Consider the following 144,179-nt stretch of genomic DNA (forward strand, 5'->3'; position numbering starts at 1 on the left):
GCCCTAAAGCAAAATTCTCCTCTCAGGACAAACGTCAGTTTTCCTGTCTCCTGAAAGTGGTATTGTTCTCTCCTTTGACTTCAACACACTCAGCACTTATTTTGAGGTTTTTTTTCCTTTGTCCAGGTTTTCTCATGTTTCTGGAAGGTGTTAATGAAATGGAAGTTATGTAGATAAGATCAGTCAACTGTTCTCACCACCAAAGATTGGCCAGATGCAAAGCAAAGCAGAAAAGGACTCCATCTTTCTATCCCTAAAAAAAATAATCACTGGTTGCAGAAGACATTCCATGGATTAGTAGGTTTCCTATACTATGGATGAAAGAATCAACTCCTATCAGTAAATTTTCCAAGATGGCGGACGTGCAGGCAGATCTGTTAGGGTGAGCTCTGCAAGTCTCAGAAAATAGGCGTCCTAGGAGCCCCCCAGGGGTGTTTATACCCTCTGGGTTAGGGGGATAGTGAGGGCAATGATTTGGCAGCTGAAGGGTGAAGGTTGCTGGACTGCTGTTTTGCTGCCGGCTCTGCTGCTTTCTCGGACTGGATGTTTGCGGCGCCTTCCCGCTGCCTCGGGCGTTTTCCGGGCCGTTTTCGCGGTACCTGGCAGTTTCGGCGGCCGGAGGTTTCGGCAGCGGCGTCCTCGGCGGTGGCGGAGCCGGCGTCCTCGGATGGTCCCTGGCTGCTAGCGGTCTCGGCGGAGGTGCTTCGGGCCATTTCGGGCCGCTTCTGTGGTCGGCTTGGTCTCCCTCGGCTGTGGCGGCGTCGGCGTTCTTGGCTCGTTCCGATGGCTACGGTGACGGCGGCGGCGTTGCTCCAGGGCCGCTCTAGGCCTTCCTTTTCATCGATTGTTTGCTGGGTCGTCTGCCTGATCGTTTGCCCGTTCCCGCCTGAGCCTCTTTGGCCCGTTTTCCATCGGCGGCGGGAAGGGCTGGATTATTCTTGGTTCCATCAGCGTCCTGGCGGCGGCAGCAATGGCGGCGGCGTCTGCAGCAGCGCTCCGGTGGTGGCAGCGGCCCTGGCGGCTCAGCGGCGACGCTGCACTCAACTTGTCTCTTCCTCTGCTTGCTTTACTCTTTCTAGATGGCCTGGTACTTTCACTGCTGTTGGTGGCCTCGAAGGTTCCTGGGCTAGCCGGTTAACTCCGGTGGATCCCAGTGGAGCCCAGTGGTCCCTTGAAAGACCTATGCCTTCCGTGGCACCAGTTGTGACTTTGGTTGGTGCCATTGGATTTTTGGACCTAAAAGAATTAGATAACTTGGAAGACCCCAATGACTGCAGAACTGGCCATGATCAATCTTCTCGAAAGGCAGAGCAGCGGAGGATTTGGCTATTTAGTAGTGCAGACTTTGATGGTGTAATATACTATCACATCCCTGCCTTCGGACTGTTGTTTATTGCCATTCACATATCGTCCCCAAAGGATTCAGAGTTCCCTGGGTACTAGCCACTGTGAGAGGGTGGCTTGAACTTACATCTGCTGCCCCTAGAGGTGAGAGCTCTAGGGGACATGCTGTACCCAGGATGGATGTTTCGGACCATTCCCCCAGGAATAGGCTCTCCAACTGTCGTGAGAGGACGGTGGTTGGCCTGTCCTGGGGTGGCACCCAGCTGAGTGGCAGTGGCTGGGTGGAAGCTCGGGACACCTATTTGCTCTCTGTTTGGTCCCTCCTTAAATTAATTAATTGACTATGGACTGCCTATATCTGGACTGCTCTTATGCCTTGTCTTAGGTACTCCTCTACGGACTTGCTCGCCCTCAGGGGTGCTCCCCCTTCCTGGAGGCGGCCCGCCTTTCCAGCCGAGTACAATCTCGAGGAAGGGCCCATTTATTGGGATCCTGAGAGATGGCTGGGCACGGTTATGGGCCTCCGACGTAAACCTAATAAGAGGTCCTTGGTTTGCTTTTTGTCAAAAAATTTTTGGGGGTTAGGGAGGAGGGAGGGTTCTTTTCTTGGTTGTTCGGACGAGGGGGGCAGTCCAACTACCTCTGTTCAGGCTAGTGCTGAGGCGGATCGCGGGGGGGAGGAGCGGGGGTCGGTTGCTTCTGGGGCTCCAGGGCCAGTCGTGGGGCTATCTATCCCCACGACGATAGGGAATGGCAGCAGGTGTAGGAACAGAGGGCCGTATCGATCTCAGGGAAGGCCTCTCCGCTGCTTACAAGCGGTGAGGCACTCCGACCCTCTGGTTCCGCCCCGAGGTCCCGGGAGTGAGGATGCGCAGCCTCCTGAGCTCCGGCTGGTGTACTTGAATGCCAGGTCGGTCGCTAACAAAGCTCCTCTCGTCCGTGACTTGGTCGAGGGTGAGCAGGCGGACCTGGCTTGCATCACGGAAACTTGGTTGGGCCCAGAGGGCGGCATTCCTCTGGTTGATCTTTGCCCACCAAGTTTCCGGGTGCTGCACCGGCCTCAGGCTCAGGGTAGGGGTGGGGGAGTGGCTGTTGTTATGAGGGAGACCTTGTGTCCACGGGAGGCCACCGTTCCCCAGATAGTCGGGTGTGAGTCTCTCTTTTTGAGATGCGGCCCTGGTGCGCAGTTGGGCTTGCTGCTGGTGTACCTTTCGCCTAGTCACGTAGCAGCAGCCCTGCCTGAGCTGCTTGATGTCCTCTCTGGGCTGGTGGTTGAGTTCCCGAAACTTATAGTTTTGGGGGACTTCAACCTACCATCGCTGGGAGGATCATCTGAGTTGGCTCGGGAGTTCATGGCTTCCATGACGGCCATGGACCTGACGCAAGTAATTTTGGGACCGACTCATGAAGGAGGCCACACCCTTGACCTAGTTTTCTTGTCTGGAAGGTGGTTAGATGATCTTGGTGGGGGCTCTCCAATTATTATGCCCCTGTCATGGACCGATCATCATCTCCTGCGGCTGGTCTTCCGTTTTGCCACCCCCCGCCGTGGGTGTTTGGAACCAATTAAATGGTACCGCCCCAGACGCTTAATGGATCCCCAGAGGTTCCAGGCGGCGCTGGGGTCCCCACCTGCCTTCCTTGCTCACAGCTCGGCGGATGCCTTAGTGGAAGCCTGGGAAAGGACGGCCACTGAGGCTCTTGACCAAGTTGTACCCCTGCGGCCCCTGACCCGGTGCAGATCCCGTCGAGCTCCATGGTTCTCTGCGGAGCTCCGGGAGATGAAGCGTCGGAGACGGGGCCTAGAGAGCGGTTGGAGGTCCAGCCGATCCGAATCCGACCGATTGCGACTAAGAGCCTACATTAGGTCTTATCTCGCTGCGATAAGGGAGGCGAGGTCTAACCACTTTGCCACCCTTATCGCGTCCGCAGATAATCGCCCGGCCGCCCTGTTTAGGGTGACTCGCTCCCTCCTAAATCAGGAGGTGAGGGAGGATCCCTTGCAGGGTCGTGCCGAGGAGTTTAACCAACATCTCTCGGACAAAATCGCTCGGATTTGGACCGGTCTGGACTCTGACTGGGCAGGGTCTGACGATCAGGACACGGGCGGTCTTGTCGATATCACCTGGGAGGAGTTTGATTCTGTGACTCCGGAGGAAGTGGACAGGATCATGGGGAGGCTGAGCACCACCACATGTTTATTGGACCCGTGCCCTTCCTGGCTGGTCTATGCAGCCCGGGAGAGGACACGCAGCTGGTTCCAGGCAGTTATATCGGCTTCTCTGAGTGAGGGTATCTTCCCCGCCGTCTTGAAGGAGGCGGTGGTGAGGCCTCTCCTCAAGAAGCCTGCCTTGGACCCAGCTGTATTGAACAACTTTCGTCCTGTCTCCAACCTTCGCTTTCTTGCGAAGGTTGTTGAGAGTGTGGTGGCGCACCAGCTCCCCCTGGTCCTGGATGAAGCGGATTATCTAGACCTGTACCAATCGGGTTTCAGGCCCGGGCACAGCACGGAGACAGCATTGGTCGCGCTGGTGAATGATCTCTGGAGGGCTCGGGACAGGGGGCATTCCTCTGTTCTAGTCCTATTAGACCTCTCGGCGGCTTTCGATACCATCGACCATGGTATCTTGCTGCGGCGTCTCAGGGGACTGGGAGTGGGAGGCACAGTTTTACAGTGGTTCTCCTCCTATCTCCAGGGACGTTCGCAGTCGGTGTTGGCAGGGGGGCAGAGGTCGACCGCGAGGTCTCTCATTTGTGGAGTTCCTCAGGGGTCGGTCCTCTCGCCTCTCCTGTTCAACATCTACATGAAACCGCTGGGTGAGATCATTCGTGGCTTTGGAGTTGGGTATCATCAGTACGCTGATGATACCAAACTTTTCTTTTCGACCCCAAACCACCCCAGTGATGCCCTCAACGTGATGTCCCGTTGCCTGGAGGCGGTTCGGGTCTGGATGGGGAGGAACAGACTTCAACTCAACCCCGACAAGACTGAGTGGCTTTGCATACCTTCATCCCGGGTCTATTCGGACATTCCACCTCTGGCTATGGGGGGTGAACTATTACCCCCCGTAGATAGGGCTCGCAACCGGGAGTCCTCCTAGATTCACGGCTCACTTTGGAAGACCATATAGGAGCTGTGACTAGGGGGGCCTTCGCCCAGGTTCGCCTGGTGCGCCAGTTGCGGCCCTATCTTAGCCGGGATGATTTGTGCACGGTCACTCATGCGCTCGTGTCCTCTCGTCTGGACTACTGCAACGCTCTCTACATGGGGCTGCCCTTGAGGACCACCCGGAAGCTCCAACTGGTACAGAATGCAGCCGCGAGAGTTGTGTTGGGAGTCTCCCGATACTCCCACGTTACACCTCTGCTCCGTGAGCTGCATTGGTTGCCAGTTGTCTTCCGGGTGAGATTCAAGGTACTGGTAACGGTGTTTAAAGCCCTCCATGGCATGGGGCCGGAGTACCTTAGGGTACATCTGCTACCGGCATCAAGCTCCCTGCGCCCTGTGCGTTCCCACAGAGAGGGCCTCCTCAGGGTGCCACCGATCAGAGAATGTCGATTGGTGGCCCCCAGGGGGAGATCCTTCTCTGTGGGCACTCCGGAGCTGTGGAATCAGCTACCGGTAGAGCTCCGGATGGCGCCCGATCTTCGCTCCTTTCGTCGCGATCTCAAGACATTTTTGTTTGTACAAGCTGGCCTAGCCTGATGGGGATTGGTGGGGTTGTTTTATCTTTGGTCTCTTAATTTTATCTTGGGGTTTTTAGAATTGTACTTCTATTGTTTTAACTAGGGCTACTGTTTAATCTCTTTTTAATGTTTGTATTTGGTATTTTATTCTGCCCTGTGAACCGCCCTGAGTCCTCAGGGAGAAGGGCGGTATATAAATGTTATTAAATTAAATTAAATTAAATTAAATTTTAAGTTTTTAAACATGACTCATGTTTCTATCCAAACTGGTCTGGCTTGTATGTGACAATAATTATTTTAGGAATTTTGGACATTCATTCATTCATTCATTCATTCATTCATTCATTCATGCATTCATTCAAATACAAGTTGTTGCACATTTATTAAAGTTTTGCTAACTTAAACACTGGCTCTGATTAATCTTTCCAGTATTCTACTTCATTCTATAAAGTTTTCTCATTCAAACTTTTTATTTCTTTCACAAGAGGACAAAACTGTGGTGAAAATTTCAAGAGCGGTATGGAGGATTCCTGAGGAGGCTATGATGTTGGTGAAAATATTGTGTCTTTCCTTGTACAATAATTTTTCTAGCTCTCTGCAGCCTCCTTAGTTTTTCCTCTCTTCTGTTAACTAAAGACCATTATCTTGGTATCATGTAACCTTTTCTGCTGGCAGAGTATTACCTTTGCTAGCATATGAGTCTTAACCCTCTCTTGCTCACTGCAGGTCCAGAAATTAGAATACTGTTCTTAAATGTTTTATTCTACCTTAATAAAAACAAAATCCAGCAGATTATTATTCATAAAAGGAAAGTAGATTCCATTAAAATGAAAAAATACAAATCCAAAAAACTAAGCCTAGCCTAGTAACTAAAACATGGCAATACAAAATTTTAAAAAGCAAAATTAAAAATTAGCTGAATGTTTAACAAAATGTCTAAAATGTCTGTGAATAATAGCTTCTGTCCTGGGGTGGAGCAAAAAAACAGAGACAAAGTATTCAGGGGAAAGCATTCTACAATTTGTGCGTGTATGGGGGGGGGCGTACTATTGCTGTGGCTACCTCTCTTTAATAGCACAACCACAACACACTTCTTGTTGAAGAGGAGAAATGTGTTTCTTACTCTGAAAGAAGATAGCAGTCTTTGCTTCCTCTCTCTCTTCCTCCTGCTTGTAGTTCTTCCACACATCCTGAAAACAGAGTGACCCAGCCTAAAATTAATCCAGCACAGGCATTCAGAGCTGACTTTCTGCCATGTAAAAATTAGGTGTGTTTGCTATGAAAATGTGGGCTGGGATCCCAAGGGCAACCTTAGAGACTCTGAATGCCAGTTTTGCTTTTGGAAGTACCATTATGTAAATCACAACTAAGTTTTCAGGTCTTAGTAACTTCTATTACTAAGTCTGCTTTCAGGTATTTTCACAGAAGATGACTGATGATAAGGAGGCAAAGTCACTAAGTGCTGTTAGAACATTTTTCTTTGGTGGACTCTACCTAACTATAAGGGACGCGGTGGCTCAGTGAGTTAGGACGCTGAGCTTGTCGATCAGAAGGTCGGCAGTTTGGCGGGTCGAATCCCGAGTGCCGCGTAACAGAGTGAGCGCCTGTTACTCGTCCCAGCTTCTGCCAACCTAGCAGTTCGAAAGCACGTAAAAATGAAAGTAGAAAAACAGGGACCACTACGGTCATGCCGGCCACATGACCACGGAGACGTCCTCGGACAAACGCTGGCTCTTCGGCTTTGAAACGGAGATGAGCACCAGCCCCTACAGTTGGAAACAACTAGCACACATGTGCGGGGGAACCTTTACCTTTACCTTTACTTACCTAACTATAACATGTAAACATGAGGCTACTGAGCTCTTTTTTTATGTGAAACAAGCAATCCCTTCAGCTACTCGTTTTCTGATGACTTTTCATATGATGTGCCATCCAGTATTGGGACCCTGCTTTAAAATCTTGCTAATGTTATTGGGACAGAGTTGTCCTCACCAGCCTGCACTACCTGTTTTATTTCAATTTCACCCATTTTTTATATTTCTCTCGTGGTTGCTGTTCCTTTGTCTTTTTCTCTGCTTTCCAGTACTAAAGGCATTATCTCTAATTGAGCTTGTCCTCCTGCTGACTACGTCCACATTGCTTTTTAGTAGCAATAAGCAGTTTGACTTTTTTTTCTTTATTTCCCAGTCTAGACTACAGCCATGGAATTTCCTGATGGTTTTCCATCCAAATACCAATCAGATCCAATATCCTCATTCTTTTGATAATGAGCCAAGGTTTATGAGGCACTAACAACTGCTACTGTTTTAAGCATGCGCACAGACACACATGGATGCACACAAATCCTGGTTTTTTTGGGTGGGGGAGACCTTCGAGTCAGTGTTGACTTCTGACAATTGCTAGGACACAGACAAAGGGTTGGGAAAAATAAATTGCAAAATCAGTGCCTTTCACCTCCAGAACAATGGGTAACTTGGTGGAAATTTTCTCCCCTTAAGAACTGATGTATAAAGTAAACATACAGGAGAATTCAAAATATAGCTTGTACAATTTCAGAATGATTATACAAATGTTTTGGAAAGAATGAGGAAAGCAGTAGAAGGAGAAGACCACACACAAACTCACATGTACACGAACACTGTGACATTCCATGTTAGAACTATAAATTTGTAAAATCCAAACCACAGCTGAGCTATATGCCAAAGATAATTAAAATATTGCACTGATAATGCTAACTAGTTGGGTAATGAAACATCTGCAAGCAAACAACTAAGCTTAGAGAGCACCAATGACTTCCTAATCAGTCTTTTTCACTTGAGGCTGGATAATTTATTTATTTATTTTTGGGACTTATATGCCGCCCTATCTCCCAAGGGACTCAGGGCGGCTTACAACAATAAAAACAACAATACAAAAATTAAAAAATGAATTAAATAACAGCCCCAAAATAAATTAACTACAATTAAAAATTAAAACATATTTAAAAACCCATCATCAATCCAGGTCAGCCTGATGGAAGAGAAAAGTTTTGAGGTCGCGGCGAAAGGACTGGAGGTCCGGGGCCATCCGAAGCTCAAGGGGAAGCTGGTTCCAAAGGGCTGGTGCTCCCACAGAGAAGGCCCTCCCCCTGGGGGTCGCCAGCCGACATTGTCTGGCCGACGGCACCCTGAGGAGGCCCTCTCTGTGTGAGCGCACTGGGCGATAGGAAGTCGTCCCCGGTAGCAGACGGTCCTGCAAATATCCCGGGCCTAAGCCATGTAGGGCTTTAAAGGTAAGTACCAGCACCTTAAATCTCGCCCGGAAGACAACTGGTAGCCAATGCAGCTCACGCAGGAGGGGTGTAATTTATTTCCCACCTCTGTATTTATATAGGCCACGGCATAATAAAACCCTAATCCTGATCTGTCTTGTGGATCACTAACAATAAAAATGTACAAAATTCTATTTTTATGGCATTTATCCAAGATCAACAAAGTTAATGTTTCTGTTGGTTTCTGGGGAATTGACCTCTTATTCTTAATGGTGCTTTAAAAAAAAAAGAAAAGAAAAATGCCAAAGAATGGAAAAAACAGAGATTAAGTGGAAAGTTGTTTAAAAAAATGAAAGTCCTTTTATGGTTCTGTTCAGTCAGTTCCCAGATAATATGCCAGGTTCTTCAGTACAATTTGGTTTCAAGGTACTGTCTTAAACTTTGGGACTGCCAAAGTGCTTTGCATAATCATGATTCCACCACTTGTGATAAAGCAGGTTTTCCAAACCTGGGCACTTCTCAGTGTGTAGATTTCAACTAAAATTCAGAATTCTCAGTAACGGATGTGAGTTGAAGTCACATATTGAGAGGATACTCAGGTTGGTGTGGTGAACTCTGTGCTTCATCCTAGTGCCTGCCCAACAGTTCCTAGAATTCTAAGTCAATAAAATCACTATAGATAACTTATGATCCTTGACCATTCATACTGAATTCTTCATTAGCACTCTTGCATCCAAACTAGAAATGATATTACTTGTGAGTCTGCATTATCAATACAGCTGACCAGGACCGATGTAACAGTAAATTTAATAAGTAAATAAAATACAGTATGAATTGTGTTGCAATATGCATCAACTAATAAGAAAGTCACATCCCCGCCAACACTGGAAGGGCAAGCTTCAGTATATAAACAAGCAGCAAATCCCATACTCACTCATACTGATGATATTACCTAGTTGGGTAATGAAATGTCTGGAAGCAAACAACTAAGATTCCATAATTCAACCCTGAGTTACAGATATTCTATTCTAATTGGCATCTTGTTTATTAGACAAACATCAGCCAGACTGCAGGCCAAATGGACAGGCAGGAGGAGTTCAACTCTTTCTCTTCATCTTCTATTAACAAAAAAACTTTCCAAATTTATCATTTGCATTTTAACATGTGACTTGTGCTTTTTATTGGAGTCTCCCATTTCTGATAACCAAATTTGTTATTTTCTATTTTATGAGTACACTTAAACCAGCCCTCCCCAAACAAATGCTCTCTAGAAAGGTTACCATAAAACTGACCCAGTATAGCTAATAGAGCTGAGAATTATGGGAATTTTAGTTTGGTACCTATGAAGAACATACACTGAATGAAAAGGATCTGAACTTTGAGGAAAAGAGAATGTAGAAAGTTAGGCATAGAAGGGACAGGCAGACTGCTACCCAGAAAAAAAATGGTTGCTATTAGTGCTTTTCCTGTTCTGCTTCTGCATGGCATTCACATGGAGATGCCATTCTCGTGTAGTGGTTTAAGTGCTGGACTAGAATCAGGAGACCGTGAGCTCTAGTCCACCCTTTTCGTGCTGAGGTTGGGTGGTGACTTTGCTTCTCACACTCTCTTGACCCAATTCAAGCCACAGAGTTGCTGTTGTGTGGAAAATAGAAAGAGACAGCATTATGTACATTGTTGTGAGTTATTAAAAATAAAGTGGGGATATAAGTCTAATCTATAAATAAACTGATTTACCCCTCACTATGGGTAAAATAGGGACACGGTGGCTCAGTGGGTTAGGACACTGAGCTTGTCGATCAGAAGGTCGGCAGTTTGGTGGGTCGAATCCCGAGTGCCGCATAACAGAGTGAGCGCCTGTTACTCGTCCCAGCTTCTGCCAACCTAGCAGTTCGAAACCACGTAAAAATGCAAGTAGAAAAATAGGGACCACTACGGTGGGAAGGTAACAGCATTCCGTGCACCTTTGGCGTCTAGTCATGCCGGCCACATGACCACGGAGACGTCCCCGGACAAGCGCTGGCTCTTCGGCTTTGAAACGGAGATGAGCACCGACCCCTAGAGTCGGAAATGACTAGCACGCATGTGCGGGGGAACCATTACCTTTACCTTATGGGTAAGATGATTGGAGAGGTTTTTTTCTGGTTTTGTTGCTATATTCTTTCAGCATGTTATCAGACTGTGGGGGGGGTGGCGGGGAAGAGGAACTTTCATGAATTGCAGCAGGACTGGTGCAGGTCTTATTTCAGGACTCTGCCTAAGTTCTCTGGATGGGTGTAATTGTGTGTGTGTGTGTGGCCTTGGGGGTACAGGAAGAAGAGTCAAAGCCCAGACAATAGTATAATAAATGAAATGTGAGTCTAAAGGAGGGCTGGGGGTGGGAAAAGCTCTTGGAAGGAACCCTCCCTAGTTTTGAGACGAGTAAAAGTAAGGGAGGGGAGAGATAATACTTTTAGGCTTGCAAGGTTCTGCAACAATAAAGCTCTTGTATTGGTGCTTCTGGTATGAATTACCTCAAAGAGCTGACAGTGGGTTTCTCCACTTCTCCTTCAGTATCCCAGCAGGGTGCCTCTCACGTTAAAATAAAATGAAATAAAGGCATGGGTAAAAAGATGCCACAGCAGAAAGTCCTAGGGAAGAGGGAGGAATATAGGTCCTTTACATTCCTGACCAAGGCAGGAAACTTTCAGCTTTATGGAACTGTTAAAATTCAAAACAATGGTGGGCAGCAGAATGTTCTTTGTTTATTTGATTCAGTTATTTGATTTACAGCCTGCCTTTCTACTCTGGCAACTTCTCAAGACAGCTGGCAAACATTAAATCCAAATCTTACATTTAATTAGAAATAAGAATTGGCTTATTTTGACTCAGATCACTGGCCCACTATTCAGCACTTTCTACCCAAGTTTCAAAATGTTCTGATAAAATAAGAATTCTCTGAACACTAACACTACTTCCTGTAAGTGGAAACTAGAATTTCTTTTTTTCTTACTATATTTAAATATTATTTTTACAGCAAAGGCCTCAAACACAGCTTTCAAAGAAATAAAATCCAAATGATAATATATCGTAAGTCAAGTCACAATAAACATTTACAAGCATAAGAAGCAATAATGCAAAAAAACAATGACATGTCAAAGAAACATAAATTGCTTCAAGCCAAAAATCTGCCAAAACAGTCACTCAATTATTATATTGTAGAATACAAAATGAGGAAAAGTTTGATGCTTACAAACAGCGACATTTTGGTAAAAGAAATCAAATGGAGGTGTGGATACTCCATTCAATGCTGCATCAATATGTGTGCCAGGTTGATGTTTGTTGAAAGGGACAGAAATTTGATTGTAGTCATGCCTGTTATCTTGATTTTTCTTTAAAAAAAACTTCTCATGGATGCCTATGCTTACAGCCCCCACTAGGTCTGGCAAATATAAGAATGCAATGAATGTGATTCTTGGGCCAGTCAAGATTTTGCCCCATTCAGGCAGCAAAACCCACACTCACTTGTTCTAATGATGTTACCTAGCTGGGTAATGAAATCTCTGCAAGCAAACAATAAGCTCAGAGATCATAGAACTGCACAGTTCAACCATGAGTACATATATTCTGATAGTATACATATGAATTCATATTTATATCTGTCTATCATCTACCACTAAGACACTGTGTAAGGCTGTGTAAGCAACATACCTCCTCTGGTTTACAGCAATTGAGTAAAACCATACAACCAATTCAAACATCCAGAGTAAATTTCATCAAAATTAAAAAAGTTTTTTAAAAATGCAACTAAATATAGAACTATAGAAAATAAAATGCAAAATATGGAATACAACTACATTTATTTAAAATGTGGACAATCACGCAATATTTATACAGTAACGCATGTTATGTCACTTCTATGTTGGCAGTGAAGGATGTTTGAACTTTCTTAAATGGATGGTCTAAAGAACAGTGGCTGGTACTGTCAAGGTCATGCATAGATAAGGAAGGACTTTACAGGTAGCCATGACAAAACTAATGTGTACAACTCTGATCCTCCTTTGCAAATACTTAAGTGCAAACTATATAGTGCAACTGCTGAAATAAGTTTTAGGGCCTGTTTGCCCATATGCCAATTTGGTTGCAGTTTCCTAATGAAAAGTTTTCTATAGACAATTTAAAGAGAGATGGGATTAATCTCATTTTGCACACAGAAGTGCCTTCCTTGTCTGAGTCTCTCAGAGGCATCCCAGATTTCAAAGAATGCCTTCAGCTCACACCCACACATTAAGATCTTCTAAAGAAAACGCTTTTCCAAGCCTCATGACTGGTAAGCAATGTATATTTAAACAAGGGTCTTTTCCTAAGCAAGATCCGCTAGTGCTGATGTTGATGTTCTTCTTGTTTTGAGGTCATTTTAATTCACACGCTTATTTAAATAAATTTCATTCTTTCTTTTCTGCTTGATGCTTTCATTGTCCTGTTATGTCTCAGTATTAATTGAAGAATGATACTTCCTACTCTACAGTATCGAATCTAACCCATTGCTGCATCACCATCATCATCACCACCACCACCATCATCCTCTGCTTAGCAGGGACAGCCAGAACATAAGATAGAATAAAAATAGCTACTTGGCATCAGATCTTAGCTATCTTGAAATATCAGGAAATGATAATTATCCCTTCTGTTATCTTTTAATTTTCTTCTAGCAGGGACAAAGAGAGGTGGGTGAAAATTATTTTTATCTTATTCTGAAAAGGGGCTTTGATTAATGAGATAACTTGCACTTGTGTCTCTGTTGTGAGCAGACGCTACTATTGCTCCACCTCAGGCATTATTTAAAAACGTCTCATGTCGAAGGAAGGCTGGGAAGGTGAACATCAATAAACGGCAAGCAGGAATTCCTTGGTAACTCTTCAGGCTATATAGTTCAGGAAAGCACTTATCGGCGCTGTCTGGGGCCGGCGACTGTGGCGCAGCGTGTCTCGCTCGGAGCAGGCAGGCGTTGTTCAATAACCCTGGAGATTTATCAGGCCGGACCTTGCCGGCGGAGTAAGTCAGGCTTTCCCGCAACAGAGTCCTCTCGCAACGCGCCCGCTACCTCAGCCAAACGATCCCGGCTGGCCACCGGAAACGCCCTCCAGAGATCCCCGGGGCTGCAGCGGCAGAGAGCGAGGGCGGAGTGCCAGGGGCCGTGGGAGGAGCAGGAAGGCGGGCAGCCTTCACATGGCCCGGGGGCAACACAGGAGCGACCCGCGCTCTTGCTCCCAGTCGCTGCAGCCTCAGGCGGAGCGAAGCGAGCGGCGTGCTGGAAGCGGCTGCTCGCTCGGCGCGCGGGATTCGTACCTGATTCCGAGACACGAGAGGCTCTTCGCGGAAGCCGCCCGGAGGATCCGGGAAGCGCGACGCTTTTGGCTTCGCCCCCAGAGGCTTCCGAAAGCCGGCAGTAATATAGTCTATACTGATTGATCCTGGAGGTCAGGCGTGGAAGGAGCTGGCGGCCGCGATGCAACTTCTCCGAGGTTTTCTGGTAGCTCTTGCTCTGCATATGGTGGGCGCGCAGGTAAGGTGAACGTCGGAACCGGCTAATTAGTCGTTCCCGATCTCTGGCGGGATAGATCTGTCCGGATTTGGAGGGTGGGGATGGGGGGGTGCCGTAGCCTGCTATTTCGCGTCCCAGTGTTCCTGCTGGGCGTGCGATGCCCGAATCCGCTACTTTCCCATGTCGCACGCCTTGGTCTGGTGGTGGGGCTTGCGATTGTGTTGCCTGCTTTTCTCGGAGAGGATGGGGCGAAAAATCCCCGGCGGTCGGCGCTTTTCTTTCTTTACTAAAACGAGAAGAACCAACCTGGAACGGAGCTCGGAGCTCGGAGGCGTTTTGCTCAGGTCTCAGATTTGTAGAAGCTACACTGTCAAGTGTTTCACAGATGAAGAGCGGAACATCAAGGCACCCAATTAAACTCCCCATCGTCATGTGCGTAACTTTAAGTCATCTGACCTGAAAGCCTAGTTGTGTAGGTAGGAGGTGGTTAGAAGTACTGAGTAAAAAGAGTAAGATCTGCTCAGAAGTTGCAAGGTAGAACTTCAGCACTGAAGAGCAGACGTGGGGACTTGGATAAAACTTTTGATGTGGTAGGGCAGGATATAGAATCTACCAGGCTTGGAGAAAGGGGTGGAGGCAATTCCCAACACAATCTTCAATTTAGAAAATATTGATACAGTAATTTTGATATAGATATGGGCACAACTTTATGGAGAACCAAATTTCAAGTTTAAATTCAATAGTGTTTTGTTAACATTCTTTAACTGCCCTGGTATCATACTGACGTACAGTATGATATGTCAATATCACATGGATATGTCTTTTCCAACCTTCTCTACAATTTCTTATGAGTGAAATGCAGATTCCAGACCCATACGATAACCAGAGGACCATATTACTGTGCAGAACATGGAATCCTCTTTTTATGTAGATTTTTCAAGCTTTTACAAAGGAGAAATTCAATTATCTCTATAGCAATAGACATAGACATATATACCACTTCACAGTGCTTTACAGCCCTCTTTAAGGTTTACAGAGCCAGCATATTGGCCCCAACAATCTGGCTTCTCAATTTACTGACATCAGAAGGATGGAAGGCTGAGTCAAGCTTGAGCCGGTGAGATTCAGCTGCTGAACTGCAGGCAGCTGGGGACCAACAGAAGTAGCCTGCAGTACTGCATTCTAACCACTGTGCCACCCCGGCTCACTTTGCAGCTGATGTTTTGCTATCCCCCCCCCCCCAAGTATTTCTTTTTAACTCATCTGTAAAGTTGTTAAGTCCACACACAGACAATTAGTTAATGGAGCCAGGGGAGTCCTGTGCAAAAAAGTCCCTGAGGCCAAGAACAGCCTGGCTAAAAGCACCACAGGGTAAAGAGGTTTCTGGAATAGAGTGGTGTATGTTTTCACAAATGCTTTGGAAGAAATGCTCTAAAAAAATAAGAGGGTTACATGCAGTGGAGGGTGAGAAGGGGTTATTCATAGCTTTACTATCTACAACTTGAATTTTTTTCCCCAAGTTGAACTAGATTCCTGATACCTACATGGACACTTTTGTGTTGTTTTCATGAAAATTAAACAAGTGATTTGTCATTGCTGCCTTTATCTTATTGTTACTCAGGATAGCTTACACCCCCTGACATTTCTAACTGATCTCTTACCAGATAGTAACCTGGTTTGATCCTACATCAGGCATAGTACAACAAGAAAAGGAAAGGAAAGAAGGAAAAAAGCAACTTAAGAAAGTTGGTTTGCTTAATGTTCAGCTGAATACAGTTGAGAAAGAAGAGGTGACTGATTTTTCTGCGGAACTGTTGGAATGGCTCTTGTTGGAACTGCTGACCCTCCTTAAAAGAAACGACTGTTGCTGAGTGCCTTCTAGCCTAGGTCTGCTCCTTGACACCAGATTGGCTTTCTTCAGCTCAACCAGCCTGGTCACACAGATTGTAATCTCTGTAATGGAGATTGTAATGGAGATTGTAATGGATATTGTAATCTAACGCATTTGGACAGAATCAGATTGCAAAAAAAAATCCATTAGTTTCTGAGGCAGGTTTGGATTAAATTCAGCCCATGTTCTAAAAGTATTAGTATTAGCCAGTAGGAATGCCTTAGATTTTTAGTAGTTCAGTACAATCATTCATTGGATCAAACTTCAGTTGACTGAAAAAACTTTTAAATGCAGTAATATTGGATGGCTAGCCAATCCAGAGTGCTACTTAGCATATACAAACAATCTACAGATTTATTCTCTAACTAAATCAATATAATGTACATATAAAACAGATAATGATGGATTATTGCTGTCAACCTTTGTTATTTGATGTAAATGACTGATCATTTTCCATTTTTATGGAGGGCAGGGAATCAAATTATTAAATTTCAACTATATACAGCTGTATTTGTGCTTATGTAAGCATTTCTTATTGAACATTGTTATGAATTAGTATGAGTTCAAAATTATAACCATCAAATTCATCAACTGACTGAACAAAATTTGGGGAAAAAATAATCTTTCTGTATGTAGAGGCTAATCCAAAGTATGTTTTTCTTTTACCATACTCTTTTCACATTGCTATTTTCATCTTAATCTTAGGGCTATCAAGCTGCATCTCTAGGATTTAATTCTATTTTGTCCCTTTGTCTTCCTTTCTTCCATTCCATTTGATCATTAAGGACTCTTCAAATCTTCCTCCACTCTTATATAAATGTTATAATGGCCAGATATGGGAAACTGTGTGTTAGACTGACACCTAGTGTTTCTAGCACAAAGTTGGGAACTGCAAGAAGACAAGATAACATCATCAAATGAATCATAGCAAGATAACTGTTAAAAATGACAGATGCTGAATCTGAAAGTTTTCTTCTATATGTCTGATTGAGTAGTGATTTTCTCTTATTCTATGTATGTGTATGCCAGAGCTAACTCAAGACATTTTGCTGTTTCCCATGAAGGACAACTGCATACACAGAAACTAATTTGACTAGTAGTTAAAAGTTATTTCTATGCTGGCAAGGGAACAACATCCTTCATCAATTTGAGACAGTAAATAGTTTTAGAATATTCCATCAGATTAGAAACACAAGTAGTGTTCTGCCCTAATCTTGACTATTGCAACACGCTATACATGGGGCTGCCCTTAAAAAGCATCTGGAAGCTCCGTTTGGTTCAGAATACCAATGGCCCACCTGGTTTTGTGCATACCTCAGTGTGCACATGTGTCAACTCTCCTGTGGGAGCTGCATTGGTTGCCAATTTGTTTCCACATGCAATTCAAGGTGCTGGTTGTCACCTTTAAAGTTCTTCATGGCTTGGTACCAGGTTATCTGAGGGACCGACTCTTGCTGGTCACATCTACCCAACTCACTAGAGTGGGGAGGCAAGGAATGTTGCGGTCCCATCCCCTAAGGAGGTACATCTGGCAGGGCCCAGAAGAAGGGCCTTCTCCATGGTGGCTCCCTTCTTCTGGAACATCATCCCTCCAGAAATTAGATTGGCCCCCACTCTGACACTTTCAGAAGGTCTTGAAGATGTGGTTTTGCCAGAGGGCCTGGGGAACCCAGAATAGGATGGAGCCCATTAAACGGCTGATATGAGTGTGTGTTGTTGCCAAGAGGGGAGGGCGCAGTTATTATTTTATTATTTTTTATTATTTTTATTTGTTTCTATATTGTGTTTTATTTTCTGTAAGACATCTAGAGTTGGCGTGAATGAGTAGGTGGCTATATAATTTTTCCAAAATAAATAAAAATAAATAATTCTGGGTCATCTGGCCTGGTGACTTTTGCTACCATCTCCCCATCCATATGTAGCGGGGGTGGGATGAGCTGAAGAGGCAGCGTCAGGAGATGCCTGGGAGGAGGAGTCAGGCAGAGAGCAGTTGGGGCTCTGCTGAGGCCTATGGTGGGGCATGGGCACCAGCTGAGGGAGGGCAGAGGGGAAAAAAAGGCCAGGGAGGGGGAAGGCTATAGAGAGGAATGGGAGAGACTTCTGTGGGGTAAGCCTGAGAGAGAGAAAGGGATAAGCTTGCCCCATAAAAGCCTCTTCCCTTCTATCCCCTTCTCTCCCTCAGGCTTACCCCACAGAAGCCTTTGCCTTTTTATCCCCTTCTCTCCCTTAGGCTTGCCCCAGCCTGAAGGAGAGAAAGGGATAGAAGGGAAGAGGCTTCTGTGGGGCAAGCCTGAGGGAGAGAAGGAGATAGGATAGGACAGATTTCTGTGGGGCAGCCTGAGAGAAGAAAGGGGATGGGATAGGTGAGGCTTCTATGGGGCAAGCCTGAGGGAGAGAAAGAGATAGAAGAGGAGAGGCTTCTGTGGGGCAAGCCTGGGGGAGAGGGAGAGGGATAGGGATAGGACAGGTTTCTGTGAGGCAGCCTGAGAGAGGCTGATCACCATCCCATCACATGACCCGCCTGTTGGAAGGGACTAATCACCACTTCCCCACGTGATTCAGACAATCAGAGATGCCTGAGTGTGGGACCACTGTGGACCAGCAGCCATACCAAGAGGGCCAGGAGAATCCGGACTCCAGCAGCCCTTTTGGGGATAGCACTACACATATCTTAACTAACCATGAAAAGACATCCAATAAATCCATAGATTATTTTAAATCTTCCATTCTGAAGGTGGAAAGAGCTGATTTGAGAGTGGGACATACAGTCTTAGAAACCTTCTCGCAGACAAATGTCTAGGACCCTTTTTCTCAGATCTTGATAACATGTTAAAAAGCAATTTTCCTTGAGTATGTTGGGACTCCACCTATGGGATGATTGAATCCTGTTTTCTTGACCCATTCCCAGTATTCAGAGAAACATTTGCTGCTATGATGAATTCCTTCCCAAGAGGGAAAACATAAAAGTAAGTGAGAAGAGTATGACAAGGATCATTTTTCCTATCTTTATTTTCTGCTGGAATAAGCTTGGCAGAACTTTGGAAGGCATTGTCTCTACTTTTAGATTTTTTACCAAATCATAGTTAGACTTCTCCTGTTGTTAATGGATGAATGAATGTTTGAACTACCCTGAGATGAAATTAATGGACACTTCCCTTGTGTTATAATTTATTTAATGAAATAAGACTGTCAATTATCTCTGAATTCAGTTTTGTAGACACTGAGATGAATTAAGTTTGCTGCTCCCAGGATTCTCAGCTGTAAACCATTTGTACTGAAAAGTCTGGTTGTTACAGTTCCCAAATATCTTGGAGAAGGGTTATGGGGCATGATATGTCAATCTTTCTACCTTTCTATGTCTGGAATGTATTGGAAAAATTACCTTTCCCCCCTTTTTCCCCTCTATTCCCAGAAGAAAGACGTGGTTCTTCAGAACAGCACTACTGAGAGAGCAGGTGAGTATGAAACATGTGAAGCATGACCTTCTCTTATAGTGTGAATTTGGACTATGCTGTATATGTCTGTCTGTGTAATCTATACAGTAATGGGAAGAGACTTGGAAGCTGTTTATGTGCTCTGATGCAACCCTTTGGATTTATTTCAGAAACCCTCACCTTTTTTTGAGAATCCCTTGACCTAGTCTACAACTTCTCATATTACAATCCCTTCCAAGTTTTTCCTTTTCCTTTTTCAATTACTACTTTGTTTACTTAGATCATAAGGTCTGAAATAGTTGTCATCTGTAGAAATTGATTTAATAAAGAATGAAAAACACTATGGCTCAACTAGTATTTTCTTGGGGGAAAAGCAATAGGAACAAAGTGCAAGATTTTCCTCCATTTTCCATTGTTCCAATAATTTTCACATTCCCAGCAAATATATTTTTTAATCTTGCTAACTGCAAAGACTTAGTTTAGCGTTACTTTTAATATAACTGATCTTGTTTTAATCCACAATTTACAGTTAAATGATTAAGGTTCAAAGGGTTAATGGACAAGACCCTTGTTCAACATCTTAAAGAACCGTGGCTATTCAATAGATGCAAATCCAGCATTTTTTTTTTACTTGGCAGACATCATTGTGCAATGAGTAATGATTCTTGCCCTTCAAAAAAAAGTGTGTTGGGTGAGGTCAGGGAATGAGAGCTCATAAAAACTTGGATTTTTTTCAATATTTCCTCCTTTTTTGGAGGAATTTTGATTGGACTCTTAAAATGATTGCAATTTAATCTGTGAGGTTAGAGGCATCGTTTTTAAGGGGCACTGGATCCCTAATACTCATGAATGACATGTTGCTAACCTTGAGGAAATGGTACTGAAACAGAGGCAAGGCAATGTCACAGAGTCATAAGATGTAAGGGATGTTGGAGAATATTTTGTTTAATTCCCTGCATAGTGCAGGAATCTATTGCTATAGTATCCCCAGCCTCTGTTTAAAGCTTTTCAGCAACTGAGACTCTACCATCTCCAAAGGAAGTCTTGTTGTACAGCTGTTGCCAACTGAATGTTTTTCCAGATGTTGGACTAAAACTCACACCCATGTAATTTAAGCTCATTATTTTTGTCCTCTTCTTTGGAACAATTCTGAAAAATTCTGTCCCATTTTCTACATAATAGTCCTTTACATATTTGAAGCAGCTATCAAGTCTCCCCACAGTCTTTTCTCCAGCCTACACCTACGCACCACCTCCAAATGTTCTTCAAAGATTTTTCCTTCCAGAACCCCTGTCTTTTTGGTTGCTGTTCTCTGGAGACACTCCAGCTTGTCAAAATCTTTCCTAAAATGTGCCCAGAACTGGACACAATATTCTAGTGCAGTCTGACAAATATACAAGTGAGAGACACAGTGGCTTCCTACATGTACTTCCTGCAATGGATATATGAAAGAATTGGCAAGTAAATACTTTACTTTTATACTTCATTTCTTTTGTAGTGGTATCCTTTTTTGATGTTTGGAATCGTAGCTCCTGCCAGCCCTTGGAAAAACTGGTCAGTGTTGTATCAGAATACCCACATGAAGTGGAGCATGTGTTCAAACCTTCCTGTGTTTCCCTGCGTCGCTGCTGTGGATGTTGTAGAGATGAGGCACTGCAATGTGTTCCAGTGGAAATGGCCAATATCACTATGGAGGTAGGTGAGAACACTATAGTTCCACTTATCCTGGAGCACGGGGTCACTTCCTCATCTTCTCTGCAGTTAGCTGCCAATGCTTGTTTGTTTCATGTAAATGCAATTCAGAGTTTGCTGCTAAGAAGCTAATGTTCTGTGGCGAGGTTCCAATAGCTTTTGAATGAACATCTGGAGCTGTTCTTAATATTTTGGTTAAAAACGTATATTATTTTCCCATCTTTTCAAAACCCTACAACTCCATTGTGTAGGACAGTAAGATGGTACACTTCAGTTCTCAGAATACCTCAGCTAGTATGCTGCCTGAGGAATTTTGGGAGATGAAGTCCACACATCTTAAGATTGCTGACATTAAGAAATGTTGTCTTAAGAGAAACAAAAGCAGTTCTGCCATGGAGTCAGATGAAGGAATTGTTGTCAAGCAATAACATTCGATGTTAGCAGCAGTGCCTCAGAGTCACTTGAAAAGCCCATACGTCGGAAACTTGACATCTGCCTTAGAACCAGACTGGATGACACATTTATGTATGAATTTGTATAGTATTCTTTTTACTTTAAGGATGTGTGTATCTGTTTATATAACATTGGGACAACGTAATATTTGCTTACCAACTACAATTGGGACCAGCAACTCTCTCATTAAGAACAACAATCTTTAAGTGAGAGAATCATATGACCATGGCTTATAATTTCACATCTGTGTTCTGCATTAATTCTGCTTGTTGGAAGCCAGTTGTGAAGCTGGCAAATGAGGATCATGTGATCATGGGGTGCTGCAACAGTCGTAAATGCACACAAGCCACCAAGCACAAAGCAGCAATCACATGACCGCAGGACACTGCAGCAGACATAAATGCAAGGATTGGTAGTGATTTTTCCCCCAATTGTTGTAATTTTGAATAGTTACTTAACAAGGCAGTCAGTGAGCAAGGACTGCCAGTAGGAGGTGTGGAGATGTGGTGAGTTCTATCTGCCTCATGGTAAGAATTGCTTTCCCCGAATTTGCTACTTGCCTAGAAGGCGATATCAGCTGTTTAGCTAAATAACTATTTGCCCCATCAGGAAACAGCAACTTCAGAGAGGTCATTTTCTCTGGAAGTCTGATGTAGTGACAAAAAATTAAAAACAACTCTCCCAACATTGCCCAAATTCTGCTTATTGTTGTTCCCTCCTGGGGTATTTTTAAAAATAAAATTCAGATACGTTACATGGCTCTACATGTAATGGAGTATATGCAGTGGTGTGTTGGAGACAGTTCTTACTGGCTTCTGAGAGTTGATTGTTAAATTTTCTGGAATTTTATGGGCTGAGAGCAGATCTGAGCCTTGATGCCTTGTGTGCCAATCAGCTGTTCTGTGATGGAACGGTAGCAGTGGTGCCAATGGAGCCAGTTATTAAATATTTCTCAGCATACCACTGTTTACATGCATAAATTCTTTTAACATGTTGTCTTGTCTGGCCCATAGATACAGTTTGCCAAAAAAACCTTCCCTTTAATGTGAAAGAAAAACCCATTGTTCTTTGTTAATCTATGGCTCTGAGGAACAGAGTCTGCTCTTTGGCCAAATAGGAGAAATGAAAAGAGATAAAGATGCTCAACAAATTACTTATATTTTACCTTTTCAGCTCAAGAAGATCAACCCAGAGAATCATTTCCCCTTCATGGAGTTGTCATTTACTGAACACAGGAAATGTGAATGCAGGTGAGCAACTTTGCTGTGGCATTTGGTAAGTGCATCTGGTGCTTCACAATATCCAAAGTAGGGAACAAGGGAAAGCAGGCTTTTAATAAACCCCACCAACCCATCTCCTATTATATTTCAGAAACTGGTACTTTAGACTTTCTGTTAGTGTCACACAAAATTATGCACATGAATGCACATGAAATACATTACAGAATGGCAGACTTTATTTCACAGGTTCAAGTTTTTATTGGAACACAGTTCCAGCAACTGTGCTTTAAATTTAAAAATACATATATGGTTTTGTGATTAGTGCCAGTATAAAGCTTATCTATCCATTTGTACAAATATCAGGTTTTCCATTGGAGATGCTTTTCCCATAATCATGGTGTAAGAGAGAGAAAAAAGAAACTTTTGCATTGTTAATGTTAATTAATTTAGTCACAAAACCTGACCAGGTTTATAGCAGATCACCCAGATACATATCAGTGTTCTGAAATAAATTAGGCTCACAGTTACTCTAATTGGGGTACTGTTTTCGACTGACATCATGATAATAATATTTACCAATCCCCACCATATTTTATCCTCTGATTAAAAGGAATATATTTTCATTGGGTTCTTCAAAACTTAATTTTGTTTTTCCCATATCCAAATCAGCAGTTGTAAGATTAAATTAAGGTTTCTGAGAGATCAAAGTGTTCCCTTATAGATATTTCTATCTTTGCTTAGTGAGCCCAAATATGCAATTCTCAGTTGGTCTTTATAGAATTTTTCAGAAAGAAGATTTTGTTGATTTCATTGGAATTGAGCCTGGCAGAATCATTAAATCTCTTACTTTGCCATTCCTTAAAGTCATTAGAATTTAGCATGCAAACAGAATTAATCTGAATTGGATAAAAAGTTTTCATAATTCTGCTGAAGAGTTTAGGAATGTGTTTTTTAAAAAACAAAGTAAAAAAGAATTAAGGCAAAATTATTAGGAACCTGAATTCATTACCAAGTGCTACAGTCTGTATATTTTCTGTTCCAGTAGAAGATCAGCATGTAGACATCCTGCAATTATTATGCATGCTTGTTGCTTAATAAGCTGGACAACATGTGATGAAATATGGCAGAGGTAGCAGCTGTTCTAATTCAGATGTTTTCCATTACATTTGGGACCTTTACAGATACCTTATCTTCACTAAAAAAGGAAGGAACAGCCTGTGTCCCTCTCATGTTCTGGCATTCAAAGATAATTATGCATCAAGTTGATCAAACCTCTAGAGCAGTGTTTCTCAACTTGCAAATTTAAGATGTGTGGACTTCAGCTCCCAGAATTCCTCAGCCAACTATCGGGAGTTGAAGTTCACACATCTTAAAATTATCAAAGTTGAGAAACACCGCTCTAGAACTACCCAGAATGGAAGAGCTCCTGGCAAAATTTGGGTACTGATATGCACTATTAATTTTTCTTAGCTATTGATGGTCATGCTATGTGCTTTCTTTGCCTTTTTAACAAAGTGTTTCTTTTTGAAACATTCAGGTTTTTTCCCCCTAAAATCCTCCCCGCCCCCCAGCTCCCAATTTCTTATGAAGATATAATCTCCCTATGTAAGCCAATTCTTTGCAGAGTGGCATTATTAGGCATTTGTTGGGATTCCTGGAAGACCCATTGTAAAACTAACATATCCGGTTACAGACATGTCATCTCACACTTCATTTATTACTCTAAAGCAAGGCTGAACAAACAAAGCCTTGTTATACTTGAGGCTTTTGGAGGGGGGCATCCCTCAGAGCCTTCTCTAATTACTCTTGTTGAAATTAAATAGGGTTTTCTCTTTTTTTCATTGCAAGAGAACTCCTAAGGAAGTTGAACAGAAGTTGGTAAAGCAGAACCCCAGTAAAAATCAGAAAATCCAGACTCTGCATTCTTGAGTGATGTGGTCCTATTGTAGTTCTGGTCTTCTTAGAAAATGTCAAAAGCTTTCCCAATTCTGCTCTATATTTCAGCCTTTCTGCCCACTGTTGCCCTCATCAAAGTCACTGGAAATTTCTAAATCTGGCACACAGATGGTAAAGGCAGTGTAGCATGAACTATATTTAAGGAGCACAGGCTGTGGGACACTCTTTTAGGGAATCTGCCCTTTCTCCTGACTGGATTTGTAGCTCCACATCTTCTAAGTGCTCTGTATGCCTGTGGCAGATACCACCATATGCTAAAAGTGACTAATTCTGTTCCCCCAGGCCCCGACAAGATGCTCTGAAGTCAGGGAGGTAAGTGGCATTACTAAAGATTCTGGAGGCTGGGACTCTCTGCAATGTCTTATCTCCCACCCACTCTTTTCCCCACCTTTCCTCCAAAAGGAGGAGGAGACTCAAGGGACGCAGCAAGAAGAAGCGGGCAAAGCAGAGACCCAAAAATTGATCTCTGTGTGAGTATCAACAGCAGGGATAGGGAAAAGAATACTATGGTGTGTGAGTCATAAGCAGAGTCTATCTTTCCTTCCATCAGTACCTGATTTGGCTTCTGGATCATGCAAAGTCAGTGGGGGGAAAAATCTTATTGGCTTGGAAATCTCATCTTACTTTATAAATAAGCATCGATCAGTGTGGATTCATCTGCACCCATTTCTCCGTTCTCTGATGGTTCAGTCTGACTAGACAGCCATAGCTTTTCTTTGCTCTTCTCTGTGCTCTGTGCTCTTTTTTTATGGCTACATAGCTAATACGTCTGTCAAACGATCTGAATGAGTGCCTGTTAGTTTAGGTCCACAGCAGCCAATGAACGTGTGAGCATAAAAGTGGTGCTAAACAAATGTTGTATATTAACACCTGGAAACAAATAAAAAAGAGAATAGTCTGATTTAAAGAGAATTACTTTTAAGGAAGGGACGCGGTGGCTCAGTGGGTTAGGATGCTGAGCTTGTCGATCAGAAGGTCGGCAGTTTGGCAGGTCGAATCCCAAGTGCCGCGTAACAGAGTGAGCACCTGTTACTCGTCCCAGCTTCTGCCAACCTAGCAGTTCGAAAGCACATAAAAATGCAAGTAGAAAAATAGGGACCACTACAGTGGGAAGGTAACAGCGTTCCGTGCGCCTTTGACGTCTAGTCATGCCGGCCACATGACCACGGAGACATCCTCAGACAAGCGCTGGCTCTTCGGCTTTGTAACAGAGATGAGCACCGGCCCCTAGAGTTGGAAATGACTAGCACGCATGTGCAGGGTAACCTTTACCTTTACCTTACTTTTAAGGAAGGTGCAGAACCAATGAATGTCCATACACAGAGGGGAGGGGGGATTCCAGTGCTAGGCTGGAGAATTGAAGCTTGGATCTTCAGGTTCTGCCTGTAGCAAAAGGCAGGAACAGAGCTCAGATCTGTGCTTGGCTGGAGAAACAAAGTCCAGATTCCAAAGACCCAAAGACTTTATTTTTCCAGCATAGAAATCATCTTCCATGGAGAGGAGAACTTATGTGGAGGGCTGCAGAAATGAACCTTGAATCTTTAGGATCTGAGCTTTGCTTCTCCAGCCCAATGCAGGAGTTCCTTTCCATGCACAGATGGGAGGGGAAATCCTACGCTGGGTTGGAGAAACAAAGCTTGGATCCAAAGATCTGGACTCCATTTCTACATCCCAGGAGTTCCCTTCCTTCAGCAGGCAGTTCTTTCACTCCATCTGCGCAACAATTCAAACGATTGTTAATAATCACAACTGGAAGAGCCAGGTCATTGTGGTCATTGAGTGAAGCAGTCATGTGGGCTATTTACTTCACAACCACTTTGTTCAATGACCAAGTTTCTGGTCCCAATTGTGGTCGTAAGTCAAGGACTACCTGTAATTGTCACATCCCATGGCTAACTTTTAACTTTTGTATTTGTCTTTTACGTATTGCCCTGTTAACCGCCCTGAGTCTCTTGAGAGAAGGGCGGTATATAAATTAAATAAATAAATAAATAAATAAATAAATAATAGTTTTGGCTTGTTCTTTTTGAAGGGGAAAAGTAATGCCGTTTTGAGATTGTTAACATAATAGCATTGGACTACAATATTTTAAGATTGAGCCTAAATGTATTCCTTACAAATTTACTTATTAGTTTATTAGTAATAAACTGATGTTCGCAGCTTAAAGAAGAATTCAGCCAATAGGAGAAATTCATGGAGGTTTTACACGCAGAGTGGAATGTAATTTTATTTTCTGTATCCGGGTATTCATTTTAGATTTTTAATGTAGTCAATAGCATAAATCTACTTGATCTTATAATGCATGTATTACAGCAGAGCAGAAACCAGAGTTTGCACATAAGAGTAGGAAATGTAATTCTAGCTGTCCATTTTCCATGTTAACATCTTTGGCTGTTTATTTGGTGCTGAGTCTCTTCTATACTTTCTTTCTAGGTGTGCCGTTTGATGATAGTTGTTGCTTTCTCAGCCAGGGGCAGTGCCGCAATGCCTCTTATTTAATTGCTAAGTCCTCTTCAACATTCTTCTGCAATTACAATCTTGACTGATGAATTCAGGGGGCTGATAGCAGCTTGCTCACTTGAAGTGCCAGAGCAAAAAGGGAGGAGTAAAGACAACATCCCAATGAGAATATGTCAGGACATTCTGAAGGAGATGGTTTTTTTTAAAATAATTGCATCAAAGGACTACCCCAGGACCAAGCGAAGACCTGTTTATTTCAGTCCATTCCCTGCCTACATAGAGCTAATATTTCACTGATTTCTGCAGAATTGAGAGTAAACAGAAATACAAGAAAACAGCAGCTGGTTTATGTTTTAAATATTTGGAGTTTGGGGAACTTAAACTATTAAGACAAATGTGAATACTTCCTCCTGAAATGTCTGGATGTTATCTCTCAGTTGGGAATTGAGAAATGAAAGTGAAGAAAAGTTTGAGCTAAACTGTTGTAAGTCAAGGACTACTTGTATAGCTGGTTTGGGGAGGGGAGGACGGTTGTTAAAAAAAAAAGTTCACGAAGTAGGTAAATTCTCTGGTCAGCCACATTCTAGACAACCCCATAGCTGATTTAAGCAGGTATTTCTGCCTGTCCATCTCATTGTACAATAGTGCAGGTTCACAATCAGTCATAAAAGAAAAGTAAGTTCAGATGAGCTTTAAAATGATAGTGGAACTGAACACAGAATTAGGTCTTGTTTTATCTTGAGATATAAGTGCATATCTAATAAAATACTAACCTTAATAATTGCAAGAAAGTGTGCAAGATCACTGCTAGATTTTGAATTAGCTTCTGTGATCAATTTATGGAAAACTTATTTTTAGAGACTGTGGATATCCAAAAAGCACAGATAACAAAAAGAACAGATAACCATAAAGACAGGTATCACGCCCATCTTACAGTATATAAATTTCCTGAGGCTTGAATAAACCTGAAAGAGAATTTTGACATGTAAGTTAAGAACTAGAATGATGGGAAATTTAAATATAAGAAGTTTATAAAAAGTGTAATGGCATACCTTTTGCAGTAATTTGCTCTTACAGTAATTTGCTACGAGATGTTGGGTGTGTGTGTTTGTGTTTGTCTGTTTGTAGTATGAGTGAACTCAAGCTGAAATAGGTGAATGGGGAATAGTCAGTGGCGTAGCGTGGGTTGTCAGCACCCGGGGCAAGGCAAGTAATTTGCGCCCCCTAACCCGTGCACCGCACCGCACGTCTGGCACCCCCCCCTCCACAGTGGGCGGCAACCCGGTGGCTCGGATCGGATTCGCACAGCCAGCACTGCAGTGAGAGTGAGTGACTGAGCCAGGCAGGGGCAGAGAGCTGCGAGTGCGAGCGCGCCCCCCCAGATGTTGCACCCGGTGCAGCCGGCCCCCCCTGCAACCCCCACGCTACGCCACTGGGAATAGTAACTGTTGGTCAAGAAAAGACAAGCAAGCATCATTATGTCTTGATTATTCCTGTATCTACAGCTGTTACTGATTCATATAAAAACAAGGTGGAATTTGCCTAAGTCTCTATATTTTTGAACTGTTATATCCGACAACATCCATGAATGGAAACAGAACTAAATAGACCATTAATTTAACCCAATGAAGTATATCGCTTCCTATAGTAACTTAATGGCAATATATTCTTGGCCCCCTGGATTGAAAGCCCTTTCTTATGTAGTAAAGTAGTGCATGAGTTCCTGCTTTTTCAGTCAATGCAACTTTCTAAATAAATTATGAGTTCCTGCTTTTTCAGTTAATGCAACTTTTTAAATAAATTATTCTAAATAAAATAAAAGTTATAGTCAAAACGCAAATGCAGATTTTGAAAATATTTTTGTTGGATCACCCTAGTCCCTTGTCTGAAAAAGCACTCCAAGAACTTGTCTTCTCCAGATGTATGAGAAACAAATTCCAGTTGTGATCCTTTTGAATTGCTGAATGATTTACCAGAGATAAAGGAAACACAATCCAATATGTTGGTCTGCATGCTTCCTATGTGACTTGGGGCAAATGATTCAAAGCTGCTCCTTTGCAATGTGAGTGTGATAGACTAGGAAACTTGTAATAATAAAGGCACTATGACTCTTGGAATGCTTCTTTATTGTAGTAATGATAACCAGATATATATCTTGACAGAGGTCACCAAATTTTTCTTTTTAGGCAATTATTTTCTGTCTTGTAATTTCACTGACTAGAGAGTCTTAGAGATGCCAACAGTTGTGTAGATTGGCTATGGATTCTTGAACTGGAATGTAGCTTTGCGCTTGATAGAGAGCTCCAAACCTAAAGGAAACTTCTTACCCATCTGAATAAGAATGCAGAAATTTCATATAGGATATTGTTGTTAGGATAGAAACTATAAGACTTGCTTTTTGTTACTTTCTGTGGTTGGCATCCTTTTTCCTTCTGGGTAGGAAATTTCCCCCATGTTTTTTTTGAAATTTTCAACCTGAATCTAACAGCATTTACTAGATTTTTTAAGGTTTAAAGTTGTACCCATGGCCACCCAAAATAATCCACAATATGAGTTTCCTTTTTACCTTGAACTACTCTAAATTGTATGGTTCTAGATATGCATGTCGGGCCCAGCAGGCCCGACATTCGGCGGGGCCCCGGGACTACTCACCAGCAGCCCAGCAGATGCCCGTAACCAGCCTCGCAACCAGCCGCAGACGCCCACGCCCGGCCGACGGACTCTCAGCTGCCAGACGCTGCGCCTTGGTAGGCGCTCCCCGGCGGCTTGGGGAGGGAGTACTCGGCCACCGCCAGGCCGTCCCAGCAACCTCCGGGGCCTTCCGGCGGGCCGGGGAGGAGCACGCCTGCCAGCCTGTCCCAGAGACTGCCGGGGACTTCCGGCGTGTCAGGGAGGAGCGCGCCTGCGCAGTGTCTCCATGGAGGCCCCTGCCCGAAGACGGCTCGCTCTGGGGCCTTGCTTGCTCTTCCCTGGGGACTGCAACCGAGCCTGGCGCGAGGACCTCTTACTGCTGGCCTTGCTGAGGAGCCGCAGGACAGGTGGCGATGGAACGCGGCCCAGGCTGAGCAGGCTGGAACTGCGGTGGTTCAGGGAACTGTGGGAGGTGGTGGGGATGTCGGGTCCTGCGCCTACGAGGGAGTTTGCCCTGGGTGGGGGGTGGCTTGCCGTATGCAGTGGTGGTGGGTCGGAGCCCAGGGGGTTTGAGGGAATATGCACCTGAGGAACAGAACGGTGAACCACGTGGAAAGCAGGAACCAAAAGGTGGTGACCGGGGAGGGTGGTGCTTAAGTAGAGGGGTGGGGGCTGTTGGCTTGTTTGGGCATGGTGGTGGGTGTGGGTCTGGCCAGCTATTTAGCAGCGTTGGTTGTGCTGTGCAACCAACGCTGACTTCGTTCGTCTTTGGGTGACTGTCTATGGTGCGGAATAAACGTCGCTCAGAAGAACCAGCTCTCGTTTCCAGTCACATTCTTTGTGCCTCGTCGGACGGGGCTGATACTGCATTTGGAAACGTTTTATTAAATTTTCATTCTCCCATGTACCTCCAGATTTTGCCCTCTTTATAGTGATTTCCATACTAATCCTTGTTATTCACCCATTTGGCAGGAATCCTACCTTGGTTTTAAAATTCTCATACCCAGTTATATTATAAATAGGTGATACTGTCTAGCTGACCTTTGAAATGCCACACAGGAAATTCCCGATATGAGGCATCCATAGTTCAGAATGCAACTTTCACTCTGGCAAGGACAAGGAAGTGATGGGAAAATGCTTTTGTTTGCCATATATTGAAGACATAATTAGGATCAAATTTTCCTTCACCCAACTGCACTTTGTCATACACATGACTGAGAAAGACACAGAGAATATGAAGTAAGGCTTATGAGTGCCAATATTATCAATAAAGGGGGGTTAGGTGCTTTCTGAGCTTGGTTGTTTTCTTGCAGACATTTCGTTACACAAACTAGGTAACATCATCAGTGACTAACACTGATCACTAGCACAGATGATGTTAAATAGTATTTCCCTATCACTCTGGGTAATGAAATGTCTGCAAGAAAACAACCAAGCTCAGAGAGCACCAAAGACCATTTCCACTCTGAGCTACTAATATTTTCCTTTAGCATTCCCAATAATACTTCATTTAGTACCTGATTAGTTCCATGACTTATTTTACATTATTTTAACTATAAATAAAATAAAGGTAAAGGTTCCCCCGCACATGCGTGCTAGTCGTTTCCGACTCTAGGGGCCGGTGCTCATCTCCGTTTCAAAGCCGAAGAGCCAGCGCTTGTCCGATGACATCTCCGTGGTCATGTGGCCGGCATGACTAGACGCCAAAGGCACACGGAATGCTGTTACCTTCCCACCATAGTGGTCCCTATTTTTCTACTTGCATTTTTACGTGCTTTTGAACTGCTAAGTTGGCAGAAGCTGGGACGAGTAACAGGCACTCACTCTGTTATGCGGCACTCGGGATTTGACCCGCCAAACTGCTGACCTTCTGATCGACAAGCTCAGCATCCTAGCCTACTGAGCCACCTCGTCCCTTAAATAAACAAATAGGAAACTATAAATGTCATAAAGCTCATGAATCTTTTTTGTACAAGAATGCTGGAGGCTCGACAGAACTACTAAAGGCATTTGTAGAAAGTAAGAGTCGTTGGCTGAGGTTAGTGTTTGGCTGGAAATAGCTCACTTTCTAAGAAAAAAGCTGAAGTGATTCAGAGACTAAATGTTAAAAAGGATATCATCTTCATCTGTTCCCCTTGTGAAAAACAGATGGTAAATATAATATATTCTTAACATCTGTATTCTCTGGCACAAAAAGTTTGAAGATCCTTAGAACATAACATTTTATGTGTATTAATTACAGTTGAAGTACTCAAATTTGAAATAGAAATAGTTCCTGCTAAGCCATGAGGTCCTTCTAAAGAAATTTTCTTTCTGACTTCTGAAAAAGAAATGGCAAACTGAAAATGGCTCTGCTTTTAGCAGCAGAACTGCAGCAGAATAAACAGCAGGCAGACTGGCTTTTCATATTTCCTCTCCAGGTAAGAAGAGGACTGAAGATCACCCAAAAGTGCTCCAGACCACTGCTCCTTGCAAGAAGACTGCAAAACAGCAGTCTCCAATGGGTGGAATATCCATCCCGCAGTCTCTGGCAGATGAGGGTGGAGTATCTATCTTGCTGAATTCATAGTTGGCATCTTTAAGGACACTGGGTTCATTATTTGATAAGTCTTTTCATTTATTAGAAACTTGATTAACAAGTTTTACAGCACTGGGTGAGTTTCCTTCAATCCTTAGCAAAACAAGTTTTAAACAATTTAAAGGCTTAATATTTTTTTGAGCAAACAGCAAAAAATGATTAAAACTTTGATTTTGGAAAATTACAAATTTATTTATTTATTTATTATTTAAATTTATATACCACCCTATTCCCGTAGGACTCAGGGCAGTTTACAGGGAAAATTTAAAATTAAAATACATAGTATACAAAATTAAAATCAATTAAAACTGGACTAAGATCCAGATAAATTTGAAATAAGATTTTGGAATTAAGTTTAAATTAATGGGAATATTAAAGGTCCGGATGATGCCCGACCTTCGCTCCTTCTGTCGCGATCTGAAGACACTCTTATTTGAACAAGCCGGCCTGGCCTGATGGGGGATGGATTGGGTTTTTATTGTCATTTTTAATATATGTATTTACTGTTTTTAGTTGGGCATATGTTTAGTTTTCTTTTAACTTTTGTATTTTTGTATTTTTTATATATCTGCCCTGTTCACCGCCCTGAGTCCTTCGGGAGAAGGGCGGTATATAAATAAAATTAAATAATAAATAAATAAATAAATAAAATGTTTTGTTTTGAATTCTTAAAAAAATGATAGGATGAAACTTTGAAAGTTGGTCACTAGAAGGAACTGCAAGGAACTGGAGATTACAATTGTTCAATAGTGGGTTCTTGGGTGCAGGAATGACAACGCAAGGCTGAGTACAGGAAAACTCATACTTTTATTTCTTGCTGGAAACTGTACTGGAGCAAGGGCTGCAACCAGCTGCAATATATAGTCCAGCCCCTAGGCGGCAGCCAATAGGTTTGAACCACCCATTGCCGCCTGGGGCTAGCCAATTGCAGGACAGGAGACAGTCTGGGTTGCTGGAGAGCCGTTAGCTGCTCCAGCAACCCACATGGTGTAACACAAAAGCCCAGTACATAACAACAGTTAAAGGAGAAGTGCAGCTAAATTTGACTAGTAATACAGAATGAAACAAAATGTTTTAACTATGGGCATATTAAGTTTAAGTTTAAGTTTAAGTTTATTATATTTGTATACCGCCCTTCTCCCGAAGGACTCAGGGCGGTGAACAGGGCACATATAAAATACAAAGTACAAAAATTAAAAAGAGAATTAAATACAGAGCCCGAGCTAAAACAATAAATAATAATGTAAAACCACAATAAAAAACCCCAACACATCCCCCATCAGGCCAGGCCGGCTTGTTCAAATAAATAGGTCTTCAGATAGCGTCGGAAGGAGCGAAGGTCACACACCGTCCGGAGCTCAACCGGCAACTGTTTCCATAAGTCCGGGGCACCCACAGAGAAGGCCCTCCCCCTGGGGGCCACCAGACAACATTCTCTGACCGTTGGCACCCTGAGGAGGCCCTCTCTGTGGGAACGCACAGGGCGGAGGGAAGTTGATGCCGGCAGCAGGTGATCCCCGAGGTACTCCGCACCCATGCCATGTAGGGCCTTGAAAACCATTACCAAAACCTTGAATCTCACTCGGAAGACAACTGGCAGCCAGTGCAGCTCGCGGAGCAGAGGTGTAACATGGGAGTATCGGGAGACTCCCAACACAACTCTCGCGGCTGCATTCTGTACCAGTTGGAGCCTCTGAGTGGTCCTCAAGGGAAGCCCCATGTAGAGAGCGTTGCAGTAGTCCAAATGAAAGGTCACGAGCGCATGAGTGACTATACACAGGGCATCCCGGTCTAGATAGGGCCGCAACTGGTGCACCAGGCGAACCTGGGTGAAGGCCCCCCTAGTCACAGCCACTATATGGTCTTCCAAAGTAAGCCGCGAATCTAGGAGGACTCCCAAGTTGCGAGCCCTATCTACGGGGGGTAATAGCTCACCCCCCCATGGAGAGAGATGGAATATTCTGAATATCCCGGGATGCCGGTATGCACAGCCACTCAGTCTTGTTGGGGTTGAGTTGAAGTCTGTTCCTCCCCATCCAGACCTGAACCACTTCCAGGCAACGGGACATCACGTCGAGGGCATCACTGGGGTGGTTTGGGGTCGAAATGAAAAGCTGGGTATCATCAGGATACTGATGATACCCAACTCCAAAACCACGAATGATCTCACCCAGCGGTTTCATGTAGATGTTGAACAGGAGAGGCGAGAGGACCGACCCCTGAGGAACTCCACAAACGAGTGACCTCAAGTTTGACCTCTGCCCCCCTGCCAACACCGACTGCGAACGTCCCAGGAGATAGGAGGAGAACCACTGAAAAACTGTGCCTCCCACTCCCAATCCCCTGAGACGCCGCAGCAGGATACCATGGTCGATGGTATCGAAAGCCACTGAGAGGTCTAATAGGACTAGGACAGAGGAATATCCCCTGTCCCGGGCCCTCCAGAGATCATTCACCAGAGCGACCAATGCCGTCTCTGTGCTGTACCCGGGCCTGAAACCCAATTGGTACGGGTCTAGATAATCCGCTTCATCCAGGACCAGAGGGAGCTGATGCGCCACCACACTCTCAACAACCTTCGCAAGGAAGCGAAGGTTGGAGACCGGACAAAAGTTATTTAACACAGCTGGGTCCAAGGCAGGCTTCTTGAGGAGAGGTCTCACCACCGCCTCCTTCAAGACAGTGGGGAAACTACCCTCACTCAAAGAGGCAGATATAACCGCCTGGAACCAGCCTCGTGTCCCCTCCCGAGCCGCATAAACCAGCCAGGAAGGGCACGGGTCCAATAAACATGTGGTGGAGCTCAACCTCCCCATAATCCTGTCCACTTCCTCTGGAGTCACAGAATCAAACTCCTCCCAGATAACATCTACAAGACCGCCCGTGTCCTGATCGTCAGACTCTGCCCAGTTGGAGTCCAGACCGGTCCAAATCCGAGCGATTTTGTCCGACAGATGTTGACTAAACTCCTCGTCACGACCCTGCAAGGGTTCCTCCCTCACCTCCTGATTAAGGAGGGAGCGGGTTACCCTAAACAGGGTGGCCGGGCGGTTATCTGCGGACGCGATAAGGGCGAAGTAATTATATCTCGCCGCCCTTATCGCTGCGAGATAAGACCTAATATAGGTTCTTAGTCGCAATCGGTCAGATTCGGATCGGCTGGACCTCCAGCAGCTCTCTAGGCCCCATCTCTGACGCTTCATCTCCCGAAGCTCTGCGGAGAACCATGGAGCTCGCTGGGATCTGCACCGGGTCAGGGGCCGCAAGGGTACAACTTGGTGAAGTGCCTCCGTGGCTGCCCTTTCCCAGGCTTCCACTAAGGCATCCGCCGAGTTGTGAGCAACGGAGGCAGGTGGGGACCCCAGCGCTGCCTGGAACCTATCAGGATCCATTAAGTGCCTGGGGTGGTACCATCTAGTTGGCTTAAGGGACATTTTTGAACAATAGACTTAGAAGTTAATTTCAAGAGTATTGCCTCTATTGATAGACTGTGTAAAATGTTATGGAAGAGGAATAAATTTAAACTGGCAATAAATCGGACTGATCTGAAAGTGGATTTTAAAATTATAGGATAAAGAATGATATGAAAAAGATGCTCCATTGGACATATAAAAGAAAAAGGGTGATGTCTTAATAAATAAAAGAAATATACAAAAAACAAGCTAAGAGATCGACCTGAATAATTTTCTTATATTGGATTTATAAAAGAGACATGTTCAAGAAGAATGTTGTGAGAAGCTACAAAGAAAAAATGAAAAGAAATCAAGACATTATTTGAAGGAATTAAAAATCAAAATCGTTAAAAGTAAAAACAAAGAATATAAAGTTGGTTTATTTGATCAATGTTAACTAGATACATTGTTATCTCTGGTAACCAGGGCTTTTTTTCTCAGAGAACGCTCAGAACGGAGTTCCGGCACCTTTTTTGGATGGAACCTTCTAGGGGAGGCAAGGCAGGTTGTATGACATGTGTGAGTTCCGGCACCTTTTTCTTTTACAAAAAAAAGCACTGCTGGTAACCCTTAATGGGCTTTTGCTGATCAGGACTGAAGCAATGAGGCTTTAAGCATTTGTTCTTACGGATAATAGATGGGATATGAAAAGAAGAGCTCATGTATTTTAAGAGAAAGTCATAAGTAACTAAAATTGTTTACACTTCTTGTGATGAAGGGGGAAGTAAAGTAATTTATTTCTTTATTTCTTTTTTTATATTTTATTTTTTCTTTTCTATTTTTTCTTTTTTACTTTCTTTTTTATTATTTTCTTGTTTTAGTTTCCATTATCTTAGTATTGCAGTATCTTATCAACAGTAATTTTTAACACAATTTATTATTTTTTAAAAAGAGATCCACAGAGTGCACTTTTTTTAATGTTTGCAAGAATGCTTTTCGAGGTAGAACACCAAAAGTTAGATTCAGATTTTGCCTGAAACAGAGGCACCCCAGTCAAATCAGAATAACGAGATCAAAGATAGCTGCTTCTGATCTCACTCCAAACTTTTAGTTCTGTAAACAACGTTATTTGTACAGCCACACTCTTGGCATGAAATGAGAAGGAAGTGTTGCAAAATTAGAGAGGGTAATTCCAAGATGGTTAATTGGGCAAACTTACCGTAACTTTTTTTTCTAATCGTGCTGCTTACTTTGACATTACATGGCAGAAGTTAAGCGTAGGTTACCAGAATATAGTTTTTTTTTCCTTTCACAGAATCTCACGTGACCGTTTGGAGAACCAGCGCTTGCCAAGCAAATAAAGGCTTGCGCTCTGGTTTCCCGCAGACATAGGATAGTAATGATTGCACGGAAAAGGTTTGTGTGTGTGTGTGGGGGGGCATAATTAGCAAGAAACAAAACCAGTTTTCTGAGAAGACACACCAATTTCCAATCCCTCCTCCTCTTGTTCTGCCTTTACTGTCTCCTGCAGTTCATTCCGCTCCAAGCCCAACATCTTTATCTCGCTAAAACGGGAAAACCTGACTGCCTTCCCGGCCAGCCCCTCCCGTCCGTCCATGGCCCTCTACTACCGGTAGCTCGTTGGACCCCGCAGGCCGGCTCTGCAAACATCAGGGAATCCCGCCGATTGGAGCTCTATTCTAAAAGGCGAGATGATGAACTCATCCTCAACCAATGGGAGACCACTGCGGACAGCCACAGCCGTACAAGTTGCAGTCTACACCGGATTCCTTGGTCGTTGCAGCTTTTCCCCCGGGCGGAGATGGATACAGGCGTGGGAGGTCCCGTCTGCCTCATCTCCGCTCTTACTAGCCTCTCGGGCCATCAGCACTTAAAGGTATTGCCGAGTCTCGTGTATCTGTGAGGCCCACTGCCCTCCCTGCGCCATCTGTGGCCACCTGTCCCCTGCTGGTCCAGTCTCCGTCACGGATTTACATCATCTCCGGGATGATTCTAGTAACTGCAGCGCAATTTCATTGGCAATTCGGTCTCGGGGTGGAGTAGGCAGGGCTAGGCGAGGTCAGTTCCTCGTTCCCCCTCTCGATGGCGAAACTCCTACAAGACCGCGTGATTGCTAAGGTTATGCCCGTGATTCTTAGGGGGCTTCCTGCAAATGCTAGCACTGGATGCTTCTTCCTAGCAGCGTATTATTTAAGCGTCCTGGGATGCTTGCAGTAGGTCAAGCCAGGAGGAGCTTCTCCATGAAAAGCATATATGCCTGCACTGCGGGAACCGAGGTCTTATATACCTCCATCTTGTCTGGGGCGTCCAGCGTGAAAAGCAATCAGCCTTTCCATATAGACGTGTCTCAAACCGTTAGCAGCTACGTCGACCCTACTCAGGTACAGGAATCTAAAGTAACCGCTGGATTTGTTTCCACAGTTAGGGGTACCGCATCTGGACTGAGCTCATTTTGACAACCCCTGTCTGGCAGCAAGGAGTTAAACATTCATTTCTTTTTGGCCACATAATGGTTGGGTTTTTCCTTTTCCAATCTTATAGCCCATAATAAGTGGTTGCCTGTTTATTTTAATTTTATTGCTATTTTGGTCCATTCAAACAAGCAAATTTAAGTAGTGTGATTCTTAACCAGCCCCATCCAGTGGTCCTCCTGTTGCATCCCAGATATTGGATCTTAGCCACTTGCTGCTTGTTTCTCTAAAGGAGAACTAGCTTTTAAATTAGTATCATTGATTGAAAAGTTGTTTAACAATAGCCCTTATTATAATAATTCTTTGTAATATTTGCAAATGTGGAGATTTTAGTTGCCAGGTCAGTTTGACAGAATAACAGAGTTGGAATAGCTTTTAGATCTGGATTTAATTACTCTTCCCTCTTTTTCCTTAGACCTTTGGAGGACTTGTTCATTTTGCTCTGATAGCACCACTGGGTTTATAGAAGAAAAGTCCCCTATTTTTTTAATCTGCAAAAAAGAATCTTTCTTCTGAGGTGGCACTTGTTGCAACATGCAAAACACCTATGTGTCATAAGATATATCTTTTGGATGTAATTGAGGCCTTTCAGATGTAATTGAGGTACATCTTTCCTCATTTCTATCCTGTATGGCTGATGCTCAGGGTAATTCTGCCTTTGTTTCATTCATTGCAGGATGTGGAAGGTAACAATCTCTTGAGAATGGCTACTTCTTAAGGAGAGTATCCATAGGATATTTTTTTGGAAATGGATTCAGAGTCTTGTAACCGAGCTTTCTCCCAGGCCCGTGTATATCTTGAACAAATTCGAAGCCGGGTTGCACCAGGGAGTATTGACATACATGGTCCTGGGAAGCGTGACTACCTGGTGGATGCAGCTAAGCAGATTCGTCTGGCTCTGGAACGGGATGTAAGTGAAGACTATGAAGAAGCATTCAACCACTACAAGAATGGTGTGGATGTGCTGCTCAGTGGGGTGCAAGGTAAGATGGGGATGAAGCTTGGAAGCAAGCAGATTGTTTGGTGGGTTGTACTTGGTGACTTATATGATTATCAAGGGTAATTTCCCTCTGTTGATTAATCTACTTTTATAGGATAGGTTCCAAATGACTCATCCAAATAGATGAGCGTTATGCTACTTTAAAGCATGAAATGGTCTAGATTGCTCTGGATGGCAGTTTGGGGAATGCTAGTTGGTAAAATAATAGATATGAGGAAAAGCAGTACAATAAGAAATAAGCTTATGTTTATTTTTTCCTATTTATTAGATTTATATCCCACCTTTATTTTGTAAATTCAAGGGTGTATACGATGGTGTCTCCTTTTTTCCACACTTTGCTGCTTAAAGGAGGCCTAAAATTGACAATCTCCCAATTTCTAGACCAACACCTTAACCACTGCACCATTTAAAGATTTGATTGCTCCTCAGTGGGGAAGTTGCTGGTTTTTTATATTTTATTTTATTCAGTTTCTGTATCCACCAATTCAACCAAGTGTTATGGAATAGGATATATAAGTGGCTCAGAATTCAACATGGCACAAAAGCCAGATAAGTAAAACAAATAAACAAGGCCTCAATGTGAATTAACACACCTAACTTTTGACAGTCGATCCTAACAAAGAGCGCCGTGAAGCCGTGAAGAGGAAGATCACCCAATACCTAAAACGAGCAGAGGAGATCTTCAACTGCCACCTACAATGTAATTTGGGGAATGGCAATTCTACTGAAACGGTGAGAAACTGGAGTTGTGGCGTGTTAAGAGGACTCTAGGTAGATCTTTTAGTGCAGAGTTCCCCAACCTCTCCAGCTTTGTGGACCAGGGGGGGAGGGGGGAGGGAAGAGGGGATGGTTCCATAGAAGCAGTGCACATGCAGCTCCATTTGTGTGAGTGGCGGGCAAATGGAGTGTACACACACACACTCACCCACTGCTCATCTACTTCCATGGCCCTGTTCTGAACTGCTCACGCCGCGGACCAGGGGTTGGGGATCCTGGCTTTAGTGAGTCCAGTGTTTGAAACATTTCTGGATGCAGAGAGGATTAAAGCAGACCAGTTGTGAAAAAGAACAGGCATGTCTTCAGAATGAAGGCTTTTAGCATGGGAAGGTGCTAGGCTTGATTTGAAAACTGAAGGGATCTAGCTTAAATTACTTGCCACTTCAGTGCCTCACAGAATAATCTGGTTAGATTGCAGATCTTCTATTCCAACTTCCTGCCCAAAGCAGAATTTACATAGTCTCCCAAACAAACGGTTATCTCATTTTTGCTTAAAAACTTTTCTGCTATATTTTGGGTATACTCAGAAGTGTGAGAAAGCAATAGCTTTAAATTTTTACAAAGAAAATGATTGTTTAGGCAGATACTGTATTTTAACAAAATAACAAAAAAAAGCTGCTTTCATCATATAAAAACAAGAGAAAAGTCAAGGAAATGATTGGTCCAGAAGGCAAGAAGGTGACAAGCAACAGGAAGAAAAAAGAACTAAAGTCATTTTTGCATCCATCTTTACACAAAGGAAAAAACCAGTCCAACCTATCAAAAACTGTATTGTAAAAAACAGATTAGAAGCACAAGTTAAAATAGGCAAGGAAATGTCCACCCTAGATGAGTCCAAATCACCAGGACCAGAGGGAATGCAACCCAAGGTTCTGAAGGAACTGGCAGATGTGATCTCAGAACCACTGAACTATATCTTTCAAAGATCCTGGAGCACTGGGGAACTACTAGAAGACTGGAAAAGAGCGGATGTAGTTCCCATTTTCAAAAAAAAAAAAGAATAGATCCAGGAAACTATAGACCAGGGGTGTCAAACTCAATTTCATTGAGGGCCGCATCAGCATTGCGGTTGCCCTCAAGGGGCCGGGTGGGTATGGCCAGGGTGGGCGCGGCCTACTGGGTAGGCATGGCCAGCTCTACATTGTTCGCATCAAGGGTGTCTATGGGGGCCTGGGCAGGAGTGGGACAGATCTGAGGGTCTCTGGCAGAAGGAGGGTCTCTGGGCCAGGGCCAAGGCAGTGGGGGCCGTTCCCTCACTGTTTCCAGGATGGCTTAGCAGGCCACATGAAACCACTTCGTGGGCCGAATCCGGCCCCCGGGCCTTGTGTTTGACATGCCTGCTATAGACCTATCAGCCTGACCTCAATACCTGGGAAGATTCTGTAAAAGATAAGCAATGAATTAGTGAACACCTAGAGGCAGACAAAGTGATAACCAAAAGCCAACATGGGTTTGTCAAAAAATGCCCGACAAATCTTACTGCTTTCTTTGACAAGGTGACAAAATTAGTGGACCAGAGGAATGCTGAAGATATAATTTACTTCAATTTCAGTAAGGCATTTGATAAAGTAGACCACAACCTACTACTTGATAAGATAGAAAAATGTGGGTTAAATAGCATCACCACCAGATAGATGATTTGGGGACTGGAGGCTAAAACATATAAGGAACGGCTGCTGGAACTAGGTATGTCTAGTTTAACGAAAAGAAGGGCTAGAGGTGACATGATAGCAGTGTTCCAATATCTCAGGGGCTGTCACAAAGAAGAGGGAGTCAAGCTATTCTCCAAAGCACCTGAAAGCAGAACAAGCAGCAACAGATGGAAACTAATCAAAGAGAGAAGCAACCTAGAACTAAGAAGAAATTTCCTGATAGAACAATTGACTAGTGGAACAACTTGCCTCCAGAAGTTGTGAATGCTCCAACACTGGAAGTTTTGAAGAAGAGATTGGATAACCATTTGTCTGAAATGGTAGGGTTTCTTGCCTGAGCAGGGGGTTGGACTAGAATACCTCCAATGGTCCCTTCCAACTCTCTTATTCTATTCTATTCTAAACCAGGAGGTTGCATGAAGGACTGGGAGAAATGAGTTTTAGGCAGAATTGATGGACATCTTAGTTTAGTTTAGTTTTATTAAATTTTTATACCGCCCTTCTCCTGAAGGACTCAGGGCGCTGAACAGGGCATATAATAAAAACACAAAAATACAAAAGTTAAAATAGAATTAAATTAATGCCCAAAATAAAACAATAAAATATACAAATATTTAAAACCCTAAATTAACTCCCCATCAGGCCAGGCCAGCTTGTTCGAATAGGTGGGTCTTTAACCCGCGCCGGAAGGAGCGGAGATCCGGTGCCATCTGGAGCTCAACCGGCAGTTGATTCCACAGAGCCGGGGCGCCCACAGAGAAGGCCCTCCCCCTGGGGGCCACCAGCCGGCATTCTCTGACCGGAGGCACCCTGAGGAGGCCCTCTCTGTGGGAACGCACAGGGCGGAGGGGAGTTGACGCCGGCAGCAGGTGGTCCCCGAGGTATTCCGGACCCATGCCATGTAAGGACTTAAAAACCATCTCAACCTGTATTGGGCTATGCAAGTTTTGGAGTTGTGTAGAGAAGTTTCTATATAGACTGCAGAGTTATTTCAGTAAATTTTAAATTTCTAGAAAAAAACTCAAAACTAAGGAAGTTGCCAGACAGAAATTCCATGCTTAATAGATGATATGCTGTTTGAGGTTAATTTTAATTTTATTTACTTATTTATATCCCACCTTGATTATTTCTATAAATAATTCAAGGTGTGAATGTATCTATCACACCTTCCTCCTCCTATTTTCCCCACAGCAACAACCTGTTTTGAGAGAGAGTGACTGACCTAGTGTCACCCAGCTGGCTTTCATGGCTAAGGTGGCCGTTGAAAACTCATGAGCTCTTGTTTTCTAGCCTGGTGCCTTAATTACTATACCAAACTGGCTCGCCATAATAATTAATGTCACTGTCTTTTTTTTGGCTTGTATATCTCCAATCTCTTCTTTACAGATACTCCCAATTACAAACAACATTTAATGTAATTGGGAGTATCCTTGTCATCACAACAACACAATATTTCCCCTAAATCATTCTGAATTCCAAAATTCATTTGTGTTTTATCAGAATTCTCAAATGTACAGCAACGTCTTACTTGAAGTCATGAATACAACTTTTCCCCTTAAACAAAGGTTGTTAATATTGGGGCTGGAATTTTTGTATTCAGTTACTTTTTCTATTTTTAATCCATGATAGCAAGTGGAAAGCCTTCATAGGTGTGTGTGATTGAATTTGAATTTGTGTGTGATTCACACTGTAACTATTATAAAGTCCTTGAGTTGAGATTGACTCCTATTCATGTCATCCATGCAGTTCCCTTGACAATAGTATAAGTGGCTTGCCACTGCCATCTTATGACATGCCTTTTCGGATTCCTAATGGTCAAAATTTCTGGTTTTGACTCAGTTGTTTAGCTGGGTTCTCTTTATCTAGTTCTAGGACTTGTGTGAAGAACAGATTATATTTTAGATCATATTTATGCAGAAATATTAAAAAATGTGTTCCCCAAACTTTTAAGCACCACTATAATTTTTTTAAAAAAATATATACTAATTGTTGTTAAGAATTTTGATTATAATAGTAAAAACTAGTACTAACTAAATTTAAAGAAAAAATGAATAGAAAGGAGTAAAAAATAGAAGAAAAAAGAGGAAAAAGAAAAGTAAGAATATAATAAAAAAGAGAAAAATATATAAAGAAGTGACTTCCAAATTTCATCACAACAAATATAAACAAATTTAGTGACTTCATTCCCTCTAAGGTTACAAACATTTATTTCTTCATCCCATATCTTACCTATCAACAAATCCATAAAATATCATCTTTTCAGTTCTCATGTCAGCAGAAAGTCCATAAAGGATTTCTAGAAATAACTAGGTAAAGGTAAAGGTAAAGGTTCCCCCGCACATGCATGCTAGTCGTTTCCGACTCTAGGGACCGGTGCTCATCTCCGTTTCATAGCCGAAGAGCCAGCGCTTGTCCGAGGACGTCTCCGTGGTCATGTGGCCGGCATGACTAGACGTCAAAGGCGCACGGAACGCTGTTACCTTCCCACCATAGTGGTCCCTATTTTTCTACTTGCATTTTTACGTGCTTTCGAACTGCTAGGTGGGCAGAAGCTGGGACGAGTAACAGGCGCTCACTCTGCTACGCGGCACTTGGGATTCGACCCGCCAAACTGCCGACCTTCTGATCGACAAGCTCAGCGTCCTAACCCACTGAGCCACCGCGTCCCTAGAAATAACTACATACCTTGTTTTAACCTTAAGCAAAGTTTATAGTTCCTTCTTTTTAACTTTCAAATTTTTTAATTTCAATTCATTCAAATATTATTGTACTTCGTTTAAATATCATTGATTTCTCTTCATTTCTTCTTTGCCCCATCTCACAGAGTTTTTCCAAGCATTAATTTAATTTAATTTAATTTAATAATATTTCTATACCACCCTTCTCCCTGAGGACTCAGGTCGGTTCACAGGGCAAGAATAAAATACAAAGTTACAAATATTAAAAGGAAATTAAATAATTGCCCGATTTTAAAACAATTGATATATTACAATAAAACCCCAAAGATAATATTAAGAATACAAGAATAAAAAACCCCACCAATCCCCCATCAGGCTAGGCCGGCTTGTACAAACAAAAACGTCTTGAGATCGCGACGAAAGGAGCGAAGATCGGGCGCCATCCGGAGCTCTACCGGTAACTGATTCCATAGTTCCGGAGCGCCCACAGAGAAGGATCTCCCCCTGGGGGCCACCAATCGACATTCTCTGATCGGTGGCACCCTGAGGAGACCCTCTCTGTGGGAACGCACAGGGCGCAGGGAGGTTGATGCCGGCAGCAGGTGTTCCCTGAGGTACTCCAGCCCCCTGCCATGTAGGGCTTTGAACACCATTACTAGTACCTTGAATCTCACCCGGAATGCAACTGGTAACCAATGCAGCTCACGGAGCAAAGGTGTAACATGGGAGTATCGGGAGACTCCCAACACAACTCTTGCGGCTGCATTCTGTACCAGTTGGAGCTTCCGGGTGGTCCTCAAGGGCAGCCCCATGTAGAGAGCGTTGAAGTAGTCCAGACGAGAGGTCACGAGCGCATGAGTGACCGTGCATAAATCATCCCGGCTTAGATAGGGCCGCAACTGGCGCACCAGGCGAACCTGGGCGAAAGCCCCCCTAGTCACAGCTCCTATATGGTCTTCCAAGGTGAGCCGTGAATCTAGGAGGACTCCCAAGTTGCGAGCCCTATCTACGGGGGGGGGTAATAGTTCACCCCCCATAGCAAGAGGTGGAATGTCCGAATAAACCCGGGATGAAGGTATGCAAAGCCACTCAGTCTTGTCGGGGTTGAGTTGAAGTCTGTTCCTCCCCATCCAGACCCGAACCGCCTCCAGGCAACGGGACATCACGTTGAGGGCATCACTGGGGTGGTTTGGGGTCGAAAGGAAAAGCTGGGTATCATCTGCATACTGATGATACCCAACTCCAAAACCACGAATGATCTCACCCAGCGGTTTCATGTAGATGTTGAACATGAGAGGCGAGAGGACCGACCCCTGAGGAACTCCACAAACGAGAGACCTCGCGGTCGACCTCTGCCCTCCTGCCAACACCGACTGCGAACGTCCCTGGAGATAGGAGGAGAACCACTGTAAGACTGTGCCTCCCACTCCCAATCCCCTGAGACGCCGCAGCAAGATACCATGGTCGATGGTATCGAAAGCCGCTGAGAGGTCTAATAGGACTAGAACAGAGGAATGTCCCCTGTCCCAAGCCCTCCAGAGATCATTCACCAGCGCGACCAATGCCGTCTCCATGCTGTGCCCGGGCCTGAAACCCGATTGGTACGGGTCTAGATAATCCGCTTCATCCAGGACCAGAGGGAGCTGATGTGCCACCACACTCTCAACAACCTTCGCAAGAAAGCGAAGGTTGGAGACAGGACGGAAGTTGTTCAATACAGCTGGGTCCAAGGCAGGCTTCTTGAGGAGGGGCCTCACCACCGCCTCTTTCAAGACGGCGGAGAAGCTACCTTCGTTCAAAGAAGCCGATATAACTGCCTGGAACCAGCTGCGTGTCCTCTCCCGGGCTGCATAGACCAGCCAGGAAGGGCACGGGTCCAATAAACATGTGGTGGTGCTCAGCCTCCCCATGATCCTGTCCACTTCCTCCGGAGTCACAGAATCAAACTCCTCCCAGGTGATATCGATATAAGCTTCTTTTGCAAATTCAATAGCAAATAATTATCTAGGTCTCTTTGTAATTTTCCCTTTAAATTTTAAAACTTCAGCCAATTTCTTTTGTAGATCCTTTTTTAAGCCAATCTCTTGGGCCACTTTTAAATATATTGCTTTGGAATATGGTATCATCCCTACTCGTAGCATAAAGTTTCATTATATGCTTTGTAAACAGTTAAATTGTGGAGGAATGGAATACTACAGAGGTACAGGAGATGACGGAAAATTTCTCCTGATGTTATGGAACCTAACCACATGGCCACAGCCTTTTCCATGTGAGTCCTAGAATGCTTTCAACACTATGATTGATCTATAATATGAGGTGGATTGTAAATGTTGCAGTTTTTTTTTTTTGACATCGTATCGATTTTATTGATTTCACAACCTTTCCCAGAAATAAAGCATCGTCTCTTTAGGAAGCAGCCTCCGCCCTGAGAGCCTTTGGCTTAGCAACCAAGCCAAGGATCCGGGCGGTTTTTCCTCATGAGAAAGTTGACCTTTCTGCCCATTTCAGAGTTATAGATTCTCCGGCACGCTTCGTAGGCCTCCCGCCGCCTCTTCTGGCACGGCTTCTCGTAATAACGCTTCCGCTTAATGTGGTCGATAATTCCATCCATAGTGAGGACTCTGGTGAGCACGCGGTAGGCCAGCTCCACGTCCCCGCCCGGAACCATCACGGTCCGGGCGAGGAACTTGGCGTGGTGCGCCATCTCCACCCCGCGGACCGCCAGAGGGGCCGGGCAGCGTCTCCCACCACAGACCAGGGATTTCGGCGGAAGCGCCTGCCCGGCGCCCGGAAGTTCATGCAACCTAAATGTTGCAGTTTTCAAGAAAGGCTGAACATTCAAAAATATTTGAAGCACATTTGGGCTTGAAAAGGTCTATAAAGTTTAATTACTATTAATTGTCTGACTCCATTTTGTACCACTTCAAATGAAGATGTGTTTCCTTGTTGGTTGTAGGGTTACAGCAGTCTTCGCTTTCGTCCGATAAGGACACTCAGCACACCAGTGGAGAATCTCAAGCACTGTAAAGTAGTGGGAATAATTGATAAGGTAACTCACTGTTTATGCTGGAGATACCTAGCTTCAGGCAACACAAATGTTCCAGAACAGCAGCTGTAACATGGTTCTGATAGAAGGTGGCATGAATGGTCCCAGAGAACCAACGAACAGCCCTAGAGAATTATAAAAACTAATCTGCCTATTGTAGCAAATGTGTTTTCACACTGGAGCCTCATTAAAGCAAGCATTTCACTTTGATGAAGATAGTTCCAGCCTAAGAAATGATCAGCAACTGATCACAGATGGCAAACACGACATCTGGAAAGTGAAGGAATTTTCCTTAGAGATTATCTGTATGTCCAACATAAAAAGCTCAACAAGACTGAGCATTTTGAAATTGGATTGAAGAATCAAAGAATTAAGAGGAGGATGAGATCTAAAGAGTAGTTAATGGTGTTCTTGGGTCTAAAGGCAGATGTTTCTAGCTCTAGAATAGAATTTCCAGTTGATTTTAGGTAGTCCTCAATTTATAACCTAATTGACTTCAAAATTTCCATTGCTCAGCTAGGTGGTTAAGTGTGTTGCGCCCCATTTTACAACCTTTTTTCCCCAGGAATAAGCAAATCACTACAGTTGTGAATCATACGGTTGTTAAGTGAATGTAGCCTTTACCCCCATTGCGTTTGCTTGTCAGAAGCTCCTAGAAAGGTTGCAAATGATAATCCCAGGACCCCAGGATGCTGCAACCATTTAAATATATGCTGTTTGCCAAGCACTCAAAGTTTGATCATGCTGCGATGGTCATAAGTGTGAGAATTGGTCATAAGTCACCTTTTTCAGTGCCATTGTAACTTTGGCCATTAAAAGAACGGTAGTAAGTTGAGGACCAGCTGTACCAACAGATTAATATAGGAGTAGGACCACCTTGAGATGCTGCTGATATATGTTGTGTTGCTTATAGGTTCAAATAGTGCAGGATCCAGCTACTGGGGACACCTTTATATTGAAGGTATGTGGCTTTCCTTTTTCTGTTCTCTTTTATGGTTCTAGATATGACACCACTGTGTAAGTAACACTGAATTATTTTCCTCCCGAATCTGTGTTTCTGGGGCCATTGCAGACTAGGAGCGTACAAAACCTTTTAAAATGTGACCGTGACTGAACCTTTTCTTTTCTGTTTGGATTTGGAGGGTTTTTTGGTTTTGTTTTTAATCCAGCCTTGTCAGTATGGTAGCAGGAACTAGTTGAGGAAGGAGTTAGGATTTGGACCTGTTTTATCTAATTTGGGCCTCTTTTATTGGCCCATAGCAATTTTGCATAATTCAGGACATGGCATATAAGCACTGCTTGAGCAGTATTGTCAGGGACGCTACACATCCTCTCCATAACCAGTTTTCCTTTTTACCTTCTGGGAGGAGGCTCTGTGGTATCCAAAGCAGAACATCCAGATTCAGTCACATATACTACCAACCTTGTAAACTCTCAACTTTCCTTTTTCCACTATGTATTCAAAATTGACAGTGATTAATATGTGTGTATATACATACACACTTATATAGCATGTGTATATGTGTGTTATGTATGGGTGTGCCTGTGTGCACACACACACACAAAATATATATTTAATGTATGCCAGTGTGGTCACAGAAAAAAATATGACAATAAAGGTTATCTATAATTATCTTTCACTTTTTCTTTTAGTTTAGTTTAGTTTATTAATATTTCTATACCGCCCTTCTCCCGAAGGACTCAGGGCGGTGAACAGGGCAAGAATAAAATGCGGAGTTACAAATATTAAAAGAAGATTAAATAGTTGCCCATTAAAAAACAATTAATACAATACATTTATAAAAACCCCAAAAGTACAGCAATAAAAAACCCCACCAATCCCCCATCAGGCCAGGCCGGCTTGTTCGAATAAAAATGTTTTTAGGTCGCGGCGAAAGGAGCGAAGATCGGGCGCCATCCGGAGCTCTACCGGTAACTGATTCCATAGTTCCGGAGCGCCCACAGAGAAGGATCTCCCCCTGGGGGCCACCAATCAACATTCTCTGATCGGTGGCACCCTGAGGAGTCCCTCTCTGTGGGAACGCACAGGGCGCAGGGAGGTTGATGCCGGCAGCAGGTGTTCCCTGAAGTACTCCGGACCCCTGCCATGTAGGGCTTTAAACACCATTACTAGTACCTTGAATCTCACCTGGAAGACAACTGGTAACCAATGCAGCTCACGGAGCAGAGGTGTAACATGGGAGTATCGGGAGACTCCCAACACAACTCTCGCGGCTGCATTCTGTACCAGTTGGAGCCTCCGGGTGGTCCTCAAGGGCAGCCCCATGTAGAGAGCGTTGAAGTAGTCCAGACTTTTTATCCTTTTATAATTTCTTTTTTATTTTTTTTTATGTTTTTTAAGTTTTTAAAATATAAAATCTTTTAATGAAAATTATTTTTTAAAAAAGAGATAATATATTAGAAAAATTATGAGGGAATTCTGTGGTCTATGTGGAATGGTGGCTTTGAAGGTCAACTTTCAGCTAGGCTTGTAGAAGAAGGGACAGTAAGAACAAGGACAAACTTTCAACCCCACTGGTAAGCTACTGGGCTCTTTTGGCTCAAGAAGATTCTTAATTTATTTTTTTCTGATACTATGTCCTTTTCATCAGAGCATCCCCAAATCCTATGTGGAGACTCGGCAAAGGCAGACCATCATCCCACATGGAATCCCCTTTATGACAGAATTATTGCGCTATTCTGTAAGTAAGGATTCCATCTTCCTCCACTTGGAACACGTGAAAGGTGAGAATTCGTTGGTAGATAGGTTGCATTCCTGATTTCATCTTCCATACCTGTTTTCTGTAAAAATGTTGACGGCTCTGCCAGTAGCAGAAAGCAAGGTCGCCACCCATGTCTAGGAAGATAACCAGTTGTTTGTGATTCAGTGAGAAAGAATTCTAATGAGCCATCTGAATTCTGATTAACAGGAGTGGCTAGTGTTGGCGGGAAAAGTAGGTGAGGCTAAACAGAGATCTGGGGTTGCAGTGTTTCCAACTATTTCTAGCTGTTACTTTTCTCCCTTTTTACAGGAGGAAACCTCTGGTCATATCTTCGCTCCCATCATGGTTCTGCCTCTGTCCGTTCTCCCTTGCTGAGTTCAAAGCTCACTTTGGATTTTGGGTATATCAGGGAAGAAGAGCACATAGAAAACCTTCATGAAACTGGTTCTGACTCTCAACAGAGCTGCAACATCTATCCTGAAAACAATAATGGCCCAATTCCTGTATCTGTAAATGATCCCCTGTTGAAAAAAATGGACTGTTTGATGTCTATGAAACATTCATCCAGCCATCTTTCTTCTAGAACCTCAAGTGAGCACAGGTGGCATACTGAAAAGGCAGGCGGACCATGGACGAAGAATCTAAGCACAACCCACCCCTTTCCTGGTGCTACAAAACCTACAAGCAAAACAGTACCTCAAGAACAGAATCACTCAGTCAGCCAGAGACTGACTTTCAGGTCCTGTGATTCATTTATGACAATTGATGGCACTGGAAATATATCTGGGAAAGAGACTCCTCAGCCAGAACCAAAGCCACAAACAAGTAAAAGATCTAACTGCTCTGCCCTAGAAGTAACAAGAGGGTACAACAAATCAAAGAGAGAAACTCCATGGCAAAATCAGTTGTATCCTGGAACTCTTGAAGAAGACTATGGAGAGAAGATAGAAACAAGAGGAGAAGAAAACACTTTTATGCAGAGGGCACCAGTTCTTGATCATAAACATTTCAAAACCCAACCAACAATAGGATGGCATGGATCTTTAGTGGAACCAGTTGCCCAAAGCCATACCCCTCTCAGTTGGGACATAAATGAGGAGCAGATCCAAATTTGGGCAGCTGAATTGATTTTGGCTCTGGAGGGTCTCCACCAACAGGGAATCTTGTGCCAGGATCTCAACCCACGAAATCTGCTTTTAGACGATACTGGTAGGTTTTTCTTAAGATAGAAGTGAAGGAAAACTTTAGTCCATTGTGGAGGGCAGTGATAGGTTATTTTATTAAAAAGTCACTTTTCACTTGAGCTTCATAGGATGATGGAAGATAAATATTCTTTCATTATTATATAATATGGTCAAAGTATTGGGGGGGGGATAAGGCTCTTGGGAGTCCTTTGGCTCATCTTTGTCTAGATCATTCCTTTTTTCCTTTGACGTAAAGGGAAGCAATGATAGACTGCATGTATCATTATATATTAAAATGGGGACTTCAGTTGTACAGGTGGGATAAATTGAATCATTCAATTTAGAAAAGGAAAAAGTGTTGCTTGGCTTTGCAGTGCTAACTGTTGTTGTTGACATGCTTCATAGGTCACCTCCGTCTCACATTCTTTGGCCAGTGGAGTGAGGTTGAGCCGCAGTACAGCAGCCAAGCAGTAGATGATTTGTATTGTGCTCCAGGTATGCCTAAGGACCGTTGTAACCCTGCCTTTTATGTCTGGGAAGGCTCATATACAAAGTTGTAATGTGGAGGAAAAGGAATGAACAATAATAGTGGGACTGCTCCACTATATAGGACTACTCCAAAAATATTTAGATGTTTTGCCAATATCAGGTTTTTTTTAATGTCTCAAGGTTTTAATTTAAATTTGTGTGCTTGGTTGTTTTTGCAGAAGTGGGTGGAATTTCTGAACTGACAGCAGCCTGTGATTGGTGGAGTTTTGGAGCACTGCTTTACGAATTATTGAATGGAGTGGTAAGTATCCTGAAGACATTGAATCTGAATGTGTAATTCAGTATTAAGATCCCAGAAAAATGGCTACCAATAGCACTAGCTAGAAATGTAACATCAGTAGGAGCTCAGTCTAGGACAAGGTGGGGAGCTCTTTTTGTACTGTTCTCCCTTCCTGCCTGAGATGATGGACCTCATTGTTGGATCGGTGGTGGAGTTCCTGAAGCTGTTCTGGAGGATTTCAACTTGCCTTCCCTGGAAGATGGTTTGTAAGTGGCTCAGGAATTCATGATGACGATGGTCCATGATCCTGACCTTCACCAAATTATCATAAATATATGTACAGTGACATCATCCAACAATGAACAAATCCCCTCCAGAGCAACTCACTAATCTTGTACAACTGCACATTTTATTTTTTATTTATTAAATTTTTATGCTGCCTATCTCATCTGTTTAAGGTGATACTGGATGGTACAGGCATCAGCCTTGCATAAACTGAATGTTGCATTAATCAAACTCACGTTAATCATGATATAGCTATGTACAAGTATAATAATATAAGTGTACCAAGTGTCTGCACTTGAGACTTACATTGGTAGTTAATTTTAATACATTGTCACCTTTAGTGAGTGCTACAATAAACATATTGTCTTATAAGCAAAGGCAGCTAATGATATAATTCCTAAATAGCCTCACTTCTTTTTCCCAGTCTTTATCGCAGAATCATCCCTCAGGGATTCATCCATACACCCAGATCTATCTTCCAGAAAAGCTCAGCCAATCTGCTTCATCACTTCTCTCAGAGGTGAGGTGGTTATTTAAGCAAAGGAAGTGCATGATTAGCAAAAAAATAAATGTTTTGCATGCAGTGCAAATCTGAATTACAATTATTATTATTTTTAGCTGCTGCAGTATGATCCTAAACAACGTTTGGGCTCTGGTGAAAATGGTGCAAGCAGGATTAAGTCACACATTTTTTTCAATTTGATCCAATGGAATAAGATGGTTGCAAACTAAGTTCTAAGTGCAAGGGATGGTTAAAGTATGCTTGATAGAACACAAAATTGAGTAGTTTATCTGTTGAATTGTGCTCCAGATGATCCACATCCACTGAAAAGCACTTGTATAAGCTGTATGAATCTGAGACATCAGCACTGCTATCGTTTAGGGAAGAATCCACAGAATTGGGCTGGGATCTGCGTGCTCAAACTTCTGCTCCTTATCTTCTTCCTAATTGCATGCCAGCAGCAGCTTCATAAAAATTCCAGGCACCTCACGTTTCCTATAAGGCAGCAATAACCAATTTGGAACCCTAAAGATGTCTAAAATGTAACCCAAATGGAAATTGAAGTCAAGCATCTTGGCCTTGCAGCAAGTTCTGGCACTTCAAAGACCAAATGATGTGCCTTCACAAGAGTAATAAATAGGATCTTATTGTTTCATCCTATTTGACAGATTTTTTCCCCAAAACCAAATATAAGTAGGAGATAACTTTATATTGTATTTTCTTGTTTCCATTTCTCATGTTTAGTTCAACTTTCAGGTGGTTTTCTAACTTTTTCTTGCATATATTTGCCCTAAATCTTTTTCATTTTTTCATCCCATTTTTTTATTTGAAGCATGTTACAACTTTTGCAGGTTAGTGGTGTATTTTTGTGAATGTACCACTAGATGGACATTTTCAGTAACCTTTATGTGCCACAGCTTGTATTTCCCTTTCAAAAAAAAAAAAGATTTATTTGTAGATCTAACAAACCTTTTACCTAACAAGAAAGTGAGCAAAAGACCACTCTTTGGACTTCTGTGGATTATCCGTTGCCTTGTCTCTAACTATTGTAACATCAATAAAACAACTGGAGCACAAAGACTTGTGTGAATCTTTAGAAATGTCGCCACCTGCTTCAAATAATGTTTTCAAGCAAAGGCCTAGGTTGGGCTGTACCAGAAAAGCCACACTGATGCTACAGGTCTAGTAGTGCTCTTTATCCAAAGAATGGCTAGCTTTGGCACATATATGAAGGTGGTCATGCTGTCTGGGCCCCAGTTGCATAGCATACACAAATGCTGAACGGACAAGTTATACTTCATTTGAAGCAAAGGAAAAAAAACTTCTTCAAAGAGAAAATGGAAAAAAGTTCTGGTTAATTTTGGAAAATATTTTTGCAGTATGATTCACTTAATACTAAGTGAATTTAGACTATAGTACATGCTAAATGGTGCCTAGAGCGTGGCACATTATTTTCTAATCATGACATTTTCTTCACATACATATATAGTTCTTTAATATGAATCTGTAAATAACACTTAACAGATTTATTGAACCAGTAGCTGAGGGCTAGCACACGTATGTGAAACACATTACAGTTTATTTGTCCAAGTTAAAGAGAACACACTTGTTCTGACCCAGCATTTGCATATAACAAAAAATCACTTATTTGCGAGTAAAACAAACCCTTTTATTAAAACGGGGCAGGAACAATCTTTGTTCACATTGGGTAGAGAGAATCAAAAAGTAGTAGTCAGAAAGGAAAGTCTTTTCCCCTTCTGACACAGGGCAAGAAGAGTCTCTGCTCACTTGACACTTCCAGATAGGAAATCTTTCAAAGATTAAGCCAAGGAGAAACAGTCTCTGTTCACACTGGCTGAGGCTAATTCACTACCTATTAGTTCCCACCAGGGAAATTCGTTTGGCACCTCACAATAGTCCCGACAAACCTGGTTCTGGTAAAGCAGACATGTCAAACACAAGGCCCGGGGCCCGGATCCGGCCCGCGAAGTAGTTTCATGTGGCCTGCAAAGCCATCCTGGAAGCAGTGAGGGAACGGCCCCCACTGCCTTGGCCCAGAGACCCTCCTTCTGCCAGAGACCCTCAGATCTGTCCCACTCCTGCCCAGGCCCCCATAGGCACCCTTGATGTGAAAGATGTAGAGCTGGCCATGCCCACCCAGTAGGCCATATGCATTCTAGCCATGCCCACCCAGTAGGCCACACCCACCCAGCCCCCTGAGGGCAACCGCAATGCTGATGCGGCCCTCAATGAAATTGAGTTTGACACCCCTCTGGTAAAGGAATCTGACTTGATTGATGTACCCTGGTAAATGACAACCGGCCACTCCCAAACTCATTTATTTCCCAGCCAGGGTGGGGTTGGCTAGCATCTAGGTCTTCTTTTTCCTGAGAGCTGGCTTGTTGCCTTCCATTGCTCTCCTCTCCTTGCATATGTGCATCTGGGACGGGCCCCATCTTGTTTGTCCCACTCACTCATCTCAGGCCCCCGAAGACAGCTGCCTCTACACCTGGATGCAGACAGATGGCCCCGGCTGTGCATCTGCCCTGATTCTGCTTCCTCATCAGAGCCTTCGAAAGGCTCCAAAGTTGACCCAGGTTCCCCTTCCCCCACCTCGTCTGACTCTGCTGCTAGCTCTGCTGACAGCCGATGGACGGCAACACTAATCATATTTCTATCCCTTGGAGAAAAGCCAAGTCTGGTCTCAAGCCCAATAAGTCAACACAACTATTCTCAGTTAATTTTACTTTTGTGAGATTTCAACAGCTGAAGATTTCTTATTTAATTAGCTCATCTGGTTAGATTTTAGAGCAAGTGCAGCAACAATTCTCAAGCGCTGCCTGTGGAACATTTCATTTTCCTTCTATGAAAGGCTGGAAAAGTTTTTCTAATCATCAAAGTGAAAGGAACAACACTCATGCATAATTTCTTTGTTTTATTTTGTTTTAAAATCTGTTGTTAAATATTTTAATTACAAGTTCTGTGCAGTGGGCAAGAGTAATAAACCCTGCAGGCACTAGCAACCCTCTTACTCAACAATACATGTGCACACTATTGTACTAAGGATATGTCCCCACCAACCAGCAGTCTTATATCAGGATATATATGCCAGAGACACTCGAGTCCCAACTCACAATACCATGCAATCAGGCCAAACCACTGTAGACAAGTAGCTGAAGAAGTCAATCAAGGAGAATTGGATGGAATTTAGGATAGTTGTGGAGATTACATAGCTTGAACTGGTCCCAATAGCAAGAAGGGACACCAATTCTGCCTTATTCAAGTTTTAAAAGTAACTCTTTTATCTTTTTCCAATCTGAGTTATACTATGCTCTTCCTGATCTTAAAAGAACTGCGGAAGATAAAAATTATTGAAAGTCGTCCTTAAATTGCCTGATGCTAATACAGGCTATAAAAAGTTTGTTGGGTTAGGGTCTTAATATCATAAGTGCCGGTAAAAGCCAAAAAAACCCATAAAAATTGGGTGGGAGGAGGTACAGGAAATATCTGCTTTTTTTTATGGAGGTGGTAAGACCAGGCACTGTGTAAAGAATCATGGTAGACAGTAACTCCTCTCTCCTGTTAACTTTGCAAAATGCAAGTCATTGTGTTAAACAGAGACCCAGCAGCAATTTTATCTCTTTCCTGGCATCTCGCCCCAGAGAATGAATTAAACCTGAAATTTTGTGCAAGAACAGGATGGGAGGGGAACTCTAGCTAAGAAACAAGTAGTTTCTCCTCCTGCAATAACCTGAGGAAAGAGACAAGGTGAGACCTAATTGGATTGGACGAGGGAAGGCAGGAAGGATAGGTTATATGTGAATAGACCAGGACAGCCGTTGATTTATTCTGGGAATAAAATGAATTCTTCTGAAGAGAGGGTATCTCTCAAATTTCCTTTTAAAACACCTCTTGCAACTAGGGAAGTAAAGACTGGAATGAAGCCCTGCTGATTCCTCAATGTCCTCTGTTTTATCTGCTGGTGCTGTATCCTTGCTCTACTGGATGGGGTGAGATAGGATGTGCTGTGACCCGTTATAGGTCAAGCAGCAGAACTCGGGGATCTTCTACCACAGCCTTGATCTTGCGCAGGAAAGTCACTGCCTCCCTTCCATCAATCAGCCGATGATCATACGTCAGTGCCACAAACATCATTGGTCGCACCTCAACCTAAATTAAGAGAAGTCTCACTGTTAAACTGAACGTCATCTTAGGTAGCTACTCTCTCCTTCAACTTGTTTCCCTTACTGTACTTTTTTCTCTATTCTACCCCAAGAACCTCAAGTGCCCTATGAATCAGCCCCCTTCCCAAAAGTTTGGTTAGCCCTTTAAGAAAGCCTCAGTGACCTGATTCTTAATTCTCTGTCATTTGATGAGTTTTGTCTCCTGCTTCCATGGCATTGTTTTATCATTTTCTTTTGCCTTTTTAATGTTTTTAATGTGTAGTAAGTAAATAATCCCTGGTTTTTAATCTTTACCAGAATTGCTTGGTAAGTAGATAACTATATAAACTGAATAAACAAATATCTTGGACCTCTTGGCAAGGAATTTGAGGTTTTGGCAGACCCAAATCCTTTTAACTTATAGCTCAAAATAATTATCTGGATACGATTTTGTTTTCTGAAATAATTCACAAAAGTCAAAGTTTCCAGTTATGATGTCTTTATATTCTGTCTGATTAAAACTAACCAATTTTCCTTTCCTCTCAACTAAAGAATCTCATCAACATTGATATAACCAAGTAGGATGTACTTTTCCATGAACAGCACTGAGGAGCTTGATATTCATTTTGATGAGCATTTAAAAAGCCTCTCTGCTACTAAAAAAAAGAGTTACGTAAGAGCTAATCACGGAAACGTGGTTTTCAGTGACTAAGGTAATGTTAAAAGAACCCTTAAATTTTGAGTATCATCTCCACAGAGCATACCTTGCCTCCAATAGCAACAGGCCTGTCAAAGATGCCATGCATGCCCAAGATGGCAGACTGAGGAGGGTTGATGATGGGTGTTCCAAACAGAGATCCAAATACTCCACCATTGCTGATGGTGAATGTACCACCATCCATGTCCTCAATGGCAAGCTCATTCTTGCGAGCCTGAAATGAGATAAAACAATGACCACTAATGACTTATGCTGGAATATTAAAAAGAAAATCAGGAAAAAAAAGTATCTGGGTCTCAACTCTCAACAGGACAAACATGGACATCACAAATACGAGCCCTTCTCAGAGCAAAGAATGCATTACTGTCCCACCTCAATCTCTAGTAAAAGGTGATGAAGAGAGGGCCGAACTTTTTAACTCCTATTCAGCTCTGTCTTGCCTCAGAATAGAAATGGAGAGCTAACTGGTCATCATTATGCTATTATGAGGAATGAGGAACTGCACCAAAACACACAAGCCAAGAAAAAAATCCTAATTTAACTGAATTAAAATCTCCAGGGCTGGATGAATTACATCTTGGGTACCAAAAGAATGAATGGAGGCAATTGCAGAATGACTTTTAGTAATTCAGGAGCCCCAGAAAACTGGCAAGGACTTCTGTAAGAGTAAAGAATGATGTTGCCCCTAGCTTTACAACTATACAGGACAAGGTCTTACAATAGATTATTCAATATTACATTTGTGAACACTTGGGACAGACATGTCACAATTAATAGGAATCAGACTAGGTTTGTCACAAAGAAATCACACCGTATCTTCTGAGTTACTAGCTCATAGTTCAAATGAATGCTGCTGACAGTTTATCTTGATCTCAGAAAAACCGCCAATGAAATCACTGATATACACCGCTTAATAAAATGGTAATGCATTGACTAGATGATAAGTTTGCTGGATGGGGTCATTCTTGACTGAATGACGGTATCCAAAAGGAGCTCATTTAATGACTCCATTTAATGAAGGGAATTATTACGGGAAGAGGAACTGCAGCAAAGGACAGATAAAACAAGGAGAAAACTGCTAATTTATATGAATTCAAATCTGATCTGTTTCATCTAACACCGCCCGATTCCATCTAACTTCAGGCAATATACAATAAAACCAAGAACATAAAAATACCATACAATAATTATAATAGGTTAACAAACACTGGTCACAGATCCAGCAAACACACCCATACACAATTCATTGGGGTCCCTTATCACCATAATCTTTAAGGGAATTTAAGGGAGGTGTAGCTGGTGATAGCATTCTAAAAGATGTATTAAAGATTGGCCAGGAATCTGTGGTGAGACCTGGCATTGTCTCAAAAGAGAATGATGGAAAGTGTATGTGCAAGTCTGTCTTTTCCAAAACTATCTGTTTGCAGAACATATTTGCAATATGCTCTATCAAAAGATCTTATTGGTGTAGGTACCAAGATTAATCCAACTTTGTGCCGAGCTGATCAAATGGTAGGTAGGGCAAGTTCTAGGTGAAGTTGAAGTACCACCTGAAATATTCACAGAACTTGAAATTTCCTACTTCTTGTTGAAGCAACTACTGGGTGTCCTTAGTGAAGTTAACAAGATACTGTAGCTGCCAAGGTGCAAAAAATATCTAAAAATGGAAGATCTAATGGTAAACATAGGAACTCTTTCAACCGGAAGATGGGTCAGTGCAGTGAAAGCTGATCTGGAGAAAATAGTGCTAACTAATCCTGTATGCACTGAAGTAGGAGAAAAAAATTGCCCTTAGTCGAAGAGTTGACATTTAATTGGATGGGGACAGATTAGAAGACTGACAATCAAGCATACTGTGGAGGATGATTAAAAGCAAAAAAACAATTCTTTAATTTGTAAAGAATGGTGTTTCTATATAGTTGGAATGTATCTTCCGTGAGGAAGCTGTTGCATAGATAATGTCCATGTTGTATTGAAAATTAGTACTTGTCAGTATGTGCAATAAATTAAACAAACTGGCAAAGATGGAACTAATTCTCCAATATTTTATCAAAACTAAATTTGTTTTCTGTTTAATTTATGTCAGTCTTTTAGAGACTATGTGGGGCTGGCTATTTGATTTTAAACAATGTAACTCAAGACCCCATAATCTGATTTGAAAATTGCTTATTTTTTCATTTAACACTTATAGGTAGCTTTATAACAAAAAACTGAAATGTTTGTCAATGAAACAAATGTTAAAAACTAAACTTTATGATTATAAGCCACCTAGAGCAATCCTGGGATAAGATGGGTGGCCAATAAATTTTATAAATAAATAAAATAAATAATAATCGAAAGCCTGGGGAAGTCTTGAGAAGATTTCAGTAGGGCTGAGTCCTGGGCCTTGTACAGATCAACTTTTTTATCTAGAGATTAATGAGAGTCATGGGGATACTTATCAAGTTAACAGATGACACAAAACTGGCAGAAACAGTTTAGTGGAGTGAGACAATTCAAAAGCTCTAGATGGGCTTAAACAAGGCACCAAAATTAATACAATTTAACAAAGGAATATAAAGTTCTGCAAATGTATGAAAAAGGAAACCACAAGTATAGGAAGGGAGACCAGGCTTAGCAGAAGTACATGTGGGAAAAAAAAGGTGTCCCTGTAGTCTGTAAATTAAAGATGAGCCAGCAGTGTGTTGTATAACCTAAAAGGGCAAATGATATCTTGGGATGCATTAGCAAAAGCATATAGCCCAGATCACAGGAAATAAATGTTCCACTCTCTTCTGCCCTGGTCAAAGTGCAGTTGAAATACAGTGTTTAGTTCAAAAAAGGATAGTACCAAATTAGAGTAAGTTCGGAAGACTCCTAAGATTCTGCAATATCAGCTGAATGAGGAATAGTTAAAAGGATCAGAGCACATTCAGCATACCGATGAGAAGATTGAGAGGAAATTTAGCCGTCTTTAGTTTCATGGCCAGAAGGTCAGATCCTGAAGTTGAAACTCACTTTGGCCACCTAATGAGAAGGAAGGACTCACTGGAGAAGAGCCTAATGCTGGGAAAGGTTGAGGGCAAGAGAAGAAGGGGACGACAGAAAATGAGGTGGCTGGATGGAGTCACTGAAGCAGTAGGCGTGAGCTTAAATGGACTCCAGAAGATGGTAGAGGACAGGAAGGAACGTTGTCCATGGGGTCACGATAGGTCGGACACAACTTCGCAACTAACAACAACAGGTTTCATGGCCAGATCCAGTGGGTTAGAACTAGATCTCGAGAAGAACTTCCTAACTGTATAAACTGTCAGCCAATAGAATGGGGTGCCGTATGAAGTAGTGAGCTTTCTTTCTCCAAGTTATCAACACTTGATGATCATCTATGAGAGATCCTGTGGGCGGATCCTGCACTGAGCAGAGGGCCAGTTTGCAGGACATGATTTTTCCTAGTACAGAGCATATACACATATTATTAAGAATGATGAGGATTAACCTGTTCTGCGACAACACCGATATAACCTTTCTGAATATGCCCCCCCCCAAAAAAAGGTACACATGGTTCTACTATCTGGAAGAAAATTATTTATCTGTTCCTGGTATGGGTATAGTTTTAGAATGGTCTGGCAGGATCAGTTTGGCACCAGGCTAAAAACCAGATCAGGAGGAGTTCTACTCTGGCCTTAACTATGAGACCCAGATTAGTCACCTTTGGCCGCTCACTCCACTTCAGCTCAATTCATTTCACAGGGTTGTTGTTATGGTGAAAATGGGAGGAAGGAGGAGTTAATCATCTTGTTTATAAAAAGAAACAATGAAGATGGGAAATAAACAAACAAACAAATTAGTTTTATACTGGGTAGGAAGGAAAAAAAATGTTCTCCACACTTGCAGACTTTCTGGAAGCATCCTTCTGACTAGTCTTCAGAACAAAATGCTGAACTACCCAGATGTTTGTTTATTGGATCAATTCACAATAGAGGAATGTCTTATATTAAACTGTTAAAAGTATGAAAGTGGAGAATACCCAGATACCGTTTGCCTTGTCTTCAACTTGCTGAATGTGTATTTTGATTCTGTTACTTTTAATTTCTGCAAGCTATATTGTATTTTTTATTTCTAAAATAACATGCAGATTCTACTGTCTCTTTTGAAGATCCCTTCAGAGTAATTACCTTCTCTCCCAGCTCATTGATTGCACGCTCAATGTCAGCAAAATTCATCGTTTCTACATTTCTGATGACAGGGACCACTAGACCCTATAGGAAATAAAAAAAACACTTAAAAACCAATATTAATAACATTTCAAAAAAATATAGAAAAATCTAATTAAGGAGCTTTTTGATTCATTGAGTCAAATAGCTTTTCTAAAATGATCTCAAACTATAACAGTTCATTCGTTTTGTTAGTAGGATATGCTTAATATTTTGAATTTAACATTGAATATTTGTCATGATATACCAGACATGTCAAACTCATGACGTCACGTGACGTTGTGAGACGTATCGGGACTATTTTGCCATTGCCAGCAATGGGGTGGGCGTGGCTTCCAGATGATGCGTCCGGCCCATGGGCTGGCAGTTGACACCCTTGTGTTAGACCATGGCTACATTTATGTGTAAAAGGAAGGCAGAACTATAGCTTATATAGTGAGGGAAAAAATATTTGATCCCCTGCTGATTTTGTACATTTGCCCACTGATCAGTCTATAATTTTAATAGTAGGTTTACTGTAACAGTGAGACAGAATAACAACAAAAAAATCCAGAAAAGCGCATTTCAAAAAAGTTATAAATTGATTTGCATTTTAATGAGTGAAATAAGTATTAGACTTCTTCGCAAAACATGACTTAGTTCTTGGTGGTAAAACCCTTGTTGGCAATCAGAGAGGTCAGATGTTTCTTGTAGTTGGCCACTAGGCTTGCACACATCTCAGGAGGGATTTTGTCCCATTCCTCTTTGCAGATCCTCTCCAAGTCATTAGGATTTCGAGGCTGACGTTTGGCAGCTCGACCCTTCAGCTCCCTCTACAGATTTTCTATGGAATTAAGGTCTGGAGACTGGCTAGACCACTCCAGGAACTTAATGTGCTTCTTCTTGAGCCACTCCTTTGTTGCCTTGGCCATGTATTTTGGGTCATTGCGTTGCTGGAATACTCATCTACGACCCATTTTCAATGCCCTCGCTGAGGGAAGAAGGTTCTCAGCCAAGATTTCATGATACATGGCCCTGCCCATCGTCTCTTTGATGCGGTGAAGTTGTCCCCTTAGTAGAAAAACACCCCCAAAGCATAATGTTTCCACCTCCATGTTTGACGGTGGGGATGGTGTTCATAGGCTACATTCCTCCTCCTCCAAATACAGTGAGTTGACTTGATGCCAAAGAGCTTGATTTTGGTCTCATCTGAGCACAACAATTTCACCCAATTCTCCTCTGAATCATTCAGATGTTCATTGGCAAATTTCACATGGGCCTGTACACGTGCTTTCTTGAGCAGGGGGACCTTGCAGGCGCTGCAGGATTTCAGTCCTTCACGGCATAGTGTGTTACCAATTTTTTTCTTGGTGACTAAGGTCCCAGCTGCCTTGAGATCATTAACAAGATCCTCCCCTGTAGTTCTGGGCTGATTCCTCACCATTCTCATGATCATTGAAACTCCACGAGGTGAGATCTTGCATGGAGCTCTTAATCTCCGATCCTTACCTGTATAAGACACCTGGGAGCCAGAAATCTTGCTGATTGATAGAGGATCAAATACTTATTTCACACATTCAAATGCAAATCAATTTATAACTTTTTTGAAATGCATTCTTCCGAATTTTTTTTGTTATTATTCTGTTTCTCACTGTTAAAATAAACCTACCATTTTATAGACTAATAATTTATTTGTCAACGGGCAAATGTACAAAATCAGCAGGGGATCAAATATTTTTTCCCCTCACTGTACCATGAATGAGCAACATGCTGGCACATACTACTAGACTGTTCCCAACAGCAATTGAGTCATGGACTTGAACAATTGCCCCGTGGATTGGATTTACTATGAAATGCACACTGGATATTGGGATTTGTTAAGCCAGAGAGAAGGACCTAAATGGAGAGTAATCAATCAGAGTGCCAAACTATAAGGTATTAGAATTCTGGCTAACTGTTGTATATAGATACCTATTGTATGAAACAGGTATAGATGCCCAGTGATCTAGTAGCACTAGGACTGAGGGATTTCAACCCCCCCCCAAAAAAAACCCAAGCCTTCAGAGCTCCTAGTTCACCTTTAGAAGCAGAAAAATGAAAGTGGACTCAACTTACTTGTCTCTGAAAGAAAAAAAAGGAAACAAATGCAGGAGACAAAGACTGTTATTCTACCTAGGATTAAATTTAAGATTAAGTAGAAATAATTTCTACTACCATGGAGTTTTGTCCAAAAACTTCTATGCAGGTTTTCTAACCCCAAGCAAACCCTTTTCATAAATTAGAGTAATCAACTGGCCAGGTGAAATTGTCTCCATAATACCTACCCTAGGAGTTGCCACTGCAACACTGATATCCACATATTCTCTGTACACCATTTCTTTGGTTGTATCATCAATCACTAAATTGAAAAAGGAAAGTAGGTGTTACACAGAGCAACACCAACAATCAAGACTTGACTTAGAAGAACTACACATTGAGTATCAAGGCATATCTAGTACCTTCCTATTTGCTGCAAATTAGTTCCTTCATTTTATTTGAAATACTTGAAAGACATATTTGTGAATTTTAATTTTACTCATTCTATTTTTTTTCCCAGTTGAATTTTAGTTCATCCCATTTCTGCATTGCTTACCAAAGACTTGGGAAAAATGTGTATATATTCCTCGGTATATTTTTCTTAGCACACTGTACATACTTTCTATAACATATTTTTGCAGTATTCCCTAATACAACCTTGTCTGTGTATGCCAGATAATCTTTTGGGGCCAATGAATATAACTGAAATTTTGACAGAATGTTATAGTGCTCTTAAATACAGTTACTTATGCTACATACCATATTTCTGCGTTGTTTTCAAAATATCTTTAAAAAAACAAGCAGCTAGATAGATAGCAAGGGATACAGTATGGACATACTACCAGTAGTATCCCTACTGTTACAGATCCTCTGTGTGTGTGTGTGCGTGTGTGTGCGCGCACGCGCATATTACAAATATACCCTATTTTTAATGCAGATTTCTAATTTACATTACAAAATTCAGAAAAGAGAAAAGATCAGAATAAAACTCTACCAAAAAATCCTAGGAGTGAAGATAAGTTGAAACTGGACTGGCAAGTTGAAAATGCATCCTGGAAAAAGGCAGGTTAAACCATTCTGTGTTGTTACCAAAAACATCTACAAGGGTGAGCCCATGTAGTCACACAATGTGTTTTCTGTCAGTTAATTTTTTAAAAAGTCTTACAAAATCTGAAAAAGTTTTATGATTTAAACAAATTTTCTCCCATCTTTCATACTATCCCAAGTCTCTCAAAACAGAGAACTCGAGGCAACACATAAAAGAATTTTATTCCAATTTGGAAAATAAAGTGTAGCCGAAATGTATCCTGCTGCTTCTTCCTTCTTTCAAACTGCTTCACAATTTTTTCCAAGCCCTCTGATAAAATAGAACATACATTTTTTGTCTTATTTAAACAATGTTTGAATAAAGTAAGGAATAGCAGGGTGGAGCCTGTTGGCATCCATTATTTCTTACCTTATTCAAATCATCAGCCATATGAGAGAAACCTCTGTCCCTCTTCTAAGCCTTTGGTACTTGCTAGAGAGCTTAGAAGACAAGTAGAGTTTCTTTTCACTTGTGCAGCAGTTTGGAGATTGGAAGAAAGAGCAGAAGAAATTTAAAAAATACATGCTTATTATCATACATCTTGCCCTTTTGTTGGGGCACTCAATAGTCTCCCATTCCAGTTATTGAAAAGGGGCTGCAAAAGAAAGTCTTGTTGATTATTTCCCCATACTATAGTACTATAGTACAAGTGAGAGAAATTCCTGCCTCTTGACTTTCAAACTAGAAGCCAACCCTTACAGAAAAGACAAATAGAGGCAGGGTAGGAAACCAAGTTAGGTCTGCTGCAAATCATAGTGGAAAAGTAAGTTAGGATTTTCTCAAAGAGTATCCTCTCAGAGGATCATTTCCTAATAAAACCATCATCGTCATTATTGACGAAAGTCCCCAGATGCAAATCAGAAGCTCTTTTTTCATCCCCACTTTGATTACTCCTTTGCTGAGAAGGGGTTTGTTTCAGCACAGGGATTTTTACCTAACAAGTCCAGGTGACACAATCAGTAACACAGCAGACCTGCTTAGCAGCGAGAGATTTAATTCTGAAGTGGGCTAATCCCAGCTCCATATACACTCGGGGGCTGTCTTCTACTCAGAAATATAAGCACTGGCTTCTTACCTGCATTCACAACAGGCTGCTCTTGCAAAGCAAAGGCTGCAGCTTTCACAAAGGCAGACATAAAACCTAATTTCATATTGTGCTTCTTCAGGAAGCTGTCCCTGTGCCGGGCTCTCATTTCCTGGATGTTACTGCAAATACCATAAGAATATTTACCACAAATTTTACAAAAGATTTTCAAATCTGCAGTACATTTCACCTGATGTCTAGTTACAGTATGTACTGAATTGCATCTCAAACATGCCATGTATGTTTTTAATGCAAATACAAAAGCCTCACACAAGAAGTGACACTATTATCAACAATGCTTATCCAAAACTCAGATTGAATGGTATATTTTCCAAATTAAAAAAAATGCTTTAATGGATATCAAGTTTTTCAATAGCTTCTGGATTCTTAAAACTACTACCAATATATCAAGAATAATGTTAATGTTCAAGGACACAATAATTCAGTTTTCTTTTCAAGAATGAACTATCATAATTAATGAACTTTTCAAATATAATAAACAACAAATCAATGTAATCTGCTTTGATAAATAAATCAACTGTTCAGAAAGTTTTGTTACAAAACTTCGGCATCAGTAATAACTATGCCTTCCAAATGGGTTTTTATTTAATAACCTTAACCACAGTAAATACTGGATTGTTTTACTAAGGCTTGATTAAATGTCTTGGAATCACGGGTGTCAAACCCGCCACGTCACGTGATGCATTGCAACGTATCACAACTTTTTTTGCGTTGCCACAGCTGGGGTGGGTGCGGCCTCCGCATGATGCAAACGGCCCACGGGCCGGCAGTTTGACACCTCTGAGGTAGTCATACTGTATAAAGATTTAATTCTTGCAATAATGTAGTAGATTCAATCAATCAGAATAAAGCTGGAAGGGACCTTGGAGATCTTCTAGTCCAGCACCCTGCTCAAGCAGGAATCCCTATATAATTTCAGACAAGTAGTTTCCAGTCTCTTCTTAAAAACCTCGAGTGATGAAGCACCCACAACGTCTGAAGGCAAGCTGTTCCACTGGATAATTTGTCTTCACTGTTAGGAAGTTTCTCCTTAATTCCAGGTTGCTTCTCTCCTTCATTAGTTTCCATCAGTTGTTTCTTGTCTTGCCTTCTGGAACTTTGGAAAATAAATTGACCCCCTCCTACTTGTGTCAGCCTCTCAAATACTGGAATACTGCTATCATGTCCCCCCTAGTCCTTCTATTCTCTAGACTGGCCAAACCCAAATTCTGCAACCATACTTCATATGTTTTAGTCTCCAGGCCTTTAATCATCTTAGCTGCTCCTCTTTGCACTTTTTCCAGTCTCAACTTCTCTTTTGTAATGTGGTGACCAAAACTGGATGCAGTTTTCCAGATGTGGCCTAAGGCTTTATAAAGTGGTACTTATACTTCACATGATTTTGATTCTATGCCTCTGTTTATACAATCAAGGATTGTATTAACTTTTTTGGCTTCTGCCGCACACTGCTGACTCATGTTTAAGTGAGTGACCACTAGAACGCCAAGGTCCCTCTCACAGTTACTGTTTTTGAGCCAGGTTTCACTTAATCTGTACTTGTACCTTTGGTTTTTAGTGCCCGGGTGTAAAACCTTGCTTTTCTCCACGTTAAATATCATTTTGTTAGATGGGCCCCATTGTTCAAGTCTGTCAAGATCTTTTTGGATTCTGAGCTTGCCTTCTGGGGTGTTGGCTATTCCTGCCAGCTTGGTGTCATCTGCAAATTTGATGAGATCCCCTTCTATTCCCTCATCTAAGTCATTTATGAAGATATTGAAGAGTACTGGGCCTAAGATAGAATCTTGTGGTACCCCACTGCTTTGTTCCCTCCATGTAGACGTGGTACCATTAAGGACTACTCATTGAGTACAGTTTGTCAGCCAGTTACAAATCCATCTGGTGGTGATGCTTTCAAGCCCACATTTTTCTAGCTTACCAAGTAGTTTGTGGTCTACTTTGTCAAATGCCTTGCTGAAGTCTAAATATATTATATCCACAGCATTTCACAGGTCTACTAATTTAGTCACTTTGTCAAAGAATGAAATAAGATTGGTTTGGCATGATCTGTTTTTAACAAACCTGTGCTGGATACTAGTTATAACTTTATTTGTTTCTAGATGTTCACAGATCTGTTTTTTGATTATTTTTTCCAGTACCTTCCCAGGTATTGATGTCAGGCTGATTGGTCTGTAGTTTCCTGGGTTTATTTTTTTTCCTTTTTTGAAGATGGGAACCACATCAGCTCTTTTCAAATCCTCAGGTAGTTCCCCAGTACTCCAAGATTTTTTAAAGATATTTATACAATGGTTCTGAAATAATATCTGTCAGCTCCTTCAGAACTCTGGGATGTAAAGTTCAATGAAACATATTCTCCTGTTTTTTAAATTTAATATGGAGGCTTCCCAAGAACTCCTAATGCCTTTATTTAAAAATACTACCAATCATGCTAAGCTTTTGCTGTCTTGCAATAGCTAAATATCTGATGTTGGTTACCAAAATAAGGATGCAGCTAATAAGTCACTTAGAAAAGATTGAAAATTATTATTGAGGGTTAATCCACATGGAGCTCCGTTTCCAGCTGTCCTGTTTGCCATCATCATTCATTGCCTAGAGACTAAAATGGAAGATCTGTAACTTGAGCTGGCCACGAACAAGGGGTATATGTATATCGGAGGTGGTGACCCTTTGAGAGCTGTATGCAATGAAATTTCATTTTAATGTATGCCGATTGGTGTACATTCAAAGTGACGATAAAGTTGTTATTAATAATGTTAAATATTTACAGTTCAATATTTTCTTTCTATTCCTTAATATAATATATTCAGTAATGTTTACACTTCATCCTATTTCCCATTGAGTCTTTCAACCATAATAACTTACTACAATCCATACATAAACTTCAGTCAGAATCTCCTCCCACACAAGAAAAGTGCACTCTAATTTCTCATGGTTATTCAATTTAGGATCATAAATCACAAAATAAATATACAAAAAAATGAATGGGTCTAGAGGAAAGGGAAGAGTGAAAAAGTTGTGATTGATGAGATCCTCAAAAAGAGAGAAGTTTTAAAAACAAAAGGTAGCACAGGAAGTGCTTTTTGGTCATGGTGGTAAAAAGGCAAGTTTGTAAGGATATAAAGGGGATGATGAGATATAGTGAATTGAGGACTTCCAGTTTGTCACACAGCCGCTACGGACGGCTGGGAGACTTGCTCTCTCTCCCCCGTCCAGTTTTGCATCACTGGGGGGCCCTGAAAAGGGCCGAAAGTTGCCCTGAAGAGGCAACCAGCAAGGATCGCTAACTGGATCGCAGGAGAGCCGCAACTCTCCCATTGGACCTGGCGATCCCTCCAAACCGGCGGACGAAAGGATCGGCCATTATGGCTCGTCCCTAGGCTGTGAACAGCCGAAGTTACATTTTCCACCAGGCAACTCTTAAAGCAGTGCAGAAGAGACTGGGTGAGATCTACCTCTTTTACACCCTAATTACTTTCTGTACCTCCTTAAGCTGCTGAGCATTTTCCTCCCTGTGGTGAGGGAAGGGGGATTTCAGCCCTCCCTCCAGAAAGAGCGGTGACTAAATACCCAGGGGCATTTTGAACATTGAAAAAGTAACTGAATCCCAATTGGAACTTTATTTCTCAGAGCGTGTGGATTGAAAGATTTTTTATTTCCTATTGTTCATTGTCTACTTCTGTTGGAAATCTGGATTCTTTCTTATGAAAAAAAGAAAGAAACACTGAAAAGATGAAGACAACTTTGAGAGGCCTGGCTGACTGCCCAGGGAAATAGATAAGATACATAACCTTGAGAACGTTGAAACAACAGCTGTGAAAGGCTTTGTGTTCCCTATCTAGAAAAAAAATCTTTCTTTTGGATTTTCTAAGTATAAAACCTTTAGTTTAAAATACCAACATGGAAGAAGACCAGGAACAAAATTTATTTATAGATGAAGATCAACAAACTCTTGCTATGTTAAAAACACTAATCCAAATTCTTACCACAACCAATGAAATACTAAGAGGCTATGTGAAGGAACAAGAAGACAGCCCAGATATGAAAGCCCAAACTTTGACCACAATTAAAGAACCATCTATACAAAACACAATAGAAAAAATGAAACATTCAAGTACCATGACAGAAAAATCTACTATTAAACAAATATTGATATTTGAAAATCCAGACAAGACATTGACAAACTGGAAAAAGGAAAAGGTTTCTTATACAACTCAGAAGGAACTAGAGGATTTAGAAAAAGAACAGTTGGATGAGAAGAAACAATTCAGAACAACTACATTGATATGGAAGAATAAAGAGACGACCTACTAGACCTACCTCTCAAAAAAGGGCGATCAGATGGTTTTGCCAATATCAATTAATATACATGATATTACAAGGAGATTGGTTTGATGACCCAAAAACAATGACATGGAAGATGATTTGGCAAAGGAAAAAAGCTAGAATAAGACTCAAGAAGAATGGAGTTTCGACCATCTTATTGAAATCTGAAACAGAATGTACTTAAATAGATAAGATGTGTATGTTGAACACAAAACATTGTAATGAACTGAGACAAAGAAAAAAAATTGTCATTAAAATTTAGCAGTATAAATACTAATAGCTAATTTGAATATTGATTTGTGCATAAAGGTAATGTAAAGGTGAATAATGCAGATAAGCTAAAAACTTATTGTTGAAAGTAATAAATAGGTCTATATGGAATGTTAAAAATGAAAATTATCAGTTTAAGCAAGAGGTAGCAGATATAAAGAGGAAGAGAGGAAGCATTAAATATTGAAATAAAAAGAAATTTTGATTACTACTTAAAACAACAACTGAAAATTAGCAAAAAGGAAGGATATCATATTGTATCCTTAACTTGTTGACATAGAGGGTGAGAAGTTAAGTAAACGGGATGTGTATTTTGAATATTAGATTTTGTGAGGAATGGTGATTGATGAATTAGGAGCATACTGAAAATCTTGGGAATGATAAATATCAAACGTTAAATCTAAATGTTAGTGGAAATTAAAATTGAAAAATCTATTAGGTCATTGATTGTCTAAAAGATTGTATGTTAAAACAATTAGAATATGTGTAAACTAAAAACTATGGATATATGTAAGAAAGTTATTTTCTATGGGATGGATAGGATAAAACTTGTCTTTTAATTTACAAATAGACAGTGTATATGAAGGGAAAAAGAGATGAAATATTTATGGTAGCAATTTGAAATCTGTACTAATGATATCTGTATGTAATTGAATTACTACTACCCAGCCACCACGTTGCTTTTCAAATATGTGAATGTAATATCAGAAAATCAATAAAATTTGTATAAAAAAGAGATATAGTGAATTATGTTCATATAAACAAGAATCGACTATCTTTTTTCCTTTGTGCCTTTAATTTTTTGGGCTTGCTGTTTCTTACTCCCTTTATGCATCTTGCATAATGCTGCTTTTCATAGAAAAGAATAGCATGACAGGCGGAAATGTATGCATGCTATGAATAAGCATCTGAATCAATCGTGGAACAAATATGAGGAAGCAACAGCTTATTAGCACAGTATGTTTATCATGAAGTACAGCATATTTATTATGAAGGTAATCCTATGTTCAATCCCTGAAACTTTCAGCAAAGTTTCTTTGATAGCAAAGAAGATAAGTGAATGTCCAAGACTAAAGATACAATACCAAGTCAAGCACTCTCCTGGAAAGATTGATTCCAGCTGTGTACAAAGAAACTTCAGTGTAAGATAGAATAAGATAAAGAATTTTGTATTTTTATGTAGACTTGGTCTATCTACCATAAAGGTAAAGGTAAAGGTTCCCCCGCACGTGTGTGCTAGTCGTTTCCGACTCTAGGGGCCGGTGCTCATCTCCGTTTCAAAGCCGAAGAGCCAGCGCTTGTCCGAGGACGTCTCCGTGGTCATGTGGCCGGCATGACTAGACGCCAAAGGCGCACGGAACGCTGTTACCTTCCCACTGTAGTGGTCCCTATTTTTCTACTTGCATTTTTACGTGCTTTCGAACTGCTAGGTGAGCAGAAGCTGGGACGAGTAACAGGCGCTCACTCTGTTACGCGGCACTCGGGATTCGACCCGCCAAACTGCCGATCTTCTGATCGACAAGCTCAGCGTCCTAACCCACTGAGCCACCGCGTCCCTTCTATCTACCATAGACAAACTCATATTTTTATTTTTTACAAAAGGATCTAAAAAAAGAAATAGCATATTCACATTTCCTTGGCCAGACTTAAAGCAAACTACCCGAGTATGGGAGTAGGGCCTTTCAAAGTCTCCAAAATAATGGCACTTTGAAAGCATCTTTAATCAGAACAGAAAATCGTAATTTCCCTTGTTCACTTACTGGAAGAGAAGCCAGTCACACAGATTAAACTGAATAATTGTGTCATATAATTCTAGATAGATATTGAAGTTTCAATCTTCATCATCAATCTCCTAGACAATATGGCTTTAGAGAGGCAGTTTTTAGCAAACAGAAATGTCCCTCTGGGTTTAGTCTGTTTATTTTTTCTTTGCCAAATCTCATTTAGAGCTAGGGTTACTGTCCAAAGACATTACTGCCTCCCAAGATACAAGATCTGCAGGTATGAAGTGGTGGCTGAAAAGAGGAAGCCATCAAGAGGAGGTTTCATGGCCGACACTGACCTCGAGTGGGGAAGCAAAAGGCCTCAGTCTCAATCCTTGCAAGCCAGCTCTATGGCATACCGCCAGTCGGCAATCAATACAAAACATATTACTGATTGCAACAAGAGCACAAGGCCAGAGTAAAGTGACACTTCCATTAGTCTCTAATAAGAGATAAGCTGCATCACTTCCTTTCCAATCAGGACTATTTTGCCAACCTTAATATTCTAAGCACAAAATATTTACATGTTTTGCTTTAAAAAGGAGGATAAGATTTCATGGGGCAATTTGATTTGGGCATCATTTCCCTAATGCACTGAAACATAAGCTTCCCCCTCCTCAAATCCATTAGAGCTCAGGCCACCCAAGCACTTGGTTTAAACACTGTTGGCTCCCCCACCTCAAATACCAACATTAAACTTCAATGAGTGCTCCAGAACAGCTAAACTAATTGAATTCTTCCTATAAGCATCTCAACTCAACAACAGTTAACTAACGAGAGATAAGCAGGCAATATATAAACAAGGTAAGAACTCAAGCAAAGATTATGTAAATTGTTCATAGCTGCAGACCCATACCAAGAGAAGAAATCTGTCTCCTCTCCTGCTCTACCATAAGGCTGTCAGTGAAAAACTCAGAAAATCTCCATCCTAATGTACAAATAGATATATTGGCTCTAAACAGAAAATAATTCCTTTATTGGAATTCTTGTATTATTCCATCTTAATAAAGCCTGCAAAAAAGGTTTTATTAAGAACTTGGGATTCCTGCTTGGAAGAAAAACATTCTCAATAGACACAGCTACCAAAAGTCTGGTATAATGTTATCAATGCAGGAATTCTGAATTTTTAATAGAGGAAAATAACAAGATCAGATATTTTTGTCAGCAAGAGATGCATATTTAACAACATGTTCCATGTATCAATATCATGTAGTATCCCTTTTCCCCAAAAGCTAACCAAAATAATCGGCTTTAATATTAATACAGCTTTAAAAACAAAGCGCCCAAATACAGGGAGAATCAGATTGAAGACTCTCAAACACTGAAGTCAAAATTCAGGCATTCCTATGCTGAATGAGGGCAAAGCCCTACCTCATGTCAATTTCGTTGAAAGTGGTCAGCATGGCACATGTATTCTGAGCCTCTTTCAGGCGCTGAGCAATGCGTTGACGCATTCTGTTCATCTTTACCTGAAGACAGAAATAAATCATACAAAAATAGTGAAGACCCTGAACAAATTAAAAGCATATCCTTTCTCTCTTCCTGTTGAACACATCAGGATAATTTATCTACACATAATGGATTATCTTGAGCAGTGAATCCAAAACTTAATCAAAATTCATTTTTAGCCTGAAATAATTGCCCAGCTGAGACACAATAAAAACAAATGCTATCACAAGGCATCAGAAGTCAAATTGCTATGAAAAGAAGTTGTACGACATGGGAGTTTATCTCTGGAATCTCAGGAAAGCTAGCAGGATAGATTTTAAGAAGGTAAATTTCAAACATTCACACTTGCTAAAGTGGTTTGCAATTTCCACTACAGATAATTGCAACTTATGAACGTAATTGAGCCTGGCAAAGTCATGATGAAGCAGGTCATCACATGTCCTTTTTTGAGGTAGTCATTAAGTGAACATGGTTGTAAAGCATGTGCCAAGATCATTAAGCAAACCCGCTGCTTCTTATTGGATGTTATTTTCCAGAAACTGGAAGTAAACACTGATTTCCAGAAAAAAAAACTTAATAAATTGCATTATGATGGGGAGGGAGGAGGAGCTGCATACAACTGTACATGTGGGCTGGTTGCCAAGCGCCCTTCCCAGACATAACATTCGAATCTGGGTCATGAGTAGTTGAGTCATGAGTGGCCTGTGGTAAATCGACAACTACCTGTATTGACCACCTGTTTTAGAGACCACTGAGTAAGAACATTGATGAATGAAGAACTTTCTTGGGTTCATCCCTTGCCCTTTAGTGTTACTTTGTTACAGCCTTTTATGAGGCTCTTACGAAAATATTTTTTCTTCTGCCTCAATGTTACCATACTACAATTCCTTGCAGAAATGAGTGTTCACATCATATCCCACCAGACTGAGAAACCTCCAAGTACCCTTTGTTCCAATCTGGCACCTTTGCCAGTCCCAGGTTCCATAGCAGGAGAAGCTGTTGGCACTGCAGTTGGCTTTATTGCAGACACTGAAAGTCAATGGAAAAGTAGAGTGTCAGGGGATTAAGCATGCAGGGATCATGTCCTTGAATAAAATGAGTTGACACCAATGCTCTGAATGTAAATGAAAGGCTAATTTTGGAGATAAAGCCTCTAACTATGTATCATTTCACAATCTTAAGTTCTGAGGTCCCTCTACTACACAGATGGGAAACCAAGAACAAGAATGTTGTAATCTCACCTGGTTTCGCATCAACAGGGAGCGCTGACACTGGGGGCACTGGAGGCATTGTAGTGGGAATTGGTGCTTCAGAGGGAGGTGCTACAGGAGCTGGAGATGGTGGTGCTGCAGGAGCCACAGGCTCTGCTGCAGGGGCTGTTGCTGGCTTGGCTTTGGCAGGTGCAGCTTAGTAAAAAGAAAGAAAGAAAAAGTATTACATATATGGATAATAGAAGCTTATTTTTCCCAAGCAAACAGTTCTAGCAAAAATGTTTTGGGGCCAGAGTCCACCCTGAGGGTTCTCTATGGCACTCATAAACTATTGACACAGCACAGCAGTGTGGAAGGTATATGCTTAAGCAGCAAAAATCTGTGACAGAACTACAGTATTTCTATTAAATAGTTTTCAGGACTCTAAAGGCCTAGAATCATATATTCCTAATGATGCAAATCTTGACCCATGAAATTACCATCTGAAGCCATGTCCCTAGCATTTAGCTATCTGGCAGAATCAAGAAAGAGATCCTATTTTGAATAGCTATTTTATTACATTGCTTACTCTATTGAGTATATAAGCTAGATATAACAACGCCCATAATCTCCAACCTATGGTCTATACAGGATCAGATCTAATTATGGGCTTTGTTATATCTAGCTTATATACTCAATAGAGTAAGCAATGTAATAAAATAGCTATTCAAAATAGGATCTCTTTCTTGATTCCACCAGAATCTGCCATGGCCCACTTCCAGGCCATGGCCTCTTGGCCACTGGGCCATGTGAGTGGCCGGCCAGTGTGCACGCACATGTGTGAACTTACCGCCTCTTGTGCTGGCGCTCGCTGAGCCACAAGCCTCTTGCCAGCACTAGCAGCCCCATTTGCAGAGTCTGCATGCTCATGGCCCCGTTCGCGTCCATGTGCCTGCAGCCAGATTTGCATTTGTGCGCATGCGCACATAAAGATGCCTGCCCCTTCCTTTCCCACCGGGCTGTCAACCCAGAAAGGTTGGGGACCCTTGCTATAGACCATATTGCAATTTGTTCATCAGTGCAAGTACATAGTAATAATTTCACGTCTATTTTCTTTGCTTTATTTCCCCGGTTCAATTTACGGCAGAGAACACGCAAGCTTCATTTTTGGTCATTTCAGAAAGTAGCTATGATCAGATTCACCAACGTAACTCCTTCACCTGAAATTCAGACTTCTCGTCTATGGCAGTTTTTATTAAGGGAAAAAAGCTGCCCTTTCCTTCCTGGTGAGTTGAGCATTCCACATTTTACCCAATGAAAAAAGTGCACATTTTTTTTGTCCTTTGAACAAACTTTACAATCAATTCCCTATACTTGCCAGAAAGGTTTACAATGCATTAATACGAAAAACTGGCGCCGTAAGGATAAAAAACAACCTAATTTATGTGATTTAGTCCAGTTTGAACTTCATGTACGTATGAATGAAGGCGAACAGACGTGTCCCAGGATAATGTTGCAGGATCCAATCTGAGTCAGTCACTGAGACCAGAGTTTCTGTCTTCTGAGCTTTTGGACTCATGCCGGAGCCCCCATCCTCAGGAAGCTTCTCTCTAGCTAGATCCTTCATGTATATATTTTAATTTATATTGCAATTATATAATGATGTAAAATGAATAGTAACTAATCTAAGTCACCCATGTAAACAACTTTCAATCATATGATCCACATTTACCTCCAGTTTTCCTGAGTTTAAATAAAGGTGTTCCTCCTTCTACTTTCCCTCCATCAGGGATAAGCAGAGCTTCAATTACACCAGCGGCTGGAGCCGGAACCTGCACTGATGTCTATATAAAAAAAATAAATAGCCGCTGAATGTAAGGGGGAGATAAACGAAAGGTCTGGTCTTGAAGAGAGATGAATGCTACATTCATAGAATACCTCAACAAAAATAATGAAAACAAACTCAGTTCCATGCAAATATCACAACCTGATCAACATTCTAGAAATCAACTTGGTGAATTTAACTCTCATTTTAAATAATTCTTTGCATATTCATTAAATTCCTGAAAGAAATCAGTGATTTAATGTTTAAGAACCAACTTTCATTCTGGTGCAGAAAATCCAAGAAAAATAAAGGACATAACGCTGCTAACTGAAAGCTAAGAATGCTCCTTATATTCAAAAGTTATATTATTAAATTTAGTTTACCTCCTTCTACTTGGAATAGTATAATATGGGAGTTAGTAGAAAGTAGTTCATGATGTACTGATAAAACTTTGCAATTTATCAGGAAAAAGGTTTGAATTCTAGTTGTTTTAGAACAGGGGTCCCCAACCTTTCTGGGTGGGCAGCCCGGTGGGAAAGGGAGGGGCAGGCACCTTTATGCATGCATATGCACACACACAAAGGTGACTGTGAGTGTGCGCCAGAGGGCCGTGAGCATGCGCGCTCTGCAAATGGGGCTACTAGCGCCAGCACGTGGCTCGGCCCTGCGGCAAGAGACTCATGGCTCGGCTAGTGACAGTGAGAGGCTTGCGGCTTGGCTAGTGCCGGCAAAAGGCTCCAGCTCATGGCTCGGCTAGTGCTGGTGAGAGACTTGCGGCTCAGCTAGCACCGGTGCAAGGGGCGGTATGTGCAGATGCCTGCACGCACTGGCCAGCCCTTCATGCAGCCCGGTGGCCAAGAGGCCACGGCCTGGGAATGGTCTGCGGCCCATAAGTTGGGGACCTCTGGTTTAGAAATAGCAGCACCAATGACACTAAAAAATGTTAATTGTCGAAATAAAGAAAGCTTGACAAATAAAATTGTGTGGAAGGACTATTTTGCAGGATTGGAATGCTCCGATGGATAAAGCACCAAACTAGAACAGCAGAGGCCATTAAACACATCTTGATTCAACTCTAACTTTTAAAAGTGGGGGAAGAACTATATGTATTATTTTTAATTCTTTGATGGGAAGGAGGGTATTAAATGTGATTAACACAAGAAGCATGATGCAACTGATGCTGTTTTCCAGACATGTCAAACACAAGGCCCGGGGGCCGGATCCGGCCCGCGAAGTGGTTTCATGCGGCCCGTGAAGCCATCCTGGAAACAGTGAGAGAATGGCCCCCACTGCCTTGGCCCTGGCCCAGAGACCCTCCTTCTGCCAGAGACCCTCAGATCTGTCCCACTCCTGCCCAGGCCCCCATAGGCACCCTTGATGCGAACAATGTAGAGCTGGCCACGCCCACCCAGTAGGCCATACACACTCTAGCCACGCCCACCCAGTAGGCCACGCCCACCCAGGCCATACCCACCCGGCCCCCTGAGGGCAACTGCAATGCTGATGCAGCCCTCAATGAAATTGAGTTTGACACCCCTGCTGTTTTCTATGCAGAAAGCCTGTTAACTAAAGAACCACATGTGGTTTCTGCTTGTCTCGTATGTCTGACAGAGTGGGTACACCCTAGGGTTCCTGAATTAAACAGTGTCATATTTCGGGACTCAGAAAACATGATTTCTCTGTAGCAATGCCTGCTATCTGGAATGAGGTTCCTCCCTTAACATCCATATGGCTCCCATCTTGATAATGTTCTAGAAGACTTGAAAAATTGGTTATTTACTCAAGCCTTGGGGTAGGGTGGATGAGATTCTTCTGTATATAATATTCTTTGTTTTGCTTTATTAACTTGTTTGCCATCTTGTAATTATTTTGTAGCTATATTTTTTAATATTAAAATTTTAATATTTATATATATTTTTATTGTTTTTATTGTGGGCAATAATTTAATTCTTTTTTAATTTTTGTATTTTTGTAGTTTTAAGATATGCCCTGTTCACCGCCCTGAGTCCTTCGGGAGAAGGGCGGTATAAAAAAAATAATTAATAAATAATAATAATAAATAATAATAATATATTTGTACTTATTTCTGTTAATTCTTTGCATTCTGTTATTTTTATGTTATTCTCATTGTTGTGAGCTGTCTAGAATCAGCTGGAGTCATCTGGCATCAAAATTCAATCAATCTGAGTAAATAGTACAGATCTGCAGCTAGGGGTTCTTACGACCCTGGTAAGGCCAATAGATTTCATAAATTCAAAACATTTCTTCCCTGGGCTCAAATGTTCATTTTGTCTCTGGTGATAATCGTTATCATGAATAAGATGAGAAAACATTTAGAGTTGCTTTTAGTGAGATGGTGGCTATATAAATTTGATTACTAAATTTAAAAAAATTACCTTGTCAGTTTCAATCTCACATACCACTTCATCTTCTACTACAGTATCCCCAACAGCTAAAAATGAAAGGAACAGGACATAAACAAGGAGTTGTGTTGTGGCATTTCCTTCCCTAATTTTTATACACATCTCCTTAAGGTAGACTTAAAACGTCAACACAGGTTAAAAGGGCATACTTCATTTTGTAAGCAACTGAACTAGCAATCAATAACAGGTCTGATTAATCTTCACCAACATAATAAAAGTATTCAGAACATTTTTAATTACATGAATGTTTAACATATTTTCCTAACAGGCTATGAAAAACGTATGATGGGATGGGGAGAAGATTAGAGCAACTAAAGAAAAAAAAATCCTCTTACCTTTTTCCCACCTGACATCTCCCTCTGTGACAGATTCTGCAAATGCTGGTGTGTTCACTGTGACAACTTCCTCCCCTGTGAAAGATGCATGTAGTAAAATGCTTCACATTTTGGCATTTCAGTCCTCGGGAGTGATGGATAAATACAATTTAGAGAAAATGCTAATCATAAAGAAAAAGAGTGCCATGATTTAAATAATTCCATACTATCAGTTTTCATCAGATGTGTAGACCACCTTCTAGCATTCCACAACCAGCATGGCTATTAATAATTCTGGGAAATATGTTTTTCATATATAGAGGGGGTCTAGGTTGGGGAAGGCTACCACATAACTACTATTTGAAGCGACTTCTCTCTTGAATTATCAGTTCCATCCATTTGTTTCTGGATATTTTTTCTCTCCCATAAAACTGCAATTGGTTGGTCATCCAATAAAATTAGTCAGCATTTATTCAGACTGATCAAAATAAAATACTAAAAGAACAAACCATACATATCTCAAGTCTGGTGTCTACTTAAGTTTATATTGTTCTGGATAACAGTCATGCATTGATGATTTTATTAAAAATACTGCTTGAACAAGAAAAATGCAGAAATGTTGCATTATGCCAGAGTCCAACAATCTGTGGCATAAAACATACATTAAGCCTTACTTAAATGTAGGAAAGATGTAAACTAAATTAGGGAACAAGGTTACATGATTTTAGTAGGAAGAAAATTGGCATGTAGATCAAATGTTCCGCTGCATGCGAGCCTCTGGCTTACTTACTGCATACTTTTGAAGTTCTGAAATAACGGATAGTGAAGACACGAGAACCATTTAGCCTGCAGAGCAAGAAAAGCAATTATCAGTGTACAAATAGTACATATTTGTATCTGCTGTCTTGATTGGCTTGACTGTCAATCAGTAGCCCCACCAATATTTTTAACTTGCTCACCCATTCATGTACCTCAAGCATAGATCCTGAAGCATTTCAGAAGGGATGGCCTGTGACTAAAATTCATCTGTGTCTATGTATACATGTGTGCACGTACACACAAAAACACACACATATGTATTATTTAGCATAGGATCATAGAAAGCCTTAATCCCTATAGCTGAAACTGGGTACTATCAACATATTGATGACATCCAAATCTTTCTCTCTACAACATCTTCCAATAATGATGTGGTTCCCTTGAATATCAGCTCACATTTGATAATTGGCTGGATGAGGGAAAATAGTATTAAATTGAATCCTGGCAAGATGGAGCTGCTCACTGCAACTCCAGAGATCAAGCCTTTTTCCAAAGGGGCAGATGAAATGCAGCTATGATTTAAGAGACTGCACATTAGACCATAAATAATAGCATTTAGGGATTCTGTATCTACACTGCAGACCAAGTGTAGAATCCCACATTCAGAAATCTCAAAAATAATTTTTTTTAAAGCTTTGGAAACAGGAGGGTAGACAGGGCTCAATAGTTTAGCTATCATGTTATCCCATGTGAACTACTCAAATAAATTGTATACATAGATAATAACTTAGTTCAAATATGCAAATAGCTTTAAAATTCTGCTATTCTTGGTTCAACGTCTGATTTGCTCTGGCATAAGGTATTTTCAACCAAAGTATACCAAAACCTCTCTGCAAGTATAATCTAATTAACAATTAGTTCACTAGCAATTAGGCTGTGCCAATTCACTTGCTGACTTCATAAGTTAGATACTTACAAATGTTTCCTGCTGTTACCATACACCAGAGCCTGGCATCGAGAAATCCCTGTAAAGCAAAAAGCACTTTAACTAAGTATCAGGTTATCAAGTCACTTAGTAGTACAGTCCTGTATAGCAAAGACAAGGAGATTTAAATGACATAGAAATCAGAAAGGACAACAGTTGATTGTCACTAGAAAAAAAAACTATAGCTGTTCATGCTCAATAATTAATGTATTTCTGTAAAGCCAGTCCGATATTAAAAGTTGACCAAAGAGATAAAGTTAATGTTTATTAAGAAATAAAGAATATGCTGATGCTATCCAGACCATGTAATGAAAATAATAAAATGCTACAGAATCACTCTATTCAATTAATAGCCTTGACTATCTGGTATACAGGTAGCTTTAAAGGCACAATGATGTTTCTAGGTTTTTATTTTTAACAATCACACTGCACAAGTCAGCTCATTAATGCAATCATTTGCTATTCAACAACTGGCTTGTAAATGACCACTGTTAGTATCATCAGTGTTTGTACTTCCCTACTGTATATAATCTCTCTATCAAACAATGACTCCATCCATCCATCCCAGGATATCATCTCATGTCTCTGATAAAATGGACTCTTGTCCTCAGTAGTTATCAAAGTAAATTCACTAAATTCTTAAGTGCCCACAAGACTTTGCTACTGCTGAAACAGACTATCATATGAGTCTTCAATAGCAACCAGGTTTACAACAAAGTGGCCCAGAATTTTTTTTATTGGAAATGTTATTTGGAAGGTATTGGTTATGATTAATTTATTAAATTACCCAGAAAAAATAACAGGCTTCAAATACCTACAAACCAAGCACTGATTCAAACTACCGTATTTTCTGGCGTATAAGACGACTTTTTAACCCATGAAAATCACCTCAAAAGTTGGGGGGTCGTCTTATATGCCGAGTCGTCTTATACGCCGGAAAAATACCTCTAGGATCTTTTCTCTTTTCTGCTGGGTGGCGGGATCGCTGGGTGAATGGAGGTAGGCATGGCGACCCGTGGTAAAGCAGCTGACGGTGAACGGGTGATGGAGGGCAAACTCTCGTTAGCTTCTGGGGCAGCTACTGCAGCTGCCGCTGTTGCTCTCTCTAGGACTGGCCATGCTAGCGCCTCCAATGCTGGCTGTCAGGTCCCCGATGAGAGGAGGGGCAGGCAGTCCCCAGAGGCGCCCCGCTCGACCATAGGAAGGGAGCACCTTTGGTCCCACCAAGGCACCGCCTGACTCGCGCCGACCAGAAGAATTGCTTGCCCGGTCACGGAGTGCGGAACTGAGAGCAGCAGCGCACCAGGTGAGAGATCAGAGAAAAGAAGGCGAGGCGCCCATTTGGCGGGGAAGGAGCAAAGCTGGGCAAGTCACAGAGCAGGCGGAGCAGAGAAACGTTACAGGGGAAAAGGGGGCGGGGTTTAAAAGGCAAGGCGGGCCGGACGTGGAGACGTTCTGCAGTTAGAAGTAACGAAGGAGCCTCCGGGCGCTTTCTGGATCGGATTGTGCAAACTGAGTGTGCCGCTACAGTCCTCGTGTTTCCCAGGGTTGCCTGTCGTGCCAGAGGTATTCCCTGTAGCTCCAGATTCTTTAGCTCCCCACTTTCCTTAATTCGGGCGAATTTTGTGCTCCGTGGAGAAACATTAATACGCAAATGCCGTTTGTTTAACTGCGCAAAACTCGGGGGAAACCTTGGCATTTGGGAACGGAAAGGCTTAAGCCTTTTCATTTCTGTTTTATGCACGGGCTGGGAGGGTCACGAAGTTTACCTCTTTTATTTTAGCAAAATCGTGGCACTTATAAAAAAGGGTACTAACGCTAAACGAGTTGTTAATATGCAGATTGTGTGCCAGGAAGTGAAATATTGAGTTATTAGCCCAAACCCTATAATTTAACATGAAAAGTAGGGGGTTGTCTTATACGCCGGGTCGCCTTATACGCCGGAAAATACAGTAATTTGTTGCTCAAGTAGTAGTGAACCTATGAATACTTACACTCAGCAAGTTACACCAACTTTTATTAACCCACATGTGCTTCTGCAGGATTTAGCAATGCTTTCCAAAAAATTGTGAGTAGAACAAGGATAAACACTAAATTTGATTTGACTTAGTTAAAAATTAAATATAGTAAAAATGATTAATACATGATTGGAAAAGGTGCTTTTTAGATGAAGCATCTTGAACACAATCCCAACCAAATGAGTCAGAAATACATGACAGCTGTTTTCCTTTTCACATGTATATATATATAAATTTACGATGAACAGAATTAATATTTGCCACCTGCCAATTCATAGATCTTAAGCAGAAATCCTTTATTTCATATCAGGACTTGCAAAAAAAAACCTGTTACTTTTATGTTATTCCTTGTTTATAACTTTATATTACTCTAATTCTGTACAAGGATTTGCTCATTGATTGAACTAGCTATTTATTCTACAGAACTGTTCTCTGGCTGCTCTACCGACACACACAGAGATTTTTTTAAAATATTATTTTAATAGCCATCTTATTAAAAACAGATTTTATTTTTATAGCAAAGTTTTTTATTAGATTTTTCTTGTTATAGCATTATGAAATGCCCAGTCCTACATAAAACTCACCAGAGAGCCAACACTTTGCCTGTGGACAGTTTCCCTGCCAAAGGAAAAAAATAATAGAAATCACCAATGCAAAGAGAAGTTAGGAATAATTTCACATGCCTAAAATCTCACAGAATTCAGCAAAATTACATGCAACATAGAATAACTGCAATATTGACCTAGTTCACACAACATGCAAAAGAAATGTATCTTTTTATCTATAATTTAACATATTTTATGAACCAGCCATTGTATTTTGCAAACTAGTTTATGACCTAGTGCTGTACTTTGTTTGAAAATGTGTCCATCTGCCCTGCCCCAACCAACAAGTTGGGAAAATGGAATTTTAGTAACTCAGTTCTTAAATGGTTCATCCAGCCAGCCACTCACTCACACGGTCCAAATCCAAATAGCCACAGCCCAGTAGTGGACCATGGCCCAGGAGTTGGTGATTCCTGAGCTACTGTACATAAACTTACAAAGTTTATAAACATTTGTTTTCAACTAACAATTTTAGCATCCATTATTAACATACTCTCATCTTTTTTTATTTCATGGCATAGATTTCCAGTTTAAAAATGGTCCATTCAAAACACTGTTAAAATGAATTGTGGAATATTTAACACAAAAGCAAAACAAACTATAACTAAATTAATTAGTTATAGGAGGAGCCGTGGTGGCACAGTGGTTAGAGTGCAGTATTGCAGGCTGACTTAGCCCACAGCCTGGAGTTCAATTTTGACTGGGTCAAGGCTGACTCAGCCTTCCATCCTTCTGAGGTTGGTAAAATGAGGACCCAGATTGTTGGGGAGGCAATATGCTGACATTGTAAACTGCTCAGAGTGATGTAAAGTGCTATGGAGTGGTATATAAGTCTAAGTGCTATTGCTAATTGGGTAAGAATATTATTCTTTCCTTCTCAATATGCCCACAAGAATTCCAGCCAAACTGATCATTTCTCATTAACTTTAAAACGAATAAATTTCTAACAAGTAACAATGGAATGTCCACTGGAATGTCTTTCTGTGTGTAGAAAAACCAATTAAAGCACCCTCAAGTGGTGGCTATTAAGCCTCTTTTTAAAACATGCTGAGATGGAGGACCCACAACTTCCACAGGCAGGCTGTTCTATTGTAGTATAGATCTTATAATAAGGAAGATTTTCTTTGTATAAAAAAATGAAAAGAAGTCTCTAGGTTTCTTCCCTATGACTTCTTTTATGTACAGGTATCCTCAACATACAACCACAATTGAGCCCCAAAATTTCTGTTGCTAAGCAAGACAGCTGTTAAGTAAGTTTTGCCCCATTTTTACGACCTTTCTTGTCATAGTTGTTAAGTGAATCTGGCTCCCCCAATGACTTTTCTTGTCAGAGGGTCACAAAAGGTGATCACATGACCCTGGGACACTGCAACCATCATAAATGCATGCCAGTTGCCAAATGTCTGAATTTTGATCATGTGACCATGGGGGGGGGTGCTACAATGACCATTAAGTGTGAAAAACAGTCATAACTCACTTTTTTCAAGGCTTTAAACTTCAAATGATGACTAAATGAATGATTGTAAGTTGAGGACTACCTGTACCTGAACACCAATGCCATCTCTCCTCGTAATCTCTTCTCCAGATTGAACATCCTGAGTTTCTTCAGCTTGTCCTCATATGACATGTCCTCAAGTCCCTTTATCATCTTTGTCCTGCTCTTTTAATTTATCCTAACCTGTCAATGTAGAATCATACATAGTACTCCGAGTAGGATCTTGCCAATGCAGAACAGAAGGAAGTAAGAACTTTATCTCTTTGATACAATGCTTTTTCTGATGCAGTCCAGAAGTTCATGTTCTTATTGTTGATGACCACACTTGAGTCCTCTCTGATCTAATGCTCCCAAACAATAAATCCTTCATCTTGTACACCTGCTCTATATATTTTCTCTCTAAATATAATATCCTATATTTCTCCAACTAGGAGGACACTGCTCCTTCTACCCAACCAGATTAGTTAAACAATTTTGTTCTAACTTCCTGAGTGTTGGACAGATTTCCCTTCTTTGTATCATCCACTAATCAAAACTATTATCCAGCTGATCCATTAAAAATAGAGTAATACTGCCCCTAAGAAAATCTCTACAGAACTCCACTAGTTTTTCAACTCGGCACAGAATCATTAGTGTTGACTTTTATGACTGGGGTCAGCCATTCACAACTATCTTTACTGTAGTGCTATGCAAACTACACTTTAAGAACTTGTTAATGAGAATGTCATATGAACATTGTCAAAAGCTTTGGTGAAATATATTATATCCACAACATTCCCATTTTCTGCTAAGCCATTTTATCATACTAAGTCTTCCTCACTTGCAGAAGATACTATCCACATTCATGAAGTTTGAGAAAACAAATTCATGGATTATGTGCCATCAAGACATTGTCTATGCCTAGTGACTACAAAGACTTTCTCTAAGATGATAGATCTATATAAACCTAAATGTAGATGACAACTATATCCAAGCTCTCTCTATATTATAGCCGCATTCTAGCATATTCTGTACTTTCCATTTTTTTCTTCTGCTTGTAGAAAACTCAATGATCCTATAGCCAACTCACTACTCAAGTTTTAAAAGATAAATAATGCACAAAGCTGTTCTGGAGAAACTCTATATATTTTATCACTGCATCCTATCTGCTTTCCATCTTTTATTTGTGCCAAAATATTCCCTCTAGAACAGGGGTGTCACAATGCCAGTCCACGGGGTGGTTGCATCATGTGGAGGCCGCACCCACCCCAGCTCCAGCAATGCAAAAAAGTTGCCATACGTCGCGACACATCACGTGATGCAGCAAGTTTGACACCCGTAATCTAGAACATTACATTTAGCCTTGCAGATGCCTTCTTTTTTAAATACGGTGTATAGTACATATAAAAAGTATCTAATATATTTACACAATATATAGGCTGCCCAACTGCCAATGTCTCTGGGAAACTTACAATTAAGGAAGAAACTACAAAATACAAAAAAGAAATCATAAATGTCACCCTAAACAACGTAATAAAAAAGTTTATCCAATTGGCTCCCTTTCATTCTGTCACAAAGCCTAGGAGAACCTGACCAATTCTGACCAATCCTCACAAGTACTCCCATTTACTTTTTAAAACAACTTTCTAGTTCTTTCTAGACACACAAATCATTCTTCATGTACAGTAGTGACTTAGAGGGTCTGTTATAAATTTAATCATCATTGTTCTCACATACTGTAATGGTATTGAGAAAAGGCTTTATAATACCTCAATATGGGCTGTATGAAAATATACTAAGTTTCTAGTGAATAAACGGGCTACATCCCAATAAATATATTTATCACTTCTGAAAATACACTGTTGTATTGTACAATAATGAAGAAAATATACTAGAGACTAGACAACAATTGTACTTTGTGGGGTTGCTGCTAAAGAGCAGCGTGCTAGCCTTACAGAGCTTTGGGAATCCATTTGGAAATATATCTGAAAGGCATCTTTATTTCTATTTTGTATTTCTAAACCTCCCATCTCCTTCAAAGAGTACAGTGTGTGTACATAGTACAATCTTGGTGTGACAGAATAATCTGGAGGAGTGAAATATTGATAACCATTACTAAAGAAAACCTTATTATGCATATTTGAAAATATTTAAATTTGCTTTATACAGGGAGATTAAATTAAAATAGGGATGAAAGAAAGCTGGGTGACCTTGGGCCAGTCACACGCAGTCTCTCAGCTCAACCCACCTCACAGGGTTGTTGTTATTGTGGAGGAACATAGGAGAAGGAAGGGCATTTTGGATACATTCGCCAAGTAAGAAAGCTTCCTTGCAGAGATCCATGCAATAAGGGCAACTGAGGGTCAAATGACTAGAATTCTTTATTAAAACCCCGTTTCTCTCGCACATTCTGGGCCAAGAGGAATCTTGCCATATATTTTTTTTTATCCCATTTATATCCCGCCCTTCTCCGAAGACTCAGGGCGGCTTACAATCTAAAGCACAAATCAATGTGTTTAGCAATATCCTTAATTCTATGTATATGCCTGCTTATTAGGGCTTTCGGGGGGCCCCAAGCTTCATTATTACAAAGTCAGCTTATTGCCCCCAACAATCTGGGTCCTCATTTTACCTACCTCGGAAGGATGGAAGGCTGAGTCAACCTTGAGCCCGGTGGGACTCGAACCTGCACTAATTGCAGGCAGCTGGTGTTACTTAAGGAGGCATTAGCTCCACCAAGGCTCTTATTTTTTTCAACCTTCAGAGCCACCTTCGTGCACGGCAAGTTTCCTTGCAAGTCTCGGCCTTGCGAAGTCCCAAGGTCTCCAACCCCAGTTCACCCCTTTCAAACAGGACTTCGCCCGTTCAAAGTGGTTTGCCTCAAACTGGCAAGACGCCGTGTCCTTGCCCCGGCTGGGCGTGGATCTTCTGGGAGGCTCCTTAGAAAATAAGCCGCTGTTCCTCGCACTTATTACCAAGCACCGGCTAAAAAGGGAGCCATAAAGACCTCTCCCTCTCCGCTGCCCCCCCCCGCCCCTCCCCGGTGCCCTTGGGGCCGCTCCCCCATCTCAGCCCCTCGGCTCCCAAGCAGCGACCCCTCTGCCGGCCTGCCATTTTAGCCCGCGAGCTACCTGCTGAACGGCACAGAGCGAACGGCCGAACACCCGGGTGAAGCAACGAGCCCGGACTAGCGAAACTAACATCGCGGCGGCACCAACGGCAAAAGGATGAATGCCAGGGCGCACGCCGGAACCAGGCCCGGCGGAGGCCGGATGCGAGTTGGGACCGACCAACAGTGGCCAGCGGTAGGGGGCGAATCAAGCGGGACGTACCAATTGAGGCAAACCGAACCAGAGAGGGAGCGTGGGTAGGCTGGACCGTGGTAGAGCTAGCTGAGAGAAAGAGGAGTGGCTTTGGAGAGAGGCGTCTGAAGTGTAGAGTGGACCCACCTCGAGCGGTGTGTAACTTCCATGTGGAAAGTCGCCTGCGAGAAACAACGAAGGAAGCCTCTGTTTTAAACCAGATGATATCGTGAAGCAAGCCGCTTCTTGTACTGACCGTAACCGAAAAGGAGCAACACATTTAATCCAAACCTCGGATCTTATGGCGTGTGGGTCTACATAGGGGTCTGCGGCAGGGGTCTTCAAACTTGGCCCTTTTATGACTTGTGGACTTCAACTCCCAGAATTCCTCAGCCAGCCATGCTGGCTGAGGAATTCTGGGAGTTGAAGTCCACAAGTCATAAAAGGGCCAAGTTTGAAGACCCCTGGTCTACGGGGTGGAAATAGGACCGAAACCTCCAGCCCACGAGCCAGCAGCAGAGCGGATAGCATACAATGCGCTGCTCTCGGTACCGATCGCAGATGTGCCCGAGGCATCAGGCTGAGACGGGCGGTCATTAGCATTTTGATTACCATTTCCTTTCCTCTCCCACCGAGCATCACCCGCCAACAGAGGAAAAAGAGCCCACTGTTCTTAAAGTGGGGTGGGAGGAGGATCGGTGTGCGTAGGTGGCTCTCCGAATAGGCTGTGTTGTCGCCTGTTTCGCCTGATTTCTGAAAGAGCGCAATAGTGTGTCCAGAAATAGCCTGGCTGACACCTGCAGAGGAAAGTGCGTACAAGACAGTTAAAGGACAACCATGCATTTGTAAACCCACTTTTTTTTTAGCATGTGTTCCACCAAAATGGATTAGAGCGTTGACTGCATAGTTGTGGCTGACATTTTGACTTTTTCAACCCCCCCACGGATGCCTCTGATGGTGCTGGTAGCAAGTGACTATAGCTAGTATTGGAAATAGCCAAAATGACATCCCACCCCACCAAAGTCATGTGAACAGTATAAAACATAGCCATGCAGAAGCAGGAGAAAATCTGCAATGCATTCATTGTTGACATAATCAGCAACAGAGAAGTAGTTGTGTGTATGGAATAGCCAAAGTCAGTGCAACTGTTTGTTATCAGTAACAGTGCTGTCATTCAGAGTATAGTATAGTATGTTATTAGGGCATGGGAAATAATAACACTTTCCCACAGAAACCTTCGTTTTTCTATGCATCCGTTTGTCACAAAATATCCACAAGCATCCTAGGAACAATGATTCTTAACCAATAATATTATTTGTCCAGTGGCCCAACGCTATTCTATGCTATACTATGCTTTCATTATTGCTTCCAGCACTCTCTTCAGAAGTATAGCATCTCAGGCCTTCCTGTGTACTGGGAAAATGCAATAGAAGACATGGATTTTGGTTCCTTTTGCATATTCATAGGCTCATCAAACTGGTTGGCTGTTCTTGATTTCCCTCACTCCCTATCTGTGACTCTGATACGGTTGACAGCTCTGCCCCTTTCTCATTTAACAGCAGGCTTCAGATGCTTTGAAAGGACAAGGCAGTCAAGGTGAGTGTTTTATGTCTGGGAACAGAAGAAAAGGCATCAATGTTAGGGAGTCTGTTGGTGGAGGGGTGCTGTAATTTTCCCCTTCTTAAAAGTTTGACTATATATTTGCAAATGACCTTTTTGTTGTTTTTTCTTGTAAATTTATTTTCTTTGTATTATTTTTATAACTGTAATTCTGAGGTTAGCTTTGATCAAAGTTGCCTTTGATCAAAGTAGCATCTTATTCGATGTGGCTCAAAATCTCATCACCAGATACTTGGAGAGAATATTAAACTGGAAAATGATTCACTGTTAGGTACTTACATAATTGTCTTCATTCAGAGGAGTAAACCAAGGTATGAGAGTGCAAGTGATAATTCATAAAATTAATATAGCCAATGAGCACAAATTAGGAGACTGAATTAATGTATGTCATATTCCAAAGTAATCACATTCTTGGAATCCAGTTCAGCAAGAAGACTACAGTGTTTTACAGAAAAAGTACTTAAAGGGAGTAGCAGATACATACAGATTACGGGGGAAAGTACTTTTTCATTTTAGAATACTTTCAAGTGTCAATGAGAGCCAGTAATACTTTTTTGTGACTTTTGGAACAGAAAAGTCAATATACAACCTAGATGTGGATGACGTCCAGTAAAATGAACGTTCAAACCTGATAAAATAGAGGCATTTGGGTCTAATATTCCTTGGACTTGAAATTAGAGAAATTATTTGATATGGATCCCCTGCAGGTTGGGGGTGCTCCCAAACTATCATTGTTAGCTGGATACCTTGCTAACCTCTGTATCTATGACCACCTATTGTTAATCTATGTTGGTATACAAGATCTGGTCATTTCTAGACACGGCACTGGGCTACAGTAATTGCTATGTTATACTCTCAAGAGGGATGCTTTTATTATAGTATTTGTTGCTGCTATGGGGACTTTCACAAAGAAAACATTACTGAGTTACTGGCTGAAATTCCTTACTGTGCACATATTGCATTTGTGCTAATAATCTACATGAGTGATCCATATACTATTAATTCAGCTTCAACATATTGGGCAGGGGGAAATAAAGGTAGTCAAGCTTGATTCCTGGTAATATCAATGTAGCCATGAGTAGCTATGTTTTGTTCTGGATGTTTTTCAGTTCTCAATCTAGCTTACTTAGTATTCTCTAGTAGTCTTCCATCTGAGTACTGACCACACCGGCCTCTGCTAATCTAAACTAACTCATGAATAGTTTATGTTTACTTTATTATTGTTTCAAATTCATTAACAGAAAAGAAATATACATGTGAATAATGCAAGATAATATCAACTGTACCCCACAAAAAGGAGGGAAAAACTTGCAAAAGTACTAACAGTTTCCCCCCAAATGATCATGTTTTCTTCCTGTCCTATTTGTCAAAAACTAATCAAAACACAAAAGGGACAGAGAAGTAATAATAACAAACTAATTCAAATAGTAAATATCAACAATCCATTTTTGCTCATCTGTTTCCAATGTTGTACACATAGTCCTCAATGAAGTTACAAGCTTCATTGAAAAAAGTAACTTCTGGCTGTTTTTCAACTTATGATTGTTGCAGCATCCCCCTGTCATGTGATCAAAATTCAGGCACTTGGCAACTGGCATGTATGTGTGACAGATGGACTCAAGTAATCACAGTCTGCAACCTTCTCAGCTGGCTTCTAACAAGCAAAGTCAATGGGGAAGCCAGATTCACTGAACAAGCATGTTACCAATTTAATAACAATGGTGATTCACTTAACAACTGTGGCAAAAAAAGGTTGTAAAATGGGGCAAAACTTACTTGACAACTGTCTGGCTTAACAAGAGAAATGTTGGGCTCTGTTGTGGTCATTAAGTGAGGACTACCTGAATTATCCTTTTTTACCAGATCCCATGTCCCAAAATCTTGATAAATTCAAAATACTTTGGGATATATCCAAGAAAATAAATGATACAGTGATAAATCAATTAATTCCATTGCACTGTGAACCTGTTAGCTAAGATTGTTTTCTTCATATTCATCTGTAACCCTCTCTTTTAGGAATGTTTTAAACATACTAACTTGGGCAAGGTGTAACATTTAATCTACAAACACGTAGATTAGCGTGCTCTGTTTTTCTTGCAGTATTTTATGTGTAGAATCCTCAGACCTGATAGTTGGTACACTGATAGTTAATCATATATGTGTTTACATACTAGATAATATATTTTACTCTTTCTGCTCCAGATTCCTGGCTAATTAAAGTATAAAAAAGAAAGTTTTTTATTCACAAGGCACCTGTGCTCTCAAAATCAAAAGTTGTATTTTCCTCTCTAATTTTCACTGTTTTACTGGCTATCAATTCTTTGTCCTGAAAGAAGAAAGAGAGATGAATGTGAATAGTATTGCTAATCAATATAATTATATTCCTAGTTCTGTATGTGTAGATGGACAAAAAGGAGAGTTTTGTATTGAAGGAAATTATTCTTTTCGCCCTCATTATGGATCTATCATATCACATCTTCTTAATCGGCCAGAAGTAAATAGTGAGCTAGATATAAGCTTTCTTCTCCCCTCACCACAGAAAACTGAACACCCATCTTCTGGGAAAGCTAATGCCATGAGTCCATTGCCTGCCTATGGTTTTGGTAACACAAATCAGTCCCATAATGAACAACTACAAGCTAAGAGGGCTAGAGTGGAAAATATTATCCAGGGAATGTCAAACCCAATAGTGTCTGATACTCTGGAAGAACAGGATCACCAAAATTTTGAGAAAGGAAAGGAAAGCTATAGACAAAACAAGAGAAAGCAGAAACTTCCTCAACAGCAAAGTCTGCCAGGAATTTCCCTAACAAGACCTAGAAGCAGCATCTCAGCAGAAGAATTCCTTCAGCTGAAAAAACAGCTCTATGCTTTGCAACATCAGTTGAAGCAACTTGGAGAGAGGCTTCTTCAACATGATGAGGAAAATGATTGTAATCTAATCCAAGAAAGTATAGAGAGAACTATGGGCTTGTTGAAGATGTATGGTGGAAAGATAGACACCAACAGTCAAGTGTTGTGTTGTGATCAACATAAAGATTATTTATGGAACAGCACACCCAGAATAAAAGAGCTTGTGCTGTCAGAGAAAGAAGATATAGGCATTCAAAATTTGGAGGATAAAACACTTTCAGAAATATTAACACAAGAATTAACACAGGTAATGACACATGCTGTAGATTCAGTTTTGAAAAAGATCTTGCCTAAATCATCAAGCCTTCATTCTCAGTTGCCCAATAATTCCATAGGGACAGCTGTTGGAAGAAATATACCCAGTAAATGGCTTCCTAAGATTTCTTCTCCTAAAGGTCCTATATCATTAATCGCAGAAAAATCTCCAAGCTTTCCTGTTCATTCCACCCAAACAAAAACGGAGAGAAAGCCTTGCCAGGCACCAGAGGATTACCCCTTGATCTTGACCTCTGAAGTTCAAAAAAATGACATTCTTAGTCAAATGCTATTCTGTGGTCAAAAAGGCCATTGGGACAGTCCTCCTCCAAGAATGGTATCTCCTGAGTCTTTAGAAGTGCCATGGCAACCAATCAAACTTAAGTCATCAGGCATGAAACAACAATATCCGCCTTCCCTGGGAAGTTTGGCTTCTCTTCCTTCTACAAACTCAATGTTTGCTGAAATGCATGCCATGGTGGATGGAGTGTATTTCTCAGCAAGAAATATATCCTTTGGGGGTCTTTAAAACCTCTTTGCATAGGGTGGGGTAAAGCACTATTACCATTTAGGATATGGGATACAACTTGCATGCAACTCATTAACACCTATGTAATATTCTCCAAACATTTCTGAAGTGGTCAGAGTCAATCTTTCCTGACACTTTGAATGAAATAAGGGGTTTACTTGTTGCATTTTATCCCCCTTAAAAAAGTGACACTGCACAAAAAGATTGGGCTTAAGACATTGTTCCCACTTTGAGAAGTTTATTTCTGCCTCTAGCCACATCCCTTTAGTTGCCACTTGCCAAACAAATTAACAGTGCATTACTTATAAGAAAGATGCTTGAATGCTATTACCTTGATGTAAAGCCTGAACTGTGCTATTTCCTTTTATTCTGCAAAATGAATTTATATGCCTCCTTAAAATGAAAGCTGCCACTGCAGATAGAAATGTTATATGATACTGGGTTATACCCAAGGCTACTTTTATGGCAATGAGTTAACTGATTTCTACTTTCGGATGAAGCATAAAATAAAAAATAGGTCTCTGTTGCTAGTCTCCATTGCATGGGATTAAGAGACAATATTTCCATTATAGTGGCACTATTGGGCATCTTTATATTCTGGCAGAGATATCACCCTTTAGATGCTAATCTATATTTCTCCACATCTTCCAAGACAGATCCTAGATTTTTCCCCTCAAAGTTCCGCCTGATAACATTGCTATTGTATTGATATAGAATACATCAGTAGAAAGGAATCTCATGAGGACAGCATGTAGCATTAATGGGACTGTGCAGAGTTTCTGATTTGAGAAGCACAGTAGGATCTGCAGCACACCTGTGCTTTCAAATAGCATTTGATCCTGAAAACACTTTAAAAAAAATGTTTTGTTGGACTTGCCTGGGAGCCATCTGCATCTGATTTGTAATTGCAGAAAAAGTTGTTTTTAATGTAAGACATTCCCAATAGGTGCTACATATCCTGTCCTATGAATCTAGATAGCTGTAGAGCCCCACATTGGGCAAATAATGTTTTCCTTGACTCCAGTTTAAATCCAGGAAGCTTTGACCCCAGGCCATCTGAAAAAGGCTAAACTGATGTTCTTCTTCTCACGCTATCCCACATCTTCCCTGTTGAAATCTTATTTTCTGGATATACAGGTAAGCTTAACTTTATATATTTCATTGCTAACTTATAACAGATTCTCCAAAAAAACCCTTAGTATAGCACGGATGCTTGTGAAAATTGGAAAGGTAAGCAAAGGTGATGCAAAACTTAAGTACCAATCATATTATGTCCAAGTGTGTACAAAATACTTGCAGATTTACACTGTACACATGACCTTTGCTTAATGACCACTGGTTCAGAAACTATTTGAACCTATATCTGCACTGAACAAGTGGTACTAATGACCTCCTTGAAGTTCTGGCTGTTGCAATATCCCTGAGCTCCTGTGATTGCAATTGGCTCATGGTTATGACATTGCAGCAGCCTGTGGTCATGTGATCACCCTCTGCAACCCTCTCTCTCAGCTTTCTACAAACGAAGTCAATGGGGAAGCCAGCAGAAAGTTTCAAGTGGTGGCCCCTGATGCCATTACTTAACAATCCAGAGTGATTTGCTTAACAACGGCAAGCTGAAGTGCTGGAATTTCTGTCAATAAATACATGATTACAAGACATTACCCTTTTCTACTGTGTTTCTTAGTGATGTGAGATTCCAGGCCCAATTACTTCATTACGCAAGGACTACCTAGAGGGAATGTTTTTAGAGGAAGCACATACACATATATAATACAACATAGTGTCCAGAGAAAACAGAAGTTAACATATAATGCCATGTTAACTGCTCTTTTTAACAGTTTACTCGCTGTATCACCTCCCAGCTCATCAAGTGGTTCAGCAATTTCCGTGAATTTTATTATATCCAGATGGAAAAATTTGCAAGGCAAGCTCTCTTGGAAGGAATTACAGAACTCAGTGATCTTATTGTTACCAGGGACTCTGAGCTCTTCCGGATCCTTAATGTCCATTACAACAAGGGGAATGATTTTGAGGTGAGACTATATTTGAATAATATAGAAGAAGCACCATCCACAATCTCTTCAAATCAGAATACCACAGAGATCACTGTAGCTTACAATTATTATTCATTGAGAATCTGTAATTGAGGAAGCTTTATCACAGCACTGCATCTTGAAAAACTGATACTGACTACATTCTGATCCTAACTATATAGAGACTTAAAGTGTTGAAATACTAACTGAATTATCTAATGAGTAACAGATATCTGTTTCTTATTCCAAATAGATTTAATGATGTAACAGTAGCTGCTTAAATTGTAGCCACATACGTGGTGTGTAAGTACTTGAGCAGTTGTTCACACGTTACAGTCTTCTCTGTAATTGTTCGGCTACTGTCGAATGCACAGCCCCAAATGCATACTGGATTCTTTGTCATATTTTGTTAAGGAGGAGCTTAACACTAAGTGTATTTTTGTTATTCTGAGGATGGATTTTTATATTATGTTTTTAGATTGTGAACCATACAAAGTTATTTAGAGAAGAGGTACTGTGCTGCCACCACGTGGCTGTTTTGGAGAAATTACAATGTGGGCAGTCAGACCCTCCTACCCTATGATGTATTTCCTCTTCCCTCCTCCTTCTGGGATGGACTTCCTCCTCCTTTGTCTCTGGAGAGAATCCCATCCTCCATTGTCCAGCTAACATGTGACAACAGCAGATGTGCAGACGCTGGGAATATTACCATTTTCTGACCTTGGAGATACCTTGGAAATATCTTGGAAATGCTGTACAAACGTCATCTTAATCTACATGCAATAAAGGTATTTCTATATGATAAAGGGTGTTTCCACGAGTTCAAACTATCTGGAGAGAAGTGTTAATGGTAATGGCCTGTTTATATAGACCATAGAAGTCTTAACAAGGGGTTAATTACAGTACAACAGCTTTGGATCCAGAATAGTCAGAAAATGGTAATATTCCCAGTGTCTGCACATCTGCTGTTGTCACGTTAGCTGGACAATGGAGGATGGGATTCTCTCCAGAGACAAAGGAGGAGGAAGCCCATCCCAGAAAGGGGAGGGAAAAGGAAATACATCATAGGGTAGGAGGGTCTGACTGCCCACATTGTAATTTTTCCAAAACAGCCACATGGTGGCAGCACAGGTACAGAACAGTACATAATGGAATAATTAAATAAGAATCTCTGCATGGATTAGTACCTGCTTGGCATGATCCTGTTCTGATATTAAACCATAAATGGTTAGAGGTAGAAGGAATTAGGACCAAGAATTGACAACCTATCAGTTATGGTAAAAAATTAATGATACCTTGGGAAGAATAGGTAGTTTCTATCAAACACTACAGTGCAATAGCTTTGCTAAAATGAGGCTGATCATTGACCATACAGGTGTCAAATTAATAAAACTTTTTCTAAACTTTTCATTCTATCTTTACAGGTTCCTGATGGTTTCTTGGATGTTGCCAGTCTGACCCTTCAGGAATTCTTTACTGCTGTCAGAGCAGGGAGGGATTTGGATCCTTCCTGGAAAAAACCAATTTACAAAATAATTTCCAAGCTTGATAGTGAGATTCCAGGTGTATTTAAATCCTCTAACTGCCCTAAGGAATTCACCCAAGATTAATGTACAGTGGTCATGGCATGTGACTGATTCTACATTCACTGCTGTGTAAGTTTTGACTGCATACTAACACAGCAGTTGGAATTTGAATCCACAGAGAAGGCATGATCAGTATTCTAATATTTTATAAATATATGAAAGGGACATTTTGTGACTGACTGCAGAAACTTTTTCTGCTGTATCCCTTGTGTTTTATTACTTATTTATTAAACAAACATATTAGGCAAACTGATATAGCTGCCCATCTACCAAAAAGGAACACTGTGCAGCAACAGAATATAGTACCGTACACTAAAAAAAGACCATGGGGCCCCAATAAAACTTGCAATCATTTAACTATCTCCTCCATTTACTCCACCATTAGATCCATCCTGGATCCAGTGCCTGGGAGAAAATCCAAGTCTTCATTATTTTTTTGAAGGCCAATTGGGGCCATATCTCTGGGTAGAGGCTGTTTCATAAGTCAGGCACCATGCAGAGAAGGCAATCCGCACCAAAGCCCTAGTAGGCAATATTGTTTCATCAAGGATTGTTTTCTATAATCCTACTAAATCTCCTTTGAAAGAGAATGCTAAGCCAAGCTACAGCATGATCACTCAATAGTATGGGCCAATAAATGATAAAATACGATGCATTTCCCTGAAATCTATTGAATTAAATATTTATAAGGTACTACTTCTGTACAATTATCTAATACATCCATTTAAGTTCTGTTTATTTTTTTTCTCAGAATATATACCCATAAAATAGTCTGTTGTATCAATCTGAATGGAATTTAGGCATGGTTTAATTTTCTTCAATGGTCCTAATGAAATTTACAGAACCCTTGGCATAATGAGCTAGCTACTTTAGAAAACTAATGTTTTAAAAAGAGGGTCACAACATTTATTATTAAATAGCATCTACATTAATACCTTGTGGCACTCTTTCAAGAAAAATTGTATTCTTATTATATTGATGGCTGTCATGTTCATCTTTTCATGAGTGAGGCCATGAGTGAGACAACCTTAAGTCCTCCTTGGTTGTACCAGGGTTAAAATACTATTTCCCTCCTAATTCTGACAAAGCCAATGTCATGGTTCCGATTAATGAGACAGATCAAAGAACAATGCATGATTGTTCATTTCAAAAAAGTATCATAATGAGAACGGAGCATCAGCACTCATGGATGGATGCCAGAATCTGAATTCTCCTCCCCTTGACACACCACATCATACAGAATTTCCCTCCCTTAATTACACATCATGAATCACATTTACCAATTAGTTTAACATACGAAGTTTCACTTCTCTTCTGAAGCAGCTATCCCTTATCTTGACAAAACATCCGGGTTGATTTCCTCCCGCGCTTTAGTGTTTGAAAACCAAACAGTTAAAGTAAAAGGTTGCCTCTTATATTGTCAGGGCAAAAACATGTCAATGTTTGCAGCATTGACAGCTAAAGGCTGAAGTTATGTAACATGTATTAAGATACTAAGGGAAATCAGATGACTGGCAGGATTGGAAAAGGCAGCACTAGAGGCATGAAATGGATATGTAATGGGGACAGCGGATTTCATGCTGATATAAAAACAATACTTACTGACTCAAAATGGATGACTAGAACTTTACCTCAACTGTGGGAAAATACCTTTTGCTTTTACATTCTCCTTTGTCTGCATCTCATTTCTGGCTCATGTCTTCTTAACTGGAAGAGTAGAGATTAGTAGTCCTTGTCTAATTACTCTAATTGGGATCACACGACCATCCTGCTTAGTGATGGCAGTTCTGGCAGTCCCAGTTGTGGTCATTAAACGAATCATCTGCAGCCATTAAATAAGGCATCATGACCGTGATTTCAGACTTTCTGCTTGCTTCCCCATTGACTTTACTTGTGGGAAAGCAACTAGGAAGGTGCAAGTGGCAGTCATGGTATACTGTGACAGTTGTAAGTGCAAGGACTGATCAAAAGTTACCTTTTTCAGCAGTGTCTTAACTTCAGTCACTAAACGAATGGCTGTTAAGTGAGGACAATACGTACTTAAGTTCTCCACTGAGAAAGAATATCAAAATAAGCAGTTTTCATAACAAGAGGTAAACATATGGAGGAATGATCAGCCATTACAATATTACAAACAACTCTCACATCTGCACAAATGTTTCCTTTTTCAACAGCTTTGTCTTAAAGCAACAAATGAATCTTCATCCTTGTTCAGTTGCTAAATTGTGTCCGACTCTTTGCGATTCCATGGCATAGCATGTCAGCCCCCTCTGTCCTCTACTGCCTCCCGGAATTTGCTCAAATTCATGTTATTACGTTGATGACACTATCCAAGCATCTCATCCTCTGCCATCCCTTTCTCTTTTTGCCTTTACTTTTTCCAACACCAGGGTGCTTTCCTATGAGTCCTCTCCTCTTATTAGGTGGCCAAAGTATTTGAGCTTTAGCTTCAGTATCTGTCCTTCCAAAGAACCATCAGGATTGATTTTCTTTAGGAATCTGAAGAAGGAAATGGCAATCCACTCCTTGCCAAGAAAACTCCACGGACAGTAGCATCCTTAAGTTTCTATAAATCAAAGCGATCTATAGTATAGAGTTTATGCAATACTGGTATCAGTGTATTTCAAATGTATTTTTTAGGAGCTTGAGAGCAGGACAGAAATCTAAACTGAACTGATGATACAGGAGAAGGCCTTTCTAACCACCACCACCCTTTTCTCCACACTGGAAACTGAACAATGAAAAGAATCAGAATGGAGACAGATTAGGCTTTTGATCAAGTCTTATTAAGGTACAGTATTGCTAAATATGATCTTGCTGAAGGTGAGTCACAGTGTAGGTCTGATGCTGAAAGTTCCCTTTTGCTAGATTTGTGTGAGCAAGCATATATAAGGTTGGAAATTATATCTGGGTGGGGGTTTTTTTAGAAGAACAAAAGAACTTAAGACTTGATGCATATGATTTAATTTAATCATATAATTAATTTTTTAAACTATTATATACTGCTCATCTTAATAACCCTGGCAGCTCGTAACCATTGGACAAAAATTCATAGAAATTACAATGAAAAACAAAAACAAAAAAGACAAAAGAAAAGTCAGGGTGAAAAGGGTGAAAAGTCAGGTCTTCATGGCTCTTCTAAAGATCAGGAGGAGGAAGCACCTGGATCTCAGGGAGAACCTTGTTCCGTAAGGCAGGTGCTACTTCAGAGGAAGCATACTTCCAGGAGCCTGGGGAATGACATTATTTAACTGAATGAACCCAGAGGTACCAAGGACCAGGCCCTATGCCAATTGCCCATTTCCCCAAAGGATAAGAACATAAGAAGCTGTTTTATATCAGGTCACACTATCTGCCTATCGGGTGCTGTGTTATTTAATTGAACAACAGTAGTTTTCTGCAGGGTCAGCTGTTACCTACATTAAAACTATTACTTAGTACTCTTCATTAAAACTGTAATGAATCTGAAGTTGGTGCCTTTTGCTTCTCCTGGTTCAAATCCTCATCCTGACAGAGACAACTGGCTGACAGCAGTGTCACTCATGTTTTCTTAATTAAACTTACTTCGTAGGGTTGTTATGAGAATAAAGAACTATATTTTCCTTGGGAAAATGAATTAAAAATGTAATAAATCAATAATCTTCTTGCTGGACCTTTGCCTAGTTGCATTTTCTTATGAGTTAGCAGAATAAAAAAAAAACGTAACAGACCAGCATTTTTATATTGTAAATTTAACATGGGTTCCATTGAGAAACAAGGAAAGATTATAACGGCCCTAGAAATACTGGATTTACAGTTATTTCTAACTGTAAATAACTGGGCATAAGATCTATGTAGAGTAGACTGCAATTTGGTCAACAGATTAAGTCACTTTAGTCAATCCAAACCGAGGAAGCAAGGTTAGAAAGAGTTAGAAAGAGAATAGGTATCCATCACGAAGAATGCCCAACCTTTCTGGCTTTCAAGAAAATGAAGAACTACTTCTCAAGCAGGTTTCGAGCGACTTTTATGTGTGGTTCCTGTTGCACCAGTAACAGCGCAACACATCTGATTTATTCTTTCCAGCAGTTACTGTTTTAAAAGTTGATTTTGTGACAGGCTGAACCCTTTAAAAGTCACCCAGAATATTTGACGAGTGGGCAGCCTTAGAAACCCATTAAATAAATGAAATGACGTGCAAGGCCTGGGAACGCCTCAGCTCCTATTGACTGCTTTCAACAGCAGCCAATACATCTCTTTGGAGCAGTTGTCTAAATAAATAAATAAATACCCCAACTGACTGGAATTCCTCCCAGGTTAGCAAAGAGGTGGCAAGCCAGTTTCACCCCACCTCCTTGACTAAGAAAAGTGGGAGAAATTCCCAAGGATTCAGATACACAAGCCCTGCCCCCCCCAGCTCTTTTGTGAGGAGTTGCAGGTAACCTACAAGGTGCGAATAAAGCAATCTCACAAAACAAGGGAGTTAATACCCATCCTTGCATATTCCATAGGCCAGAATTTGAAACGCACAGGCACAAGCTATATTTTGGGGAACACCGGAAGGTACACCTGCTCCAAAGTGAAAATGCTTTATTAAATAGCTGCACCCCGAGTCTACATTTCAGGACGAGAGCAGGGTCTCCTGGAGCCTTCAATTCCACTCCTTCCCAGGGGGAGATGGAATAACTTCTCCAACTGCTTTCCTCCGAGGCCTGGCACGTCCACCCATCACACCGGCTCCAAGGAGGTTTTTCCTCGCCTTAACTGGGGAACACTTCAGCCGTACAGGGCACGTACCCGGTTAGGCGAGGCAGGAAGGGTGGCACCGTTAAAACGAGCGAAGCCTCGGGGAAAATCAGCAAGGAGCCCGCGAAACATTGAAAACTCCGAGGCTGCGCTTGCGCACAGCAGCATCTCCGGTAACGCCTCCGCAGAAAGCCGGGCGAGCGAGGCACCGCCCAGCCCGCGGCGTCCACGCGGCGAAGGGTCGAGAGAAAGGAGGAGCTCCGCGGGCCGTATGCAGATAAGGCGCCGGCGCCGGGCATTATGGGGAAGCGGTAAGCGCGGCGCACGGAGGGTCGCGATTGTTACGCGTGTCCCTCACGGCCTCCTCAGCAAGATAACGTGTGTAAAAAGCGTGGTCGGGAGGACTGGGGGACGTAGCATGGTCCACTGTGACCTGAAGTGAGTGAAGCGATGGTGGGAGCGCGTCCCGGCGCGAAGCAAAGCATACTTACCTGGCAGGGGAGATACCTTGATCATGAAGGAGGTTTTCCCAGGGTGAGGCTCATCCATTGCACTCCGGGTGTGCTGACCCCTGCGATTTCCCCAAATGCGGGAAACTCGACTGCATAATTTGTGGTAGTGGGGGACTGCGTTCGCGCTTTCCCCTGATGATTTGGTCTAAAAATAGATAAAGCGTAACGCTGCTCCGTGTTTAGTTTTATAGAGCGTTTAAGAATCGTTCTTGTGAAATTTCAACAGATCTATCGGAGAACGGTTGGGTTGTTACAAGGTTTTTCAATTGGAACGTTTTAGCGTTTGAAGTTACCCTTCAAAAAAGCTTGCCACTTTAGCGGATACAAATGACGGACTGATAATGCAGTTGTGTGTCTGAGGCAACTGCACTTCTGTTTTTTCTTCAGCTCTGAGTGGATGGTGGGGAATGGCAGGATTTATACTCCTTGCAGACCAAAAAAAACTCTGTAGTTGGGATAAGCTTGAGGGAGTGACACGACATGTGAACAAAGATTTCAAGATTTTGACTGAACTCCCTAGATAAAGCCAAGGAGTTTTTGAGCACACATAAATTAATTTCAGAACTCAATGCGGAGACGGATAAGACTCTGGAAACAGACCAGCTTTGAAAAAAGGACAGTGAAGAGATGACTGAGGTGTCTATACAGGAATCTGATGTTTCATTTAAAGATGGAAAGTAAAGTCATTACATGGAATATCAATGGGGTTAAATTTCTTACGGACCAATTCTTGCCTTTTTCCTATGAATATTGGAGGCATGTTATTCAAACTGATTCTTTCCTTCAGAAAGAAGCAACTTCTAATCAAAACTCTGAATCAAATTTTTGAGCAGCCTGTTCTTGTTATTTCTGTCTCCTCTATGAAATCTGAACCATTTCATTATCCAACATTTGTGACTATTGGAGACCTGACTGCATAAAGAATGGCAGAGCGAACCCATAAATGGAGCAGGCATCTGCCAGGAATTGCTAATTTGTGCCATTGTTAGATGCAAATGGGGAAAGACCTGAATTCTTTTACATAGAAAGTAAGATAGCTTCGTGACAAGACAGTCCAGGCATTAAAGAGAACACAATTTTGAAGCAAACTAGTAGCCCAGCAAACTAGAAATTAATTCATAATTTAAATATAGTAAGCAGGAGAGGATTGGGAGAAATCCTAATTTAGGCAGGCAATAGTTGCAGAACACTAGATCTTATTCAAGCACCAATGCATAAATAAGCCAGAGCAAATCGAGTAACTGATACTACACAGCAAAAAATGCTTTGGCATAATTGACATATCCTGTAATATAAAAGACATAATTACAGGTATCCTCGATTTACGACCACAACTAAGCTCAAAGTTTGTTGCTAAGTGAAACATTTGTTAAGTGAATTTTGCCCCATTTTTCAACTTTTCTTGCCACAGGTTAAGCGAATCACTGGGATTATTAAGTTAGTAACATGGTTGTTAAGTGAATCTGGCTTCCCCATTGATCGCATGACCCTGGGACACTGCAACAGTCATAAATGAGTCAGGTCCAAGCATTCAAATTTTGATCATGTGACCATGGTGATGCTGCGACGGTTTTTTCAATGCTGTTGTAACTTTGGTCACTAAATGAACTGTTGTAAATCGAGGACTATCTGTATAGGTTGCCACCAATCAAGTTGGCCTATGTCCAGCTGGGAGGATTTTAGATTTTTCACCAACGACATTTCAGCTTGTCCCTAGAAAAACGTAAAAGGAAAGCACTTTACATCTTCTTGTCCAATTACAGAATTCCTGTCTACAACAAGCACCGATGTGCTTATGTACTGTTGTGTAGGCAACAATATTCAAATGCGCATTAAGTTTTAAAAATACATATGAAAAATCAATGCAAAGATCGACTTGAGCTTTGTGAAAATGTGACAATGAAAAGTTAATTGCTCTGGCTTCTAAAGGACCTGCATATCTAATTCCTATGGGGAGTAAGCAAAGAAAATATACCCACAGAAATCAAGCCAGTTGTAATACAGTATTTGTTCCTTTTCAAATTACGATTTCATGGAACGTGGGACATTAAACCAGTATAAAAAAAAATCGGGCCTGGTACTCCATTGTCTACACGGCTTAAGAATAAAGTGCACAACTGTATTTAAATTTTGTTATTCTTGTATTCTTTCCTGATCGCTTGGGACACTGCACTTAAAAATTGTATCTGCTGTTTGTTTTGTTCATACTTCAATTAATTAAACTATTGCAAAAAAAGAAATAATAATAATAATCTAGGAGACATGCTTCTGCCTCTGAATCGTATTCAATTTTGACAACTTGTCAAATTTTACTATATGCTGCTATACCCTACTCCCTAATATATTAGCTATATCAAGAGGAATTTCCATTCTTCCGCTGCCAGAAAAAAAATGTTCCACCATTCCTTACATTTATTATCCTTTCTGGGACAAATAGAACAGAGCTCCCCAACCTTTTGAGCACCAGGGACCGGTTCTGTGGAGAGAGGTTTTTCTGCGGACCATAGGGGGCATGGTTTCATGTACTGCCTGCATCTCACGGATGGGGCTTTGCTTGTTTGCGTGGACCGGTTTCTGGCTGATGAGACACCCCCCCTTCATTCCAATAAAAGATATAATTTAATCAAACAAGAAATACATTGGCCAATACAGAAAAACCCAATGCAAGGAAAAGCAATTTGATCCAGCTAAAACGGCCATAGGCAGACAAAAACGCCTAACTGTAAGCTACAAAGTATCAGCCTAAACAAACATTTAAGTTTAACCTCAGGCATGCGAGGCAGGCTGTCAGCAGTTTAAATTAACAAGATTAGAACAGGGACACAGAAAATACATAAAAATAATAATGAAACACATCAGATTCTTTCCTGAGGCAGAGATTAACCTTCTCCTGAGCAAGATCAAGTAAAGAAATAAGCCCATCAATAGACCCTGCTCCGTGAATCAGAAATGAGAGTTTGAAAACCCAGAAACTCCACGAATCAGAAATGAGAGTTTTGAAAACCAAGGAAAAGTATAAAAATACACACTTGGAGACCACTCTTTCTAGCTAGCCAGGAAACTTTGCTGAATGTCACTCATCGTGTTTTCTTGCCATTAAAGATTTCTTTCCGGCAGCTCTGCTTCAATTCAATTATTTCTTCAAAGCGCTGATCGTTGCATCCCGGCTGGAATAATTCCCAAGGGAGGGGCATTTTCCTCTCCACACCGGCATGTGTGGCGGCCCGGTGCCGGTCCATGGACCGGGGTTGGGACCCCTGAAATAGAATGTCAGCCCTGTGCTTTCAAATGTTTTATACAAACTTCATGTCGGGCCTCGGGAGCCCGACACTCGAGGGGGGGTCCCTCCACCTCCCCGGCAACCCCCGCCTGCCGCCCGCTCGACCTGCCTGCCTCCCCGGCGGACTGCGAGGCTCCTGGGATCGTGCCGGTTGGGGCCGGCTCTGTAGCAGCCCGGGAGACTCCAGGGGCCGCGCCGCCGCTTCGACCGCCCTCGTCCGTCGCCGCACAACAGCTGACTGCGCCTGGCGGCGCGTCGGCGGCCCGGAAGGCTCGGGAGTCCGCGCCGCCGCTTCAGCCGTTCTCCTCCCCCGCCGCACAACAGCTGACTTTGCCTGGCGGCGCGGTGGCGGCCCGGAAGGCTCGGGAGGCTGCGCTGCCGCTTCAGCCGTCCTCCTTCCCCGCCGCACAACAGCTGACTTTGCCTGGCGGCGCGGTGGCGGCCCGGAGAGCTCGGGAGGCCGCGCCGCCGCCCCGGTCGTCTTCTTCCGCACAGCTGACCGGCGGAGGTTCGGGCCCACTCACGGCTGACTGGGGGGGTTCAGGACCTACGGCGGGTTCGTTGGGAGACAAGCCCCTTCCCGCCGCGGTGCCTGGGTGGCTAGGAGCTGCGGGTGTGGATGACCACAGGGGGTTTCAGAGTTGGGCACGGCAGGGAGGTGGTGAGGGGGTGGAGCACGGTGACGGCAACGCACGGGAGGAGGCTTACCTGGTTGGGCGACGGGCAAAGGGACTTGTAGGGGTGGGGTGGGGAAGTTATAGGGAATGGGAGGGCGTGGGCGTGTTTGGGTGGAGCATGGGTGGGGGTTTCAGGTGTGTATATAATAGCGTTGGCTGCGGATAGCGGCCAACGCTGGCTTTGTTTCTTGTTGCGGCTGTTGCTCTGAAGAATAAAGTGCTTCTAGACTGCAGCAGAAGTCTCTCGTTCCTGTGTTCGGCGCCTGCCCTGCTTGTTGCAGGACGAGTTTTGACACTTCAAGCTCCAATTTCATTTGTCAACAGATCGATACCTGATAAGCATTACTGAGATAAATATTTTCACTATTCAAGAAATTAGTCTAGGATAAAATTTAACTTCTTGTATCCACTTCCCTGCATTTCCACTGTTCTTTAAGAACATTTTCTTAATATACCCTTTGTCTCACACTGAGCCATAGCTGAGGCCACCTACTTCATGATAAATTTACCTACAGTAATATACCTAACCTGGCTTGATAAATATAATTAAATTAGTAGCATGTTTTGTTTTGTCTCAACACATTTGTAGCACTTTAGTGATTTATAACACTTTGTGGTATCTTGGGTGTTGATGGAACAGGTATTCACCATCACAATGAATGCCCAACCTTTCTGGCTTTCAAGAAGAAAATGAACTACTTCTCAAGCAGGTTCCGAGCGACTTTTATGTGTGGTTCCTGTTGCACCAGTAACAGCGCCACACATCTGATTTATTCTTTCCAGCAGTTACTGTTTTCATAGTTGATTTTGTGATAGGCTGAACCCTTTAAGTCACCCAGAATATTTGACGAGTGGGCAGCCTTAGAAATCCATTAAATAAATGAAATGACGTGCAAGGCTTGGGAACGCCTCAGCTCCTATTGACTGCTTTCAACAGCAGCCAATACATCTCTTTGGAGCAGATGCCTAAATAAATAAATACCCCAACTGACTGGAATTCCTCCCAGGTTAGCAAAGAGGCGGCAAGCCAGTTTCACCCCACCTCCTTGACTAAGAAAAGTGGGAGAAATTCCCAAGGATTCAGATACACAAGCCCTGCCCCCCCCCCAGCTCTTCTGTGAGGAGTTGCAGGCAACCTACAAGGTGCGAATAAAGCAATCTCACAAAACAAGGGAGTTAATACCCATCCTTGCAGAATTTGAAACGCACAGGCACAAGCTATATTTTGGGGAACACCGGAAGGTACACCTGCTCCAAAGTGAAAATGCTTTATTAAATAGCTGCACCCCGAGTCTACATTTCAGGACGAGAGCAGGCTCTTCTGGAGCCTTCAATTCCACTCCTTCCCAGGGGGAGATGGAATAACTTCTCCAACTGCTTTCCTCCGAGGCCTGGCACGTCCACCCATCACACCGGCTCCAAGGAGGTTTTTCCTCGCCTTAACTGGGGAACACTTCAGCCGTACAGGGCACGTACCCGGTTAGCCGAGGCAGGAAGGGTGGCACCGTTGAAACGAGCGAAGCCTCGGGGAAAATCAGCAAGGAGCCCGCGAAACATTGAAAACTCCGAGGCTGCGCTTGCGCACAGCAGCATCTCCGGTAACGCCTCCGCAGAAAGCCGGGCGAGCGAGGCACCGCCCAGCCCGCGGCGTCCACGCGGCGAAGGGTCGAGAGAAAGGAGGAGCTCCGCGGGCCGTATGCAGATAAGGCGCCGGCGCCGGGCATTATGGGGAAGCGGTAAGCGCGGCGCACGGAGGGTCGCGAGTGTTACGCGTGTCCCTCACGGCCTCCTCAGCAAGATAACGTGTGTAAAAAGCGTGGTCGGGAGGACTGGGGGACGTAGCATGGTCCACTGTGACCTGAAGTGAGTGAAGCGATGGTGGGAGCGCGTCCCGGCGCGAAGCAAAGCATACTTACCTGGCAGGGGAGATACCTTGATCATGAAGGAGGTTTTCCCAGGGTGAGGCTCATCCATTGCACTCCGGGTGTGCTGACCCCTGCGATTTCCCCAAATGCGGGAAACTCGACTGCATAATTTGTGGTAGTGGGGGACTGCGTTCGCGCTTTCCCCTGATGATTTGGTTTAAAAATAGAAAAAGCGAATGCCGTTCCGGGCTTAGTTTTATAGAGCGTTTGTTTTAAGAATCGTTGTTGTGAAACTTCCACAGGTCTACAGGAGACCGGTTGTTACAAGGTTTTTCAATTGGATCGTATTAGCGTTTGAAGTTATTACCTTTCATAAAAGCTTGCCACTGCAGCGGATGCAAATGACGGGACTGATAATGTTACCCATTCAGTTGTGTGTCTGAGGCAACTGCACTTCTGTTTTTTCTTTAGCTCTGAGTGGATGGTGGGGAATGGCAGGATTTATACTCCTTGCAGACCAAAAAAAAACTCTGTAGTTGGGATAAGCTTGAGGGAGTGACACGATGCGTACCGTGAACAAAGATTTCGACTGAACTCCATAGATAAAGCCAAGGAGTTTTTGAGCACACATAAATTAATTTCAGAACTCAGTGCGCAGACGGATAAGATTCTGGAAACAGACCAGCTTTGAAAAAAGGACAGTGAAGAGATGACTGAGGTGTCTATACAGGAATCTGATGTTTCATTTAAAGATGGGGCTAAGTTTCTTACGGACCAATTCTTGCCTTTTTCCTATGAATATTGGCTTATGCTGGGGGATTGGAATGGGACAGAACAGCATCGAAAGGGAGCAAACCATCCCAGGGCAAACTACCAAAGAAGTTTTTTTAAATGATGGACAATTTAACGCTAATAGACCCAGGGAGGCATAAAAATGGCTCCGCAAGAGAATATACCTTTTTTTCCAGAAAGGCACAAATCTTTCTCAAGGATCGATATGATATAGACCTCTAAAAACTTAGCAAATAGAATTTTGAAAGTTGACATCCTACCTAAATCTTTTTCTGACCATAACCCAGTTGTTCTGGTCCTTAGAAAAAAGAGTTTGAGTTATAGATGGAGATTGAATGAATCTATGTTACAAAAGGAGACAACCGTAAAGGGTTGTAAAAAAGAAATTACATGAATATTTTGATGATAGTTTAGGTAAAGGGACAGATCTAATAATGGTTTGGGAACTTAAGTAAGGCAGTTATGAGGGGTATTTTATACAACATAATTAGAGAAGAAAAAAATCTTTGGAAAAGACCCAGTAGATACTCGACACAATCAGAAAGAAATTGATCTGCAAAAGTCACCTACAGACCTTAAACTTCTGCACCAAAATTAACTTACTACGCCAACAACTATCTATGTTAACAGTCCAAGAAATAGAAACAAAATTGAGTTATGTGAAGCAAAGACATTTTGAGTTTGCAAATAAATCAGGGAGATGGTTGGCATATAGATTAAGAAAGGAGAGGGAAAAGAGAATGAAAAAAAATTGTGAAGGTAATAAAGTAATAGCTGATGACCAGATTAAAAAATCTTTTCACAATTCTTACTCTAATTGTACAGGATGCAGGCGTTAGGTCAAAAATAAATGAATATTTGCTTACACAAAATTTGCTGAAACTTTCACGGGCAATTTATGAATGACCCAACTACCTTTGAAATATCAGAAGCTATAAGAAAAATGAAATCAGGCAAAGCCCCTGGCCCAGATGGACTCACAAGTCAATATTATTGTTTTGAAGATGAACGTCAGCCATTAAAGGACGTAATGAACGTTACGTTGCGGGGGAGAGAAATACCCCCAACATGGTCAGAAGCTAATATGTTCCTTCCGAAGGAGGGTCAGGATGCCATGATGGTAAAGAATTACAGACCAATCTCATTATTAAATAAGGATTATAAACTATTTGCTGCAATTATGGCAGACAGACTAAAGAAAGTTTTACATTCACGATGACCAAGCTGGCTTTCTGCCAAACAGACAGTTAAGGAATAACGTGAGAATGGTTTGAATATTGTTGAATATCTAAGAAGTCCTTTGACATCTTAAATTGGGTCTTTATGTTTAAAGTTCTGCAAGAAATGGACTTTGGAGGGAATTTTATTCAAGGGGTCAAAGGCACACCCAGCCCATACTGTCCATGTGGCGAAGAGCCGAGAAAGAGGAGCTCCGCGGGCTGTATGCATATAAGGTGCCGGCACCGGGCATTGTGGGGAAGCGGTAAGCGCGGTGCACGGATGGTCATGAGTGTTTGTGCCTTCCCTCACAGTGTTCTCAGCAAGTTACCGTGTGTAAAAAGCACGAACAGGATTTGGGCGACATATTAAAGGCCACTGTGACCTGGAGTGAGTGGAGCCATCATGGGAGCGTGTCCCAGCGCCAAGCAGATCTTACTTACCTGACAGGGGCAATGACCTTGATCACAAAGGTGGTTTTCCCAGGGTGAGGCTCATCCATTGCACTTTGGGTGTGTTGATCCCTGTGATTTCCCCAAATGCAGGAAACTTAACTGCATAATTTGTGGTACTGGGGGACTGTTTGCTGCGCTTTCCTGGTTTTTCTTGTTAAAAAGATTAATTTGTTTCACTGACACGTTTCTATTAGGAAACATTTGAATGTTGAAGATAATGAACGTTCGGTTGAGTTGGTCACACAGTTATGCAAAACAAGCAATTTTATTCTTTCTATGCAGTCTGTGAAGTCTTTTTTAGATTAGGAACAAAAACTACAAATCACGTTTGCAGTTTTTCAACTAATATTACTGGATTAACAGAAGTTGCCAAATCATAAATGACACAACTTAGCAATAAGCAAAAACAAATCTATTTTTCAACAAAAATCATCAGGGGAAAGCGCGAACGCAGTCCCCCACTACCACAAATTATGCAGTCGAGTTTCCCGCATTTGGGGAAATCGCAGGGGTCAGCACACCCGGAGTGCAATGGATGAGCCTCACCCTGGGAAAACCTCCTTCATGATCAAGGTATCTCCCCTGCCAGGTAAGTATGCTTTGCTTCGCGCCGGGACGCGCTCCCACCTCTCCTCCATTCATTTCATGTCACGGTGGCCTGCACTATTCCGCCGGACTCTTTCCTCCACGTTTCTAAACGTTCACTCCTGCGCGGATCAGATTCCCGGAGGCTCCGCCGCGTCGCCAGCGGAGGCGAGCTCCCGTTCGCGCCGTTCCCACAATGCTCTGCGGGGAATGCTTATTTGCATGTACCGGGAAAGCCGCCTCCTGCTCTGCGATTGGCTCTCGCTCGTGCTCCTGAAGAGCGAGGCGGACGCGGGAGGAGGGGGAGGAAGAGGAGGGCCGCGGACGGGCTCTCCGGGGGGCTCCGAACCGCCGCTAGGCAGCCACTGAGGGAATGGCAAAGGCGTCTTGCCTATCGGCCGCTCGCCGCTCGCCGCTCGCCCGTCTGCTGAACGGGACTAAATTCTGAGACGGCCTCTTTTCGTCGGATGCCTGGCGTGACCGAGGGTTACCGGCTCCCTTCCGAAGAAGGACCGCCGCAAGTTGGGCTCTTCGGCTGGAAGGAGGAAAGAGAGACGCGCTAGACTGGAGCTACGGAGCAGCTTTTCTCTTTTGCACAGCCTTAACGCTGGAGATCCAGGGATCCAAGCTGAACGCAAACAGATTCAGGACTCCCCAGAAGAAAATATTCTGTTCTCCTGGGCTGGAGTTTTGAGAGAGTTAACTTTTTTCTAAAGAGTTTAAAAGGTACGGGTTCCCCCGCACATGCATGCTAGTCATTTCTGACTCTAGGGGCCGGTGCTCATCTTCGTTTCAAAGCCGAAGAGCCAGCGCTTGTCCGAGGACGTCTCCGCGGTCACGTGGCCGGCATGACTAGACGCCAAAGGCGCACGGAGCAGACGAGTAAAGTACACTGTGTGAACAATAACAATAATAGAGTTGGAAGGGACTTTGGAGGTCATCTAGTCCCTATACCATTTCAGACAAATGGTTGTCCAGTCTCTTCTTTAAAACTTCCAGTGTTGGAGCATTCACAGCTTCTGGAGGCAGGTTGTTCCACTGGTTAATTGTTCTGTCAGGAAGTTTCTCCTTAGTTCTAGGTTGCTTCTCTCCTTCAGTCGCTTTGGAGACTAGCTTGACTCCCTCTTCTTGGTGGCAGCCCGAGATATTGGAACACTGCTATCATGTCATCCCTCGTCCTTCTCTTCATTAGACTAGACATACCCAATTCCAGCAACCGTTCCTTGTAAGTTTTAGCCTCCAATCCCCTAATCATCTTTGTTGCTCTTCTCTGTACTCTTTCTAGAGTCTCAACATCTTTTTTACATCGTGGTGACCAAAACTGGATGCAGTATTCCAAGTGTGGCCTTACCAAGGCATTGTAAAGTGGTATTAACACTTCATGTGATCTTGATTCTATCCCTCTATTAATGCAGCCTAGCACTGTGTTTGCTTTTTTGGCAGCTGCAGCACACTGCTGGCTCGTATTTGATTGTCCACTAGGACTCCGAGATTATTATTATTATTTATTAAACTTATATACCGCCCTTCTCCCGCAGGACCCAGGGTGGTTCACAAGGCAATTAAAACAACATCACAATACAAAAATTAATAACAATTAAAATAGATTAAATTATCCTTAATTAAAATCTAAAACTCCTATAACTCTGATTCAAAACCCAATTACAATAAGTTAAAAAATTAAAAAATCCTCAGTCCTGGCCGGAAAGCTCAAAGAGCCAGGTCTTCAGGTCCCGGCGGAACAAACGAAAATCCCTCTCACAGTTGCTACTGTTGACCAAAGTACCACCTACTGTAACTCTGCATTTGGTTTTTCTTGCCTAAATATAGAACCTTACTTTTTTCACCATTGAATTTCATTTTGTTAGATGGCGCCCAATGTTCAAGTCTGTCCAGATCCTCCTGTATCTTAAGCCTGTCTTCTGGAGTGTTGGCTATTCCTGCCAGCTTGGTGTCGTCTGCAAATTTGATGAGTTCCCCATCTATCCCCTCGTCCAAATCGTTGATGAAGAAGTTGAAGAGCACTGGGCCCAGAACAGAGCCCTGGGGCACCCCACTACACACTTCCTTCCATGTAGATGCAGTTCCATTGAGGACCACACGCTGAGTACGGCTGGTCAGCCATCTACGAATCCATCTGGTGGTGATGGTGCCTAACCCACATTTTTCTCTTATCAAGTTGTAGGTTACGGTCTGCTTTATATCTATACTTTAACAATTATTAGGTGAGTATTTTAACCATATCATTTTCATGCATATTTTCCACCTCCAGGCTGTATAAAGTTGAATGCTTAGTGGATATTAGCATATCAGGTGATATGTATTTGTGTAATGAGGGAGGTTGTGGCCTAAGGAGATCAATACATGGTCAGAAGCTAATATGTTCCTTCCGAGGGAGGGTCAGGATGCCATGATGGTAAAGAACTACAGACCAATCTCATTATTAAATAAGGATTATAAATTATTTGCTGCAATTTTGGCAGATAGACTACAGAAAGTTTTACATTCACGATGACCAAGCTGGCTTTCTGCCAAACAGACAGTTAAGGAATAACGTGAGAATGGTTTTGAATATTGTTGAATATTTACAATACTGTAACAACAGGCAGTTTTAATATTAATTTAATTGCAGCAAATAATTTATAATCCTTATTTAATAATGAGATTGGTCTGTAGTCTGCATCTACATGGAAGGAAGTGTGTAGTGGGGTGCCCCAGGGCTCTGTTCTGGGCCCAGTGCTCTTCAACTTCTTCATCAACGATTTGGACGAGGGGATAAATGGGGAACTCATCAAATTTGCAGACGACACCAAGCTGGCAGGAATAGCCAACACTCCAGAAGACAGGCTTAAGATACAGGAGGATCTGGACAGACTTGAACATTGGGCGCCATCTAACAAAATGAAATTCAATGGTGAAAAAAGTAAGGTTCTATATTTAGGCAAGAAAAACCAAATGCAGAGTTACAGTAGGTGGTACTTTGGTCAACAGTAGCAACTGTGAGAGGGATTTTCGTTTGTTCCGCCGGGACCTGAAGACCTGGCTCTTTGAGCTTTCCGGCCAGGACTGAGGATTTTTTAATTTTTTAACTTATTGTAATTGGGTTTTGAATCAGAGTTATAGGAGTTTTAGATTTTAATTAAGGATAATTTAATCTATTTTAATTGTTATTAATTTTTGTATTGTGATGTTGTTTTAATTGCCTTGTGAACCACCCTGGGTCCTGCGGGAGAAGGGCGGTATATAAGTTTAATAAATAATAATAATAATCTCGGAGTCCTAGTGGACAATCAAATACGAGCCAGCAGTGTGCTGCAGCTGCCAAAAAAGCAAACACAGTGCTAGGCTGCATTAATAGAGGGATAGAATCAAGATCACATGAAGTGTTAATACCACTTTACAATGCCTTGGTAAGGCCACACTTGGAATACTGCATCCAGTTTTGGTCACCACGATGTAAAAAAGATGTTGAGACTCTAGAAAGAGTACAGAGAAGAGCAACAAAGATGATTAGGGGATTGGAGGCTAAAACTTACAAGGAACGGTTGCTGGAATTGGGTATGTCTAGTCTAATGAAGAGAAGGACGAGGGATGACATGATAGCAGTGTTCCAATATCTCGGGCTGCCACCAAGAAGAGGGAGTCAAGCTAGTCTCCAAAGCGACTGAAGGAGAGAAGCAACCTAGAACTAAGGAGAAACTTCCTGACAGAACAATTAACCAGTGGAACAACCTGCCTCCAGAAGCTGTGAATGCTCCAACACTGGAAGTTTTAAAGAAGAGACTGGACAACCATTTGTCTGAAATGGTATAGGGACTAGATGACCTCCAAAGTCCCTTCCAACTCTATTATTGTTATTGTTCACACAGTGTACTTTACTCGTCTGCTCCGTGCGCCTTTGGCGTCTAGTCATGCCGGCCACGTGACCGCGGAGACGTCCTCGGACAAGCGCTGGCTCTTCGGCTTTGAAACGAAGATGAGCACCGGCCCCTAGAGTCAGAAATGACTAGCATGCATGTGCGGGGGAACCCGTACCTTTTAAACTCTTTAGAAAAAAGTTAACTCTCTCAAAACTCCAGCCCAGGAGAACAGAATATTTTCTTCTGGGGAGTCCTGAATCTGTTTGCGTTCAGCTTGGATCCCTGGATCTCCAGCGTTAAGGCTGTGCAAAAGAGAAAAGCTGCTCCGTAGCTCCAGTCTAGCGCGTCTCTCTTTCCTCCTTCCAGCCGAAGAGCCCAACTTGCGGCGGTCCTTCTTCGGAAGGGAGCCGGTAACCCTCGGTCACGCCAGGCATCCGACGAAAAGAGGCCGTCTCAGAATTTAGTCCCGTTCAGCAGACGGGCGAGCGGCGAGCGGCGAGCGGCCGATAGGCAAGACGCCTTTGCCATTCCCTCAGTGGCTGCCTAGCGGCGGTTCGGAGCCCCCCGGAGAGCCCGTCCGCGGCCCTCCTCTTCCTCCCCCTCCTCCCGCGTCCGCCTCGCTCTTCAGGAGCACGAGCGAGAGCCAATCGCAGAGCAGGAGGCGGCTTTCCCGGTACATGCAAATAAGCATTCCCCGCAGAGCATTGTGGGAACGGCGCGAACGGGAGCTCGCCTCCGCTGGCGACGCGGCGGAGCCTCCGGGAATCTGATCCGCGCAGGAGTGAACGTTTAGAAACGTGGAGGAAAGAGTCCGGCGGAATAGTGCAGGCCACCGTGACATGAAATGAATGGAGGAGAGGTGGGAGCGCGTCCCGGCGCGAAGCAAAGCATACTTACCTGGCAGGGGAGATACCTTGATCATGAAGGAGGTTTTCCCAGGGTGAGGCTCATCCATTGCACTCCGGGTGTGCTGACCCCTGCGATTTCCCCAAATGCGGGAAACTCGACTGCATAATTTGTGGTAGTGGGGGACTGCGTTCGCGCTTTCCCCTGATGATTTTTGTTGAAAAATAGATTTGTTTTTGCTTATTGCTAAGTTGTGTCATTTATGATTTGGCAACTTCTGTTAATCCAGTAATATTAGTTGAAAAACTGCAAACGTGATTTGTAGTTTTTGTTCCTAATCTAAAAAAGACTTCACAGACTGCATAGAAAGAATAAAATTGCTTGTTTTGCATAACTGTGTGACCAACTCAACCGAACGTTCATTATCTTCAACATTCAAATGTTTCCTAATAGAAACGTGTCAGTGAAACAAATTAATCTTTTTAACAAGAAAAACCAGGAAAGCGCAGCAAACAGTCCCCCAGTACCACAAATTATGCAGTTAAGTTTCCTGCATTTGGGGAAATCACAGGGATCAACACACCCAAAGTGCAATGGATGAGCCTCACCCTGGGAAAACCACCTTTGTGATCAAGGTCATTGCCCCTGTCAGGTAAGTAAGATCTGCTTGGCGCTGGGACACGCTCCCATGATGGCTCCACTCACTCCAGGTCACAGTGGCCTTTAATATGTCGCCCAAATCCTGTTCGTGCTTTTTACACACGGTAACTTGCTGAGAACACTGTGAGGGAAGGCACAAACACTCATGACCATCCGTGCACCGCGCTTACCGCTTCCCCACAATGCCCGGTGCCGGCACCTTATATGCATACAGCCCGCGGAGCTCCTCTTTCTCGGCTCTTCGCCACATGGACAGTATGGGCTGGGTGTGCCTTTGACCCCTTGAATAAAATTCCCTCCAAAGTCCATTTCTTGCAGAACTTTAAACATAAAGACCCAATTTAAGATGTCAAAGGACTTCTTAAATATTCAACAATATTCAAACCATTCTCACGTTATTCCTTAACTGTCTGTTTGGCAGAAAGCCAGCTTGGTCATCGTGAATGTAAAACTTTCTTTAGTCTGTCTGCCATAATTGCAGCAAATAGTTTATAATCCTTATTTAATAATGAGATTGGTCTGTAATTCTTTACCATCATGGCATCCTGACCCTCCTTCGGAAGGAACATATTAGCTTCTGACCATGTTGGGGGTATTTCTCTCCCCCGCAACGTAACGTTCATTACGTCCTTTAATGGCTGACGTTCATCTTCAAAACAATAATATTGACTTGTGAGTCCATCTGGGCCAGGGGCTTTGCCTGATTTCATTTTTCTTATAGCTTCTGATATTTCAAAGGTAGTTGGGTCATTCATAAATTGCCCGTGAAAGTTTCAGCAAATTTTGTGTAAGCAAATATTCATTTATTTTTGACCTAACGCCTGCATCCTGTACAATTAGAGTAAGAATTGTGAAAAGATTTTTTAATCTGGTCATCAGCTATTACTTTATTACCTTCACAATTTTTTTTCATTCTCTTTTCCCTCTCCTTTCTTAATCTATATGCCAACCATCTCCCTGATTTATTTGCAAACTCAAAATGTCTTTGCTTCACATAACTCAATTTTGTTTCTATTTCTTGGACTGTTAACATAGATAGTTGTTGGCGTAGTAAGTTAATTTTGGTGCAGAAGTTTAAGGTCTGTAGGTGACTTTTGCAGATCAATTTCTTTCTGATTGTGTCGAGTATCTACTGGGTCTTTTCCAAAGATTTTTTTCTTCTCTAATTATGTTGTATAAAATACCCCTCATAACTGCCTTACTTAAGTTCCCAAACCATTATTAGATCTGTCCCTTTACCTAAATTATCATCAAAATATTCATGTAATTTCTTTTTTACAGCCCTTTACGGTTGTCTCCTTTTGTAACATAGATTCATTCAATCTCCATCTATAACTCAAACTCTTTTTTCTAAGGACCAGAACAACTGGGTTATGGTCAGAAAAAGATTTAGGTAGGATGTCAACTTTCAAAATTCTATTTGCTAAGTTTTTAGAGGTCTATATCATATCGATCCTTGAGAAAGATTTGTGCCTTTCTGGAAAAAAAGGTATATTCTCTTGCGGAGCCATTTTTATGCCTCCCTGGGTCTATTAGCGTTAAATTGTCCATCATTTAAAAAAACTACTTTGGTAGTTTGCCCTGGGATGGTTTGATCCCTTTCGATGCTGTTCTGTCCCAAAGTGGTGAAATCACTCCATTCCAATCCCCCAGCATAAGCCAATATTCATAGGAAAAAGGCAAGAATTGGTCCGTAAGAAACTTAGCCCCATCTTTAAATGAAACATCAGATTCCTGTATAGACACCTCAGTCATCTCTTCACTGTCCTTTTTTCAAAGCTGGTCTGTTTCCAGAGTCTTATCAGTCTCCGCACTGAGTTCTGAAATTAATTTATGTGTGCTCAAAATCTCCTTGGCTTTATCTAGGGAGTTCAGTCGACGTGTCACTCCCTCAAGCTTATCCCAACTAGAGAGATTTTTTTGGTCTGCAAGGAGTATAAATCCTGCCATTCCCCACCATCCACTCAGAGCTAAAGAAAAAACAGAAGTCCAGTTGCCTCAGACACACAACTGAATGGGTAGCATTATCAGTCCCGTCATTTGTATCCGCTAAAGTGGCAAGCTTTTCTGAAGGGTAAATAATAAGGTAATAACTTCAAACGCTAATACGTTCCAATTGAAAAACCTTGTAACAACCGTTCTCCGCTAGACTTGTTGAAATTTCACAAGAACGACTCTTAAAGGCTCTATAAAACTAAGCCCAGAAGAGCCATTCGCTTTCTCTATTTTTAGACCAAATAATCAGGGGAAAGCGCGAACGCAGTCCCCCACTACCACAAATTATGCAGTCGAGTTTCCCGCATTTGGGGAAATCGCAGGGGTCAGCACACCCGGAGTGCAATGGATGAGCCTCACCTTGGGAAAACCTCCTTCATGATCAAGGTGTCTCCCCTGCCAGGTAAGTATGCTTTGCTTCGCGCCGGGACGCGCTCCCACCATCGCTTCACTCACTTCAGGTCACAGTGGACCATGCTACGTCCTCCAGTCCTCCCGACCACGCTTTTTACACACGTTATCTTGCTGAGGAGGCCGTGGGGGACACGCGTAACACTCGCGACTCTCCGTGCCCCGCGCTTACCGCTTCCCCATAATGCCCGGCGCCGGCGCCTTATCTGCATACGGCCCGCGGAGCTCCTCCTTTCTCTCGACCCTTCGCCGCGTGGACGCGGCGGGCTGGGCGGTACCTCGCTCGCCCAGCTTTCTGCGGAGGCGTTACCGGAGATGCTGCTGTGCGCAAGCGCAGCCTCGGAGTTTTCAATGTTTCGCGGGCTCCTTGCTGATTTTCCCCGAGGCTTCGCTCGTTTTAACGGTGCCACCCTTCCTGCCTCGCCTAACCGGGTACGTGCCCTGTACGGCTGAAGTGTTCCCCAGTTAAGGCCAGGAAAAACCTCCTTGGAGCCGGTGTGATGGGTGGACGTGCCAGGCCTCGGAGGAAAGCAGTTGGAGAAGTTACTCCATCTCCCCCTGGGAAGGAGTGGAATTGAAGGCTCCAGAAGAGCCTGCTCTCGTCCTGAAATGTAGACTCGGGGTGCAGCTATTTAATAAAGCATTTTCACTTTGGAGCAGGTGTACCTTCCGGTGTTCCCCAAAATATAGCTTGTGCCTGTGCGTTTCAAATTCTGGCCTATGGAATATGCAAGGATGGGTATTAACTCCCTTGTTTTGTGAGATTGCTTTATTTGCACCTTGTAGGTTACCTGCAACTCCTCACAAAAGAGCTGGGGGGGGCAGGGCTTGTGTATCTGAATCCTTGGGAATTTCTCCCACTTTTCTTAGTCAAGGAGGTGGGGTGAAACTGGCTTGCCGCCTCTTTGCTAACCTGGGAGGAATTCCAGTCAGTTGGGGTATTTATTTATTTATTTAGACAACTGCTCCAAAGAGATGTATTGGCTGCTGTTGAAAGCAGTCAATAGGAGCTGAGGCGTTCCCAAGCCTTGCACGTCATTTCATTTATTTAATGGGTTTCTAAGGCTGCCCACTCGTCAAATATTCTGGGTGACTTAAAGGGTTCAGCCTATCACAAAATCAACTTTTAAAACAGTAACTGCTGGAAAGAATAAATCAGATGTGTGGCGCTGTTACTGGTGCAACAGGAACCACACATAAAAGTCGCTCGGAACCTGCTTGAGAAGTAGTTCATTTTCTTCTTGAAAGCCAGAAAGGTTGGGCATTCATTGTGATGGTGAATACCTGTTCCATCAACACCCAAGATACCACAAAGTGTTATAAATCACTAAAGTGCTACAAATGTGTTGAGACAAAACAAAACATGCTACTAATTTAATTATATTTATCAAGCCAGGTTAGGTATATTACTGTAGGTAAATTTATCATGAAGTAGGTGGCCTCAGCTATGGCTCAGTGTGAGACAAAGGGTATATTAAGAAAATGTCCTTAAAGAACAGTGGAAATGCAGGGAAGTGGCTACAAGAAGTTAAATAAATTTTATCCTAGACTAATTTCTTGAATAGTGAAAATATTTATCTCAGTAATGCTCATCAGGTATCGATCTGTTGACAAATGAAATTGGAGCTTGAAGTTTGTATAAAACATTTGAAAGCACAGGGCTGACATTCTATTTCAGGGATCCCAACCCCGGTCCATGGAGCGGCACCGGGCCGCCACATGCCGGTGTGGAGAGGAAAATGCCCCTCCCTTGGGAATTATTCCAGCCGGGATGCAACGATCAGCGCTTTGAAGAAATAATTGAATTGAAGCAGAGCTGCCGGAAAGAAGTCTTTAATGGCAAGAAAACAAGATGAGTGACATTCAGCAAAGTTTCCTGGCTAGCTAGAAAGAGTGGTCTCCAAGTGTGTATTTTTATACTTTTCCTTGGTTTTCAAAACTCTCATTTCTGATTCGTGGAGTTTCTGGGTTTTCAAACTGTCATTTCTGATTCACGGAGCAGTGTCTATTGATGGGCTTATTTCTTTACTTGATCTTGCTCAGGAGAAGGTTAATCTCTGCCTCAGGAAAGAATCTGATGTGTTTCATTATTATTTTTATGTATTTTCTGTGTCCCTGTTCTAATCTTGTTAATTTAAACTGCTGACAGCCTGCCTCGCATGCCTGAGGTTAAACTTAAATGTTTGGTTAGGCTGATACTTTGTAGCTTACAGTTAGGCGTTTTTGTCTGCCTATGGCCGTTTTAGCTGGATCAAATTGCTTTTCCTTGCATTGGGGTTTTTCTGTATTGGCCAATGTATTTCTTGTTTGATTAAATTATATCTTTTATTGGAATGAAGGGGGTGTGTCTCATCAGCCAGAAACCGGTCCACGCAAACAAGCAAAGCCCCATCCGTGGGATGCAGGCAGTACATGAAACCATGCCCCTTCTGGTCCGCAGAAAAACCTCTCTCCACAGAACCGGTCCCTGGTGCTCAAAAGGTTGGGGACCTCTGTTCTATTTGTCCCAGAAAGGATAATAAATGTAAGGAATGGTGGAACATTTTTTTTCTGGCAGCGGAAGAATGGAAATTCCTCTTGATATCGCTAATATATTAGGGAGTAGGGTATAGCACCATATAGTAAAATTTGACAAGTTGTCAAAATTGAATACGATTCAGAGGCAGAAGCATGTCTCCTAGATTATTATTATTATTTCTTTTTTTGCAATAGTTTAATTAATTGAAGTATGAACAAAACAAACAGCAGATACAATTTTTTAGTGCAGTGTCCCAAGCGATCAGGAAAGAATACAAGAATAACAAAATTTAAATACAGTTGTGCACTTTATTCTTAAGCCGTGTAGACAATGGAGTACCAGGCCCGATTTTTTTTTATACTGGTTTAATGTCCCACGTTCCATGAAATCGTAATTTGAAAAGGAACAAATACTGTATTATAACTGGCTTGATTTCTGTGGGTATATTTTCTTTGCTTACTCCCCATAGGAATTAGATATGCAGGTCCTTTAGAAGCCAGAGCAATTAACTTTTCATTGTCACATTTTCACAGAGCTCAAGTCGATCTTTGCATTGATTTTTCATATGTATTTTTAAAACTTAATGCACATTTGAATATTGTTGCCTACACAACAGTACATAAGCACATCGGTGCTTGTTGTAGACAGGAATTCTGTAATTGGACAAGAAGATGTAAAGTGCTTTCCTTTTACGTTTTTCTAGGGACAAGCTGAAATGTCGTTGGTGAAAAATCTAAAATCCTCCCAGCTGGACATAGGCCAACTTGATTGGTGGCAACCTATACAGATAGTCCTCGATTTACAACAGTTCATTTAGTGACCAAAGTTACAACAGCATTGAAAAAACCGTCGCAGCATCACCATGGTCACATGATCAAAATTTGAATGCTTGGCAACTGACTCATTTATGACTGTTGCAGTGTCCCAGGGTCATGCGATCAATGGGGAAGCCAGATTCACTTAACAACCATGTTACTAACTTAATAATCCCATTGATTCGCTTAACCTGTGGCAAGAAAAGTTGAAAAATGGGGCAAAATTCACTTAACAAATGTTTCACTTAGCAACAAATTTTGGGCTTAGTTGTGGTCGTAAATCGAGGATACCTGTAATTATGTCTTTTATATTACAGGATGTGTCAATTATGCCAAAGCATTTTTTGCTGTGTAGTATCAGTTACTCGATTTGCTCTGGCTTATTTATGCATTGGTGCTTGAATAAGATCTAGTGTTCTGCAACTATTGCCTGCCTAAATTAGGATTTCTCCCAATCCTCTCCTGCTTACTATATTTAAATTATGAATGAATTTCCAGTTTGCTGGGCTACTAGTTTGCTTCAAAATTGTGTTCTCTTTAATGCCTGGACTGTCTTGTCACGAAGCTATCTTACTTTCTATGTAAAAGAATTCAGGTCTTTCCCCATTTGCATCTAACAATGGCACAAATTAGCAATTCCTGGCAGATGCCTGCTCCATTTATGGGTTCGCTCTGCCATTCTTTATGCAGTCAGGTCTCCAATAGTCACAAATGTTGGATAATGAAATGGTTCAGATTTCATAGAGACAGAAATAACAAGAACAGGCTGCTCAAAAATTTGATTCAGAGTTTTGATTAGAAGTTGCTTCTTTCTGAAGGAAATCAGTTTGAATAACATGCCTCCAATTAATCTGGGGTTTAGCTAAGTGATAACCTGTGGTGCGAATGAGATAGAATTAAATCTCTCTTAATTATATCAGTGTTAAAATATTTATTTATTTATTTGGGTTTATTGTGATGCTATTCCAAAGGTAGCTTTACAGAATGTGAAACAGACTTTGCATCGCATCTTCTTGCTTAGTCTGGTGACAGGCAACAGATAGATTGGCAATGCAGACAACAAATTTCTTGCGAGCAGCCAAGTTTTCTGTTAGCTCAAGGATGAGCAGAAGCATCTCAACTCAGTGAGAAAGTTGTTGGATCCCTTTGGCATGTTTGTTCTGATTCAATTTGGAAATTTGAATCAAACTGGTATGATTTGACAAATTGAATACCCAAAGCAGATTTGACTTTTTGAACCAAATGGAATTTACACTATCTTAATATGTACCAAATGGAAATTGTCTTCTCTTTGTATGCTGCCAATATTAGAAGACTGTGCATTGTTATGGAATACTGTAGTTGATTGTCATTAATTTCAGAAAATAAATCCCATAACCACTACCATGCCTGTTTTATACAGAACAACAAATATATTTCAAATCTTTTTATTCTTTTTATATAATGAATGCTTACCTAACATATATTCTTACAAAGTTTTACTAGATTTAAAAAAGTACATGAAGAATATTGTACTTGCATTCTTGTGATCTTAGTCTCCAATTCTCAGAAGACTGCAGGTATAGTCAAGAATTCTTCACTGAGTTCCACAGAAATACAATGTTAATGTACAATTCAGTAAGAAGCTTTTAAATATAACACAAATTATTTCATTAAAAAACTATCAGTTTCCTTGTGTGCATAAAAAAAAACATTCCTCCAGGTAAGTACTGCAGAACTATAGGTTTTAACAATAATCTTGCAGGTGGATCTAGGACAACTCGCCAACACCAGCTTCGCATGGGCAGCTCACCACTGCCAACTCACTGCTGCCAAGTTGCCACAGGACAACTCCACACTGCCAACTTGCCATGGGGATAACTTGCTATGGACAGCAGGAGGGAGAGCTGGGAGGGTGGGCAAGCAAGTGGGTGGACAGAGTGCAGAGGGGCGACTGGGATTTTCTCATTTTCACGATCCCCATCACTGCTACCTCCAAGCTCTGGGCCAAACAGGAAGTGGTGGCAAGAAGTGGGTGGGGCATCCCATTTTCACACATCCCACAGCTGCCGCCATTCCCCAGCCTCTTTGGCCCAGAGCTTGGTGCGGCAGTGGCAGGGGTTGTGAAAATGGGACGCCCCTGGCTGCTGCTACCTGCTTGCTCCACCTACCACCGTTGCCATCCTTGGCCTCTTCAGCCCGGAGTTCAGCAGCAGCGGTGTATGTGTATGAAAATGGGAAGCCCCCAGCTGCCACCACTGCTCTGTGCTCTGCTCACCAGCTTGCTCTCCCTCCAGTTCCCTGCGGTGAGTTGGCCATGCGGAGTTGCCCTGCAGTGACTTGGGGGTAGTGAGTTGGTAGAGTTGGTGGTGGTGAGCTGGCTGTGCCGAGTTGTCTCATTCCACTTGCAGTTATCCCATATCAGATGTTGCAAAGGGTTCTCTATATAATGCTCTCCCTTTTTCCCCTGTTGCTTTGTCAAGTTTTATGCAACAATCAAAGCTTTCCGAATTCGTAATACAAACAAATGGAATTGTAGGAAAAAACCTAACTTCCCTTTGATGAAAGTTTTGCAGTGTACATTTTTATTTTTAAAGAAGTTAAGTGAACCAGATATTAATTTTTTTAATACTCTAAATATAATCAGTTGCTTTTAGGAAGAAAAAAAATTGCATCGCCCAATAAATTAGTAATTTATAAACTTTTTTTTTTTAAAAAATAACAGTTGGGATATGGTTAGCTCAAGGAAATAAAGAAAAATCAATATGTTCCACTTAAACATTTTTCATTTCAATAATAATCAAGAAATTCCTATTTTTCAATTTATGCATGCAAAGTAGTTGTTGTAATACTGAGGTATTACCCTTTAGCAAATATGTTCTGAATTTTAACTGTTGGGAATGGGTTTAGGACCCAATTATTTGACCTAGTCATTCTGTACAAGGATGGATTTTCAAAGCTTGCAAATAATTCATTATGGCAGGCGAGGCATGTATTGGTCTCAGCTGATTTTTCAGAAATCCTAATTGCTTTAGTTGATAGACACTACATGCATGGACATTTCAGGACTTACCTGTATGTCAGCATTTTGAGATCAGTTATTTTCAGAGCTACAATGTGCATTCCACATGGATTTTGCTTGTACAGGGATTTTATTAGCAGCACTTTTGGAGAGAATGGATGAATTAGTATGGTATTTTCAATTATCGTAACATGGACTTAAAGCTTTTCAAGTATCAGCATTATCTCGTTTTGGTTGGAAGTAACTGTAAATATTATAGTTTGTCACTATGAATTAGAATTCTACACAACGTTCCAAGTAAAATTACATGGATGATGAAATACTCCATACTCCAGACAGTTTTATATTCTACAAATATTAATACCAGATACAATATATATAATACTGGAATGTCATTACATATTATACCGGTATTAACATTTGTTGGTATGTGAAAAAACAAACATTTTACCTTTTCCTGAACTATATGGTTTTTATTTTTATTTATTCAATTTATATATTGACTGGGCGGCTTACATTTAAAGCATAAACTGTATCCAAATAATTAAAAAATAGCCATAAAACATTAAAAACAACCAAACAATTAAAGGGAGTACAGTACTTTTAAAGGAGTGTCTGAAACTGAAAAGTAAATCTGGTACTTCACCAAAGTGCATCACCATGTCTTTAGTGATCAAAATAAAAGCATACCATGTAAGTGCAGTTTAAAGAAGCTACAGTACTTTCATCTAGCCATGCACACTGGATATAACAATAATGGTTCTAGAGCGTACTAAGCTCCACATTGTATATCACCCTATTTGTAGCCATTTGGAAATGCGTGAAGCAAAGGAGATAGAAATGTCTTGAATATCTTGGAGCTAAGCCATTAGAACAGAATAGATTAAAACAAGCTTCTTGAATTGTGATTAATAAATGAAGCACAAGGGTTACATGTTTCAGATGCGTTTGATATTTCAACAAACCTGCCTAAAGCATTTTGTACAGGACATACAATCATTTCATAACTTGAAAATTATAAAGGGCAAAAAAGGGGTTGTTAGATTTGCATTAATTAAAAAATATCTATTCTTATGTAGTAGAACCAAGTTCCATGATAGAAAAAAATTAACACGCATAAAATGGAATAGAGTGACCAAGTCTTAGGAGAGAAGAATACTTCTTACCTTTAGAACAATACTGTGATAGGGGATTTCTAAACAGCTGCAGTGGAATTAAAAGTCTTGTGAACATCCTTGAAAATTTATTGTTCTCTAGAGAGAAAGTTTGTGAGAATCAGTTTTACTCCCAGTACAAAATCATAACATTCATTGGAGGGCTTCATTCTCTTTCTGACATGCAACCATACAGAGCTAGAATGAATGAATAAAGCAGATAAAAATTAATAAATATAAACATGACAATAATATATAAATATAAATGAATTATGAAATATAATAAATATAAAAATGAACTTAATAGATTAATCCCTCAAGGGAGAATATAAATCTCATACCAAAATGTTACATTTTTTTGTAAACTTACCAAATGCACACAGTATATACTAAAAATATGGATGTGAGGAAGAGAGCTTAGCAAAGTCATTATTTTCCACTTCCACATGGAGTGAAAGTTTATTTTTTTCATTCAGGAGCTGTTGTATGGTAAGATGCAGAATATGAGTAAATGATTATTTTTGCATTTGTTGGCTGGAAGGCAGGAGAGAAGGAACACAAATTGATACATCGAGTCCCCTGCCTACTTTCAGCATTCAGCTGCCTACCAGATTCTAAAGATTCTGGAACTAAGAAGTGGAATCAGTAGCATGTGGAAGTACATTAACTCTTAAGGTTATAAAACATTTCAAAGATATTATATATTTCTCATGGCTGGTGGAACATACAACATGCTTTTCACACTGGTTACTTTCATAGTCTGGAGAATTTCCATATCATACTCCAAGTATCAGCCAACATTCTTACTTTTTAGTATTTCCTCTTATTTTTTTAATGTCTTACAGATTACTTGAAGATGTATAATGGTCACCAGAAGCACTCTATGAGTCTAAGACATTATTTTAAGAATAACGTATAAATTTCTACTTAGGAGTATGCTGAATGTGTTTTTATGCTCTGCCATCAGAGAAGGAAAATAAAATGAATGACAGGAAACGCATACAGGATTTCAGCTCCACTCTGATATAACTCTCCAAGGCATTAGGGAAAAGTGAAGAAATACATCTTAAAATTCTTTGCAAAGCCTTAGAGATGTACTACTAAATAATAACACTTTCTCTGCATTTAAAAAATTCTATAATAGTAAATTTTTAAGTACATTTAACAATCTTATCTTATTACACAGGCTCATTATAAATGGACAAGGAATGTATCACAAACAAGGATCTTGTTGACATCTATATTTCTACCAGGAGTCATCATAAGCATGGACTAATAATGCAAAATATCTTCACATTTGATACATTTAGCAATGGAGTTCTATATGTGGTGTCAGGAAGCAAGGCACAGTGAGATAAATTCCTACCTTCAATTGCTCATGTAAAAGTAAAAAGACCATATACGTGCAGCCAACTAGCAAAAATTTTTCTTCAATTAGGAAGTTAAAATAATAGGTTTTTTTCCCTTTGTCTTATGTCAAAATATTAAAACTCGTACTTTAGTTTTCCTTCTACAAAATATCAAATCAAACACAATGCTGGATCACTAGATTCTGATTTTAAACTAGTAATGGTAACTGCCAACTCCTTTTTTAAAATCATGTTCATATATGATCTAATAGTGGATAAATGAATGAATCTTGTTTGTTTTGCCAAAACCTGGTTGGATAACTTGTTCTTTTGAAGATTTGCTTTTCTGATTCAAAGCCTTAACTCTTGGAGTACAGAGGAGGTTAGCAATGATCATAAGAAAATCTTGCCTGTGAACAGGGTCTCTGTGCCTGGGATAGAAAGAACGCAAGGAAGTAAATAGTGCACTGCTGGATCAGATCCTTGACCCATCTAGTCCAGCAAACTGTTCTCACAGTGGTGCAAAAAATACACAAGGAAACATACAAGTCTCCAGGTAGATGGCCTTCAGAGGCACTCACACTGCCATCAAGACTTAGCTATTGTTCCTCATGGCTTTCATGAATTGGTCAACTTCTATTTTTCAAGAGTCTATTGGAGCTGGGCAGCTACAGTGTGTTGTGATTCAGCATCAGCCTGTAATACCGGCAGTTGAGTCTGATGATTCTGTAGAGGAGGAGGAGGAGGGGTTTGGAGAGCCTTTGGTGTCAGAGGGAGGCTCTGATGCACTGCAGGACTCTCAGCCTGGCCCCTCCCGTCATGTTCCTCATCAGACTCAGCCATGTGAGCACGAGGTATTGGACGTAGATGATTCACAGCTGGATCTATTCAGGGACGCTAGGAGCAGAAGGCAATCCAGCAGAGTAGAACAGAGAAAGGCAATGAGGCAACTCGGTGAGAGGAGGAGAAGGCAATGAGAAGCCACGCCTTGGGACTGCTGATAAAAGGGGAAGGTATGGGAGGTGCTGGTTGCTGAAGGCAACAGTTTGAAGATCTTCTGCTAGAGTCCTGGTCTGTTATTCCTGTTTAACTCTTGTTTGAACTTTTGGTTTAACTCGTTTGAACTTTTGATTTCTTTGTAAATAAATTTGGTTGGGTTTTTTCCAGCCTGTTGACTATAAAAAGGGGTTGTCCCTGACATTCAAACAGGGCTGGTCGTAGGCTGGAACAGAACAGTTTGCCTTCAGCCTCCCACCCCTTACTATTATGGAGCAGCTACGTGCTGAGAATGCCCAGCTCACCCAGCAACTCGCTTTGTTGGCAGCTCAGGTGGCTCAATTACAAGCACAGATCCATGCTGCACCACTACCACCACCCAGGAGAAAATGCCAAGGTGCGATGCTGGATAAATTTAATGGCAATCCAAATATGCTTCCTGCTTTCCTGGGACAATGCCAGCTATTTATCAGCGTGAGAGCAGCTGATTTCCCCACTGACCCACTCTGGTGATGCAGCTCGTTGGGGCACACCCCTGCTGGCCCAACCAAGTCCATTGTTGGACAACTTTGTGGGGTTTTGTAATCATATGCGTCTGATGTATGAGGACCGCATAAAGACGCAGACTGCTACCCGATGCCTGAAAGCTCTGAGGCAAGGTCGACGCCCCCTACAGGACTATATTAGCGATTTTCGGCTGCTTAGCCAGGATTCAGCCTGGAATGAGGCTGTGCTTGTCGACGCTTTCCAGGATGGATTGTCGGAGGAGATGTTGGATGAGCTGGCCCATGTTGATATTTCCTCAGACCTCAATGGGCTGATCCATCTTTGTCTGTGTCAAGGTATAAATCACCTTAGTAGAGGGTGAAGGACCGTGCTTCAGAGGATGCATGATGTGCATGAAGGAAGGAAATAAAACACGACACATAATCTTACTAAATACCTTTTAATTACAAAAACTAAACATATATTATAAAGAGAGCTAGCTGACTACATCCTAACATAATAGACAGTAACAGCAAAGTGAAAGAAAATAAAAGAATAACTGTGAGAAACTTTTTCTAGGCATGCGCACAAAACAGTCTGAAACCATAACATAGCTGGACATATGAGAGTCACTATGGTTACCAGATAAACTATCACCACAGGTGCAGAGAGTAGGGGAAATATACAGTTAGAAATGAAATTTTCTGACGAACAAAAAAACCCATGCAGTGACATTCCCCTTCTTTTGTCAGCAAAGTGAAGACTCAGGTAAGGCACATCTCATGCAGATACTCATGCTGGACCATAGGTAGTCGGTTGTTCAACACATCAGCAATTTGATCACATGTAGGCACATACTGTAATGTCACAAAACCTTGTTTAACCAGTTGTCTTATGTTTTGATATCGGATGTCAATGTGTCTGGACCTTGAACCTGTAAAACGTGTTTCAGAAATATAAACCACAGATTCATTGTCTTCCATCATAGTGATTGGTCGAATCGGATGTGTCCAGATATCTGTGACTAAAGCATCAAACCAGGTAAAAGAATTGCATGCATCAGACACACAAGCATACTCAGCTTCTGTAGGGGAACAAGAAACAAAATTCTGTTTACGCACATGCCAGTAAACAGGACATCCATTTAAGAACATCATGTAACCTGAAGTACTTTTCCGTGACTTCTTATCACTCGCCCAATCTGAATCTGCATAACAACATAACTCTGCATAGTCAGTACGTGTAGGTTCTAACAATAACTTCATGTCTTTTGTGTGTTTTAGATACCTCAATAACTTCTTAACACATGTCCAATGAAACTGTTTTGCCTTACCTACATGTCGTGATAAAAGATTAACGCTAAGTGCAATGTCGGGTCTAGTCCAACTACTAATATACAGCAGCGACCCAATGACTGAGCGATATAGTGTTTGATCTTCAAACTCAGGACTTGGTTCATGTGCCAAATTGTGAAAATCGGTTTGCATGGGTATACTCACAGGCTTAGCGTCCTCCATGTTGTAGTGATGTAACACTTGTTCAATCTTCTCTTCTTGTGTGAGACTAAACCCCTTCTGAGTTTTGACAACCTGAACACCTAAATAAGTGTTAATACATCCTAAAGACCTCAATGTGAAAAACCTTTGTAAAGCTTTAGCAAAAATCTCACTCATCTGCTTATTTTGGACCAATATAAACAATATCATCGACATAAACAAGAATTATCTCATACCTATTACCAGATCTTTTAGTAAACACGCATTCATCTGTTTTGGACTTAATAAAGCCCATTGAATTTAGTTTGTCAGAAAGACATAAGTACCACATTAAACCAGACTGTTTCAGACCATAAAGACTTTTGTGTAGAAACCAGGTATCCCCTTCTTGCTGTCGGAAACCTGGAGGACCTTTCACGTAGATGTCTTCAGCTAGATCAGCATGTAGATAAGCCGTTTCAACGTCGAACTGGAAGACCTCTAAACCAAGGATGGTTGCAGTAGCTAAAGCAATTTTCACACTCTCAGTCCGCACTGTGGGTGAGTATGTATTTGTATAGTCCTCAGGATAACGTTGAGCGAAACCCTGGGCTACAAGTCTGGCCTTGTAGAATGACTCACCATTTGGCTTCTTTTTGATCCTGTAGACCCATCAAGTACCAATAACTTTCTTGTTTGCTGGAGGGCTTGCAGGCGTAAACACCTGAAGTTTCTTTAGATTGTCCATTTCAGCCTGCATTGCCTCAAACCATTTATTTTGCTCTGATTCAGAAAGATGTTTGATCTGTGTGAACTTCTCAGGAGGAAGTGTGACATTACAAATCAAAGGTACAGGTGTTTTTGTTACTTGCCACGAATAACGTTTTGGAGGGATTCCCTTTGTGGACCTCTTGGAATGTCTTGGAACAACCGTCCATTCCTCTTCCATGTCGTCCTCGTCTTCATCATCGTCACTAGTGGCAGCATCGGCGGCTTGCGAAGACGGAACAGTAGGTTGAGAAGAACTCGTGGAAGGAACATTATCCTGTGAATCTTGATCATCAGGTTGCATGGCATCAGCAACATCATCTCTAGGAAAATAAACTCCAGGATCGTTAGAATGAATCCTGGACCAGTCAGCATCTTCCTCAAAAGTAGCAGATTGTGAAACCACAATAACGTGATGAGAGTCAATAAATTTGCTCCATTTCGAATTATCATCAATACCCATAAATTTCATTTTCTTTCTTTGGGCTAAAGGAATATTCACCATAGCATATGAACCAAAAATATGGAGATGTGAGAGGTCAGGCTTGTGTCCATACAACATGAAATAAGGGGTCTGATTTATGACACTACTCCAAGTACGGTTGATGATATGGTTAGCATATTTGATAGCTTCACCCCGGTATGGAAGACCAAGGTTGGCATCTTCAAGAAGACAACGCATCATAGTTTGTAAAACCCCATTTCTGCGTTCTGCCACTCCATTTTCAGCTGGAGTATAAGGAGCAGATGTCTGATGTACTATCCCAGTCTTATGCATCCAGTCCTGGAAACGCTGAGACATGAATTTAGCACCGCGATCACTCTGGATTCTGTCAAAGTTGACCTTGAATTGGGTATAAAAAGACTAGCAAAGTCTTTAAAGATCTGAAAGGTCTCAGATTTTTCTTTCATAGGATATTCATATCCATATCTAGAATAATTATCAACAATTGTCAAGAAATATCTTTTACCATCAAGTGTTGGTGCAAAAGGACCTACTATGTCAGTGTGTACCAAATCAAAAAAGCATGTTGACAGATGTGTAGCGTGTTTTGGAATTGCTGCTGCTTTGGATTTGGCTTTCTTGCAGACAGCACAGTCCAAGAACACCTTACACCCCTTTAGATCCAAACCTCTTGCGAACTCTGGCATCTTCTTCAGAACACGGAAACTGGCATGACCCAATCTTCTATGCCACTTATGGATACACCTGGAATGCAAAGGTTTACCTGTTAGTGAATTCTCAACATTTTTATTAGGAACCCCAGGCTTGTCATGAGCAACCTGTGTCTTTTTTGTATTTTTATTATCTTTAGGAACCTTTGGGGTAGCAACAGGATCTCTCTGTGGCATCTCTCTCTGGGCCTGTGCTTTTTGGAACGTGTATACTTGCCTGCTCTTGCTGCTTAGACTTTGGTTTTATGTAATAAACACCACCAATCAACATGGTTTCAGCAACAATATCTCCATCTTTAACTACATAACTTGCTTTTTCAAGATGATGGACCTGAAAATGAGAAAACCTAGACAAATGACTCTGACTAAGCAAATTACTACTGGCAGACGGAACGTAGTAAACATCAGGAATGAATGCACCAAGCTCTTCAATATAAACAGTTCCTTTTCCCATGACCTGAACAGGATGATTTGAAAAAGAGTAAAGTTCATGAAGTTCAGGTTCAGGCTCATGCATCTCTGTGTAAAGCTCTTTTCTGTAGGTATCATGTAATGCTGCTCCACTGTCCAAAGTCCAAAGTAGTCGTCTGTCGTACTCTGGTTGAGGCTGTGGATCGTTGGTCACAACCAATGTGACAAGTGGAGCTTGTGGATCACGCCTGGAACCACGACCATAACCTTGTCATCCGCCTCTACCTCTGTCTCTTCTGGAATCTGTTCCTCTGGGCTGGTACGTGACGGGCACTGGAACTCGTTGGGGACAATCCTGGGTGGCATGTCCCACACGATTGCAGATGTAGCATCTTGGCATCCTTGGAATGTAGGCCCTTCCACAGAAGGGACGCCTCACTGGAGCTTTTGATGCAGGTGGTTCCCTTAAATGTGGCGCAGCTTGCATAAGTGCCTCTTCTTCGGTTAAAATTCTGCATACATGATCCACTGTGCGTTGAGCGATAGGCACTTGATTAATCTTGGAAATAGCATCTTTCCACTCATGATTCAAAGAATTGATGATAATGCTGATCATTTGAAAATCATCAATAGGATAGCCTTTTTCACCCAGTTCTTTTTTAATACCTTTCATTTTAGTTAAATGTGCTCCAATATGTTCACCAGGTTTTAATCTGGAACCATGGAACTCAGACAAAAGTAAACATGTAGACTCAATTGATGTAGGCCGATAACATGTCTCTAACTGAGTCCAAATTTGTTGGGCAGTTGCATCTTGTGAAAACGTGAGCTGCAGTTCAGTGTCCATTGACATCAATAATGTTGTGCATGCTCTATTATCCAAGTCCCATATGTCAGGAGTCCATGGCTGGGCAGGAGGATTAAACACCATCATGTGAGTACCTTCTCTGCGTAGCAAAAGCCCAACCTCACTGACCCATGCCCTGTAATTCTGTCCTGACTTCTTTAATTTTGAGTCACCAGCCAGTGGTACAATAGAAGGTGTTTGATGAGGAACATACAATTGAGGTATTGGCTGTGCAGGTTGTGCAATCCGACCATAACCTGCAGGGGGCATCAGTGGCGTTTGTGCCTGGACGTGCGGCAGTTGCATTGAAGCTGCCGGTAGTATTGGTGCTAGCTGTGACTGTCTTTGAGCTGCTATTCCACCCTGGCCAGCAGAAGGTGCTGGCGCTGGGGCTGGTGCATTAGCATAACCTGCAGATGACACTGGCCTTCGCAAATGAGAACCCAGTGGCAATTGCGTGTGGGCTAAATATGTCTGTGCTCTGTCAGGTAAAAGGACTTGCATAGAAGCAATATTAACAGGAGAAGCAATAGTAACAGGAATCCTAGCACCATCAGGGGCTGGAGCCTCAGATAACGGCAGAAATCTTGCATCTCTGAGCAAAGATTCCTGCATGGACAATTGCGAGAGTGAGAGCTCCAATTCATGTCTTAATGCAGCTTCACCAGTAGATGGTGCTATAACACTTGCTTCAGGCATCACTGTGGCTCTGTATGTCCTTTGGGACAGCCCATAATCATGTGACATAGGACCCTCCAGTTCCCATTCGTCTGGCATGGCACTCAATGATGGGCATGACTTTGGGGAAGGAGGCAATATGGCTTCTTCTTGTGGGTGTGGCAATATGGCCGATTCTTGCTATTAACTCCTCTCATATTGCTGAATCATTGATACATATTCCTTTGCCTGCTGCAATTGCTTCTCAAAAACCCCAATTTGTTCACAGTAGCCTTGCATAACCCTATCTCGCATAGTTTGCTTGGGGCATGAAGGAGCAGAAGGAATTTTCTTCGGCTTAACTTTAGGTTTCGCTCCAAGCCTTTTGAAATTCATCTTGAGCCCCTGGAGTGTGAACATTTTCAAGGGCAGCTGCCAGGGAGCTTGGAATAGTAGAAAAAAGAGTGACTGACCTTGCATCGTCGACAGGAGCATGTGCGTCTTCTCCAAGGCGTGTGGCTGAAGCGATCGGAGTTTGTAAAGTTGAAGGGAGATGCCCCACAGACAGGCTCCTAGCCTCCCTTTTCACCTGTGGCTTCCTTCCTGACATGTTTCAACAGTTAATCACCGCTGCTTCACTAGAACTAACTAACTGATAACAGCCGCAGAAACATGCATCTCTAAAAACATAAATCAAACCATCCTCAATACCAAATGTCAAGGTATAAATCACCTTAGTAGAGGGCGAAGGACTGTGCTTCAGAGGATGCATGATGTGCATGAAGGAAGGAAATAAAACACGACACATAATCTTACTAAATACCTTTTAATTACAAAAACTATATATTATAAAGAGAGCTAGCTGACTACATCCTAACGTAACAGACAGTAACAGCAAATTGAAAGAAAATAAAAGAATAACTGTGAGAAACTTTTTCTAGGCATGCGCACAAAACAGTCTGAAACCATAACATAGCTGGACATATGAGAGTCACTATGGTTACCAGATAAGCTATCACCACAGGTGCAGAGAGCAGGGGAAATGTACAGTTAGAAATGAACTTTTCTGACAAACAAAAAAAACCATGAAGTGACAGTCTGTGGATTGACACTCAGCTGCAGCAGTGAAGCAGTCGCCGTGCCACCCCAGAGACCCCTGCGGCTCTTGTTGTGCATGAGACCCCGGTTCAGAGGGAGGAGCCAATGGAGCTAGGTGCTGCCAGGCCTCATCTATCAGTGGCAGAAATGAACAGGAGATGTTTGGGGGGGTTGTGTTTTTACTGTGGGGACCCTGGACATTTGGCTTCTTCTGCCCAAAGAAGCGACAATGGACATCAGTGACCGAGTCTGCCCCAAGAAAGCCCCCTACTCCTCTGTCGGGAAATGCCCCGAGCCCGATCTAAAAGGTGTGTTAGGTCAGGTGTCCCAAAACACCGAGCGACGTCTTTCCAATGCTGCCTGTGGACCTGCACGGCATCTGATATTGGAGGCACATCTGATCCTCCCCGGAAAGCTGAAGGGGATTCCAGTCCATGCCTTAATTGACTCTGGGGCCACCACAAATTTTATGGACTCAGCATTTGTGGCCAAATGGGCTGTTCCCCAGTGCCTGGTGGAACCGCCCATGTTAGTGGAGACTATCGACGGTTGAGTGCTCCTGTCTGGGCCAATTAAGGCCGCCACACAACCATTGTGTATGGCCATCAGTTCCATGAGGAGGCCATCCAGTTTTATATCACCTCAGATCTGCATTTCCCCATGGTCTTGGGACTGGCATGGCTCCGGACGCATGACCCACAGATTTATTGGTCACAGAATTTAGTCACCTTCCCCAGCTTGCAGTGTGTTGACCACAACCGCCATATCTGTGCCGGCCAGGTGGAGGGTTCCCCAGGGGTTTTCTTGCTTTCCAAACTGACTGATTATGCTGATGTGTTCAGCGAGATGGAGGGGGATCAATTACCCCCACACAGGCCCTACGATTGCTCCATTGATTTAGTCCCTGATGTGCCTCTCCCAGTGGGGCGTTTGTACTCCATGTCGGACCCAGAGTTGGCTGCATTGCAGGACTCTCTCGACAAGAATTTGGCTCGGGGTTTCATCCACCCCTCGTCCTTGCCAGTGTCTGCACCTGTGCTCTTCATCAAAAAGAAGTCTGGCGAATTGCGGCTTTACTGTGTTTATAGAAAATTAAATGCCATCATGGTGCACAATCGTTACCCACTGCCCCTCATCCCCGAACTCTTGGACCGACTCCAGGAGGCAAAGATCTTCACAAAACTGGACTTGCGTGGAGCTTACAACCTTGTCAGAGTTCGGTCGGTTGATGAGTGGAAGATGGCTTTTTGTACTCGATACGGACACTTTGAATACACAGTGATGCTGTTTGGCCTGACCAATGCCCCCGCTGTGTTCCAGCATTTCATGAACTATATTTTCCGGGATTTGGTAGATCAGTTTGTCGTGATCTACTTAGACCCCATTGCGAAAGATGCACCATCAGCATCTTCGTCAGGTCCTGCAGCGACTCTGAGAACATCGGTTGTATGCTAAATTGGAGAAGTGCCAGTTCTACTGGGTGACCATTGATTTTCTGGGTCACTGCATTTCTCCTGAGGGCATCACCATGGAACCGAGTAAGGTTTTTGGCCAATGTGGGATATCACCCCTGATTTTCCCCCTTTCCCCGTTAACCAGAGCCAGCAGCGAACGACTACATGGCAGAGTTACAGGTGATCCATCAATTGGTGTGGGGACAGTTAGAGAAGGCCAAGGCCGATTACAAAAGATTTGCTGATCGGTCGAGGTGGGATACGCCTCCACTATTGGTGGGAGATCAGGTTTGGCTGTCCACCAGGAACCTACCATCGACCCAGCCAGCCAAGAAGTTAGACCACCGATATTTAGGACCATTCCCAATCGAGGCTGTCATCATTCTAGTTGCCTATCGTTTAACTCTGCCACGTTCCCTGCGTGTGAATCCAGTCTTCCATCGGTCTCTGTTGGTCCCCGAGCAACCGGCCTGTCCACTCCGCCAAGCAGAACCTCCCCCACTGGAACATCGTGACGAAGACAGTGCCCCTGAGTACAAGGTCGCCAGCTTTCGGGACTCCTGTTGGCTGAAAGGTCGTTTCCAGTACCTGATCGAATGGAAAGGCTATGGACCAGAGGAGTTCACCTGGGAAAATGCAACCACCATTCATGATCCTGCTTTGGTGTCTGCCTTCCATGAACAATTCCCATCCCGACCGCATCCGGATTGGCAGACCCAGGGGAAGGGCCCTGCGGTGCGGGATAGTGTTGTGATTCAGCGTCAGCCTGTAATACCGGCAGTTGAGTCTGATGATTCTGAAGAGGAGGAGGAGGAGGGGTTTGGAGAGCCTTTGGTGTCAGAGGGAGGCTCTGATGCACTGCAGGACTCTCAGCCAGGCCCCTCCCGTCATGTTCCTCATCAGACTCAGCCGTGTGAGCACAAGGTATTGGACGTAGATGATTCACAGCTGGATCTATTCAGGGACGCTAGGAGCAGAAGGCAATCCAGCAGAGTAGAACAGAGAAAGGCAATGAGGCAACTCGGTGAGAGGAGGAGAAGGCAATGAGAAGCCACGCCTTGGGACTGCTGATAAAAGGGGAAGGTATGGGAGGTGCTGGTTGCTGAAGGCAACAGTTTGAAGATCTTCTGCTAGAGTCCTGGTCTGTTATTCCTGTTTAACTCTTGTTTGAACTTTTGGTTTAACTCGTTTGAACTTTTGATTTCTTTGTAAATAAATTTGGTTGGGTTTTTTCCAGCCTGTTGACTATAAAAAGGGGTTGTCCCTGACATTCAAATAGGGCCGGTCGTAGGCTGGAACAGAACACAGTGAATCAAATGTACTTGAATTAGATGTTTTAATAATTTTTTACTGTTTTAATGGTTTTACTGTTTTTAAGATTTTATTGTAATACAGTATACAGTATACAGTATTTCTGAGTTGTGAGTTCTGATTGAATGGGAAAAAAATACTTGCATCTCTATTTCCAATACCATTTAATATCCCCAACATGCTGTTGGTCTTTTTTACATTATATTGACACTTTCATTGAACTGTTTTCCTGTCACTCCAGTTTCTTTCTTCATCAGTCACTGTTAGCTCTGACTGCCTTAGTAGTTAGGATTTTTGGCTCCAATGTGTATCACTTTACACTTGCTCATGTTGAATGACATCTGCCATTTCGATGTCCATTGCCCTAAATGCATTGCAATTTCTTGGGAGCTTAATAATACTGTCCGTGATTGCTTTTACCTCTGAACAATTTGATGTTATCCACAACTTGGCTATAGCACCAGTCATACCTGATTCCAGATTATTTATAAATATATTTAAAAAGACCAGTCCTAGGACAGAACCCTGGGTGACCCTTCCATTCTGAAAACTGTCCATTTACTCCTAATTTGCTAATGCTTTAGCCACTTGCTCATCCAGAAAAGGACCTGCCTTTTTATTCCATGGCTGTTAAGGTTATTACGGTAGTTGAAAAATCTAAACAAAGTAGATTTAATCACATACTCTTACCACAATTATCAACACAAAGTGACTCTAGTAGATTAGTTTGACAAGATCTTCTTTTAATGTAGTCATAATGAGTATTCTTGAGCAAGGGCAGTGTCTCCAAATGTTTGCCAATTTTATCTTTAAAGCATTTTCCACTACCTAAATAAGCTGATAGGCCTATATTTTTCTGGATCTTCTTTTTTATAATAATTTATTTAAAAAGTATAAATTAAAAAGATAAAGAAACCAAAAAAGAAAAAAATAGAAAAGACATATAAACAATTTTGTTAACTTATCACTTTCTCTTAAATACAACAAATTATTTTTCTTTTCCATATCTGATCTCTTATCTATAAAAAAATCTTTAAAGCCTTATCATTCAGTCCTGATCAACAAAAGTCCATTAAGGATTACCAAAAATAACAAAGTATCAATTTTACCCTTCGGCAAGTAAGGTAATTTTTTATTCCTTCCTTTTACTTTTAATAATCTTGATCTTTAGTCCCTTCAAATCTACAACATGAATTTCCAAAAGTGATTAGAAAAGAAAGCATGCAAGTTCAGTGTTCTTTTAAAAGCCATCACCATGGAGGCTTCTGGTTTTGTGCAGTAGTGCAGCAGCCAAGGGATCACGGGGCTCCGCACCCTACAGCTGTTTTCTGCCTTCTAGGAGATCCTAAACAGGCCTGAAGTTGCCCTGTAGAGGCAACAAAAAAGGAAGTAAGTCCCACCAATTGCGGAGAGATGGCGGTTGATCCGATCGGTTTGAGAAAAGCCCTCCAGAAACCAGCAGGAGAAAGGCTAACTTAACTTCAGAGTCTACCCCAAGCTACAAGCAGCCGAAACCCAAAAGCACTACAAGAAGCAAAAAGCCTTCGAAAGTGAGAAAGGGGGGGGGGGAACTTTGCCCCACCCTCCTACAGATGGAAGTGGCAAATTAAACTTTTCAGGGAGAACAGAAATATACTGAAATGAAGTGAATATAACACTTAATTTGGATAAGTTTGAAATTGGCAGAATCTGTTAAGATTTTCCTTTTAAATCATGAAAATAGAAGTAAACAATTGTCTATTACTAACTTGTGCTGACATCTAGTGGTGGATGAAAATATACAACAGCAGTTGCTTTATTACAGGGACTGGCAAAGCCCAGGAAAAGATAACTTGTTTTTGGTGATCTTCAATGTCTTAATAACAGAGAACAGCTGTAACAAAAAAGAAGGAAAACACTTTGGGCTATCTACAAAGTGAGAATTATAAACTCTAAAAAAAAGAATTGACTTTTCTGGATTATAAATACCAACTTAACTGTGACTCTAAAGCTGTTTGCAGAGAAAGGAAAACCCTGATTTTTAGCTATCATGGAAAACCAGAGATCTGTAGAAAGACTATACCAAGAAAAAACAAATACTTTCCAGAAGGAGATCTATGCTATGTTGCAATTAATCTAAACAACAATGATCTCAAACCATGAGGAAATTAAAAATAACTTTGAAAATATAAATGAACACATCTCCAATTTAACTTTACAACACAAACATTCTCAGAAAATAAAAACAGAGAGTGACCAGAAAAAAAGGACAACTGAATACGAGATAGAGGAGAGAGATTTCAAGATGCAACTTAACAATAGAAGAAAGTATGATTTAACCCAGATGGAAAAAAATCTTACAGGAAATGCTGGACATGGAAAAGGTAACCTATACTCTAGATTACAAAATAAGTTTGAGAACAAGAAAAAGGACTTGACAAAATGGATTCTGCCAGGAGAACTACGAGAACTTGAGAGACAAAAAATGATAAATAAAATCAAGAAAGAAAGAAAGGAAAAGATTCTCAATGAATACAAAGGGGCGAAACCTTCCTATAAAAACATCTTACCTGTTTTGCCTTTTGTACCTGCAACATTTTTAAGATTATGGAAAGATTCTTTGATTCAGCGAAGCATATTGATCAGGAAAGATGTTTGGCAAAAAAAAAAAAAGGCTAAAGTGATAATTAAGAAATTAGATGATGGGATTTACCAGAGGGAATATTTAAAAATTAAACATCTGCTTGAATATGGTTAAAGAAATAAAAAGATTTTGGATATAAATGAAGATTAGTTTAAGAGGGATGAACCCCTCAAGTAACATAGTATTTTTTTCTTTCTTTTTTCCTTTGTGTTTTGTTTTTTGACATGAGAAATATAAAAATGTTGGGATGGTTTATATAAAAGAAATGTTTTCTCTGTTTTTCCTTTTTTAAGATAGGAGAAATGTAAAAGTGTTGGGATGGCTTGTATGAGAAAAAAGACTTAAATACGTAAGTGTAACTAATTTTGAAAAAATTTTAACCAGTAAGAATGCATTGAATATTGTGGGGAAAACGAATTTAAATAAGAACTGTGTAAACAGGATTTATGATGAGGCAATCAAAATGATCAATTAGAAAAGAAGCTTTATATTAATGTAGTTATTATTTGCAGAAAAATGAAAAAAATGTTTTGGGGTGGGGTATCATCAGTATGCTGATGATATCCACCTTTTTTTTCTCCACCCCGAACCAACCCAGTGATGCCCTCGCCATGATGTCCCGTTGCCTGGAGGCGGTCCGGGTCTGGATGGGGAGAAACAGGCTTCGTCTCAATCCTGCCAAGACTGAGTGGCTGTGCATACCAGCATCTCGGGTCAACCAGACTATTCCATTTTTAATGATGGGGGGGTGAGGTGTTACCCCCCGTTGATAGGGTTTCCAACTTGGGCGTCCTCCTGGATTCACGGCTCAATTTTGAAGACCACATAGGAGCCGTGACCAGGGGGGCTTTTGCCCAGGTTCGCCTGGTGCGCCAGTTGCGACCCTATCTGGACCGAGATGCCCTACGCACAGTCACTCATGCGCTCGTGACCTCCCGTTTAGACTACTGCAACGCTCTCTACATGGGGCTGCACTTGAGGACCACTTGGAGGCTTCAACTGATGCAGAATGCGGCCGCGCGAGTTGTGATGGGGGTTTCCCGATACTCCCATGTAACACCTCTACTCCGCAAGTTGCATTGGCTTCCGGTTGCCCTTCGGGTGAGATTCAAGGTGCTGGTGATGACCTATAAAGCCCTAAATGGCTTGGGTCCGGGTTATCTGAGGGAACACCTGCTGCCGGCATCAAGTTCCCTTCGTCCTGTGCGCTCCCACAGGGAGGGCCTTCTTAGGATACAGCCGGTTAAGGAATGCCGGCAAGTTATTCCCAGGGGAAGAGCATTCTCTGTGGGCGCACCGGCCCTATGGAACCAACTCCCCATGGAACTTAGGACTGCCCCCGACCTTCGCTCATTTCGCCGGGACCTGAAAACCTGGCTCTTCAAGCTGTCTGGCCCAGGCCAGTATTTTTCCTAACATTACATATATTTCCTCCTGGAAAGTATTTATCTTGCCTTGAAATATTACTTCTGGAGGCTCTTGATTTTCCAGGCTAAGTCCTTCAGGAGAAAATATTGAATGTGGCATCCTGTCATTTTTGATACATATGTGATGTCCATGTTGTCTCCCCCCTTCAATTAATCTTTCATCAATGTTTTAATTCAAAAGGCTATTTTATCAGTCAGTCAAAATTACAGTTCAGTGTGTTAAGTCACTTTAAATCCTTCCTGTAAATTCTCCTCTAAAGGATAAGCTGAAAGCCAAGGTTTTTCTTTTCTATAAACAGTTCTAAGATTTAAGCAACAGTCCAGGTGTTTTTTTTCTTTCAGACACTTTTTAATTTTACAGCTGGCTCTTCCTTTGTTCCCAGCTGTCTTCAAGGTTATTTGCAATTCAAAGTAACAGCTTTTTCTTTCTTTCTAGGCATTCTACCAATTTCTGAGTCCTTATTGTTAATGTTCTATGCTCTTATTCTCTAGTAGATGTCAGCAGTTATTTCTTTTTTCAGTTTTTTTTCAATTAAAAAGCTATTTTTGTTGTATATTTTTATAATTCCGTCAAAAACTCTTTAGGGTATAATCTTGACAGTTTTTTAATTCCTAGATTTGTCCATACTGTAGTATTTTAAATCAAATTTTAGTATATCTCTTTCCTCAATATTAATTCGCTGCTTCCGTTTATAAGGGAATGGGGATATAGTCCCCTCCCTTCACTTCCGGAGGTTTCTTTGCTTTGGGGAACTTTCTCAAGGATTCAATTAGTAGATAGAAGAAAGAAGATCAGTACTCTCACCAATTCCAAGCATGCTGTTCACTGATGTTCAGGTTTGTGCTCTGGGACTTCGGCTGCAAGTAGCTTGGGCTAGATGCTGATCTCATGCTAGCCTTTCTTCTGTTGGTTCGGAGGGCTTCCCCCAGATCAAACAAAGTTACTGCTGTCACTTCGTGATCAACGGGGCACCCCTCCTTCATGGTCACCTTTTGGGGCAACTTTGGATCCATCTAGAGTCCCCCTGGCAGGGGAGCGGAGGTCTGCTCTCGCGCAGCCATGTGCTAGGATGCAAAACCGAAAGTCCTTTGCTGACCAATCTTCTATTGATCAGAGAATGTCTTGATTTACTGAGCACCCGAGAGATGAAATCACAG

The 144,179-nt window shown here is 41.9% G+C and overlaps 5 protein-coding genes and 1 long non-coding RNA gene across 9 annotated transcripts; 3 read left to right on the forward strand and 3 right to left on the reverse strand.

The window, feature by feature from the left end:
* Positions 1-13,215: 13,215 nt before the first annotated feature.
* Positions 13,216-28,064, forward strand: PGF (placental growth factor). 3 transcript variants are annotated; one of them, XM_083369195.1, is made up of 7 exons: positions 13,216-13,826; positions 19,109-19,151; positions 20,629-20,825; positions 22,449-22,525; positions 24,734-24,763; positions 24,854-24,921; positions 26,885-28,064. In XM_083369195.1, exons 1-6 carry the CDS (start codon positions 13,770-13,772, stop codon positions 24,912-24,914), a joined length of 465 nt encoding a protein of 154 aa, XP_083225321.1. In that variant the 5' UTR covers positions 13,216-13,769; the 3' UTR covers positions 24,915-24,921; positions 26,885-28,064. The 3 variants fall into 3 exon arrangements, with proteins under 3 accessions (XP_083225321.1, XP_083225323.1, XP_083225322.1); XM_083369197.1 differs by having other exon boundaries at positions 20,629-20,684; XM_083369196.1 differs by lacking the exon at positions 24,854-24,921.
* A 10,688-nt stretch (positions 28,065-38,752) lies between these two features.
* RPS6KL1 (ribosomal protein S6 kinase like 1) lies at positions 38,753-52,874 on the forward strand (the record flags this gene model as incomplete). Its single annotated transcript, XM_083353073.1, has 10 exons — positions 38,753-38,987; positions 39,612-39,736; positions 47,068-47,160; positions 48,071-48,118; positions 49,770-49,902; positions 50,190-51,089; positions 51,470-51,559; positions 51,772-51,854; positions 52,543-52,638; positions 52,737-52,874. 10 exons carry the CDS (start codon positions 38,753-38,755, stop codon positions 52,848-52,850), a joined length of 1,917 nt encoding a protein of 638 aa, XP_083209199.1. The 3' UTR covers positions 52,851-52,874.
* Positions 46,448-46,876, reverse strand: LOC310634594 (small ribosomal subunit protein bS21m-like). The gene has a single exon (XM_083353086.1). The coding sequence runs from the start codon at positions 46,813-46,815 to the stop codon at positions 46,552-46,554; it is 264 nt and encodes an 87-aa protein (XP_083209212.1). The 5' UTR covers positions 46,816-46,876; the 3' UTR covers positions 46,448-46,551.
* Positions 52,875-55,540: 2,666 nt separating the features above from the next.
* Positions 55,541-88,618, reverse strand: DLST (dihydrolipoamide S-succinyltransferase). 2 transcript variants are annotated; one of them, XR_014490676.1, is made up of 16 exons: positions 88,468-88,618; positions 83,842-83,875; positions 81,231-81,279; positions 80,286-80,341; positions 79,517-79,591; positions 79,155-79,210; positions 76,666-76,777; positions 74,985-75,149; positions 74,687-74,772; positions 73,666-73,763; positions 65,912-66,042; positions 63,998-64,071; positions 61,656-61,739; positions 57,548-57,715; positions 56,092-56,790; positions 55,541-55,936 (listed from the first exon to the last, which is right to left on the reverse strand). XR_014490676.1 is itself a non-coding variant. In XM_083348293.1 (15 exons), the coding sequence occupies exons 1-15, from the start codon at positions 88,537-88,539 to the stop codon at positions 56,656-56,658; spliced, it is 1,395 nt and encodes a 464-aa protein (XP_083204419.1). In that variant the 5' UTR covers positions 88,540-88,618; the 3' UTR covers positions 55,541-56,655. The 2 variants fall into 2 exon arrangements, 1 of the variants encoding a protein (XP_083204419.1); XM_083348293.1 differs by having other exon boundaries at positions 55,541-56,790.
* Positions 88,619-93,740: 5,122 nt separating this feature from the next.
* Positions 93,741-98,367, forward strand: PROX2 (prospero homeobox 2). The gene is made up of 4 exons (XM_083349243.1): positions 93,741-93,934; positions 94,985-95,092; positions 95,794-95,988; positions 97,413-98,367. Exons 1-4 carry the CDS (start codon positions 93,761-93,763, stop codon positions 97,596-97,598), a joined length of 663 nt encoding a protein of 220 aa, XP_083205369.1. The 5' UTR covers positions 93,741-93,760; the 3' UTR covers positions 97,599-98,367.
* A 5,989-nt stretch (positions 98,368-104,356) lies between these two features.
* On the reverse strand, positions 104,357-108,430 carry LOC310632860. Its single transcript, XR_014490923.1, has 3 exons — positions 108,245-108,430; positions 105,841-106,068; positions 104,357-104,524 (listed from the first exon to the last, which is right to left on the reverse strand). It is a non-coding gene; the product is annotated as an uncharacterized lncRNA (long non-coding RNA).
* Positions 108,431-144,179: the final 35,749 nt, after the last annotated feature.

This window comes from Vipera ursinii (assembly GCF_947247035.1).
Source record: "Vipera ursinii genome assembly, chromosome: 1".
NCBI lineage: Eukaryota > Metazoa > Chordata > Lepidosauria > Squamata > Viperidae > Vipera > Vipera ursinii.

What these genes read in the sequence shown, in the direction of transcription:
- PGF (XM_083369195.1), top strand. Translation starts at nt 13,770, where the DNA reads ATGCAACTTCTCCGAGGTTTTCTGGTAGCTCTTGCTCTGCATATGGTG. An exon ending in TGGCCAATATCACTATGGAG is followed by an intron (nt 20,826 to 22,448) that starts GTAGGTGAGAAC and finishes TTACCTTTTCAG; the next exon opens with CTCAAGAAGATCAACCCAGA. An exon ending in GATGCTCTGAAGTCAGGGAG is followed by an intron (nt 24,764 to 24,853) that starts GTAAGTGGCATT and finishes TTCCTCCAAAAG; the next exon opens with GAGGAGGAGACTCAAGGGAC.
- LOC310634594 (XM_083353086.1), bottom strand. Translation starts at nt 46,815, where the DNA reads ATGGCGCACCACGCCAAGTTCCTCGCCCGGACCGTGATGGTTCCGGGC.
- DLST (XM_083348293.1), bottom strand. Translation starts at nt 88,539, where the DNA reads ATGTTAGTTTCGCTAGTCCGGGCTCGTTGCTTCACCCGGGTGTTCGGC. An exon ending in GTGAGATTGAAACTGACAAG is followed by an intron (nt 76,778 to 79,154) that starts GTAATTTTTTTA and finishes TTTTTTATATAG; the next exon opens with ACATCAGTGCAGGTTCCGGC. An exon ending in GCAGCCTGTTGTGAATGCAG is followed by an intron (nt 64,072 to 65,911) that starts GTAAGAAGCCAG and finishes TTTTCAATTTAG; the next exon opens with TGATTGATGATACAACCAAA.
- PROX2 (XM_083349243.1), top strand. Translation starts at nt 93,761, where the DNA reads ATGGTATCTCCTGAGTCTTTAGAAGTGCCATGGCAACCAATCAAACTT. An exon ending in CTTATTTTCTGGATATACAG is followed by an intron (nt 95,093 to 95,793) that starts GTAAGCTTAACT and finishes TCTTTTTAACAG; the next exon opens with TTTACTCGCTGTATCACCTC. An exon ending in ACAAGGGGAATGATTTTGAG is followed by an intron (nt 95,989 to 97,412) that starts GTGAGACTATAT and finishes CTATCTTTACAG; the next exon opens with GTTCCTGATGGTTTCTTGGA.